This window comes from Epinephelus lanceolatus, chromosome 10, assembly GCF_041903045.1.
Source record: "Epinephelus lanceolatus isolate andai-2023 chromosome 10, ASM4190304v1, whole genome shotgun sequence".
NCBI classification, from domain to species: Eukaryota; Metazoa; Chordata; class Actinopteri; order Perciformes; family Serranidae; genus Epinephelus; species Epinephelus lanceolatus.
In genome coordinates, this window is record NC_135743.1 from 24,247,880 (window position 1) to 24,372,179 (window position 124,300).

Genomic DNA, 124,300 nt, shown 5'->3' on the forward strand with positions numbered 1-124,300 from the left:
GAAAATAAAGAAAACGCATTGAATGAGAAGGTGTGTCCAAACTTTTGGCCTGTACTGTACTCGTTTACGATACTAAGTGGGGACCCCCCTCCCCTCTCTGCTCCACCAATCTCCAGCCCGCACACTGACTGACAGCGTAGCCGGTAAACAGTGCTCAGCTGTTTATTTAGCCTAGCAATATCTCCGGACTATAGTAGCTGCAATGGACGACTTTGAACGCGATTTTGAAGAGTTTCTTGTAGCGGACACAGACCCAGAGCCATACCTGTTTGAGCCGGAGCACACAGATGAGGAACTCCATGTGTTTGATACTGAGCGGGCAAGAAGAGAGGCTGAATGCACAGAATGGGATTCGGTGCTACTGCTGCCATCGCTGGGGAGATATATCACCAGGAGGAAAAGCGCAGCAGAGAGTGCATCACAAGGAGTGAAGTTGCGTCTTCTTTTCCTCGCAGATGACGGTTCGGGTTCATTCTCTCCTGTTGCGTGGTAAGTGTGGTCCATTCGCAAACTTTATAACTCAAAAAACTTTTCACTACTCTCTATCGACGAACTACTAACACTCTCTGCTGTTTCCTCCTCCTTCTTCCTTCCTTCCGCTGTCTTCATTGGTTCATTTATACACGCGAAACGCGTTCTCCGGCTGGCTGGATTGTCCACTCGGTCTGCCGTACATACATGGCGGCGCAAGATGGCGACCTCTCTAAAGCAAGGCCCTTGATATATATATATATATATATATATATATATATATATATATATATATATATATATAAAAGCATAATTATAAGGCTACGAAAACCAAACGAATTTTATTTTATAGCGATCATACACTTGTATAAACATATTAATGTGTAGAATATTCAGATTCAGATTGACAATAAACCATGCCAAATATTACACACTGGCCCTTTAAGACACAGAGAAAGGTCCATAGCATACCACATAAAAACAGACAGTAGTCTATGTGTGCATGTCTGTGTTGTTGGAACTTGAAATACAAGTATTAACCTGAAAATGAGCATAATAGGTCCCCTTAAATTTGCACATTTAATAGTATGATGAGGCTCTGACTGCTGCATTGATGAAAGTGCAATGTCAGAATGTAATTTTATTCACCACATTGTTACTGAGCATTAATGTGTTGGCAGCTTACTAATAATTTTGTATCATAACACATAAGAGTGTGCTACACGGTGTGAGGAGTCATAGTGGAATATTCACCAAATTATCATGAACTGTTGATGGAGCCAACAATCAACTGACACATTCATCAGTGAGTGGCAGAACTGCTGATCTCAGAGTGTGACTGCTGTGGCTAATCTATGTGTATGGATTAGCAGAAGTGTTCAATAGTTCTGTCCAGGCGACTGGATCACTATGGTTGTCTCAGATATTTATCGTGGCTGAGTGGAGCAGCGTGTGTCTGGACATGGCTTAGTACAGCAGAGATGCCACGGACGGAAGCCATCAGGGCATTTCTGGCACACAGGAACGCGCATGACATCAGGAACAGATGTTGCACATGGTGAGGCCCATCAAGGGACCACAACTCTGCATCAGTGCATGAATATTTTAGACAGCTTACTGCTGTACTTATCAGCGAAGACATGGCTAGGCTGGCCAAGGACCCAATCAATCTGATCTTATATTTTGGGGGATGTTGTAATCACTTCATTGAAGAAGCGGGTGAAAATGCACACCAGGTTGATGAAGTGCTGGCTTGCAAAAAAAGGGAGGGGAAGTTGCTTTTTTCGATGCACTTTCATTACATGGTGACAAAACTGTCTCCATCTGGACTCAAATCTCCAAAAAAAACGTCTTTATCCTGACAAATATGCATCGGAGCCACAGAGTAAACAGCTTCACCTCCTTTCTGTTGTCATAATATGAGCCTCTATACCTTAGAGTCACTGTACTCATGACCACTGTAATGTCAGACTGCAGATCTTTTCTATATATGTGTAAAAATGGAGTTCAACAGCCACATTCCTGTAATCCACACCCTTATTCTAAGCACAGCTTGAACTAGAAGCCTCAACCTCTCCTTGACCCCTGAGGAAAAGAATCCCTCAACCAGATCCCCAGAGAGACTTTCATTACAGACAAAAACAAAATCCATGGGTGGCCAGAGTCATATTCTGATATTAGGGCAGAGGACATGGATTTGATATGAGGCTGGAAATAGTCCTATAGACTGCAGAGTGAGCCCCAGGTCCATGTTCAGCTTTAATGGCCCTCCTCCTGCTCGTCAATCACACATAAAGAAAATGCTTAATTGCAAATTTCAAACCAGTGCAGTGGACTGACGTCATATTATTGGAACGGGAGAGAGGAGACAGGTTCTGGATTGCTCGCGAGCAGGGCAGATGGATACCACCACCCTGCAAAGGTATATCCCTATGAGTTATGAGCATGTAGCAGCATTGAGAGTTATGGTTGACACAGATCAGCTCAACATTCAATATCACAATTACAGTAAAAGCTGGTGTAATGTTTCTCATATGGATAGAAGCATAAACCTTAGACCCCTGGAGGAACCCAAACACTGCAACATGGACATACACCGCAGTATATAGAGCAGGATGTTAATATTCATCAATCTAGCAGGCTATATTTCAAATCCCAAGACAACGCTTATTAATTATGGTACAGATTCAATTAGGGGAAATGATTAGTGTGTGTTTTAACAATACATGATGATGATATGATTATTTCATATGCTTATATAAAATGTTTTATAATGCATGTACAATGTGTATTTTCATTGAAAACGATGTGGAGTTTTCCCATAGCAGTGGAGGGTTGTGAAACCAAACAAAACTCACATTCCTCAACTCCTAGCTCATGTTATACCGACTTTTGCTTTTGAGAGAGAAATGTCTTCTTTTCCTGCGGTGGATAATGAGGTTGATTTTATTCAGTTTAATATTCATTCAAACTAAACACATGGTTTGTGTCAGTATGAATACATTTGCCTCCACTTGAACGTTAGATCCGCTTTCCAGCTAGACAAAAGAGAAAGCAAGCGATTGTAATTTTAAGGCCCAGCATGCCGTTCACCACGACTGACATCTCTTTTTTAATTGACCCCCGGGTCAAATAGGGACTGGGATAATATTTTGTTAAATTATTCTCATTTCCCTATGAATCACATTTCCATATATCTCCACTTCATGCCTTATTTATTACCTCCTTACAATTACCATGCAAACGACGTCTTAACTGTCACCCCTTTCTCCCTCTGAACAGTTTAGTAAATATCAAACCATATTTATTATTAATAAACCCACAGCTGAAAACCCCCTTTTTATTTATAAATTATTCACACGCTCAAAAGCTCAGGGAGTATGGGCGCCCTCCATTTGATGCCATGGAGGCCAGCATAATTAAGACTATTGGCTCAAACCGATGCTTGTGCATGTATCATCAGTTTTGCCCTCATCTATCTGTCCATCTGTGCGAGCCATAGGAGATCATGCATTTCAATCACAGCATCATGGCCGGTGACAGACTTTGCACAATGGATGTTGATTTTGTTATCACAAGCACAACTGGTGGAGGTACCCCGCTGTTTTACTGCTCACCCAAGCCCCCGCCGTCAGTCACTCATTGACGGATTCACACATGTACACTGGAGCCTACAAACACACACACACACACACACACACACACATAGGCACAAACACAAAAACAAAAAGCACAATTTATTTTTACTGCTCTCTATCTCTCACATCCAAGCGTCTCCTCGCAACCTAAATCGCTCTCTGACATATGTAAAAACAACAAACTGCACACAAACACACACGCATTCAGACACGCTCATTTGCCCATGTGCTCACTCACACTAACCTGGGTTGGCTTCCCAGCTGTGCAAGCTGTTTCTCTCATCAACATGTGTTTACTGGCAGGGGACCCTTATGTTTGCATTACAGGGAGGCAATAAACAGGAAGGCCAGCCCCAGGGTTTGAAAACTACTGTTTGGGGAGGGGGGAAGGGGGGGGACCCTCATGAGGAGTGAGCCTTAATCATTGTGCGGTTGAGCCTTTAATTAAATGCAGCGCGAAATGTCAAAAAGAGAGACTCTTATTTTTGTAGATGATGTTTTCTGGCATCCACACATGCTCAAGTCCTCAGTGTCCAAATCTACGCACTTTGATGAATTTTTCACAGTCTTATGGAGCGCTAACCACCTGGTTGAGTTAACAGGGCGCATGTGTGCATGTTTGTGTGTGTGTGTGTGAAGGGGGTGGGGTGTGTTAACATTAAATTAAGTCGTTGCCTGGTACAATACACATACAAGCGAAAGACTGATTAACCAGATGACTGCAAGGCCTATTATTTTGGTTAATCAATAGATCCTTGAATAACTAATGAACCACATCAAAGAACAAGCCTATAAACAGCCACAGGCAAGTGATAGACTGCACTGTTTTCATCTCTTTATAAAAGCCTGAGCTTTTGTTGAAATATGATAATGATTCCATTCTCTTCTGTTCATTTTAGCGCCCACTGTATGACAATGAACAATGGGCTCATTTTAGATCAAACTGCACCTGGAAAAAAAGTATGTTTTGAGGCAACTTCAAAGAAAATAATTCGTAAAAATACTCAATAAGCCTATGAACTTACACTGCATAAACTATCGAGGTACTTCAATTTTAAAAAACTCGCATTTGTGAGTTAGCCTAACTGAAATAGCAATACATCGTTAGGTTAAATCACATTAGTTGTTTTGGGAGAAAGCGAAGTAAACAAAAGACAACAGCAAATGTAGTTAATGCTCAGTTTTACTCCAGTAATTGATGATTCATTCTCAAGTGTGGAGGTTTTAGAGTCAAGTGATCGTTTCGCCATTTGGCAAAAACAGCTGCAGCTGATTCTGCTCTAATGCAACTACTTACACATAATTCACCTAAATTGATTCCCAAATCTGTTGGGTAATAAAGGGATGGGATTGAACTGGATACTAATTTCCAGCAGTTAAATTTCCTTTTAATCAGAAATTGACCCATGATTGACAAAAGCAAAGGGGTGTTCTGTAACTTTATATAGAGGTAGGTAAAGTTCCTGTAGAGTCATGACAGAAGTATTGCATATACTGGGAAGTCTATTTTTTGGTGGCGTGTCTCACACCATTGGCACTAGTCGGCCCTTGATGGCTTTATTTTGTCTGATTCAGCATGTTGGATTGGCACTCTGATTGGCAGTCCAGCACAGCGCATAAGAAGAGGAACGGAGAAAGCAAACAAATGGCATAAGTCAAGAGGGCGTGAGATCAAAACAAACTTGTTATATCATCTCGCTACCAAACTTGCCACATAAGGTCAGATTATGTTTTTAGCCATTGAGCTCTTAAGCAGAAATGAGTTGTGATGATTTTTGGGATTTTGTTATTACTTTGCTAACCGACTTACTTGCCAACCCAGTCTTGCTCCGAAGTCGTCGAAATCAGGCGCTTGGGCAATGGCTTGAAGCGTCAGACACTGATGAAAAAAGCTGTCCCTTAAAGGACAACTTCGGTATTTTTCAACCTGGGCTCTATTTCCCCATGTGTATGTGTGCATATGATTCATAGGTACCACTCGTTCTAAAATTGGTTCAGTATTGAGCTGCGAAACGAGCTAAAACGGTAATGGGGGCAAATGAGTCCCGTATAAAAGTGCTTTTTTTCGCCACTGACTCTGTAAATCACTATCTCGCAATCTCTATAAATAGCATGCTAACTTAGCCTCTCCCTTACCTCTGGGCTGTGTGATGTCACGAGCTTTGCTCCACTGTGTCTGTAGCTCTCTCTACTTGTGGGACAGCCGTTTTCTTGAGGAAGAGGTGTTTCGGGATTGGATGTCTTCTCTTCTTTGGCTGGCAGTAGTCATCTTGGGAGAAGTGAGCACTGCAGACCTGATGGTCTGCAAGGTGCAGTGTCTGGAGAGGAGTGTTAGCATCCATTTGTAGCACAACTAGCCACAACTTCAGCATCTTGCCATCCGACAAAGGCAGCCTGTGAAAGCTGTACGGGGTGTTGCGCGACATCCTGTTCTTGTGTTCGGGAAAAAGGCCCGTTTATTTGAGCACTCCAAAAACTCTGGTAACACTCCAGGGGGTAGCACGTAAAAGACTCCGTCCTCTGACTCTTCTAGCATAACACATACTTCACACACACACATACTCATTTACATTACCAAGCGGGGACGCCTTCTGCCTTTCGGCTCCAACACTGACTGACAGCTGACTCCACTCATTCACACTCACCACTGCCCCAGGGCCACTACCATATGCTATTTACAGAGATAGCACTGGCGATCTGAACCAGTCAGTGGCCAAAAAAAGCACTTTTATACGGGACACATTTGCCCCCATTGCTGTTTTAGCTCATTTCGTGGCTCAATACTGAACCAATTTTAGAACTAGTGGTACCCATGAATGATACGCACACATACACATGGGGAAATAGAGCCCAGGTTGAAAAATACAGAAGTTGTCCTTTAACTGCGGCATGATACGGTGTCTGGGGGTGTGAAGGGGAAATGTGGCGGGACGAGCGAAAATTAACATGCCAAAAGTCAGAGTGGGGCAGGTGGGAGGGGCAGTGGATGGGTCCAATGAACAGCGACCTTCACCTGGAAGAGTGGTTTTCGCACCACATAAGATTATAAAGCCAAACCCTGTTCTTTTTTCCTAAACCTAACCACATACTTTTGTTGCCTAAACCCAACCATGTGTTTGTTGTTGAAGGAAAAAAAATGTCAATTTGCATTGTTGTACTGACATAGTGCATTTATTTTGAAAGAGACTGTATGTGAACAGTTAATTTCCTTTGAAAACGGAAGTGTATTTTGAAAGAAGACAATGCAACAGGCAGAACTTGACACGATGTCCCAGAACATCAACAACCAACGCAACCAGGGTACCTTGCATGTTGTATCTGGATGTGAAAAATCCACGACCAAACATTGATATCGATATTGTCAAAACATCTCAAATCTGTCTTGCCGATCTTTCAGTTTCCCTTTGTTAATGGCGAATACAGACTACCGCCACCTGCTGGTATATAGAGTTAACTCCTCTCATGCAGGCACAGAACAAACCTGCTAGTTGGCTGTTAGCTGTAGTCTTTGAGGTGCGTTCAGGTGCAACTTTTTGGTCGAGACACAGGCAACATGAGGTCTTCGGTCTTTGCCAGCAGTTCTTTTTTGTCGGCTTCGTGGGTCTGGTTTTTAAACCTCAGCATGAATTTTAGTGACTGAACATTACTTCAGTTCATATTAAGTCTCAACACGATTAAATCACAAAGCTGCAATTATATTGTGAAATGAAGATATGTGGGCTTGAGTTAGGGATAAAACACTCTGAAATAGGAGGTTTTTATGAAGCTAGTTAATAAACACAATGCTGTAGCCTAATACTCCTATGGCATATTATAGCTGATTTGGAGTGGCATTTTTTTAAAAAAAATTACAGCAGTACGTTTTCCTTCAAAACATGGACCGCGTTCAATGCCCATCATTAATGTGATGAAAATCTCCATGTGGGCTACTCCACCCAGAAATGCTGGGGCAGTCATTTAACTCAGAATAAGTGTTTTAAATACCCTCCCAGTGACGCCCGCTCAGCCAATAGCGGGGCCCTGGAGGCGGGGGCCGCCGGACCCCCCTGGCAAGCATCTGAGGCAGAGGGGCTCCTCCGACTCAGCTCCTGCCAGATTTGGTGTACCCCCCTCCCTACCAGATGACTGTCAGTGCGCATTTCCTATTGGCAAGAGGGAGTGAGAAGTAAACAGAGGAGACCGACAGGGGAAGAGAGAGTGTGTGTGAGAGAGAAGGAGTGAGTGTGTTACAGTGGGAACAGAGTGAGACTCCAGCGGAGGGGGCGAGAGGCAACTTCACCGGGGTTTATCACTGCGCACTGTCGAGGAGGAGAGATCGCTTTCGAGCGCAGCATGCTCAAGCAGGTTAAAAAAGTGGACTGTGGACGGAGCTGCTGATTGAAACCCCCAGACTCACTAATGGACTGTTAGAGAGCGCAGTGAGAGGTAACAGCTGTGCCAGCGTGACGGGGAGCGGACACCGGAGAGGAAGCTGATGCAGCGGGGAAAGTTATCAACTGTGGAGATGCTTTGTTAACTGAGAGTTTACGAACTGTTCGGACCGCTCAGAGTCATTTCTTTAAACTGGATGCTATTATAGACCAATCCCAGTGCGCTTGTCCGTCCGGTGATACCCCGGTGCCGCGGTGGACCATAACCAGCTCAGTCGCATAGACGGAGCGAGTGAATCCTTCCACGCAACACAATCAGTGGCAAGAGCTACTACAATGACGGCGTTATACCTCATCTTTTGCCTTATGGCCACAGGTAAGACGTGCTTTTTCTTTTGTTAGTCATCATCCAGCATGCAGGTCTTTACTGATGGAGAGGAGAGACCGCGCTCCAACACTGGCGCGCTGCGTCAAGCCATCCATTGCGCCGCTTGCACAGAGGCAACTGATAATGCTGCAGTGCTACAATTCACTGCTGTTAATTGCCGGTAAATGTGTAATTAGTTTTGATAGAGTGATTACAACAGGAGGTTTCACTGTCTGCAAGCCGAGCCGGAGCACCGGTGAATAATGGCACTGCGTAATTCGGGGGAAGCTGAGATTGTTTATGTTCTGGTTCAGATTTCGGAGACCATCTCTGTGGTGTAGTGGAGAGGAATGAGGCTGCGGATGCAGGGCGCACGAACGGAAAGTTGAACTTAGGAGATTTTTTTATACCACCCGGGGGATTCCTTGATCCGGACTGCAACGTGTGTGTGCACGCGTGTGTGTGCGTATAACCTCTGTGTGTCCATTCACAATACATCATGTTTTAAAATGAGGACAGATAGCTTGGGTATAAAATCAGGTGAGGATAAGAGGCTACAACTAAATCGCTGAGAGATGAGACAGCGCCGTGCTGAGCTCCGCGTTCCCCCCTTTTCCCCGAAGTTAGTCAGTGGTCGCCAGATTGATTTCCATTAAGCGAAAAAACTGAGGAGGTTAAGCCCGGTGTAACGATGTGGAAATGATCTTTTCTACCGGCTCGCTATGGTTGCGTCTGAAGTTTTTTCCTCTCTTGGGTCGTAATCCATCACAATCGTGGTCACTATGAACGGTGCGTAAACAGATAAAAGGGTGCATGGTCCATCATGAGGGGGAGCACGGTCTCGCGGGTATATGCGCTTGTGATGGAGCAAGGCAGATAGAGAGGGTGAGTAAGAAAGGGACAGAGAGAGATAGTGAGTGTGAGAGAGACACAGAAAGGGGGAGCATTTGTTTTTCGGCAGAGACATAACGCACCTGTCTGCCCCCCCCAACACCACCACCACCACCCCCTGCTGCTTTCCTACAGTAGTTTGTTTATGAATCCTTGGAACAAAAAAATCATACACCATGCTTATGTTCAGACTGCTAATTGTTAATGTTAACCAGATTATGATGTGTTTTTTGGATAAATAACACACATTAATCAATGATTTTGAAACAAACAAACAGATAATTAGTGTTTAATCTGATGCAAATCTGGCTTTTAAAGGTAGTTTTTTCCAACTTTATGTTTCATCAATGCATATTCATGTCCATTTCATTAAAGTGATTCTGTAATAGAATTAACATGAGACATGCTTTTTCAGTATAAATGTAATCATTATGGAGCAGGCTCTTGGAACAGCTGGTGAGATGTATTTTAGTGCTGTAAATGTCCTGATGCAATTAACACAGAGTAACTGTTGACTTAAAAGCAGAGCAGCTGATAAACTAGTTCACGGTATTAACACTTTGACAGAAAATGATTACATTTAAATGTGAGGGAACACACAACAGCATCACACTGGCACAGATCGTCTCTGGCAGGGACAAAGGATGGAATAATGACATCAAAATCCTGTTAGGCTTTTTTAGAAAACTTCTTTTCCTTGACCAGAAGCACATTCCAGACTGACTCACAGGCGGTTTCGCCATGCTCTCAGGATCACAAATGGCAAAGCGTGCTTAATAGCCATTTGTTGTGAATACATCTTTACCTTCAGCTCCGGTTCCGCATGGTTTTGTCATTATTCAAAGCTCGGGGGAGGGACATGACACCAGTAGACCTCTGCTCCCTGACAGACTAGCAACAGCTGGATGAGAAGGGGTGGTAGCCAGACAGTGGCATATTTTCCCCTGACCTCAACACACACACACACACACACACAACTCCTCTCTCCCGCTCTCTCTCTCACACACACACACAAATAATGAAAATGGTAACAGCTGCCCTAATTAGAACCTAAGAGACCCTAGACCTCATTTATTGAGCCTCTCTTACACAGTCAAAATTTGGCCACAGCATATGCCTGCACTTTGAAATGTGCATATGGCATATGTAACATACATTTCTATGTATGTATTCTTGTACAACACAGATAATTTACTTTCTCAGGAAGTCCCCTGGGCTCTCAGAGGAATTGGATTCCACACTGCATCAGTATTCTGAGTAATCTTCAGTGAGCTCTTCTTTGGAACCTTTTGCTTTGGGTCGCTCGCGTCTCATCGGGCCAAGTTCAAAGGCTGTGAGCCGAGATTACAAGTTTCTCTCCCTTCCTCTTAAGTCGTGTCGCCACTCGCGTCTCACTATAGTGTAACGCCGTGGAAATTTTCCACCTTGCTTCTTCTCACAACTTCTTTTGCCTGGCTGCAGAATGTGCGACTGTGTGACAGGAGGACATGAGAGCGTATCTGCTTAATGGGCTGGAGGCGGCTGGCAGACTTTCACCAAAGGTTGAAAGCCTGTTCACACACATATTTAATGCAAGCACACACAGGCACAAACAGAGAACTGATATCTAGCTGGGGAAGTGATAAGCCCTGACCAAGCCCTGTCCTCTCCTCCACACCCCATCATCCTTCCCTTTTCCATTACCAGAGATTTGTCTTTTCCTCACGCAGTGCCGATATGTTTGTGGACGCAGTGGCAGCACGGCCCAAGAGGTTGGTTTTAGGGAACTGTGCATATTTTATGAACTGCCGCTCTTTGAGTTCTTGTGGAGGGAGTCAGGATTGGGCAGAGGGAAACAGAGTTTAAGATGAGAAGTGGGAGGGTGGGGAGTCGTGTTGCAGGGATAAGACTCGGATGTGTCACCAGTGGCTTGATGATTAAGCTGACAAGCAGCGGGGAAACACTGAGGAAGACTGCTGAGCATCGTTAACCTTTTCTCCATCTTGCTACTCTCGTCTCTGTCTCTGTCACACACAAACACACACACATACACACACACACACACACACACACGCACACAAACATACTCTCGAATCTCTCCTCTTAGTTTTCCATTTCTCTCCCTCTGTCAATTCCAATCCTCAGTGATAAAAAGAGATTGAGGATAAAGTAGGTAAGTTGTAGAAAGTTTGAAGGCGAGAAACCAAGCCAGCCCATGAGGAGTATGAGATACGAGGTGCACGATAGTGCAGACACAGCAGAATCCGAACACAGCTGAGTCTTGAACAGAAGTGTCTTGCATTATTTAGGAGACATAGTCATGGCAAAGATATAGATGAATTTTGGCCTACTTTGATTTCCTGTCTAAGTGAGCTCTGTGTAATGGTTTTGCTGCCGGGGTGTTGTATTGAACTTTGTTTCTGAGTTTTGAGAGCTATATATTTGTTGTAGCTACATCTTATTCTATACCCTAGATATATATTTTAATTCTTCTGAGCATTTTATCTAAACTAAAAAGTTCATGTCTGAATGTGTCTGGTAGAAAGCCCTGAGATTTTCACTTTCATTCACAGACACACACACAGGCACACGCAAACAGGCAGTAATGAATGATCGAGATCTTAAACAATGGCCTGCTGTTTCTTCTCATCCCGGAGACGTGTCTTGCACACATGCCATTGTCTTTCTGCCCTTCTTCATAAACAGATATCCTCCCATTCCCCCTTCCTGCACATGCACTCGCTACGTGTACGGAAGGAGAAACTGGAAGGAGAAAGGAAACAATGGGGCTTCATAATGTTGCCTGTCTCTAATCAGCTTTGCCATGCGGGTAAACACAGATAAAGAACTTGGCAGTGTGTCCTGAGGCTTTGTTATCAGCTGCTAGCAACTTAACTGGATGTGTACGCCGGTATGGCTCAACACAGGAAGCCAAAGTAGCCAGGTAGCAAACTGTGGATGGCACTTGGCCTCTTCTAGTATTATTTTTACCTCTACCCGCCCATCCTCTTTTTGTCTTTGCTTTCTCCTTGTGTCTGTCTCTGCACATCCTCACCTTGTCTTCCTCTGGGGCAGTCGGAGGATCCGGGGAGGAAATGACAGGGAATGGGACAATGGAAGGGGCCGTGTCAGCTTCCTGCCATCGCCTGGAGTCTTCTTCCCCAGTTACAGCACTTCAGGCTGTATCATCAGCAGTCAGACTGGTGGGGGGACAGCACAAACTTGTTTATTTTTCTATACAAACACAGTAATGGAAAGAATAGAGCGAGAGAAAGAAACAGAGATTCTGTGCATGTCATTAAAACAGCCCCCCAAGGGAAACAGTCACGTTTATACAGTAGCATCTATTTTAAGAAAGACTTGGATTGCATTTATCTCCCCCTAAAATGTAAGTGTCACTTCCTTCTAGAGAGATGTATCACCATTTCAAAAGACCCTAAGCCCAGAAACCAACATACCAACAGAAAAAAAAAATTGCAGACATACTAGACCACACATTCATTTTTATTTTCCAATCAATTCCTGCCCTGCAAGACAAGAATTTCATATCTCCTGCCGAGACACAGAAACCAACAGCAAATTGAAATTTATCTTCTGCGTTGCAGCAATATCTGCTCCTCTGTTATCTTCACCAGCCGTGTTCCTTAACCTTGTATTAAAGATAGCTCTGTTGGAGAAGCATTCTGGCAGCTGAGAAGGGGCTCAGGAAAAGAAAAGTTCAGTTAGGAATACCATCAGACAGCATTTATTTAACAATAGAGTCTGATTTATTTAACTCCTTTTGCTCTCTTCATATGAAATTTGATTCTCAGTGGCACTTACTAAATAGAAGATCTGAAATATTTAGCTGGGTGTAGCAGGGCTTGTGGCATGTGCACATCATCCAGATATGACTCACAAGGAGCTTACGGAGGCAACATCCTTAACACACACACACACACACACACACACACACACACACACACACACACCGAGGTCAAGGGCACACACTAGGGGCAGAGGATGATAAGCTGAGATGAGTGTTTGGTATCTTCAGGGCTGTGTGCCCTTTCTGGAGCGATTAGTCAAAGTCCAACTGTCTAATTAATGATGCTCCAGCAATCAGGACATGTCATTTTCTTAACCAACTAGGGGTAAAAAACACATTCAAGAAAACAAGAGATCGCCTGCCTGCTGCTCACTTTATTAGTGATGGAAGCAGTGCGTACACTTGTGGGACTAAGTGCTCCAACTACTCGTTACTTGAAGTCCAGCCCCCTCCTTTTCTTATTCTTCTTTTCATCTCTCCTTCCTGACAGTTCAAACTGCCTGGAACGCCTGGGCTAATATTGTGTTAGTGACTCAACCATTAACCAAAATAGTGGGTTGTCTGTGCCTGAGTCTCTTCTTCCTCAGCACAATGAAATACTTGCTCTGTGTTGTTGTAGGAGGCCGGGTGAAGGGTTGGCGAAATGCCTTTTATTTCCATTTTTCCATTTCGGACGGGGCTGGGAAGCTCGTCTTGGGAGGTCTGTTGGAGAAGGCAGCCAATTTGCTATCAACTGAGGGGTGTCAGTCAAAGCTTATCGATCAGGCTTTTAACTGCGGCTACTTCAATGGCAAAACATGTTAATGTTATTGAGCTGTGTGGAGACGTGAACAACAGCGAAGTACGTGGGTGGGCGGTTGGACTGGTAGGAGGGTAAGGTGTGTCTCTCTCTCTCTCCTGCCGTCTGTTTGGCCAAAGAAAGCCGATGTGGAGACAGCAATGAGCTCGGCATGAGAATAGGAGGAGGAAGGGAGGGAGAAAGAAAGAAAAGGAAGGCAGAGGGGTCAAAGGGATTTACTGCCAGGAGCCTAGCATTTCAGGTAATGGATATGCTTGTATTGGTGTAAACCAAACCTGCTGTTTTTCTTCCAGCATGGCTGAGGTGAAAAAACAACAAAGGTGTAACTGACTGCAAGTCTGAGGGGGATTAATAGAAAGTTGATATTTCAACACCTCGGGCTAAACATAAGATCTCAGGTGTACACTTGGACACGCAGAAAGCGGTTGTGTGCGTGCATGTGTCATTGTGTGAGTGTAGAGTTGCAGATGGGAGGGGGTGATGTATGAGGGTGAGGTAAGGAAGGTGTACAGTGGGAGGCTTTTCTGCCTCTGCCACATTCCTGTGAAGCTGCAGCAAAGAGGGCAAGTGCACATGGCTAAGTGCTTCCCAAGCTGGCTGAGGTGAACCTAACACCCCTCCTGGAGGAAGCAGCCCAACCATTGTTCCAGCACATTGCACCCGTCTGACTGAGGCATCCTAGTGCTGTGCAGATCCCAGGGGGCTGGAAAGAGAACGAGGCAGCGGAGGAGAGGGACTGATTGTTCCCTGCTCAGACTATCCACAGATGGGGCTACGGCACAGGATGCTGGCTGTTTGCTTTAGAAAGTCCCAGGCGTTTGCTTTGCAGTCGCGGTGTATAGAATGCTCTGGGGGATAGAGGAGAGGAGAGTGCCAGTGGAGACAACAGCAGGGGAAGGGAAAGAGAGAGTGGAGGAGAGAGAAAGAGAAAGAAAGGGATAGAAAAAGGACCTTGCCTAATATGATGCCAGTGTGAATATAGTGTCAGTGCCAAGAAGGGAAGACAGATGATACAGCCATACAATGATAGGGTAGTTGGGCGAGAGAGTGCTCAAGTCCTCCCCTGTTTCCAAACAGAGACATATAGCGCTGGAGATAATGGAGAAGGGAGGGAGAGTAAAGAGAGTAAGCGAGGAAGGGGAAAAAAGGAAGGGATGAGATGCAGGGAACCTGGGCTGCATCCATCATGTGGTTTGGTGCAGAAGCCATTTGTACCTATTGTTCTCCATAATTTGTTTTCTTGGAGCCTGCAACGGGAGGGGTGAAGGGGAGAGACAAAGCTACGGCAGCCATTTATTTTTGCGCTAATTACATAAGTGAGACAGCATAATTAGACGTATAGCTAAATAGACAATAGGCTGAGAGAGAGATGCACACAGGGAGATAGACAGGGAGGTGTACATGAATTCAAATAGATGAGAGGCATGGCCCTCTCTATTTCACATTCAAGAGTGTGAGGGAACACGTTAAAAGAAGTAAAGGGGATGGAGATGGATAAAGGGAAAGGAAAAGGGAGAGTAAAGGAGATGGGCCGATGGAAGGGATAAAAGATAAGAGGGAAGGAGAGAAAAGCCCTCTTCACAGACTGCACTTTGAGGTGCGGCCCAATGCTGCTGGAATAGTCACCTCATTTAATACACCTGCTCAGCAGGAGGGGATAGCGAGATACGAGGAGATGTCGTAAAGAAAAAGAGAAAAGGGCAAAAGAGAAGAGAGGAAAGAGGTGGCAGATCTCATCTCTGCTTCTTCAGATCAAAGGCAGAGAGTGGCTACAGAAAGCTGTTTGTTGTGGCTTGTTTGGGAGGGTCTCTGTCTGTTTGGGGCCATGGTTTGACCTGGCCTGCTATTTTGTTCAGGCGGCATTGCACTTCAGCACCAGCCACATGCCGAAACCTCGAAGGTATCACATTCTACAGGGCCCGGGCGGTGTTTCTAGAGAGAACTTGTGATGCTGAGGGGCGGCGAAGCTGCAGGAAAGCTGACGAGAATTTGTATGATGATCCCTGTCCGTCTCCGATCAAACATTGTTCCAAATTTTGCCGGCATCAAATTTGAGAGAGAGAGAGATATAAGAAAGTAGTAATCACTGGCCTCCATGTTGCTTTCTATTGTTTACTTACCTGTTTTCCGGCCTGTCCGTGAAAGGCATACTTGTCTGCTGCAGAGCTGTATACACGCTTCTGCTCCACTTGCAATGGGAAAGGAATCTGTCGCCTACTTTTAGTTGTTTTTCCTGTATTTATAAAACCTGCATACACACAGTAATTTTCGTGGAAAAAGCGTACAAGAGAGACAGAAGTTAAAACCAGTACAGAGATTGTATCGTTTCAAATAACTGAAAAAGGCCATGTTTGATGTTTAGTTGCCGAATGTTCTGACTGTGCTAATGCAGTTGTGCATCTGCTCAGGTCCACATGTAGGCGGTGCGTGGGTGTGTTGAGCATGTCACCAGTCTTTCAGGACTGTGATACAGGGGAAGATAAATAGGCCCTTAATGAAGCCACTCAATCACGAGCCAGTTAAAACAGCTGACCAAAGATTGAGAGGCAGTCAGGCCTGATTGGAGGCCTATTGAAGCTGGTAGAGGGAAGCTCTTGAGCCGTCACACTTTAGATTAGCCATTCACTGCACTATAGACCTCTGGCCTAACTACTCTTCTTTCTCTTAACAGTCCTCTGACACACTATAGTATAGCTGGAGTCAACTCCTTGATTGTGCTGGGGAGTTCTTTAAAAGCCAATTTAAACTCAGTCCTTTGTTTAACTCCCCAGGAACTCAAGCTGGGACATATTGTGTTGGCTGTGTGTGTGTGTGAGTGTGTGTGTGTCTTTTATTGGGCCGAGGTTTAAGTTTTGTGTGAGCTGTCTTTGAGCATGTGATGTTTTGTTAAAAAGAACTGGGCGTATCTCAGAACTGGCACAGACTAGTTTTTTGGGTGAAAGAGAGGGTGCATGAGAGAAATCAATGGCCCAATTCAACCTATTACAGCCATGACTGTTGCTGTAATGGTGTGGAAATGGACAGTGGTCATGTGGATCCCTTTTATACCTCCAGGCTCGGATCACAACTGAGGCTCCGATTCATTTCCTCCCCAGCTTTGATTAAAAAAAAGTACTCTGACGATTTCAAAGACTCTCACATGATGGTGACGAGAGAAGAGATCCTTCCGTTTTGTGAAGCGGATGAAACCCCCATTCTGCCAGGTTTTGCCGAGGGACAAGCATAACACTGGGCTGCAATTTCCTCGACAAATAATGACTCCTCTAGTCCTCTCTCCTTCCAGCCTTTGCCTCTTTGATCCCAGGTAATGTGTTAACAAGCAACGGGTTCATGGAATACCCATAACATTAGTATGTGTATTCGCGCTGAGGTGTGAGAGTGTGTGTGTGTGTTTGCGCATGTGGAGCTTCATGTGTGTTTTCACACCAATTAATTAATTCCTTTATGTGCCTGCTGAGGTGACGATGGCCTGTCTCTTGCAGGGCATTGCTTTTTTTCCCCCTTCTGTGTCAGCCTCCACACATGATGACCAAGGCTCTAACACATTAATGAGACCAGTCTAATTAGTGCTTGTGGTTCCATATAGGGGACCCCAGAAACACAGCTCCATTGTGAGTTGTCCTTATCAGGGGACCACTCAAAAGACAGAGGACCCACTGCACCAGTGAGAAAGTTCACACATACAGGGAGACCTGCTTGGACTCACACTCAAATTAGTGTCCTGGTTAATTGGGATAGGAGCACAAAAAAAGGAGTGGTCGTATCTTCTGTTATATGACCACTGAGGTTCAGCTGCTTCCCGTTTAGTTCCCTCACTCCCTCCGGTAGCGTTCCTCCCGGAGGGCGATGCAGAAAAATGATTTTGCTCTCCTTCATCCCTCTCCCTCACTCCAGATAATTCAATCTGTTCAATATCAAATAATCTCTCCCAATTTTTCAGCCTATTTTAACCTTATCGCTCAAACAGCTACCTCTGGGGGATGAGCCTCGTTCCACCTTGTTAAAAAAGGGGGGGGGGGGGGGGGGGGGGGAGAAAGAAAAGGGAGAGGTAGCCCAGGAAAGAAGGATGGCAAATAGCTCTCTGAGGAGTGCTTTTAAAAAGCTTCTGTTTGCCGTTCTCATGGGCCATATGTGAAACAGCCGCCAAATAGATTGAAACAGAGAAGAATAGTAAAGATAGAGAGATACAGAGGAAGATAAAGGAAGATGGAGACAATCTGCAAAAAAAAAGAGGGGAGCGTAGGTGACGTGAGTTGTGGTACTTAAGGTCTGGGGCTCTAACTTGTGTCCCACAGCACTTAACATGCCCCTAGCCATCTCTCCTGGCAGTTAATTAGAATCCAATAAGGTTGCCGCCTGTTGGTCATTGTTCCTCCAGTGTGTTTACCCTTTCCAGAGGCTCCATTCGCTGCTTAATCTGCCGAGAAGCTGAATGTCAATAGGTCAGGCCAAGACTCCAGAGCCTTGTGAGAGAGGGAGACAGGACGAAGGGGGAAGGAGAGAGGATCAGGAGGATGAAGGAGAGGGGTCATTTCTCGCTCTCTCCCTTCTCTCTCAATATTTTCCTCTGCTGTTTCCATTCTAGTTGTTGTTTTTTTCCCCTCCTCCCTCCCCCTTGCGTCTCCTCTTCTCTTCTTTTCTTCTCACTTCTAATCCGTCCTCTTGATTGTTCTAAGCTGCTTTCAGCCAGCCCCTGGGAGGGTGGGGGGTTTTGGAGTCTGTTTTAATTAAGATTTAAAAGACGACTCCCTCAAGAAGGGAGATTTAAGAGCAGGATGGACTGAGCAAAGTAAATGAATGAAGGTAAGACAGATTGTAGAGAGGGCTCAACAAATATCAGAAATCGGTAAAAAGGAGAAAGTTAAAAAGCTATTATTTTACACACGTAGATGCGCACGTCGCACACACCCACATATTCACACAAACGCAGCCAGACTCTGAGGCATTCGAGTGGCTAAGCCAAATGGGATTTTCTTTTTTCCATTTGTAATCAAGCGGCACAATCTATATAGATTGATCTCAACTTCCTGTGATTCATACCATATCCTGCGAGGGTGATATGGGATCAGTGGTAGCCAGCAGGCAAGCTGAGGGAGTTATCTCCACACTCTGTCTAATGATCGATCATCTCACCAGATGGGCTTAAGAGCCTGTAACGCTCCACTTGTTTATCACAGCCCCAAACCTGAGGCCTCTCCGTAGATGTGACCTGCAAAGAAAGTCTTGTTTTGCAGACAGACAGGTAGGATGCACGAAAGAGAGAAAGGAGCTCAAGAGACGCGTTTGAAAAGTTGAAAGTTTGCTTTTGTTGTCTTCGTAGTATGACCAGACATGTGGATAGGAGCTGCAGTCATTTCCTTGTGTGATGTGGTTCTACTTGGGTGGTAATGTCACCATTGCGGAGGCACTAGACGGTCCCTTAATTAACAGGCTTATCACACTAGGACAAAAGGGGATTTCTCTGTAAGAGTCTGGCCATCAAAGATACACATACTGTTGTGGTCCGGCATGACTTAATGTCTACCCTGCAAACAATGTGTTGCAGACAAAGTGTGTGTCCGCAGCCCCCAGAAAAGGCGCGTGCTGCATGTTTGGTAAAACAGTCACATATCACACATCTGCCCCTACTGCAAAGCGTACATTCTTCATCCAGACTAAAACCCCCAAAGAAAGCACACCCAAAAAACCAAGTGCACAATGAAGTGTTTAAGTTTATCAAACCAGAGACTTTTGTGCAGCCGGTAAGGTGTTAAAGGCCAGGCAAGGGTCAGGAGCCCAACCCACACCATTCTACATCCCAACACACTGCCACCATATGTCCAGAGTTTCACAGTCAATGAGACAACCCACCCAGCATGACAAAGACCTATTCACATCCACTTGACTCTGAGGTAATCTGCAATGCCATGGTATGATTAGGACAGAATGCAACACTAGTCCAACCAGTGGCCGTTTTGAGAAAAACAATGCGCCAGAACGTACGGAGGAGTAGAAGGAGTGTTAGGGGAAAGGGTACGGAGACAAAGAACTCTACAAAGCAGTTTGAGAGGATAAACGCAAGCATGATCTTGCCCTCAGCTTGCTGCAGCTCCACCGCTTGCCTCCATCAAAGCCCCATGAGATTCCCCCAGCACACTCTGCCTCCGTCACTCACAACTCTGTTAATAAGGCCAGCAGTAAACGCCAGGAAAGATATGCAGGGATGAAAGATCTTTCTCTCATGTTCTCACTTTGAGGATGTGTTTCCGGGTGTCAAGGGGGGGGGGGGGGGGGGGGGGGGTGGGTGGGTAGGGAAAATGCAGCTTTATAGGGTAAGGCTGCATTTTAATAGAAACAATAAACCCATCCGCTTATAAAATCAGATTTTGTGTCCCATATCCTGTTGTGTTGCAGCTCTGGGGACTTTTAGAAGATACGAAAAATAAGCCCCCACCTCCGCTAAGCTAAAGGTATAGGAGAAGCCCATGCCAAAGAATAAAGTGTGCGGAGATCCTGGGGGAGGGATATATCACACATATATTCTTTCACCGCAGCGATTAATATCCGGGAAAAAAAGGTCAAACTTGACTTGAAACGGTCCAGTATATCACAGTTACATTCGGAGCCTGCATTTCATACATCAATCCCTGCTGTGATGTCTCATCAGCCTGGTCACACAGGAGAGACCCACACCGCACATTATCAAAGATTGATGGGGTGTCCTAGTTAAAGACGGGGGGGGGGAGGAGAGATGACTGGATAAAGAAGGGAACCTTGCGTCACCCTCTGCCTTTTCAGGGGTGTTGTGGGTCGCGTGGCCTTTTGCGGCCCAATGCAAACATCATCACTGTAGTTGGCAAATGTTGTGCCAGGCTTCACTACTGCGCGACCTAAGGACCTGACCCCGAGATATATGAGGGGGAAGTTGCAAATGCAGCCTTTTGAGGTCAGTGTTCTCACACAAGATGACACCGGCTGACTCAGGAAGCTCAAGACGGAGGGCTGAGCCTTCCATCTCCTCCCATCCGCCCTCTCCCTCATCCTCTCCTGTAACAGAAGACAAAACAAACTGACAGAACAAACAGGCAGATTATCCTAAATCCTTTTTTCTCTAACACACAACCTAACCGTCTCTTATATCCACTGTTCACCGTCATACTACCCGTTTCTTGTTCAGAGTGCTTGCTTAATAATTAATTGATTAATTAGTTCGCTCATTAATCATTTATTCATTAATCATGGCCTGATTTTTCTAGAGGAAGCGGCGCAATCTGAAAAAACCCTGACTTCACATTTCACTCTAATTATGCTCCTTTACTAATCAACGCTTAAGAAATGGAGTTTCAGGAAATTAGTTTCCCCCTTCCCTTCTTTTTCTCAACACAAAGCAGGATGTATTGAGGTCAGCAGGTAACATTCTTTCCCTCCCTTTCTTGTGTTCTGGAAGCTCTTAGTCATCAGTAATTTTAAAGGAATGATTCAAGTTACGGGCAATCTGATGAGCGGAATAAAAATTTGACGTTAAATTAAAACTCGCCTTTTCTCCACCTCCAGATGAAACAGGGAAGAGAAATTCTGGTCACAGACTAACCACAGACATTGATTAATAAATGGCAATTTGAAGGCCGTTTGTAAGAACAGAGAGGCGGCAGCATTGTGAATCACACACTTATTGTTTTCACGGGATCCATGGCTCTCCTGGGAGAGGAGGTAATTTGTTTAATCGCCAGGAGTTATGTTCTCTGGACGGAGAGATGGGAAGATAGGATAGCTCAGAAATATCTCCTGTAATGTGGAGCGAGCAGGAGAGGAGAAACATTTTAAACAGGTTTATTTGGAAGTGTTTTTGTGCCTTTGTGTTCCTGTTGGATGCAGAGTTCACAACACAGCTCAGCTGCTTCCTCTGAAGGGGCTCTTGTCAGCTGCTGACAAAAAAGAATTATGCATCAAATTAAAGAGGGCTCCAGTGAAATGGAGGCAAGTCGGGCATTAACCTCTAAGCTTTAAAAAGCACACATATTAAGCAACACTAATGAGACTCTCATTGAGCGCACTGTGTTTTATATTCAAACACACACAAAAGCACGGCTTTGACTTCAATGTGGCATTGCTGCTTCTGAATGAGGTTGTCTCTCTTATTCATCTCACCAGCAGCAAACACTGAAGTAGTGAACAATAGTGTAGATGGCCCTTTTACTCTAATGAGATGCATACATTTACAACATTACCACCCTCATTAAAAAATAATAATAATAAAGGGAAAAAAAAGTATTAATTATGAAACGCACTACTTCCTATCGTGAAGAGCCAAGGGGGTCTCCACTGGGCTCAATTAGGAAGAGTAGGCCGCAAATCCCTAGACTAAATTAATTGACACCCCAGGGCATTAGGCCCAGAGTCCCAGTACAGAATCTATGTAGAGAATTCCTTTGTTTTCATTTCCACCGCCTTTTAGAAAAAGCAAGAGATGGAGGCAATTTTAACATGATCTCTTCATTGTTTTATGGATTTTTAATCTATTATTTATTTATATATTGTTTGTTTACTTGTCACGTCTGCAGCCGTGAATGAAAAACCATACTTTTTCTTTTTTTTTTTTTAATTCCTGCCCCATCTTTGAGAAGCCTCTTCGTCACATGTTGCGCACCATTGCTGTTTTATCCACCATGTCAGCTGTTGTGCACACACTAAACCAGGGCTTTTGCAAACAGCACAAGAAGTTAATGATTTAAAAGCACAGTAAATTATACTGAAAGCCCTTCCATCCAAACAGTGGGGAAAGAGGAGGGAGGGAGCTGGAGAGGGAAATTGGGATACAGAGACAGAAAGAAAAAATGAGTGAGAGAGAGAGAGAGAGAGAGAGAGAGAGAGAGAGAAGCAGAGGGGGACAGAAAAGGGCTGGAACTGTGACACAGATCCAGCCAGCAGCTGTCTTGCAGTGAAAACACCAGGGGGTAAGGAGGAATGACACGAAATGACAAGACTAGCTCAATCAACATCTTGTCAACACTGCTGGCTGATGTGTACAGACAATTTCATACCGCCACCACTGGCTCCCTCCCCTTTTCTCTCTTTTTTTATATGGCTTTTTATTTCCTGTCCTCCTGCCAGCCAGCCAGTCACTTGCTATCTGTCTACATGGAGTCAGCTCTCAGCTCTTTGGCTGTTGGCTTCAGAGTGGGGGAGCTGTTTAAAAGCTGTGCTAGAATTATACTCAGAGAGATGCTTCTGCCCACTAGAAACCCTAAAGATATGGGACTGTGACAGTGAGTGTGCATCAATGTGTGTGCGGCAAGTGTGAGGAGACGGTATAAGAATGAGTGTATTTATGGCACATTGTCGGGCACTGCAGCACAGTGACTGCGCGAACCATTCACATGCGCTCACACACTGACTATGTCACATCAGCACTCTTGGTCTCCCCCCTCCACAGCCTCCTCCTTTTTTTCCCCCTCCCTTCTTCCCCTCCTTGTATGCATACCACTCTATTACTCTATCCACTGCATCTGCTGTAGCAGGTACCCGGGGAGAAACTCTGCCGCTGCTCGCCCATGCGATCAGCCTCACTGCTGCCCTGATGTGTGCAGTGCCCTATTCCAGCAGAGAAAAACCTCGTGGTGACAGCCTTGGAGACAGACTGATTACAGCGTTCCATCAATCCCCTCTCATGGCCCGCTCCTTTGCAATTGGAAGCTGACAGGAGCCCACTTTTTCCATTTTTACCTTACCTCAGTTTTTTCCGGTCTTTCTAACATGTAGTGGCTCTTTTTTTTTTCTCTTCCTGTTGTTCCCCTTACCCTGCTGTCTTGAGTGTTGTGTTGACAAGCTGACACAAACCCCTGTGATTTTCACACCAGGGATGCAGAGAGCGAGAGAAAGGGACAGGGGATACAGGATGGAGGAGAGGAAGAGATGGGGAGAGAAAGTGCAAGGGAGAGGCTGGCAAGAGATGACAGCTGACACGGAGTCTGGAGAAGCAGAGTGATGGCAGAAAGAGCCATGGAGAAAGCAAATCAACAATTAGTAACACCTTACATAACTCTCAAAGGGGGGCCTCGCTAGGCATTGATTTCAAGGATCACGGCTCACTGACTGTAGACATATGAGTGATAAACAGAGGAATGAGAGGATGGGGCTGGATTGTAGAGGAATGGAAGAGAATGCCCTGGGTGGGGGTATCAGCAGAGCAGCAGGGGGGGGGGCTGGGTGGATGAGCGGGTCCACTCTCTAAAAAGGGTCTAGGTCTGAGCCAAGATTTTCACAATGGAATAAAGGCTGAAAGGGGAGGCTAGGAGGATTAAACTCCAGCAAAACAGCTCTTAAAAAGCTGTTAGACTGCAATTTGGGCACAAAAACGCAGAGTGGGAGAAAAGATAGTGAGAGTGGGTGGGTGGGAGTGCAGCTGGAATGCAACGTGGGAGAGAAAGGATTGAAGAGAGGCCGGGACACACTGAGGTATGAGAGAGAGGCCATCTGCAGAGGCACAAGCAGTTCGTGACGGTCTAAGTCAAAGAAAAACACAGAGGTTCCATGCACACACATACACACAGTGCATGTGTTGGTCGCCGCACTGCCACGAGTCGGTGGGTGGCATTAGTCCCCTTCAAACCCTCAGAAGTTCTGTAGAAGTCATGGTAATGAGCTTAGTAGCCAGATCAAACATGAGATGGGTGCAGGGTCCGCTTTGGGACATACTCTTTGGTTCAGCTACCTCAGCACTACTATCTGTTTGTACACACACACACACACACACACACACAAGCACACACACGGGCACAGGAAGGGGAAGACAAAAGAGCCTGACTCAAAACAAAGGGATAATAATTCCATACAGAGAGAAATGGAGCTTGCATTTTCCAGCCCGATTTAGAAGCCTTATCTAGACAAGGCACAATGGATGGCATTTGGGGAAAGGGGTTGTTTATTCCAAGCTTGACACTTTTTTGCCAATTGCCTTGTTTTGTGCTGGGGCTCTTTTTTTTCGGGTCTGTTTTTCCTCCTCATTTTCTCCTCTCTGGCTCTTATTGTGGAAAACTCAACACCAGCTGGGTGCAGGATTCTGCCTCCACCGCCGGGGCAAAAAAGAAGTAGATATCAGGCGCTATTTTTTAACATTTTGAATTATTACTGCACAGAGCAAATTGTCCAGTCAAGTTGAGAGCACTTATATTTATAGACCCCACAGGACTAGATGTTGCACTCTTTGCACTGGATGGGAATGAGGACATGGAATAAAATCAGGACTAAAATAGGGACTCTCTGCGAACGCAGCTCGGAGCCTCTTAGAGGGAATGAACATATGCAGTTGAGTGTCATTGTAACAACACGAGGAAATGGACAGAGTGCATCGCCTGAGCGGTTACAAACAAGAGTCTGGCGTTATTTTATGTTTTATTTGAAGGAGTCGACTTTTTGAATGCTGGGTTGAAATGATTTATGGCCTGGTCTTTTCTTCGTTTTTGTCAGATTACCAAAATGGCGTAAAAGATTATGACTGTGGTGACTTGGTAGTAAATGCACTGCACTGTGTGTGTTAGATCCCCATTTTATCTAAAGGTCATCTGCAGTGCCATTATCTTTCTCAGTCTTTAGCATCATGGCCAGTGCTTACACATACACATTTTCAGAGTGCACACACACACACACACACACACGCACACACACACACTCAGAGTGACTGGTTCAATCTAATTCTATCAAGGCAGATGTCCAGTGGTGGACGGATCATTGCTGACATCTGTCCATCTTTTCCTGATCCTTCCTGATGTCAGTGTATCCCTACCAGCTCAGATGTGGGAAAGAGAGAGAGTGCAGGCAGCACCATGGTCGACGCAAAGCTCTTTAATAGGTTGTGTCCAAGTCGGAGGGGCTGTTTTTGCACTTAACTCCGACCATGTGACGGCGACAGCAAAGTCACTGTGTCAAAGTAACTGCTAAATGTGCCCTCCGGTGCCTGACAAGTCGCTTTCCCTATTAACACTGCCCCACCCTCCCCACTCATTCACACATTCGGATGCACACACACACACGGGCATAAACATACATAGCACAATTTTTAGACACAAACAGACACTGAGCTCCCACAGTCGGGCAGAAATGCACACACACACATAAACTTAGCCCCATGTGCATCCAGCAGCGTGAAATGATATTCCATTTTGAGAAATCCGGATTAAAATGTATCAGGCCAAATGTGTTTTGACCTTGTTACTGGGGAATGGAAAAGCGCACACACACCCATACACACACACACTCACGCACACAGCAAAGGTAAGAAACAGAGTAAATGTTGCATTTTTTTGCAACGAGGTCTCGTAAATCTAAAATTTAACCGCCTTTAAAGTAACATTAAGCACGCCGCATGTGGTACAACTAATCTACACTGCACATATTTACCTGCGTAGCATTCAAGGCGACATGGTAAATAAACTCACATCCACTGCAGAAATGTTGGGATTTCAAGGGGGATTCAAATCTTTCTTTTTGAACGTGATTCAATTGCAGCCAACAGACAGACTCCTCATTTTGAATCTGATGAAAACACTGAAAGCGATGGTGTTTGCGTGTATGCGCTTGTGTGTATGTGGCGCTGCAGCAGCACACCAGGAACAAGTCTCCTCACACCCACAGCTCTCTACTTCTTCTGACTGCCTCTCCTCCACTGTTTCTTTGTCTGGTTCTGTTCCTCCCTCTCTCCCCGTCAGAAATGTATTCATGTAATTAAGCTGCTAATACACCGTCAAAGAATTGTCTAATTCAGCAAGGAGGAATTAAAGGAATCTGGCATGAGTCATTAGCCAGTCGAGATGTTCTGTTGAGCATTTTCAATAAGGGATCTGGAGAGCAATGAATCACTCATATGGTGTGAAGACATTCGCTACAGCACATACTCTGTACTCTATATTTGTACGCCTGCGTTTGTATGTGTGTGCGCGCGTGACGTTAATTGCCATATGTGAGCGTGAGAAATCGTATGTGGGTGAGGTAAAGAGAAACAATTGAACGCATGTAATCCATCCAAACAATCAACCAATGCAGAGAATTATTACCCATTGTAAACATTTTGATACTCTGAGCAAGATACTTAATTGCAATCAATGTTTGTCATGTTGCAAGTACAAGGAGCAAAATCCCAAACTCGCTCTGCAAGTGGAGGCAAATGAAAACGCTCAATAGCTCATAAAGGCAGAATGTTAGGGACAGGCGGGCAAACTGTGAAAACAGCATTTTTTGAAGGTATGATGGGAAAATGCCAGCCTTCGCTAAACGCCTAATAGCCTGAGCTAGAAGACGTTTCACTTCTCATTGACGCTCTCAAATTGGCCTCTTTTGATCCACGGTGCGTGACACACATACAGCCTACCTGTTTGCACCCACAGCTCAATAGGCTTTTCAGACACTTTGGTAAAATGATGCACAGGGAGATGTTACTGGTGAACCAACATGCATTGTTCTCTGATCTTTTTTTTCTGTTCAGCTATCTATTAACATCTCCTTTGGCCCAGATGGAGAGTAAAAGAATAGGCGCATGTGAAAATGGGCTTTTAGGAGGCGGTTGTCGAGAATCACAGCGGTCTGAGCTGTGGAGGACTCACGTTCCTGATGAGCTCACTGTTTGGCGGCTTTAATTGTGCTGTTGGGTGACAGAGACAGGAGGGTGCAAAGGGAGAGGGGAGGCGAGGGGCAGGGTTCAGTCCGTGGTGCACCCAGAGATGAAGTGGATAATTGAGTGCGGAATAAACACTGCCAACAACCTTGGAAGCCCCCCCTCTTCCAAAAGAAAGAAAAACTAGAGAGAATGGAGCTGGAAAGAAGGGGGGGGGGACGGGAAAGAGAAAAGGGGTGAGAGGGAGAGAGAAAATCCCAGCTACCCTCTGGGGGGAAAAGCTGCTATTGAAAAGCTATTAAACTTGCATTTAGCAGGATTGATTGGAAATGAAGAGGCCTATTAAAAGAGAGGGACAAGGGGACAATAGCGCGTCTCTGGCCGCCGTATGTTGCCCTCCTTTCAGCGGCTTTCTTCGCTGGGGGGGGAGCAACCCTGTCTGTTTAAGCGCTCCCACCAAGAGAAGCAGTTCAGGGGGGGCTTAGCACTGCCTGAATAGAACCCTCTTTATCTTCCTCTGTCCCCCTTCCCTTCCATTCTCCACTGAGCAACAAAGAAAGAGAGAAGGAGAATGAGGGAAGGTTTTTTTTAAGTCCTCTTCCCGACTCAAACAGACACCCCACTTAGATAACCAACCAACTGCCTCTCTCCCTCTCCTCCTACCTTCCCCTACGGATTAGTTACCTCTGGAGTCTTGCCATCTTCCCCTGCCAGTAGGGTTTGTAATACTCAATCTTTAGCATAGTGGCACAAACAGTTGGAAGTGCGGATCCGTATTCACGCTGCGTTTCTGTATGCGTGTGAAGGCAGGCCAGCCAATCCTGTGAGACCGTGCGCCATGCTTAAACACAGCAGCAGAACGGCGGCAGGTGTCTCCGCTGACTTTCAGCAGGCTCAAACGGATGGGTCCCCTGGGAACTTTAATGGAGTTTTGATTGTTTAACATCCATTTTTACAAAAAGCACACTGAAAGAGTGGCAGATTTTTCTCCCCAGAAGTGTGTTTGCTTCATGTCAGCGAGCATATAACCATATGGTCTTGAGAAAGAGTTAAATAAGTTATGAGGCACAGCTGACTCTTCCTCTTAGAAGCCACATTTATGGAGGGAGAAAAAAAATATTTTCACACATGCTGGCCTTGTCCTTTCTCTCAGCGAGTGCCATGAAAACAAGAGAGTGAAGAGGCCACTTGACGGGAGTCTGCCCTCTTTCATACTTACTTTTTTCCACACCCCTTACAGTGCAAGTTTCACTTATCTCATGCTACATCTCTGCTGGCACTGCAGAAACAGACTGCCATTACATTTTATGAAATGCCATTAGCGTTATTCTGCGTACCTATATGTTTTATAGCTGTTTTGTGAATTTCAGTACGAGTTTTCCATCTACCATCATGAAAATATGAACTCCACAAGACGTTTTATTCACATCATACTTTCTCTCTGTGTTCTCCCAGCAGCCACCCAAGCAGCCTACTTCTCCCAGCAGCCCCAGGACCAGGTGGTTGTATCTGGCCAGTCAGTGACTCTACCCTGTGTCATTGTGGGTTATCGGGGAATGGTACAATGGACCAAAGATGGCCTAGCACTGGGTGGAGAGAGAGACCTACCAGGTATTATCACTGACCTCTTATTTCTGTCTCTCTTTTCTCTGCTGCTTTCCGGTCGTTTATTGCTCTCTCTGTCTCTGTCTGTCTTGCCACGATCAATGCCAGGTCTCATTAGAAACCAAGTCTCTCTATGTCAACTGCTGGAGTTTTACGCAAATGAATGTTTAGAGAACAATGTACTGCAGACAGGTCGGCTGCTGCTGCACACACCGAACTTTAATTTGTTGTTTAGCATTTTAAGGGTCTTGTAGGAAGGTAGATAATCAATTGGCTTTTGTCACGCGCTGACATTTAAAATGTGTGGCAGACTAGAGAGAAGGTGGAGAGGCTTCCTCTTGACCTTAGCCACCCCATCTTTATTGTGTCTGTCTTTAAAGGACAGACTCCTCATGCAGCAGCCTTCACACGTGTTGCATTTCCAGCCTCATGCTGCTCTGCTAACACAACGGCTCAATGCCTGGCTCAGTGAGGTGCTGCTTGCTTTCATTTGTGTCTTAAAGAGCCTTGCCACGTTTCTCTCGCCTTTGTTCAAAGCACAAGTCTGTTCATTTTATAGTCCTTTCATTACGTGTTTGTTGTTGGGTGGTTTGTTTGTCTCTGACTATTCTCTGTGCTGGCTTCACGCAGGCTGGACGCGCTATTCCTTAATGGGCGACCCGCTATCAGGCGAGCACAGCTTGCTGATCGATTCGGCAGAGTTGGAGGATGACGCGGTGTATGAGTGTCAGGCTACACAGGCAGCGCTGCGCTCCCACCGTGCCAAGCTCACTGTACTAGGTAAGATACACAGCTCATGCATGATCCTCACAGCCAGCCCTCGTGCCAAGGCCTGCAGGCTGGCAGCGCTAGGGAACAATCAGGGGAGTGTCTTCATCACAAAGCACAGAAACATGGAGACAAATTTATAAATAACACATGTACAACACACAAAAGATAATCACATTTAATACACAACTTAACATAGGCGGATAAAAGTACATCAAAATACTCTTCAATTTGCATTTCATGAAACAATCTCTTATCACCACTCAAAGATATCCCCACTGCAAATCTAGTTTCCTGGTTTAAATCATGTCCTGAAAGTCTAATTCAAACGAAGCAAGGCTCAGCCAAGAGATTTATCTAGAAAAAAAAGGGAACCCCTCTGCTCTCAGTAGCGATAATCAAGACTGTGGACATCGAGGATAATGTGATTGCTGCAGTCACAAATGACTTGCGTAGTCGCTTGAAAGTCAAGGTCTGCACAGTTAGCACATTTTACAGTGAGCCACAACATTTGTCAACCGCAAGGCGGTTTTTACATTAACATGATGTGAGTGATCTACTTCTTCACACAGACGTTCAGAGGTGGAGGGGGGGATTGGGAGCAGTGGGGGGTGGGGGTGAAGAGGAGGGCCAGGTCTTATGGGAATTGGAATCAGCAAAGCACTGCTGGCATCTGGTGGCATGCAGAGGGATATCACTCTGTTAATTAGTCCTGTCAATTGTCCGTATATTCACCTACGCACAAGAATTAAAGGAAGAAAGGAGAATCAGAGTGAGCGGTTTCACAGGCACAGAGCTGCAGCTTATGCCACAATACAAAGCAGCTTTCAGAACCCATTGTCCTTGAATCTATCTGTTGCTATTAAGGTGTGCATTCTGAGTTCACTGAGGCAGGGTGACGAGCCGTACAGATAGGGTTGCCTCAGAAAGGCAAGCAGATTGAGATCACAAGCAGTACGGAGGAACATTTCAACTAAATGAATAGATTCAGAAAGCTCACCCGTGTTCATCAGCCCACCTTTCTATGTGTAGTGTCACTGTCAAAGCTGCACAGAGCAGTACAAAGCACTGCCCTCACCACATGCCCACACACAGCCGTACCAGATACCCATGTGGAGGCTGCAAAGAAAGTTGATAAAACTGCCTTTTTTTTTTACATTTAATACACTCTGAAAGACCAAGGCTGTTGGTTCATGCACATTATATGCATTTCATAAGTATATACCGGAAATCAGGTGCATCGCTCAGGATCCTGCAGTTTATGTTTATGTGTGGACATAAGAGCATTAAAGAGAGAAGGGGGCTTTTTCTGTGCATGTGTGTGCACGTCTGTATGTGTGTGTGTGTGTGTGTAAATCAATGTGGCCAGATGAGACCAAAGCAATCCTGCACAGTCAAAGGAGTCAACGGCGGGAGTGCAGTCAGGGGAATCGGCATGGAAATTAAAATCACCTAGCACTCGGATTCCATTAGTGTCCGTGCCGCGGCAGCGGAAGGACCTCTGACAATTCAGATACACACAGTGAAATTGGTTCGGTGGAGGGAGCGAGAAAGGCCAGCACAAACCCCATGTTTACGCCTTCTCATATTGGTTGGGGAGATAGACGCCTTCATCAGGGGTGGCACGCTTGGCTTGCCAGTGGTGCGTGCGAAACCATGCAAATAAATGAACAAATAAGCAATTCAGTTGAAACATCACTCTGCAACAGTAAGAGCAAATAGAGTAATAATGCTAGTCCCAAGAAAGGAAATAAATATGGTTGAGTCTGTTTTTCTTCCAAATGACAACTGTTCTCGGTCTTTCCTCTTGTCTGAAACTACACCTTGTTAAACAGACACATGGCCATAAGAAGATATTGTTTGCCTCTTTTGCTGTTGCGATATATTGATGCTGAGCTAAGAGCAACAGCGAGCTCAATAACAGTATGACTTGTTTGTGGCTCTGTGCTGGCCTGGAGCTGTAATGAGGTTTTTTTGTTGTTTTGTTTTGAGTGGTATGTTTGTTCTGCTTTACAGTTCCTCCTTCAGACCCTGTGGTGGAGGGTGGCCCTGTTGTACGTCTTAAGGCCCACACACCGCACAATCTCACCTGCAGAGCCTCGGGAGCCAAACCTGCTGCTGAGATCACCTGGTACAGAGATGGAGAGGTCATGGAGTCCGCAATTTATTCCAAGGTACGGTGAGAACACATCTATGCCCAGCATTATCATTCAATCACTAACACCCACACAATATTACAACGCATAACAGCGGGCAGAAATAAATGCAAAGCTATTCAAAACAGAAATATTTTCTCTTAGGGTATGATACTCCTCTTTCTCTTTTTATTTTTCTCATCTTTCTTCCATGGTCTCACAGTTTTTTCTTTCTATCACCACCCCTCTCTCGCACAATTTGTTCGCTCACTCTCTGCAGTCCCCCTCCCATTTTCACTCATGCCTGACCCCCCCACCACCACCACCCCACCTCCTCCCACTCCTCTGCCTCCCCCCCTTCACTCGCTAACCCCCTCCACCCCCCTTTGCTCGCTAATGCAGCGACACTACAGCATAACTGGAGCATGCCAAAGCTCAGACAGGCATGAGTGTTTCATACAGTAGAGTTTCTGCAGAGAAGAAATCACCCACAACAATGCAGAAACACAATGGGGATGCGCCGGAGCGTAAGCCAGCCACGGCTGGGAAAGTGTCACATTTTTCATGCTCTCTGACCACGCTAAACGACGCTAAACGCCACATTTAAGGAGGCGAGAGCCTGCAGTGAGAAGGGAGGGAAGAGGATTGAAGGGAGGGGAGGGCAGGGAGGAGAGGAGAGGAAAAGAAGAATACAGGGGGAAAAGAATATAGAGTTAACTAGTGAGATAGCTTTGTGAAAAACAGAGCATTTCCAGCACTAAGATATGAGACTGGGGGCAGAGAAAGCTTTGTCCTAGTGAGGGGTGGTGACAGCGAGTGATGTGATTTGATCTAGCATAAAAGTGCTTTTTGTGTGTCTGGCTGAGGAAGTGAAAGCCTGCGTCCATTGATTTGGCTGTCCAGGGAAAAGGCTCAGCTTGCCCTTGCTAAGATGTGTGACACTTCTTCCTCACTGTCACCACCCAAAAAAAACAGACACACAGGCACCTTGGCCATCACTGTTTTTTTTCCTGTGTGTGTGTATGTGTGTGGATGAGGAAGAGAGGGAGAAAGTGAGAGAGCAGTGAGCCATATCCTCAGAATCTACACCTTTCCTCACTTAGGCGTATTGATTTCTGTGAGCAGTAAATAGATTTAAAAGATGATGACAAACAAGGAGCGCTGACGGGGAACACTCTCAGAAATGTGGGAACAGCACAATATCCCCTGCTGCATCATAAAATATATGATTTAACTGCCATGCCAAAGAACGGGATGGCAATTTTAATGCCTCACACATGAAAAAATAAGACTGCAGTGTCATAGAGATATTCCTAAGTGGTGCGATAGCAAATGGCAAGTGACTTGCTTGTGCGCCATTGAGCTGATGCCCAGTTCTGCTCGTTTGTAACAGAGTCTCTCTTTAAAAGCATAGTTTGTAAACTGTTGCTCGGACGTCCGGCAGCATCTAACAGTTATTGTGCAACTTTGCAGTCACTGATGGAGGATGGGAAGAGGGAGACAGCTGTTAGTATGCTTCCAATCGTCCCTGAGGATAGCGACTCTGGGCGCACCTACACCTGCAGGGTTCTTAACCCAGCTGCCCCAGCTGGACGACAGACATCGGTCACTATCAACGTCCAGCGTAAGTGTCCCTGCATCAACTTTCCTGCTTGCAGCAGAGTGCATGCTACGCACAGTAATCTGTAAAGCACATTTGATTCTGTTGCACCGTTAAAAGGTGAATGGTAGTAATAAGATTAGTAAATCCAATTTGTGTCAGTAACATAAAGGTTTTCCTTCTCACAGACCCTCCTTCAGTGACTCTATCAGTCCAGCCTCAGACTGTGACCGAGGGAGCCAAGGTTCTCTTCATCTGCTCTGCTTCGGCCAATCCTGAAATCACTGGATACAGGTATCCATCCTGCATTTTAATTTCAATTTTTCACTCGGATCCTGCCACCATGCACGCAGAGCCAGCAGTATAAAATGATGATATAGCACAATCTCACAACAAACTCTAAACATTATATAGTGCCAACATGGCAACCAAAGTAAAGATGTCATCCAAAAAAAAGCAGAACAAGCATGCAAGTGTTTCGTAGATTCATTGTGGGCTGCTTGATTGGCAGCGTTTGATTGTGATTGGCACCAGCCATGAATCGGCTAATAGCCACTTTGATACGCATGGCTAAGTACCTTCCCTGAACTAATGCGACTGTATAATGTGATTATTCATCTGTCCCAGGTGGTCCAAAGGAGGAGTCCCCATCTCTGAAGCAAATGGGGACAGCCTTGAGGTGACGGTGGACTACTCTTACTTCACAGACCCCGTCTCCTGTGAGGTGTCCAACTCTGTGGGCAGCACCAATGTCAGCACTCTGGTCGATGTCCAATGTGAGTTTAATATATACAGTGTGGCTAGGCTGTACATTTTGAGCTTTTCTTGAGGTGCATGTTATTGTAAAAGCAGCCTCTTATTGATTGTAACTGGCTGCCTGTGTCGCTTCACCCTAGTTGGCCCCAGACTGCTGTCGGAGCCAAAGCCAATGACGGTGGACATAGGGATGGATGCAGCCTTTACTTGTGCATGGACTGGAAACCCTCCTCTGACCCTAGCCTGGACCAAGCAGGGCTCCAGCGTGGTAAGGCAACCAACACTAGTCACCACCTTGTCTTGGCTGTAAAGCTTCAATACCACCCATCAACACCCTCCCTCCAGAGAGAAACATTCACACATGGCCTTGAGGCATGAATCCCTCACACTTTTCCCCCCACACATTCTTTTTCAGGCTGAATCTTCAACACCTCCTCTCCCCGTGCTCCCTGAGGGCTAAAGCCTCTGGCAGAAAACTGTCTGTCCACTGACAGATTCATACAGCATCATCACAGCACATGACATGCTGTCATAACTCTAATCAATTGATCAATCAATCAGTCAGCCAGACAACCAGTGAGCCAAGCTGTGGTTACAGAATTACAACACGTGCCGCAACTTTAAGAACAGCATTCCTGCCTCTTAGACATTAAAACAGGCCCAACTGCACTTGAGTATCCATTTCCTCAAAGTCAATTTCGTAGGTGGAACAAATGGGACATTTCCACCTTCACTTTACATCATCCTGGTAAAAGTCTTTGAGCGCACACACCATCAGTGGGGGCATCCCATAGGAGCCTCTCTCCTGGTGACTAATATAATTTCTGAGGCGATGCTGGAGAAAACACCCCCAGTAAAGAATGCTGCGGGACGGCGTAAGCGATGCTGTCATCTGAAAGAGTGAACGCTTTCAGCCCCTCTGAGGGAAAAGCACAGGCATTTTTCTAATCCACCCACTGCCACTGTCCCTCACACAGCCACGAGTAATGGATTAATTGGGTTACTCCATAAGTGTGTTGAAATAAAAAATCGGAGAGAGTGAGCAGTGGGGGGGTGTAGAGAGGGAGGGAGGCAGGATGGAGTGGGGGTAAATGGATTAATCACAGCTTGATGGAATGACAGGATCAATGAGCTAAGGAGTGAGTGAGTGTAGCGGCTCCAAAGGCTAGGGCCCACTCACACCATAGTGCGCTCCGTTCTGTCCCCACTGTTTAATTACAACAATCTCCCCAGCAGCACGGTCACTCAGCGGTGGCTGGAGTGCTTAATGCTGTGATTAAAGCTCTTCACAATGAAATTAAACTCAAACCACCAGCATTTGTTACAATGGTCAGCCCACCTCTGTGCTGCCTCCACAATGAGTGGGCCACTGATATAGGTCCTGGTTTCCTTTGTCTGCCTCTTCTCCCTACCGCCCTGCTCTTTCGCTCCCTTTCTGGCTCTTTCTCTCCCTAACACACTTCTCACTTGTCTCTCTGGATTCCTCACTAGGTGCTCAGTAATGGCAACACCTTGCAGCTGAAGGCTGTTACCCAGGAGGATGCTGGAACATACACCTGCAAGGCCATCGTACCCCGGATTGGAGTTGCGGAAAGAGATGTCACTCTAACTGTAAACGGTGAGCGGTTTCTTTTCAGAGTATGCAGAGTTGCTTGTAATGTTTGAACTGATGTGTTGAATAAGTAGCATCAAAACTGATTATATGACAATTTGGCATTGGTCAATATTTCAAAATATTCTTTTGTTTCTCATTTCTCTGCTCTGCTCACTCTGTCTTTCTTTTTTCCTCACAACAGGCCCACCTATCATCACAGCGGACGCCACGCAGCACGCTGTCAAGCACTCCAAGGGCAAGTTGGAGTGCCGGGTGGGAAGCAGCCCCCCGCCAGATAAGATTGTAAGTGAGCCTCTTATTTGTGTTGTGCGTCACTCACTTATGTTTGGGAGCTTACATACTCCCATGTTCCTCTTCGCCACACCCGCATGAGAGCGATCAGTCAGTGTAGTTTTACCCCTGACCTCACCTTCACACCTTTCGCGCCAACACATCTCCACCTCGCACGCTAACAAACACGCACGCATTCACAACTGTAATTGCACCGACATTGACTGGAGAGACAGTGGAGTTGGGGGAGCTGTGGGAGACTGGCTTCCTGCAGGTTTCAGCCAAACCGCATTCAATTAGCGGCCCAAGAGGCATCACTCGGCTGACCCTGTTGAACTGCTGAACGTATGCTGGGCTGAGAGAGGATAATTAGGGTGTGAGGAGGAGTGAGAGACAGGTGCCCTGCTGGCCCTGTGCTACAGACGGTAGAGAGGAGCCTTATTTCATAGTGCAGCTACCTAACCCTCCTTAGGCCTCACCTGCAGGGCAGACGTGGGAGGCAGCTTAAACATGAGCCCGTGAGCTGTGTCAGCCACAGAGCACCTTAGAGGTCGGCGGAGAGGAAAGCAGAACAGAGAGAGAAACTGGTGTTCAGTCAGCGGCAGGCCGGGATCTAAGGATAAACAGCCGGGCAGGCCTCTGCTTTGCTCGCTGGTGAGGAATTCTTCATAGAAAAGTGACTTACTCCCCATTGTCTTTTCTTCTTCTCCCAACAGGTGTGGACCTTTGGAGACATGAGCCTGTCCTCTGGTTCCTCCGGTCGTTACTCAGTGCAGACAGTAACCAGCGACCACGGGGTCCTTTCTTCCTTGGTGCTGTCCGAGACTCTGGCCCAGGATTTCCAGCTGCGCTACAACTGCACTGCTTGGAACCGCTTTGGCACCGGTACTGCCCTGGTCACACTGAAGGAGCAAGGTAAACTTTAGCCCTTTTCACAGGGGTCGTGTGATAGGGCAGCGAAAAAGTACCTTCATTTACACAGAGCCAAACAAAAGCAGCATCGTGTCGCCCAGTGTGTAATTTTATATAGCATGCCGGTGTCCCGCAAGCAAAAGAGGCGGGACAGGCGTCAAGTGTAACACAACAGCGTCCGCCTCTAGAGACATTTAATATACACATTGGCAGAGCTTTCTAAATGATAACAATGGCATAACATGACATTAACAATCATTTACTGGCCCTGTTATATAGAGGTTGATCTCACCCTCTGCAACGATGAGACGTTACTGTTTTCCCACTTTTTTGGCTGCTATTCTTCTTTGAGTTAGCTGCTAACTGCTTCTAGCTGCTTTTTAAATCTCCCAGTAGTAAGTTGCACACATAACATATCATCAAAATGTCCCACTTGTCCTGTTCATGGTCCTGTCCTGCCTTGATTTGGTGCTTTTCCTACCTCCGCTGCCAGCTTAGCGGCGAGACAACTCTGTCTCTGCATTTCGCGATCTTAGCTTTGGAAAGAACATTGTAGTGGAATAACAGCGCGACATTCCTGCCTTGAACAGGCAGTGTAAAAGGGGCCACAGACAGGGGTAACAATCCCCCAGCAGGGCCCTCTGCAAAAGTTATAGTGATGCTCTTAATCCTTCCTGTGAAGCTGGCCAGATTAGGTGAAAGCAGTGCTCCTGTCTTGCGCTTATCTTAATTATACTCCTCTAATCGATATGATTTAATCAGCAGATGGTTCTTTTAATGAATATGTTTGCCCCATAACATAGATATTGATTGGGGACAAAAGTCAATGAGAGGAAGCCACATGCATTTGTGGTTGGACTCATATTCTCTATCACTGTCTCCGAGCCAAGTTCAGCATCTCAGGCTGCAGCCCCTTTAAGTGATCTTAAAATCAGGCAGTAGTACTACGACACTGATGCTAGTGGAAGCCACTGTTGCAGCAGACACCAAAAATAAGGTCCTCGCCAGTAATTTACATCAACGTAGCAGAGTGAGGTCTCCAGAGAAATGGGCAGCGGTATCTCCTGGAATCTCTAATTAGATTACTGTCTGTTGCTTCATTGCATGTCAGGCCTTGTTACCCTTCTTTCAGACAGATTAGAGACAATAGCCAGGCTGTGGGATGCCGGATTGCCCGCGTGAGCATACGCTAGCTGTGAGCAGGCCGGGGCTTACAGCAGATGAATTAATATAGGCGTTGACGTTTCTGGGATTAGCAAGACAAATGAATGGATCTCTTTTTCTTTCTTATGCTCTGATCGGCACGTTCTTGACACTGACACTTATGTTCTACTATCTCTCATCTCATCCCTCCCCTTCTCTTGACAACCATCTACCCCCACTCCTCCTACACTGCACTTCTCTTCTATTACTGTTCTTGTTACAGAGGCCCTGCCTATGTTGATAATTGTTGGTGGAGCAGTAGGTGGAGGCTGTGTCCTGCTCATCTGTGTCATCACTCTAGTCTCCCTCTGTTGCAGGCACACAGGCAAAGGTGAGCTCAATGGTTAGTATGGGCGAGCGGGTCAACAGCCAATTCTTCAAATCAAACAGATTAAAGTCTTTTTCATTTGTGAGCTCAAAAATTGAATGGTTTTTGTTCAATTTTTGTGGCGTCTCACCCTGTGATTAAATGGAATTTTTGATGTCAGTTTTTGATGTACAAGTCTGCCCGGTGATGTCAAGTAAAGCTCCTCTTCTTTTCAATCCCCGCAGGTAAAAGGTGCACTCGTCTTTCTAAGAGTGACATCAGAGTTCAGATTGTTCACAGTGATCACAACGCTACACGTGGCAATGATGATGAGGAGGATGTCAAAGAGCCCATGGTAAATTTCTTTGTATACCATGTAGATGTCTCTGTTGATGGTTAGGGAAACTCACATTAACACTGTAATATAGTGCTCAGACTTTGTTTTGTTCTTATTCGAGCGAGGTCTTGTTAATCCGAGTAATTCTTCAAAAATGCTTGGTCTTCCCTCAGGCACCGAACAGCAGCGAGTCTCCTGGGACATCGCGCACAGAACACAGCGACCTCCTGGAAGAGGAGGAGGATGAGAGATCGGACATCAAGGTAAAACTGAAAATACTTTCTTGAAGAAACACTGAAAATAGCAAGAGTGCATTATTTTCATCCATAATAATACGGAATCATGCAAAGTTTGATTTATTGTCTTCGTTCTTCTCATAGGACCCCACCAATGGTTACTATAATGTCCGTGGCCATGAAGACCGCCATATCCGCAGCAGTGGATTCTCTGAATATGTGCCCAACTCTCGGCCGGTCTACACCCCATCACAGCTGCCCTCGCCTAGCCCCATGTACGGTCAGCATGGCACCCAGCCTCGCGTCTATGACTTCTCCCACCGATACGCAACCACCACAGCGGGCAGAACCGCATATGAACAGCAGCAAGCTGCCCAGCAACAGCCCGCCCAGCCAGCCAGCATTTATCCAACTGATCCCCTCTACAGTGGCTCAGCTTACCTACCTGCCACCTACGGTCGCGCCTTCACCAGCTACGTTAAGCCTGCTTCCTATGAGAAGGTGGATGCGTATGACCAATCAGATCAGGCCAGCAAGGTGTCCAGCTCGTCTCGCTTCTCTTATGCTTCCTCACAAGTTTCCTCCCAGCAGTCTGACTATGGCCGGCCTTCACAACGTATGCAGACGCATGTCTGATTGGACAAAAATAACTGGAAAAAAGGAAGAGTACAGGAGCAGTGAGTAGATAACCATTGTCACCTCCACACACGTGTGGCTGGACTAACATGAACAGAGACTTACTTTACTTGGACGGTCCTTCGCGGACATGTTTGGACAGTATTTGGAGGAGTCATGCGATTTACGGAGGTTATGGGATAACCGACCTTTATTTGTTGTGATGGATGGCGGGATCTACAATAATGCTAACTGTAGAGCTCCTGAGCTGGAGAATTCAGCAGATTGTGATGTTCAAGTCAAACTTCTGATTACAGTGCGATACCTCACCAGGTTATCTCTACATGATGACCACCCAAACCTGTGGAGATACTCTGTCAGTGCAAGGGCCAATGAGAAAGTCAAATGAAATGCATCTCCTGAATTTGGGTGGCCAAAATGACTGGGGTAGCTGTTTACCTGCCTTTCAGAGTTTACTTTGTGTCAACACTAAATGTCAATCATGACCTCTAAAATACTTTGAAAGAAGATATTACAAGCTAAGACATATTTGAGGAAAAAAACAGATATGAACAACCTATTGTTGTCTGTCATTTGGTGTTTTGTTGGCATGCGAAAGGAATTCTAAGCACATTTGTGTCTCTATCATCCACAAAAGACTGAGCTATCCACAGAGACAGACAAACTATTCTGCACAACAGGCTAGCTCTACTGACCAACAAGTGCTACAGGCACTGTACTTTATGAAGAGTTTAAAGAGTGGAGGAATACTTCTGGCCTGAGCTGTATTCCTGGAGCTTCTTCTGATAATAACCCTAACACTTTGGACTTAGCAGTGTTGTTTACTGGTGGATAAAAGAAGGAGATATGAAGAGAATGTGTATTTTAGCCATCATTGTAATGGAGGGCTACATGTTAACTGTGTATTGTACCAAGATGGACAAGTTTAGGCCATGAAAACCCAAAGATGGTGATAATTGTATAGGGGGAAACGGGCTGAGGCTGAATACTGCGGTCCTACCCCTGGTACTGTTTTCTGATTGTAAAACGAAGAGGAGGCTATTACCAGAACAATCAAAAGTGGCGATTTGGAAAAATGGTGGCAATCTTGAACTTGAAATAAACTTGAATGCAGCGTCATCTTCAGCAGGCTCAGGTGGGGAAAAGACGTGTGAGACAGTCCTAAATGCGGACCATACACTCTCAAGTTTTACAACTCAATCAAAATTGTCTCAATATGTTTACAAGAAACAGTACTACCCTGAAACACTAAGTATCTGTACAAATGGCTGAGCCCATACTTTCTCTCTGTTGCATGCAAATGATGTGTCTAGTGAAAATCTTCAGCGTTTATATTCATGTCCATTTCATGTTTGAGACATTGGTTTCTGCACCTGGCCCAGTTGCATTCCACTTCCTGGATGTTTCAGTATGGATGCCTGTACTGCCATTTGTCTACAAAGCTGTTACCAGGCAGCCTGACGAGAGATCAAATGTCACTTAAAGTGAGGAGGCAAACATCATCGCTTGTCTTTATTTTTATATTTTATATAAGCCTTAATGTACAGCGTGTAAGCTGCTCTACTGTAAAGTATCTTTATATAAATATGTATCTATATTGGTTGATTTATTTGGGTCCACAGATTTTCTTCTCTAAGTTGTTCATCAATCATTGAATGCAGTTATTATGCTTTTTCTTTGGATCACAACTAATTGCCATTTGTTTGTTCATTCTTTTAATAATGTATTAAGAATTTTATTTGCTAAAAATGAGCTATCGTTGCTTGTACCTTTGTACACATATTTATATTTAAATAAAACCATTTCCGATAAAGAACTGGCTGGTGTGAATCCTGAGAGTTAATCAGCCTGGTGAGTAGCTTCATTGGGCATGGGGAACAGCGACAAACAAAGCTTCCCATGTAGCAACAATGATGAATACATAAATTAGCAGCACTGTCTATGTTGATTTTCCTATTCCCCCAGTGGTGCGCTGCTTTTAATGAAGACAGATGAGATAGTGGAACCCCCACTGTATGTGTATCCACCTCCCAAAGTCGACATGCCCGTCTTGTAGGGTAATAGGATAGAGCTGTGACAAAGGCAGGTATTATTTGACAATATGAGTTCATCTTGTCACCTCTGTTCCCCAGGTAGGCACGCTGCTCACGACGGGGAGGAGAGGTACATGCTCATTACAATTCTACTGTGAGAAGGGACAAGGTCTCACAAGACATGCATTTATTATGCACAACATAATACAAAATGAGACCTCGTCAAAGACAAATAGTCCAGGTAATGCAATTAGGTACTGAGAAATCGGATAAAAGATGTTTATTACTACGACTCTTTCGTATAAAAACATAGAAAAACACACACAACAAAGAAAGGTTATAAAGTATTTCCATAGTCCAAATCACACTGTACAATACTCGTGAAATAATTAAAAGAAGTAAAAGTTGTGGCTTCTCCTTACTTTGTGAAAAACACACATTTACGCTTGCATAGTTTCACTGTAAGTCTCTGAGGAATTAATAAAAGAGGTCCGCTGAGCAATATCCTAAACAAATTTTTCTTCTTAATTTTTTCCCCTTCAATAAATAATACTTATGCTAATCTTTGGTTTGCTTACCCAGGATATAATATTTCCAGGATAAGTCAGAGATGAAGGCAAAAAGAGTAAGAGAAATCACCCAGTCAAATCTTAGATTTAAAAGTTGACTGACTTGGTCGTGACCGGAGAGAGGAAACTCTCACAGGGATAAGAACTCATTGCATTGCTCTGGCAAACTGATGAAAACCCCACTGGTTTGCTTTGGCTGTCAGGTGTGTGTGTGACTGAAGACCTCAATCACCCTGAGCTTAACTAGAGACCTGTGCAAAAGCCAACTGGATCTAATCCTCATCCTCTGCCTGCCCGACCTCCTTGGAATATCACATTTTGGCAAATCATTCACAGACCAGGCAAGGCCAGTAAGCATCTGTAAATATGTATTAGAAATACTGATGCAGGACCCCCTGTTCAGATCAACAACAACTTAAGCTTCACTCCAGATCAACAAAAATCAACATTCTTCAGGGACCATGCTGTGTTTTTGCCTGTTTTCGCCCACGAACTAAAAGTCTGGTATACTTAGAGCTGTGGTTGTTAACTTTCATAAAAAATAACTTTTTGTCATATTTGCTGAAACTCTCACAATATCCTGACAGTAACACAAGAGACAATAATCTGTGAAAAACAATCATATTCCTCTGCCTCTTCCTTCTACTGCTTCTAAAGGCATTTGCAACAATCAACCACACATGACTGTTGTCCATTTTAGTGCATCTGTGCACCACTTAACATGTAACAGCGACGGCTGGGAAAGCTGTTTAAATGCTGTGTAATCTGTCAGCCAGTGGCAGCAACCATGTAACTGTCAGCTGACAGAACAAACAACATGGTAGCCATGGTAGCTTTCCTAGCTGACAAATAATTGCCTACATGGACAGTCATGTTCACGACATTATTTTATGTGCGCCTGAATGACATTCATCAATACTCTGTCATATCAATCTCCCTTGGTGGTGATGTCTACGCCGCTATCGACGCTGAAATTTAGCAGCAGATCTGGCAACTATGATAACTACCACCTACTAATGGTGATGACCCACTGATTGACATGATTGACAGCTGTGTCAGAGACTCCTCAGCTCTGATTGGTTGTTTTCCTTCAGCTGCAGTGAAGTCTAGCAAATGCCATAAGAAGCAGCAGGAAGAGGAGGTGGGGCAGGATTTCTTTCACAGACTGTCTCGTGTGCTGCTATGTGCATGTAGCGGCAGATTCAGCAAATATGACAAACGTTTATTTTCATAAAAGTCACCAGCTAGCTTTAACAACACTGTTGTGGGCTCTCAGACTGATTATCGCATTTTATACACTTCTGGTTTCATTCATTTTAGTATGATATGAAAATGCCCCTGCATAGATTTGAGCAACATAACAAGTCTTTTGTTTTTTCCCTGTAACTTCAGTTATAATTAGTTAAGTTAATGTTTATACTTTTCCTGATAAAAACTGAGACTAATGTCTGCCTGGCAGATAGGTAGATAAAAATGCTTTAATCCATCTAAAAACCGATGTTATGCTTTGCAAAACAATCATCAGTTATGTGCAAGTGTTTTGTAGTAAAAAGGCTAAAACAAGAGTTCTGGTCCTGTAAGATATCAATGAATAAAACCCCAAATTTACAGAAAGATCTACAGCATGAGCCCACTGGCAAAGTGCAACACTGACTGCAGCCCAAGAGGAAAAAGGCATCTCACCTGTTTAGAAGTACACAATGCTAAGACTTAAAAACACAATTTCATTTTTAAAAACTTTTTAGATTTGGCATCCATCTTAAAGAGTTACATTTGGCAAAGAATATGTGTATTTCAAGATTTGCTTTCAGCGAATGCACTGTGCTGATTCATGCCTTAAAAAAACTATACAAAATATGACTTTGTGTGTGGTTTATGTGTAAGTGTTTGTGCGTGTGTGCGTGTGTGTGTGTTGCGGGAGCGAGAGGATGGAGGTCGGCATCCACATAATGTGCTTCAAGTCATTCATGTGAGTAGCTGGGTCCATGCAACAGTATCCTCAGTCTGCTGCTAAATGAATAAATCTTGGAGAGACTCGTCCGAATCAAGACTCAAATGTTCCGTCTCCATTATTTTTAGCACTATGATGCTGTTCCCTGCTCCGCATCCCTCCCTGTTCCTACCGACATCATCAAACCCCTGTCTCCTTCCTGATCCATTCTCTCAGCTTGGTGACGCGCGAGTAGACACCAGGCTTGTTCCGACGAGCGCAGCCCTCACCCCAGCTCACGATGCCGGCCTGGAACCACTTCCCACTCTCCTCAAAACACACCATGGGGCCTCCGGAGTCTCCCTAGTGAGTAAGGTGAGGAGAGAGTGGCTATTAGATTGGGTTTGGATGTGAGAGCATGATAATTATATGGGTGTCAAAACCTGTTCTGTTTCAGCCAATGTCCTTTTATTCTGTTCTGAAGCACATGCGCCTCAGTCTCACCTGGCATGCGTCAACTCCTCCGGCCAAGAATCCGCTGCAGAGCATCCTGGAGGTGACTTGGCCCTCAGTGACCACGTTACACACCGTGTCATTGATGATTTTCACCATTGCCTTCTGCAGCACCTGTGCCTTTTGACCTGCAAGACCAGGACAAAGGGGTCACATGACCTCTGTGTTCGTCGCCAACATCAAAGGTGGTAATGGGATGGATTAGTGTTAGCTAATGAAGGTTTAAGAGGCTTCCCAGGAGAGTCGGCGTCTGTCTTGATATATGGATATGGAAGAAGGCTTAATGGAATAGAGCAGATTAGAAAAAGATGAGAGAAAAGGGAGGGAGGGTAGAGCGGAAGAGAAGTATGCCATGATGGGAAAGATAAAGAAATGGGAGGGACATTAAAGGAAAGAAAGACTAAAGGATGAAATGAGAGAGAGATGAAGGGAAGAAGAAGGAAGCAGGCAGGGAAGGAAGATGAAGGACGGAGATGAATAGTGCATTGTGAAAAGGATGGGGGAGGAGTGGGATGTCTTAATTTTGATGTGAGTTGGATATGCAAAAAGGAAAAACACAACTGTAGAGTGGGTCACCCGTGATTGAGGAATAATAAAAAGCATAAATATTCAAAATTAGTATAATAATCAGTTGGAGCGAAAAACGACAAATGACGACAGTTCTGCCCAGAATCACCAATTCATGCATAATACCTCCTTCTCGGAGCGCGCCCCAGCCTGTGACCCAGCAGGACATGCCTGCAGGGAAGATGTGGGAGGAGGCGGGTAGGCAGATGGGTTGGATGGTGTTGGTGAACTCCAGCGGTTCGCTGAGCTCCAGCAGTGCAATGTCATAGTCAAAGGTCATCTGGTTATAATCCGGGTGGGAGACGATCCTCTTCAGTCCTCTGCGCTGTACGCCATCTTGCCTGTACTGGTCCTGCATGCCACTGTAGGTTTGCCAGTTGGATGCAATATGGTTCCTGTGGCAGCATCATGAGGCAAAGGTTATGTGTGTGTACAGGCGTGAGCCAGGATGAGTGGATGCAATATGATGAACATGTGTGCAATCCAATACAAGCCAACACAATAGCCCTGCAGTGTATGCTACACTAAGGTTACAGTTTTTATTGAGACAAAACGGTAAGAAGAGCTTTCGGCATCGCATCCTCTCTTACAGTCTCAACAAAAACACAACACTCATGGCATCATCACAACCCCTGTACAAAAATATGTACGATTAAATATTATCTGTGATGATATGTGACTGTAAAGAAAACTGCTGTGGCTTTTATTAAATAATCTGGAAAATGCCAGCATATTCAACATCATTCTGTACAGCAAATAACAACAACAAGTTTGAGCCTGTGAAAATGAACACATTCCCTTCTCAACAACAATAGAGTTGGCTCAGGCTGAACAGCATGGTTAGTGCTCCACCTACAGGGCATGCTGATAAATACAGCTCCATGTTTTCATGGATGAGATGTAAATTTAGCCCCCCCCCCCCCAAGGTTTTTCTGAATTAACTGTATCATCAGGGGCTAATTTTCAGACTTTGCAATTTGTATATAAATGGTCCTCTGTTGTGCACAGCTCTACTTTCTTTTTCCAGCAGAATGTGTCTGAGAAAATTGCGTAAAGAGATGTAATAAAATGTTGGATAATGTGATAAATAATACAATATCAAAGGGAAACAATACACCAAAATATATGAAAGGGAATGTGTTACATATTATAAACACAGTACAGTCCTGTTGTGTGCATATGTTTGCGTGCTATGGATGTTTAAAATGTGACTCACTGGGGGTCGGAGGTGACAAAGCAGTGGGCAGCCGAAAGGAGCCACGTCTCAGATATGATCGAAGCACCGCAAACATGTCCGTTTGTCCTGAAGTGAAGGCTGACCTGCCAGGGCCACTCCCCCAGCTCAGCGTTCTGCCCTCCTACGATGCGGTTCAGCTTATAGGGCCTGGTGCCACAATCTGACATTTAACAGAGAATATAATGAGAGAGGAGGGGCGTTGGTGAGCGCAAACTACTAGGTGAGACTGGCATGTGCGATCAGAGGGAAAAATCAGAAAATGAGATTAAGTTGACTGGAAGCTGTCATGATGCCGGCCTTGGCTGCAAATGCTACTATGACTCTTTGGAATCCTAATAAGGCACACTGGCATATTAGCTGATCAAAAAATGTGGAAAAAAAACACAGACACACCCCGAGGCTTAAATGGAGGAAAAAACAAAAAACTTCAGAGATGACAAGAGCTGCTTTCAAAGACGAATGAAATAAATAAAGCAGTCAAGGCCTGGGGCTCTTTTCTAACAGACAGCCCAACGCGCAGCTCTACCCAGCTCTTCTATAATCTAGTTTGAATGACACTGAAGAGATTAAATCCACTTTCAGCTGTTTTAAAAATTGTTTTAAAAAAAAAAAGCTAAATTTTGTAAGGCAGAAAGAGATTAAAACATTTCTTACTACAGCCGGACTCGTCGGAGGCATCAGAGCAGTCGTTGACGCGGTCACAATCGGCATTCACCTTGTTGACACATTCACTGTTCTCACACTTGAAGCTGAAGTCAGAGCAGATGCCCGGAGCTACAGTGGGGAGGAGACAGGTCCCAAAATCAAAACACATAGCGTATTTCAATCAAAGTGTTAGAGCACTGCTAAGTTTAACCAGTAAAAGACTATGCAATCAGAGAGGCTTCAAAGTGAGGCTTGAATGCACAATGCATAGTGATTGAGGAGCAGATTGCATTGATTGGGGGTATTGATTGGGGTTGAGGTCTAATATCCCTCTTTATTCACAGAAGTGAAAATCAAAAGGAAATGCAAGAGAGCCTTGTGTGTGTGTGTGTGTGTGTGTGTGTGTGTGTGTGTGTGTGTGTGTGCGTGTGTGCGTGCATGTGTGCGTTTGGCCAAGTGAGTGACTGAAAGGGAAATTGATAAAGAGTGAAGTAGAGAGTGGGAGGAAATAAGAGAAAGAGCTGAAAGAATGTGAACAGTGAAAAATACTTTGAATTAAGAATGAAGCCTTCAATGAAGCATCTTTGTAAAGCCTAAAGCTTTACTGACGAAGGTTAATTGCTTAATGGTTTGTGTAACATACTTATAAATCACTCTGGTGGGGATTTTTTTTAAATGCGTCACTGGCTGTAAGAGAATAAGTGCTGCCACTTACAGGTTTTACAAGAGGCCTCGTCACTTCCATCTTCACAGTCCATCTTCTTGTCACACACAACATCCTGAGGCATACATGTCCCGTCACCACAGCGCCACTCATTCTGGTCACAACCTGGAGGCGATGAAACACAGTGATAAGGAAATCATGATAAAATAAAGATAAAAAAAACTCAAACAAGGAGAAGACAAGCCATTGAGCTTCAGAAGGACATTAGCAGCACAGCCACGGTGGACATTAGCATCTGTCTCCATTCTTCTTTGGTGCATTACGCATGATTAAGCGTCTAGAGGGATGCTGAGCAAATTGAGCAAGGCTTCAAACAAACTCTATTACCGATTAAATAATGACTGCACACAACCCAGGAGTCAGTGACCAGCGCATTAGCTGTGATGTGCCTTTAATGTTAGCACAATTAGCATAGCATTAGATAGGGGTTTGAGCGCTTTAGGAATACTTACTGCAACCTTGCTCATCGCTCCCGTCTCCGCAGTCGTTGACACGATCACACACCCAGAGTCTGGGTTTGCACATGCTGTTGGCACAAGTGAACTGATCCTTCTCACATTCTGAGGGAATAGAAATATCATGTATAAAACAGTGCATCTGAGGAAGACATAAATATATACTGTATACCAGTAGGCAAGGCTGTAGCCATGGAGTCATCACTGGGGTGGACCAAATCTGGTAAGGGGGGAATAATGGATCCTAACTTTACGCATAGCTAGCAAGTGGAATATACTGAGAATATATGGGCTGTTGGCTAGCTAATGCACAAAATGTATGCTAGCTGGCATTATGACAGAAATTCAACACGACACTTAAATCATTAAATTATCCCAATCAACATTGGGATAATTTCCATGTAAGTGGATGGGACATGAGCCAAACTAAAATAAGTACAACTGAAATAAATTTCGGATGGGTGTTTGGGCGGGAACTTGACACCGCGGAGATTGCTACTGCCCAGAATCTGGTTCCAGATGACGTCATCAGTGCAAGATGGCAGCGGCCGTATCCAGTCTCATTTTGGCTTCATTTTGTACAGTGGGGGTAACTGGTGACGCATCATGCATCTTTATACAGTCTGTGGTGCCAACCCACGTGTGTGAGACCGTACAGAGCTGTAGGGATGGCGGGGAGGTTTTGTAGGCTGGCCTGGAAGTTAGCACCTTCCTAATCTCTCAAGACAGATTCTGCAATTTACATTGTAGAATCTGTCGGCAGCCCTGTGTGAAAGACGACTACGGGGGGGGGGGAGGGCGGGGCTTTGAGTTTGAACGATGTTGCGCTTTAGCCAATCACAATGGAGGGAGCGTGGCCGAGACGTGCAGGTGTCCCCAGGAAATGTGTACCTACAGAAACAGCAAGCTCCACGTCCATAGCGACCGCTCCACCCAAAACGCCGTCTCATCAACGTGAAAAAAATATTTTTTCCAGCGGATGTCTTAGTTACAACATGATTGAGCAAACTGGAGTAGTTTCATGTCGTATCCGACAACAGGAGGCTTTTAACAGATGACGTCCTGATGTTAGCTTTGCTAACTGTCCCTGTCAGCTGCAGCCACTGCTGCTTTCTAGACATCGTGATTTCCCATAACTGAATAAATACCACACAAAACTGCTTTGCTAGCTCAATCATGTTGTAACTAAGATATCCGCTGGAAAAAATATTTTATTCACGGACCGTTTATTGAGTTATTACCTTATTTTTATACAGTCTATGGTTATTACAGACACCACTAACGGCTAACGTTAACAGCTAACGGTTAGCCCAGCTAATCTACGATAATCATGTTAATTACAAAACACAGAAATAGTAACGTTTGTTCAATAACTGTGTTTACAGACTTAACAAACATCAGATTCGTCTACACGGTGATATAGTGACGTGAAAAATGTGATTGACATATAGCTAAACTCTGCTGGTTTTCTACCCGAAGTATTTGTAAACAACACAGTGATTCCCTGGGGGCACCGCCAGAAGTTAAGGGCGTGAGCGATCGCCGAGGCTCCTGCACTTCTGTTAGTCGAAAAAAAAAATTTTTCTTTTTTTTTAACTGATGGATTTCCAGATTGGCACCTTCCTGGTTCTCTTGAAAAAAAGCCAACAGAATTTTTCCATTGGATTTTATATATTTGCAAAAAATAAGCGAGCTCTGTGGCAAACAAACGTTTATTAAACTTGCATGTTTTGTTCAGCAGAATGATATTTACAAAAGATGCCATTTTTATGATTTGTGCAGTGTAAATGCAATCGTTCATTAGGCTGTAAACAAACTACACCAGGGTTGCATTCCTTTAAATTCGCCATCACAATGAGGCTGTAAAGCCATGTTCGGCGCAATGACGTCCTGTAGTCTAATTCAACCACCTGTGTTTTTTAAGACAACAATAGCTTTAAAATTGTTCTGTATTACTGATGAATCTAATGTTGTAGAACAAAATGTAAACGTCTCTTAAAGGGATAGTGCACCCAAAAATGGAGATATTTTGTGGTTTCAATTATGTGTTTTTGGACGTTTGAATCTGGGGTGCTGTCAACTCATTAGGGGGAGTTGTGTTGCTACCCACTCTCCCCTGGGATCTTCTTAAGGGATGTGAGGACTCTAAAACTTCACCTGAGCCTCCCTCGGCATATAGGTGAGTAGATAATGGCTGAATTTTCATTTTTTGGTGCACTATGCCTTTAAGTTTGTGTTCACCACACACCTTATTTCAGGCATCTAACCAAAAAACCATTCAGAAAAACCCATCGACTTTGAGACGAGGGAACCGACAGTACTAAAGGCTATCTCATTTCCATGTTTTAGGACTCATTACTGCACCACCCTATTTCTTGGCCATTGGCAGTGAGTAACTGAAGCCTGGCAATCTGATATTGAAGATAGGACTCCAGAAAAACACTGCACCCAGCCAACAAATAGTCTTGTACATAATTCCCCATAAAACCACAACTGGTTGTTTTACTCTTCACATTTTGTTACCTTTGGACAAAGCCAGGCTAGTCATTTCCTTGTTTCCAGTCTTTACGCTAAGCTAAGTGGCTGCTGGCTGAAGCCTTTTATTTAACAGGCAGTTATAAGAGTGGTATCGATCTGAAATAAAGGTATTTGCCAAATGTGAGACTTTTCATTAAAGGAGCTCAGATGAGGACATAAGACAGAGGACAAGAAATAAGGAGGGGAGTTAAGACAGAAAAAGTGTGGCTGGGTTGAGGGGGAGCTTACTGCAATTCCTCTCGTCACTCATATCACCGCAGTCGTTCCAGCCATCACACTTCAGTTCTTTCCCGATGCAGATGCCAGAGTTGCAGGCGAACTTGTCGGGGCAAGCTGCTCACAAAAAAAAAACAAAACCAAAAAAAAACAGTGAAAAGAGGGAGGGAGCAGAGGAAAAAAGGAGAGAAAGACGATGATGACAAATTGAGCGAGAAGGAGTGACAGTGTATGTTCGCAACATCCATCATGTTGCCAATGCTTGTCCCTGTTGATCAGAGCAATTATAAATCCATTTTGGTCCAACCGGGAGACAACATAAAGAGCGGAGGGTATTGAAAGTGGAGTGCTCCTGACTGACAGTGGCAAATAAAATGGACCCAATAAACAAGCTCTCTGGTGATTAGTCCAGCTCTTGAGTTTCACTGCTGCAGTTTCAAAGCCTCCATCACTAAACAGCTCCATTTGACTGTCAGTCAGCTACCGTCTTGTAGTCTCTCAGACTACAAAGTTACTCCCCCTGTCTCGCTCTGTAATGGCAGGCTATGAGTGTCACTGTCACGTCGCAACATTTCACCCATCTCGCCAAGTGTCGTGTAAGGAGACGAGACTTTTAACTCACGGTTTTCGGGATCGTAAGCGCTGTACTCGACACTGAAGCCTTTGTCAGTGTAGGACTCATCAGAGTGGAAGTTCACTTCTACGACGTTGGTGGTGCTGGTCAGAGCCAAAGACGTCAGCTCTCCACAATACCTGAGACGAAAGACCAATAATTAAAGGACAATTCAGGTTTATTACAACTTGGTTGTATTTTTACAGTGTTAATGAGAAAAGAGCAATGCTGCCACAATAATTTCCAATGTGGCAAGAAACATGAGCAGTCAGACAAGATGTAAACGGCCAATTAGTTCAGTTAAATCATGTGAAAGATTTAATTTGGAGGTAAAACTGCAAGTGAGAGCGACTTAAATGAGAGTAACTCCACTGGAAAACTGTGTGCATTCACAAATACAGCAAGGACAGTGTTTGTAAACTGTGATGGATGCTTACGGCAGACAGTTTAGGGAACATTTAGGGCATCATTTAAATGAGTTAAAATCTTACTTTTGACCCATAACCTCCACATAGTCTTTGTTACACACACGGATGTCCACCCCAGGCTCTTTCATGCGGAACATGTTGAACCTCAACCGCACCTTGTTCCCAGCAGGTACCTACGGAGCAGAGGAAGAGGTGATTGGTTCATCACAACCTTATTTAGCATGCATGTCACTCCACCTACACACCAAGACATGCATCTGTATCCCATGTAAATTCAAGCAGACAAGTTTGCAACACATCCAAAGAGGCTGTGGGTGCATACACACACACACACAAACAAACAAACAAACACAAACACACACACACACTGCATACACACCAGCAAACAAAACCAACACACAAAGCACTGCAGCTCAGCTAGAGCTGCGGCAGCAACAGCGGTCTGACAGATGAAGATAGAAGAGGTACTGAACAGCTTGGCTTCTACAGTGCTGCCTCAGCATTCCTCTCATGGCAGGCTAAGGATGGAGGAGGAGAAGGAGGGAGGTGGGTGGAGGGGTTTCAAGTAGAGGAGGGGGCCAGGGGATGGAGGCAGTGTTGCAAACCTTAATGGTCCACTTGCAGTCCACGGCAGGAGGATAGAAGCTGGGGTGAAGTGGGGAGGTGAAGACTCCTTGTTTATCAGAGAGGAGGCCACCACAGGTTTTAACTGCAAAGAGCACGGCATATATTCACATTGGTGCATGACGCATTATAATTTCTAATGGGTTTACAGGTCCAGTGTGTAGGATTTAGGGGGACATGTTGGCAGGAATGGAATACAATATAATAACTAGTTTTCTTTAGTGTATAATCACCCGGAAAAAACAGAACAGTCTTGTTTTTGTTACTTTAGAATGAGCAGTTTACACCCTCATAGGGAGTGGATCCTCATTCACACAGTCCACCATGTTGCAGTGCTTTGTTTCTATAGTAGGCCAGGATGGACAAACCAAACACTGGCCCTAAATAGGAGACCTCTGTGGACAATTTGGCTCCTGGTAAAATCCCCTGAACATCTGGATCTCAAGTTATCAGAGAAAAAAGGTGAGCACACATGAACAGGTACTGGTATAGCGGCCCATATTTTTGGCTTCCGGTAAAAACCTCCTGAACAATAAACACTGAAAGAATTCTAACCGGGAGTTCACAGTTGGCACATAGGAAAAGTTTCAGCTGGTTGTAATCTGCAATCCGCACTGCTAGATGCCACTAAATCCAACACACTGCTACTTTAAGTATAAACAAACCTAAACAAATCAAGGCAAACTGTTGCAGATAAACTACAGAATGCAGCTGAAAGATGATGGTAAGTGCTGTGAATGTCTCCATTACCTTTAGACCTGGGGAGGGCTTTATACTTGGCCTCGAAGCCAGGCCTCTGGACATCACTGTCAGTAATCAAATTTATCAGCATGATGTTGCCGGATGACACTACCTCCAGAGGGTTGGAGGGGGGCCTCTGACCGCACTTCCTGTGAGAGAAGGATGAGTAGTCAACCGCAATGGTACACAAATCAGGTACGATTACAGAATAAAGAGAGATGTTTGCAACAAATTGTAGTAAACACAACCATAAAGCGTGAGCTGAACGTCTGATGCATTTACTGAATGGAGTTTTGCTTTCCTCTGGATGCGCAACACTTAGGGAACTCAAATACAGCTGTAATTGTTTTTAGTCAGAAGCACTAAAACATCAATTCAGCAAACAAGTTTAAAATGCTTACAGAAAAAAATAATTTGAAAAGAAATCAATAGATAAGCAGAGAGAGGTAGAGAAAGAGATAAATAAGGAGAGATGTGCCAGCACTAGATAAGAATTGCTTAGGCGGAGTTTCAAAGTCAAACATTAGGTACATTAGAAAAAAGTTTCAGCACTGCTGGCGGCAGAGCGATGGAGGTGTGAATGACGCTGCAAGAGCACCAATACATCTACCTCTACTAGAATAATGTCATTATAGAGTATTATATTATGGCTCTCATAAACCTCATGTCACCTTGGATAAAGCTGATCGCTCAATAGCTTTATAAAAATTTTATGCATCACTTGGTAACGCATATTTGTTTGGCAATGGTTTCTGAGTTTGAAATCGCCTGCAGCCACAACTGATGTTGCATTCAGGAGCCCGTAGTCTTCAAATCATAGCCCTCCCCCATAGACAAAGTGCAATTACACACAGTGGTGTAGCAGGATTCAGGTTGGCACCCTTCACAGATTTGAAAGCAGAGGTCTTTTTCAGCCAACTCAATCTCACCGAGGTCTCAAAAGTTAACAATAAAATGAGACATGCAGCGCTAAACGCTTCAGGGCCCCCAAAAAAAAGTTGTTATCACAAATCCAGTGAAAGGAATGAAGTGGAACGTGTTTTTCACCCACATCAACACAGCTTTTACTCCTAAATCCCTCTGCAACATTTCAGTCAAGTGATTCCTTGTGGATTTCCTCTGGGAACTATATTTCCCCTCTCCCTCTGATTGTCAAGGCAAAATAAATGAGACAAATGCTGGTTGAGCCCGATCAAATAAACCCCGCTACCAAGGTTTAAGGCAAAATGAGAATATGGTTTGTGTCACGACTTGATGTACTGTGGGAGCAAACATGAGTAAATTTAAGTTTCCTTTTCCTCTCAGGGGCATTAGTGCGAGGGATACTGCACGGCACACTGCAAGTAAATAGCATGAGGTTAAGACCTGATCCATCCATAAAGATTCTACTTGTGAAAAAACACCAGCGTGACCTTGAAGCATAATGTGTCCCAAACCCTCTAGACACTCACAACCCTCTGACTTACTTTGTGATGGCCTGAGATTCATCTGGACTCAGCGAGTCATAGATGAAGACAAAGTCATCAGAACAGTCATCCTCAATGTGGAAAAAAGGGAAAGTGACAAAGATGATGCTGTTCTCCGAAGCACGGATTTGCCACTGACACCGAGACTTTGCGGGGTAGCCTTTGGGGTACCCTGGTGACACAAATTTTTGTTCCTCTTCTGTAGCCTCCAGACGGTGGAAACACTCCTCTGGAAATGACATCATTGGTTACACAGTTAGCACAGACAGGGGTAACTCGGCAAAAGTAGTTTACAGCTTGTAAATCAAAATCTGATCATCATCATCAGTTTCTGCATCTTCTTCTGCTCATTTCCTGACTGTTATCTTAAGAAATATTGACAGTGAAGATAGTATCTTTTCTGTTTTTCCTCGAAATCAATTTCTAATTATGCAAAGCAATGACTTTGCATTACAGATTACACATCTGAATACGATTTAATCACAAGTGCTCCCATCCTTTATGTTGTAGATGTATGTAAAGACAGATTCATTTAAGGATAGTACAGCTACTATGGTAATGTAATGTAGTCTAATCATCCTGAGGTAATAAATCAGCAGACAGTGTCAAAGAAAAGTGTCGGCGGGCATAGTGACTGACTCGCTCTGGCCTGATACAGGGTTCTCAATCTCCGACTAGAGCAGCACATGTACAGTACAGGCCAGGCCAGCCATTCGTTACAGACTGGCAGGAGGGTGAGCATCTAGCCAGCTGGAAAATTACAACTGCGAGTGATTGAAATGGGACATGCTGTACTCACCGGCTCTGGGGTTCCTGGCCATGCGATAATCTGTGGCTGGAGACAGAGAGAGAGTGGCAGGGAAACAGGAGGAAAGGTAAGAATGGGTCGCTAATGTTGGAAGGCTGATAGAATTTGATGCATGAGCCTAAAATATTTGGGTTGCACATTTTCTGTTCAATTTCCCTGCGGTTAAGGGAACTGGTGATGGTGTGTAGCTCTTTCTGCTCCATCTCACCTTGCCCTACAGCAGCAACCCATACATCTCTGTCTAACTATCTGGGACAGCAACATCAAATCATACCCACAGAAATCATTTTAAAGAGGACCAAAACCACTGAGTCACAGGGCCAGCGCTTGGCTGGTGGCCAGGATGTGGACAAATGCAATGTGAATGCTGAGAGGACAGAAGCAAGAAAAATGGCTGTCTCAAGCCAGGCCAGAGCCCAGCTAATATCATTAGAGGATCCAAACAGCATAAAATGTGCAATCTCAGATGCAGCACAAGCAGAGAGGTCTGGCTTATCTGTTATCATCTTATCAGCACAACTCAGAGCGAGCTCCTATAATCCAAATAGAAAGCATACAGAATACCAATGCTGATAGGAGATGACAATGACCTTATTTAGATCTGTATTCACAGAGCTTTATCTTTGCTGATTGTTAAATGTCATAATCTGAAGCCAGCTAAAGGGAACTCCCATCTTCCTGCCCCTTGATGTAACCCCCCACATCCCATGTGGCCCTGGTGATACATACCCGAGCAGGTGATGTCAACGATGCTGATGTCCTCATGGCTTGCTGTTCTGCGCATAACCTTAATGCTATTCTCCAGTACCTCAGATACCCGTTCCTCCGTGAACTCCGGCACAAGCTCCTGGTCTTCGAATGGAATATTAAACTGGGACCAGTAGTAGGCTATTACACCCTCACTGGTGCAAGCAGAGATGGGAGAGAAATGGATGGAGGGTGAAAAGGAAGAGCAGAAAGAGATCATTTGGTAACAACATTCAAGGAGAACATGGAGGATTTGGATTTCTGTAAATCACAAAAGTCAAATTTAGCAGTAGCTGCATGCTTTGTAAACTTCTGTACAGTTACTGCTGCTGTTGGTACAGAACTTCACAGTCCAACAATAACCACGTGTGGCCGCAAGTCAACAGACCTCATCTAACCTTGATTTCTGTTGATCTAAGTAATGCAACAGGCTTGAAACTTCGAATCCACAGAGGTCTGTGCAACAAAGCTTTCCCTTCATACAACATTTAATGTGAAGTTTCTTTTACATAAAGTTTTCACGATCTGTTCAACGGTATAAAAAAATGAAAGGAGCTCAAGATCTCACAGTACCTGAAAGCCGTGACCACAGACTTAGTGTGGTATTTGCTGAGCAGCTCATCGTTCGTGTAGCTGTTCTTCAGCTGTGTAGACAAGATATATTTTTAGCGAAAAGAACATGTACAAGATTTCTGCTTGTCTGCCTAAAGACAAAAGTACAAATTAGCATGTTAACATAAAAAGCGCCTTTCCATGAAAAGCACACAACAATGGGATTCTCAATTAACTGTTTTGCCTTCAGCTGCTGTGAGCTGCGAGCTGTATCAAACAAGGCTGCAGTCATACTCTGTGGTCTTAAATGCGGGTTACTGCCATATATTATGCATGTATAGTGGTATTTATCTTCAAGTACTTGTTGTGAAATGGTAATGCCAAAAAAAGGAGAAAAAAGAAACAGCTGCAGAAGGGCACGTTTAATTTGTTTCGTTAGTGATAAAGCAGAAAATGTCAGGGAGGGTGAGGAAAGGGGTTGTTCACAGGACAATGAGCTCAGTTATCATAAAATATAATATCAAGTTTAAAAATGGCCATTTCTAAAGTTAAAGTCAGCAACTTCGGATATGAACCCATTGCCATTTTACTGAACCCATTTAAGAGACACAGGGGAGATAAAATGCAGTGTTTCAATGACTCTACAGACAGGTGGTGCCAGAGTGGCACAGTAAAGATGTGGGACAACTGGTTTAACATGATGCCTTTATCTCCAAGGTGCTTAAGCCCAGCATACTTGAAGCAGCACTCCACAAGCTGCACCCGTCATGTAAACAGTAACCTAGATCAGAAATTACTCCTCAAAAGCTTTTTTGTTGTATGCAAGTGCAAACCTAGCACATCATGAAGCTTATCCCCTCAATCATGCAGTCATCTAACACTCCAGCTCCACTCTAATCCTCACTAACACCCTCACTTCTGCAGTTTTAAACAGAGAAAGGGTGCACTTGATGGGGTTTGAGCAAGGTTTTTTTTTTCTATCGACATGCTGCGAAGTGGTGCTACGACCATCTCCACTGCCTCCAATAATAGGAGATGCTGTTGAGGGAATTACTAAGAAGATGTACAGCATTTTATCCCACCCACGCGACTGTGCCTTCAGCACTTTGTGTGCATTGGGAGGGGCATTTTTAAAAAGCATTTTCCCCATGCCAAGCAACTAATCCTCAGCGAGAGAAGAGAACTGTGTGTAACACTGTGCTCAAAATAGTTAACAATAAACAATGCAGAGGATAGAAAGGAAGCGAAAACAGGAAAGTCATCTTCGAGTGTCAAACTCACAATTGCCTCCAGTTTGACCGCCAAGTCCTCAAATTCCTTGCTTTTGGTATCCTCCAGGTTCTGGTCATAAGGTACATCGGCCAACTGCATATGCCCACTGAAGACCTTTGTCAATCGGCTGTTCTGCATACTGAGAGCGCTATCTGAACCAGCATCTTTAACTTGGAGGAGAGAGGCAGATGAGAGTTAAGTGTTTGATCAACAAAATGCTATAAGATAGCTGCCTCTGATGAAAGAGGAGACTTAGGGGTTTTAAACAGGCCCTGAAGCGCTATTTTAAAGTTGTACAGTGCGATCTCATATCAAGCAGACAGTTTGGCTCTCAGAGCAATTAAAACAGCCAGTTGAATCAAGAGGCTGTTTATCAAGACTTCAGAGGCCTTTTTATCAGACTCTGTATGTGTAAATGACAAGGAAGCTGTGCCATGGACTCTGTGACATTTTTCTCCTTTGCATTATTAAAGGAGAAAGTCGGAGCTGTCAAATAGGCTAACACTAATGGGAAATTACAAAGTCCAAACAAGCCACTCTTACACTCTTATATCAAAGAGCTGTGCCTTCACAGCAAGTGGGAATGATCCACTTTGCAGTTTCTGATGCTACGCCTGTCTTGAATAAATATTCACAATTTCTCATTTAATTCTATTAAGAATACCCCTGATTTATGTACAGAAATGTCCAAAAAATGTCCAACATCTTGTGATTTTCTTCATCGTTAATTTATCATATGAAAACACAGCGCTATACTTCAAGTCTCCACTGTGGATGATATAGCAGAGGAAAGCTTTCAACTATACTCACAGACAAACAGCCAAATAAGGAACGCTGCAATAGCCGCGAGGATGAGAAGCCCCACAAGGACCCCGATCACGATGCCGACCTTCCGCTTTGATGACCCCTTCTCTTTGCTGGTTAAGAAGTCAATCCGCTCATGATGGCTGTTGTGGCCCTGATGCAGAGAAAGAGTGAAATATAGTCAGTAAACATACAGCAAGTTTGCCATGTTCTAGATGCAGATAACATTTACTTAGAATAAACAGTGAGCAAAAGTGTAGTCCTCCAGTGTAACAATACTACAGTAACACCAGGGTTGGAAATGAGCAGTGGCCATCAGCCAAATGATAGTGAAATATGCAAGTAGCTGCTAGATGTAATTCACTCACCAGCCAAAACAAACAATGGTAATCTATTTAGTGGCTGGTAGATTTTGGAATCCACCAGCCACATTGGCAGGTGGACAAAAAAAGATAATTTCAAACCCTGAGTTACGCTAACTTCTATTTTACCACAAACCCTAAAGGAGATCCCCAAATTACTCTACAAGGATTAAGCCATCAACAACAGCTTCTGACACAATAAATCACATTTTCTCCTCATAGATAAAATAAATAAATAATGCAAGGTAGTTAGTCAAACAGCAGGATAATGATAAAAGCCATACATCTTAGATGGACATTTCTGTAACTGAAATCAATGAAACAACACTGCTAACACAGTAATCCCATAAAAGAAATGATAAAAGCATCACTGCCCCTCATACTGAGAATGTGATCAATGTCTGGAAAAATGTTACTAGGGAAACATTACTAACCCATTATCAGGCTACCAAGGAAATCAATCAGTGGAGGGAGGAGTTTGTACTCCAGGAGCAGGTCATTGGTGTAAAACAAACAAGAATGGTTTTAGTGCTCAATATATAAGGTTTACTTTGAAGGATCTAGTGGCATCTAGTGGTGAGATTGCAGACTGCAACCAACTGAAACTTCTCCAGTGAGCCAAATGCATAGGACAGGGGTAGGTAACCTGCGGCTCCAGAGCTGGTGAGGCTCTTTAGCCCCTCTCTAATGGCTCCCTGCTGCTTTGACCAAAAATTAGGCTACTTGGAAATGAATCACATTTACTTTTGAACATTTTAATTTTCATTTATCATTGCTGTAGGCCTAAAGTGATTCTCACAGTATCTAATTGTAAAAAATATGTAACCTACAAGCCTAAAACAAATTTAAAAAAATGTTTTACCATTTCATCGACTAAAATGTGAGTCATAGCTGTGTCTACATTCTGGCGCCTTTTCTCTAAACTTTGCCGAACATCAAGAGCAGTGGCTTGTCTTGAGTCTCGTTAGCAAGGCTCGCTGTGGATTCCAAACCCAGAAAGGAAAAGTCTTGCAGGAAAACAGTGAATTTAACAGTACACAGACAGATTTGTTTACTTTTGCTGCAAGGTACCAAATATTCAGAAATGCCTTACAGCAGAGTCACCACCTAGTGGTAAAACATATTAATGATCAGACCTATTAGTAATGTTGATAAGCTAATATAGACTTAATAAGGCTGTGTTGCCTTTATGATAAGGCTCAAATATATTTTGCGGCTCCAGACAGATTCAATTAACCTGGACCGAAATGGCTCTTCTGGTAGTAAAGGTTGCTGATCCCTGGTGTGGGAGAATCAGTGGCAGACCTAGCACATTTGATGCCCTAGGCAAGTTTCCCCTAGTGGGTTTTGATTGTTTGAATGTCAAAAAAAAAAAAAATCTAGGAAAAAAAAAAATTGGAGGGTAGGGGGCAAGTTTATCGCCCCCGCTCTGGCTGGTTCACTAGGCAGCTATCTGTGTCGCCTAGAGGAAGATGCACCACTGGAAAAACTACAGCGGTCAATGGAAAAACATGAATGGCCATATCTAGAGCCAGTGTTAAATTTATCTGTTCTGGGCTATTGTAGAGCAACATGGAGGTCTCCATGGAAGAGGTCCTGCTCTGTATGAAGATACACACTCTAAGGTATCTAAACCACAGTCAGTCCTAACCTCAGGTGATGATACAGTAATGAAAACATATTGAAGGACATTATATACCATTTCTGCTGATAGATGTCCCTAATCCTTCACACTGGCCCTTAAACTGCTGAACTATGACACAGAACTGCCTTAAACTACTTCCCAGGAGTGACAAGTTGAAACAGGCAGCTAGGCATATGTTTGCAAACAAAACTAGCCAAACCTGTTAAGTAAATGTGACAACACTCCCACACTCATACCGTACACATACTCTACATGCATTAAGAAATTGCAACTCAGGGAGACCTTGTAGAGATTATGGGCTTTCTGCTTTAGGCGGTGCGTGTGTGTGCGTGTGTTGTTGAGCTCTCTCAAGTGGGCGGACTGAGAGAAAGGTTTCTGGCCGGTTAGTAATCAACACACAATGAATTCAGTGCCTGTAGCCCATGAGTGAAGAAGCCCGAGTGCCATTAGGGATGGAGAATCACTTTGGTATTAAATCAATTTGTCAGATGTGCTGCCCCTTAAGATGGGGGCTCAATTACATGAGTCTGGATGATAACTCATGGCAATTAAGGCCTATTCTTACCCGGCTCGGGCTTCCACACATGCTTTCTAATTGGAATCTCTAACAGCAATCATGGGCCGGAATGAGGTGAATCATTAGAGATGGGGTCAGCAAGTGCTCCGGGGTCTCTCTCTATCAGTCACCCTGATCACAGCCTAATAAAACCATTACATGCTCTTCATCATTTCCCATTCTTCACTCCCAGAAAGAGATACTATCCCATTTTTGAACTATGTGTAAGGTTTTTTTTAAATACCAGCTCTGTGTGCTGTGCCATTATTAAACAGGAATTAGTACTGTCTGTCTTTCATTGACTGGCTTATGAAGAAAAGCCACAACATGCTGATGCAAATGTAAAACAAATGTTTATGTTTGACTAGAAAATAAGCAAAATTGCTGGTAAACATTCTGGAGTCAGTTGCTTCAGAGTATTTTAGGTAGGCTAACCAGTTTGACAAGCGGGAAACAAGTTAACTGTGCTGTGAGGTGTGGTTTCAGAAAAAACCCTCCAGCAGAATTACTGTGGCATTTCTGCACAGGTCCTTATTAAAAAACGATTTTGCATACCAATCCAGATTTCGTCAGCTGACAAATCAAAGATGGGATGTATAGTAATTATGATATCTAGCTACTCTATACCTTTAAGGCACTGGCACTTATTTTTCTGATTATGCAACTGATTACAGTTTGATTTTTGGTGATTGCATTTACTTGTACACACACACAACATGATAGAAAAAACAATAAGTCAGAGTCACCTGAGTCATTTTCAACATGGTTAAAGCATTAATAAATGGGACTGTTAAGTGTGTCCTTTTGATACTTCAGTACATGTTACTCTGACAGATATTAAAGGACCTGTGTGCAACATTCAGAGCATATCTGTGGTTCAGAGTCTGGGGCGGGACTGTCTGCACATGGTTCTCAATAGGGGTGTAAAAATCCATCAATCTGGATCGATGTATCGATTCAGTGATCAATGATCCAGTGTCATCAATGCAAAGTGAAAACATTGATCCATATCGTCATTTTTAGGATACGCTCTTATTTTGAAAGTCTGTGTCAACATCAAACAGTGGCAGGCAGATGGCAAGCAGCCGGGAGAAAGACGATGAGGATAATGTGATTTACTCAGGAATAAATCAGCAGTGTGGAAATACTTTGGATTTCAGAGAATATACGGGTCAACAGACAGAGCACATGGCTTATGTAAACAATGCCGTTAAGATAAAAAAAAAAAACACAACATATCGACCTGCTTGGTGGGGCATCTCATCCTGCTAACTTCTCACCACAGCATATGTTGGGCTGAAAAAACATGCATGCTGGCTGAAATTCAAACGTGCTGTTCTGTCGGGAGATGCAATGGCTGAAAGCAACAGTGAGTAAGAAAAAAATAAGGTTATAAATGATAAGGTTAGTGGAGTCAGTTTAAAGTTACTGCACTTAAGCAGTTACAATTACTTAGATTATTTATGTGTTGTTTTTATCTTTTACGGCCAAAAGCAAAAAAGAAAGGGGTGGCAGCTTCTTCTGAAAATGACTGTGTTAAATGGGCAGATAACATCGTCTCATATCAATCGCAGGCCCCTAAATCGCAACGAATCGAAATCGTATCATGGCAGACTTTGTAACATCTGTAAATATCATATTGTTGTTCAAAGAATATAATATCGTATCGTGATGAAACTGGTGATTTACACCCCTAGCTCTCAACATGGAGATGGCTGAGTTGGTGGTTAGCAGCTAACGGTGCTAACTCCATAAACAGTGCTAACAAAAGCAACAGTGGTGACAGAGCTGATGGTGTTAACCAGGAAAAAATTGGAGGGTGGGGGCTGTGCTGTGCAAAGACGATGTCCCTCTATCAGTGGTAACTGCTGTGTGAACACAGTGCAAACCCCAAGCGATTAGCTATCCAGTGAGATACACACGTGCACAAACACACAACAAAGAACAGAAAAGCTTGCATTACAACACACAAAGGGAGCATGACTTCATCCTCTGCTCAGGATGCCATTACTCCACTATATCTTTACATAGCAAATAGAGGTTATTTGCTCTATTAACGCTGTGAATGTCGCATACAGCACCTTTCAAGTAAAACTCTAAATAAAAGACCATTACAGTCTTGGTTTTACATCAACTCAGGTAACAGATTGAGTGACCTTTCCTGCCACTGATCCAATCAAATCGGCCATGTTGACCTTAAGTTTCAATGCTCAATAAATCAAACATCAATATGTAATGCTACAGAGCACAGTGCTGCAAAAACCTCAAAGCCTGGAGCCCAAACAACATTACTCATGTGGATTATTTTGCTTCAGTTCTCAGCTGACACACATAAATAGAGGGCGAGACATGAGAAACAGGAAGTGATGAAGATGAACCGAGAGCAGAGTGAAAAGACAGAAAATTGAAATTTAAATCAAAGTGATTAAAACATCTTATTTGCGCCAAAGCATTAACAGTTATTTTATATTCTGCACTTCAGTCATGCAGTATTAGACATTATGAAGTGCCATGGAAGTGCCCTTAGTCTTTAAGGAGAGTGAAGTGCGTTTACTAATCTACAAGACTACTACACATGGCATTTGACTATCAGCAAGATTTGTCTCAACTGATAAGCAGCACAGCCAACGCTACCGTGAAAGAAACATTGTACACACAGTGTGAAACTGGTTCCTAAGTCAGTGCTGTAACAGTCGCAAAACTGTATCAGTATCTGCATGTGAGATAGTATCACCCTTTCTTTTTAACCTTTTCCCAATTATCTCCCAAACTGTCCTCCTCTGTTGACGTAGGGTGGCCAGACACTCCCAGGAGTCTCTTCCAATGAACACGGACTTGTGAGCGCCTTGCATTAGCCACCCTCTAATTTTATGTTTTAACCGTGTCCTCTCTAATTTCTCTAAAGGAAATCTACCATACCTTTTCTCTCTGTTGTTAACCCTTCCATGACTGAAGCGGTTGACAATTTACCCACTAATGGGCCTTTTCCACAGGGGATATTTTGACATGTCACGACAGAGAAAGATCAGGTGTAAATTATAAAATTAGCGATGGATGAATGAAGAATTCCATTTAGTTGCTTCAGTTTCATGTCATGCTGGCTCACTGTCATGGTTTACTGGGACACTTGAATAGAACAGAGTAATGGTTAATCTTATAAGTAACACCTGTGCTCTTCTACCATGACAAATCAAAATGACTGGTGTGAAAAAGCTGACTATAGTTATTTTGTGTCAGTGTAAAAAAATATGGATGCATGTCCATGATCTTGTTTTGCATTTATTTTGGTTCCACTTAAAGGGAAACTTCTGATTTTCAACAAGCTCTGTGTCATCAGAGTGTGCACACAAACATTGTTTGGCTTCCTCCTGTGCCCCAAGGACCTGGAGCTTCCCGCTAATCCCCCTGCAAAGTTTGAATACTTTGATGATGCAGTTCATGTCACATAGCGGACTTATGCTGGCAGGTGGGTGAGGAGATCCTAGAACTTGAGGCAAAGGGGGAAGCCAAGCACTGTTAATCTGCACACACTGCAATGACACAGAGCTGGTTTAAAATCTGCAAACTTTTCTTTTAAGGTTGTCAAAAGTATCTTTTCGGGGAAAAAAAGGAATTTCAACACATGTTTAAATCAATATGATATCTGTTAATTATACATTCAACAGTATAGAAAAGTACCAAAGCTCTTAAAAATAATAGTGAAAAAAGATGCCCTACAATCAGATTTGTAACTGAAGGCTGCACAAATGAACCAACTGGGAAGAACTCAAAAGAAGAACTGAATATCATCTTTTTAATACTAATATTGCGTAAAAGTTTAAAATTCTGGTATCATGATGTTAGTTCCCCATTTGTGGTACCACAGTGTATTCCTTGGTGCTGCACTTGCTCAAGTGGTTTGCCAGCATACTTTGAACATTTTCCGGGGGTTTATGAGTCACAGTTTCACAGGGACACACAGCCGAACAGTCAGCTCAGGGGTAGCATAACATTGTCGAGCTCACAATTGTCAGTTTAAAAACTAAAGATCAAAACTGATGCAGCAGAACCAGAGAATCATCTCAGTTGTTCCACACATTCCTCTTCCTTGTCAAAACCAGGCACCTACATTACCCATGATGCAACTCGACTGCTGACAGTTGAAGATTTGGGCGGATTATGCTAGAAGCAGCTAATGTAGCCTCAAGCAGAGATGAGGAGCAAGATACAGAGGTCTGGTACTCCACACCCTCATTTTTTTTTTCTTTCAAACTCGTAGTCTTCAGCCCCAAGCGACATTGCCTCAAATGACATCACTCAAGGCAATATATCAGATTTTGCGCAGCTCCCTCTGGAGCCACAAAAGGCTTTACACAACTTTTTCCATACATACATAAGTACCCCCCTGCCTTCTCTGCACTCTCCAGCACTGAGCTGTCCTGTGATACAAAGCAACAAATACGACAGCCAGCCAATTCAATTTAGGCTTCAGTGGCCTCATATTTACTTTTAGTGAACAAACACCTACACACATCTTTTACTCGACAGTAGCCCTAAGCAGACATTTAGCAGTTAGCCATTAGAGAAATAAGAAAGACTGAAGGAAGAACAATACTGCTGCGACTGCCCTTACATGGAAGCAGCCTCCTCTACAGAGTGTCTAATTTTACACAAAGATGCAGATGGTGGCCAAAGCTGGAAAGCCCTGACAAAGTACAAACAAAGCCTGTGTGAAACTGAATATAACCGAACATAATTAATTATTTACTAAACTCCCCGATTTTGTCATCTGTTCATTTGAAAGCATCACTCAGTGGAGTCAATAAAAAGAGACGTGACATTAACACCGCCTTCACTTCGGTTGTGTTGCTCAGATTCAACACGACTGTCATTGAAGTGCGGCCTGGAAACGCGAGAGTAAAGCAGCGTGGCTTTGCCTGAAGAATTATTTACCGACGACTCCACTGAGTCACCGCATAAACAGAGAACAGACTGAATGCAATAATCACAGTATTCCTATTTGATCCGGTATCTAAGACTGACCTCATTGTCTGTGAGTAATCAAATATTAACAAAGAAAGAATGTTCACGTCTCGACAGTTTCACTCATGCATATATGCAATTTAAAACATTTCTTATTTCTTCCAGCTTTCAGAAGCAAGATGGAAGGGGTGTGGCAACAAGACAACCTTGATACTTAAAGTTCATCTATCAGATTAAATTTCGCCACCTCAGACAACTTTGGAAACAAAAGACAATAGTTTTATTGGATCTTAGTTCATACCAACACTCATTTCCTTGAGAAATCTAACACACCTCTTCAAGTAAATCTGAAAAAGGAAAACATAGCACTTGTTTTCTTAGTTTCTTTGTTTTCCCAAGTCTCCTCAAAAACAGGGAGGGGTCGAGTAAGGACATGTTTGGCAATCCTTTGTGTCAAATACCTTACACTGTGGGCACCATGTCGTCTCTGAGCAGGGAGATGGCCCTTATAGATATGGATATTTCTGGTTGCAAGCTCCTCTTTGTAAAGTCCTTGTTGATGTCACACTAAATTGAGAAAGAAAAACAGTTTCCTTTGCCTGAATCCTGTTACTGTTCGCCCGAGCTCTCAGCAGTACACATACTGGCACACTGCAGTGCGTATTTCCCCAGGGGTTAGGACTGTTTTCATGAAGCTGTCAAATAAAGGTGGTGGAGAGCTGGTGAATTTCAGCAGCACTGACCAAAGCCTTGTAACCATTAATGAGTCCCTGCAGAGTGAAATTCACCTTTGGCCACCTGACACTATTTTCTGCCCACATCCTCTGCTGGTAATCCATTCGTCTCAAACAAGACTGAACTATGCAGTAACAAGAACTGTATGGATATTTACATAATGTATGCATGTTCCGGGAGAATTTGACCTATGGGTTAGGCAAAATAAGCTTTTGGTGGTTTTCACATCCTATTATCATTTTTAAAAAAGCCTTTTTAAATATTACACTACAAAGGCCCCTTTTTTGATCGTGGCTTTAAAACAGTTAACAGTTTGGTTGATCTAAAATTACTGTTAAATCACTGTGGCAACTGGTTCATGGCCTTTATTGACTAAAAGCTATTTCATACTATTATGCTCATAAAATTTGTTTTTCTATCAATAATAATTCAATGCATTTCACCAAGAAATAATCCTGTAGTTGTTGTCGATGCACACGACACTTGAGACAAATTTGTTAGCTTGGCTGAGACTTCACAGTTAATATTTTGGAATTTACCAAAGTAAATGACATTCAACCACATTTAAAAAGGACACAAATGTCTTCCATACAGACGACAAAAAACACAAACAAAAAAGCAGTCATGTAAACATCAACAATTAAAGCTACAGTTGGAAACTTTCATGAAAACATTTGTGTCATATCTGCTGAAACTGTCACTATTAGGGCTGAGTATCGCCACCAATTTCCTGAATCAATTTGATTTCTGATTTGAATTTTGCTTGAATATGAAAGATTCTCAGAGAACTACTGCTGTAAATTGTACAAGGCAACTCTCGTACTGTCTATTTCTCGTCCCAGAAGTTTTCCGAAACATATTTTAGCATGTTTACTGTAAAATGAGACAGTTCGTCACCCAGCCGTCATGTTGAAAACTGTCGTGAGAAAAAGCACCCACCAATGGCCAAACCAACTTTCTCATTTTACAACTAAACACTCACTAAAATATGTTTCGGAAAACTTTTGAGACAAGAAATAGCCAGCGCAGCAGCATAATCTTGCATCATATTTGATCAGTGTGATCTAGTTTGCAGTTTGAACATAGTTCACAAGCACTGATTGACATGACTGACAGCTGCTCGCTCTGAAAACAGCCAAAGTCTCCCGTAACGGGCCAGATTTTCTAAAGCTTGAAAACAGTGCCAATTGGAGGTGCAGTTATCGAGACTTGTGCCTGCACCACCACCACTAATCAGAACTGTTAATAAGAAACCCTTCAAAAGAACTGAGTTCCCACTGTCATGGAAAACCTGGAAAAGTCATGGAATTCTGTTGTGTAAAGTCACATTAACTGTTGAAGTAATCTTCCGGGGATAACCATCCACATAATGTAGGCTAGCTGCTGATGTAACACAGCTCTAATATATTTTGATGTGGAAACTTTTGTTGACCATCATGTATGTTTCTTTATTTCTCTCCGCACTCCATGTCGCCAGCCAGCCAGAATTACGTTTGAATCTGATATGGTTGAATAACTTTGGGCATAGATAATAATGTGACAGTGTGATTTAACGTTCCATGTCGACTCAGAGGTAGAGTGGGCCATCCGCTAATCAGATGATCGGCGGTTTAATCCCCGGTTCCTTCAGTCCGCATGTTGCCGTATCTTTGGCCAAGATACTGAACCCTAAATTGTTCCCAATGGCTGTTCCATTGGTGTGTGACTGTGTGAATGTGACATGTAGTGTAAAAGCGCTTTGAGTGATCAGAAGACTAGAAAGGCGCTATACAAGTGCAGTCCACGACCACAGTTTTCTCTCAGAACACTTGAATTACAATTTGCTCAGCGTTTATTATGGGATTTTTGGCCAGTGATGCCACAATTAAACTGTCTACCTGAGCTTTCAGTGCACTGTTAAGCTGTAAATGATTACATTTGTGACCAAGCACCACCCGCAAGCCAGACCAACATTGCCATGCATTAGAGACTCTGATTGGTTGTTTTCAGTCACATGCTGTAAAGCCATTAGAAGTGCTTTAGAGCAGGCTGAGGAATATGAATTTTTTCATAGATTATCTGACTCATTTTGGTGTTTGGGGGAATGTGGTGACAATTTCAGCAAACATTGAAAAAAAAAAAAAGAGTTACCAGCTACAGCTTTAACACTGTCACAGTGAGGTTTTCCCAGCCGCACAGATCAACTCTCCTTAGAAAAGTATCTAAGCGGGTCCAGACCACAGGCAATCAGATGGTAAGTGATAGGCTACAAAAATAGGTCACACCACTTTAAGAATTTATCTCTCTATATATATGAAGAAACCCACCTTAAAAGTAGGGCACCGTTTTTCTAATCATCATTGCAATGTAAACTTGCACAATAAACACATTGTGAAGGACTGTAATATGGCCCTCAGAGGTTTTTATGAGTCAGCTGAAAGAGAGTATCAGTAGAAACCTGCATTTTAGACCGAAACTGTCACTTTTACATTGATGGCTCAATATTCAGTTTGTTCAGTGAAAGAATGTTGGAAATAATCTTTTCTTTTTTCAATTACTGCAAGTAACAACATTATCACTATCTCACATTACATGTTTTTCCAGTATGTTGCAGATTATGTTTTAAAATGGTGAACAGCAGTGTATCTGACTTAACATACCTGCCTCATGCCAACATCAAAACTTCCCACTGTGTCTTTGCATGACAGCCCACTGGCCAAAGTGACAACACCATGACTCATTTCTATACACTAGTCAGGTGACCCATGTTTACTCATTTTCATTCAGAGGGAAACTTAATCCTAGTTTCAGTGTTGATCCTGGGACGAGAGAGGCTCAGAAACATATTGATGATCATATATAGAAAAGCTGTCAAAGGTCAGAGTATGAAGGTTTGAAATACTGCAGGCCTGCTCCTGCAAACACACTCACACACACACACACACACACACACACACACACACACCTCCTACAAGAAACACTGTCAGAGACAGGTGTAGGCCCAAAGCAAACACACTGTGGTTAAACTATGTCTGTTTATGTTAGACAACCACGCACATTTTCATTGCTACTAAGGATAATGATAGTTTGATCACACTTACGTCGTACGCATATCTGGCGGAATGCATCTTCCAAAAGCGCTCCAACTGAAGTCCAGCAGGATCAGGTTCACCTTCCCCAACCTGTCGGCAGGTATGGATCCTCAATTTATAAACTAGTGATTAGAAAACGTCTATTTGCACGTCGTTTGAGTTAAATCCAGATGTCAGTGGGTCTTCCTGTATCGTCGCGAGCTGGGAATGCTGACACCGACCTCTTCCTCACACACCTATGGTTTAAACCACGCCCAGAATACCTGCCACAGCTGCATTGTGGCCCTCAGTGCGTAAAACCATGCGTTTACACTGTCCTTAAATGAACTGCCATGCAACACTGTCATGTCATGGCACCAAAATATAACTACCTGTGAGTCCTCACCAACATTTCATTCATACACTCGCTGCTGCTCCTTGAGGAAGTTTTTTTCCTGCTTCTTCTTTTTCATATCGTGTGCGTGTGGTCCCCCTGCTGACCATTTGCGGATTTCACTGCCAAGAATCCTTAGATAAATAAATAAACACAATTTTAAAAATCACATATGAGGCTACAGCTTGAAAGCATTTAGGCAACCATAAAACAATGCTCAAATTAAGCCCTCAAAATATGTTAGTTTGCTTTTAATTGTGTGGAGTCTAAAGAAAATGTGTAAATTATAAGATATTGCATATTATCATAAATATGCATGTGTTCAAAAAAGAACTCACATCAACATAGAAATGGTGCCATCTGCTATATATGCCCTCATAAAGGCAAACCCATCTCTATCATAGTTTCTTTCTTTCTTATTTGTGAAATATTTAGTTGCAGTCTTTAACAAAATTGTGTGTTTACTCCACATAAACCAGAAAAACTATAAATTAACAATGAAAAATACACAATAAAATGTTTCTTTTTTATATGGTATTTTTGTCATAAACAAACTTGCAGTGATTACAGCTGGGTGATATGCATGTTGATTTTGTCCAATGTCAAGTCTCTTTTTAATCATGTGACGAGATGATACAATATACAGGTGCTTGTTTAGACGCAAAATCAGGCACTAGGGCCCATCATAATAGCGTGCACTGGAGCCCGTCCCAACTACTGTACGCCACTGACATTCATTCATTCATTGTCCGTAGCTGCTTATCCTGTTAGGGGTCACAAGTGTGCTGGAGCCTATCCCAGCTGTCACTGAGCGAGAGGTGGGGTACACCCTGGACAGGTCTCCAGACTATCCCAGGGCTGACATATAGAGACAGACAACCATTCATGCTCACATTCACACCTACGGACAATTTAGAGTCACCATTTAACCTGCATGGACTGTGGGAGGAAGCTGGAGTACCCAGAGAAAACCCACGCTGACACGGGGAGAACATGCAAACTCCGCACAGAAGGGCTCCCCCACCCCAGGGTTCGAAACTCCGACCCCAGGTTTGAATCAGGAACTCTCCTGTTGTGAGGCAACAATACTAAACACTGCACCCTAATGCCGCCACCCTACTGACAGTAAGATTAGTTTACATGCTTTATATACAATACATCAACATGAGATCGCACTCCTGATGATCAAATACAGTGATGCTTTACTGTTTGTAGTCAGTGCTCCTTTCCCTCCAGAGGTTTTATGTGTTTTTGCAACACTTCTACTGTCCCCTAACTTAAATGGAAAAATACATATGTTATGAACACCACTTAGTGTCATCCAACCTAGCAACATCATAAATTCCAGTACCTTGGTGTTGTTCTTGGTGTTGTTCTTGATCCTACTCTCTCTTTTAAAAATCATGTTAAAAAGATTTCAAAAACAATCAAATTCAATCTACTTAACTTCAAGCAGATTAGGCCATCGCTGACAGTTAACGCGGCCAGAATGTTTATGCATGCTATGATTTTTTCCCACATTGAATATTGTTTTACAAACTGGTCTCTCACTGGAACAACTACAATTAAACCAATAGAATCATTATATAAAAGGGCCCTAAAAATCCTTGACAGAAAACCGATCTCTCACCACCACTGCCATATCCTTGAGAAGTACAACCTCTTGAGTTTTGAAAATTTTAAAGTTCTTAAGTACGCCTGTATTATTTACAAAACACTGAATGGACTTGCACCTCCTCCATTAAAAGAATATATAAAACTTAAAGTTAGCAGTGGCAGAACCACCAGAGCCTATTCCAGGGGAGATTGCGAAGTACCTTACAGACACACGACTTTTGGACAATCTGTTATGTCGGTTAAGGGCAGTAACATCTGGAACAACATACCATGTACAATAAGAGAATGCCCTACCTATATCACCTTTAAGGCCCACCTCAAAAACTGGCTCAAAACAAACCAACACTGTAATCATGGCTAGGTGGACCTCTCGCAGAGCCCGATACATATACGTATGTGCCGTGCTCTGTGACTGTCCGCCATGCTTTGCACTGTCTTTGTTGTTGTTATTGTTGTTGTGCAGTGCATGCCTACATATACGTATGTATGCATGCACTGCACTATACTGCACTGTGATGTATTATCTTTGTGTACCTAAATTGTGAATGGGACTTTTCATCTGCTGTTAAGTATCCGATGTCTTGGTCCACTCTAAGCGGCAGGAGTGGGCCACCACATGTGGATCTATTTAACTATCATGCACTTGCACTTTAACAACTGGCACTTTACACCCGGCACTTTATAGAATCCACACTGCACTTTATGTCTATGTATGAATGGGTATTTTAATGTGAACTCCTTGTGTACTGTTATTATTATTACTCCTTCTTTTTTTCTCGTCTACCTCCAATGTGTCTGTCTGTCTATTACCTGCCAAGGGACTACGGATGTAAATTAGCAGGTTTGCTAACTCCGACACATTTACACGTGTACTCACATACTGATGTTCATTAATGTGTACTGTCCCTTTCAAATAAATAAAGAAAAAAAAAACACAGCTTCAAATACTCACACAGTTGAGTCAACACCTCTGTTTCATATTTCATAAGGGTTGTATTTAATGTTTCAGTGGGTTGCAGGAGAACAAGAGAAGCTATTTTTCACTCACTGTGTGTGTATTTGTTCGTCTGCTATCGCAGTGGTGTCCAGCCTTTTTGGTTTTTCAGAAGCATCTACTGAAAACTCCTCATCACAGGTTGTGGCCTCAAAGTGTAGACATGAGTTGGGAGCAGTTCTACCAAAATCAGATTTTTTTTCCCTCCTCAGATTGTTTTATTTGTAGGGTTATTAAGATGTTTGAAGTTGCACAAGACAGTGAATACATACACATTTCAGTGTCAGTTTATGGTGCACATATCTAAAACATATGTGGTCTAATACAACAGTTCATAAAGTTCATATACATCCAATTTTCTCTTCATTTTGGCAGCTACAGATATTGTGCTGTTGAGTTTTAGTCTACTACTTCACACAGTGTTTCAAATATTTTGTCCACCCCATTTTGATCAGTAAGGGTAGACAAAATATAAGATCACCAATGTAATACACTTTACTGCAGGACTGTTGTATTAGACTGCATTAGTTTTACTGAGCTGTCCCTAATAAACTGACAACTCCTACCTGTCTGAACTCCTTCATATCTACACACCCTCCTGTACCCTTAGATCCTCTTCTGCAATCCAACTCACATCACAATAGACTACCATGGGTTCGAAAGCTTTCAGCCGTTCTGCCCCCGCCTCTGGAACTCTCTCCCCAACGACATTCATAATATTGACTCCCTTTCCACTTTCAAATCCCGTCTGAAAACACACCTTTTCAAGCTGGCATATTTGATGTGATTCATTGGAGACACACATATGGCGACCAGCACTGATTCATTAATTTTATGATGATGATTTTTTACCTTATATTTATAATTATGAGTTTTGTTTAGTCATTGTATTTTTAATAATAATTAACTGGGTAATTGAACTTTTTCTAGGGAAAACCCTACACATATTAATTACAGAAGAGCATTATGAACATGATCAATCAGACATCCCAGACTTCACATGTTGTCAAAAAAGACAAATGTACTCACCAGAAAAATAAATAAGTGATTATAATGAGGTATGGTATATAAACTTTTCTTATTATTTACATGTTTCATATTGCATCAAATTGTCCTCAAGTTTCAGCACTGAATCACACATTTGATGATTAAAACCACTTCTTGTTGATGCGTTCAAAGATGTATTTTGAACTGTATGCCCGGTTTTCCTTGTCTTTATTTTGCATTGTTTTGTTTTGATTTGTTTGTTTGTTTGTTTTGCACTTTGTTGTATTTTAGGTAGCCTTGTGTAACATCTTGACCAAGGGACAACAGATGAGAAATAGTCTTTCAGCTAATTCTGGCATTTTTATACCATGTGAACTGATTAATTTGCACTTTCCTTTCTTAAATAAAATAAAATGAAATAAACAGAAATAAAATAATAAAAATATATATATATAAACAGGGGGACTGATTGATTGATATCTTTATTTCGAACATGTTAAACAATAGCAGTGGTTAAAAAATAAGAAAGAAAGAAAGAAAGAAAGAAAGAAAACAGATATACACAAAAAAAGACATTTAAATTGCATCATCAAGATTGAAGTTTCACAGTTTTACATGAAGGAAGAGGTAGAAACTTATCAAGTCCTACCCCTTAATCACTAATGAATTATTATCCATATTATATAATCAATATATGGATATAATATAATGACTTGGCAACATTAATTTTTGTGCATGACATAAACAAGCCGAATCATGTGATTTGTTCCAAAACTGAATGAACTTTCAAAATAAACAATATAACATATTAATTTATCATATTTTTCCCCCAGATGACGTCATTATAGTCAGTCTGTTAGGGGGAAACTCATTTAAACTCACAAATTAAAGCTGCTAAGTCTTGTTAATTGAATTTTCGGGTGGATTCTCCCTTTAAATTACCACCTACTGTAAAAACCAGCAGGCGCTCCTTGCCTTGCATTCTCCATCCATCCCCACCAGATGTCTCCCTTCACTAAGCCACGACGAGGACTCCGTGAGTAAAGCCTGTGATAAATACCCGCAGAAACAGGGCTTGGTTCTGTCAGCCTTCATCCACATAAAATCCCAGGCTGCCATTGGAGAGCCCGTTGGCAAGAGCGAACAGGACGCAGACGCAGGAGATATCCCGACGAACGCAGTGTCCATCACTTCATCTGATGTAACCAGACAGCGCATGTTGGAGGCAGTCATCTAACAACAGCAACTTCGTTATAAAAAGAGTCAAAAGAAGGCGAGAAAATGGGACATACCGCAATACCTATATTGATGGCTGTATTGTCCTGCTGCGTGTGGAAAAACGTCGAGGTAAGAGCCAGACAACCTGAAACCATCTGTGCCGATGGCGCATTGTAATTTCACTGTCTGTTTTTCAGCTGAATGTCGATGTGACTTTTGGACATAATGCCGTGGTATTGTAGCTCATGTCGACATCATGCCACGCATACAGCTGCCTCTTTCTCCATATTGCTGACACGCACCCTTATCTAGGGCAGGTTTAATTTGCAAATGCATCCTCGAGCCTCTGTCCTGTGTGTCAACAAGAGTAATGACACATAGCGTCCCGGGAAAACGCAGTGATGGTGAGGGGATTTTAAAATGCAAATGCTGCAATGGGATATGAATGGAGTCTGGCATTCAGGGACGTAAATATATGAGGCTTGATAGGAGAGGTGGTGTACAGTGCATTCAGCTCGCTGCGTCAAGTCTGGGCCTGTATCGGACATGAAAAAATGTCACACAGGCCTTTTGCTCTGTGGAAGGATGGAGATCAAATCCCAGCTCATTGCGTCCCATCTGGCCCTGTCAGAGGCAGAAATCAGCCTGCATCCGTCCTTTTTTTACAGGAGTGGTGCAGCTCTTGAGCAGGATGGAGTCATGCATATTCAATTGCTGTTGTGTGTTACATTTGGTCCTCATGACTGAATAGATGACACAAGTCCCAATTTGATTTTACATCTGATTTTCAGTAGATCATTTTACCTCTGTTCCCAAATATGTTGCCTTAAAATGCCTGTGAATAACTGCTCCTCTAACAAGGGGGTGACTTTGATATATCATTAGACACAGTACAATTTACTAATGAGAGATACGGGGTCATCCTATTGGCATCTGTCTCCATCAATAGGTAGAGGAGAGAGTGAAAGTCTCCTGTAGGAAGCGACAGATCAATGGGCCGCCAGCTGCTCCCACCTCCCGCCTGTCTCATCACGACTTACAGCAGACACACAGCTTGATGGACTCTGCTTTTATTCCTCAATAACTCTTCAGTCGCCCATCATCTCCGTAATAGACCCGAGGCGTGCTTTCAGGTTGGAGCATTTGTGTGTAGGAGCAGGGTGGCGTTTGGAGGTGAGCATGGAGGGGAGGAGGGAGGATGAGTCATGATGTCCCAGCTGGAGCTGTGGTTCAGGTCAAACGGACTTTTTCTACATGGAGGTGAGGAGCCAACGACGCTGCGGTATCTGTGATGTAGAATATGGAGCACAGTCGCTTCAGAGTCTCCCCAAGTTCCCCTAAGAGGATTTGTGAGATGTTTATTTATTAGCCATCTTCCACTGTGAGTCTGTAACAGTCATAAAGCCTCTCCTTTCACTCTGAAATAATTTCACTTCTCTAAGAGCCTTAGCGGGATTACTGCTATGCTGAGGAACAGGCTTTAGCTTCATACAAGGAGACCTGCCCATGAAGGTTTACACTGAAGATTACACTGCGAGAGGGTTGGCTGGCTGGATTACACTGTGGTATTAGTCCTAATAAAACTGTCAGCTTCCCTTAATTTACTCAACATTCATTCAGCAGAAATGTGGGAATTGGATAATTTTGTTTTGATCTCTCTTTTATAGTGTAACATTCAAATGTCTCAGTGCGCTGGAATAATCAGAATCTAATCAAATTACATTTCTAGATAGTGTTTTGGATGAGTAAAGCCATGATCATTCATCATCCTGTGCTCTGACTGGACGGACACATTGACGCCAGGTTGTCACATACATGTCAAGTCCAGTGATGGTTTCCCAGGTGTCTCAGCTGCTATAGCACTTACTGTACCTGTGACAGCGCCCACAGCATTTAGCTAATTGAACACTTCTGATACAAAAGGTCATTCATGGAAAGATGACAGGGACAGCCACCTTTATGGACAGCCTGTGAACGTCTTTATCATGTAGTGTGACATTCAGAAGCAGGGGAAATTTGGATTAGATTGAATGTGTTGGGTTTGCGTGCTAGCAGCATTTATGTGGGTCACATGCTTTTTCATCTTCAAAAGGGGTGGGATAACGTATCAAATTATGATATATGGGTGGGCAATGTAAAAAGTATATACTGTGAGCTGATATGAATTTGTCAGACATTTTGTTACCATTTATCCCTTCAACATATAATTCACAAGTTTCTGTGTTTGTCCAAAAACAGACCTGCCTGGCTAGTTATTTTACGCATTAGTAATTCCTCAACTGTATGTACAGTAGACACAGCGATCGGTGATATCTGATGAATACTTTCTCAATTAATGAAAGAATACTTCAGATCGACTGTTTGTATATCAGTTACCTTGAATTCACGAGGAAACTTTTTTCATCAGTTTATTTATTTTATTTTACTTTTATTTAACCCATATTTAACCAGGTAGGTCTTGTTGAGATTAACGATCTCCTTTACAAGGGAGACCTGGCCAAGACAGCAGCATACAAAAAAAGTTACAACCAAACAACCACACAGTTAAGAGCATAAAAGATAAACAGTAACAGGTAGAAATATTGGAGCACCTACACACAATGACAAGTACCAACTGATTCATTCATCCTTGTTCTTATGAGAGCTTTAAAGTCAAATCATTTATAAGCTCTCACACAACTCATGCAGTATAATCCAAGTATGCATTTTTGCTAAAACCTTACTATTTAAAACTAAAAGTGAAACTTGACTACGGTCTCTTCAAAGTCAGACTCCAGTACTAAGGCTTTAGCGAAAATGCATGTGTTTGGGAAATACTGAGCATACGACTGGATAAATGAGACTTGGATTATACTGAAGGAGTTGTGTGAGAGTTTGTGAGGAAATGTTTTGATACAGTTTTGCTGTTGTTTAATGCGGTCCACAATCAATCAATAAATCAATATATCTGCTGTTTTCCATTGAGGCGTTAGAGACAAACAAAGTTGTGAAGTATTCCTTTAATTGATTTATCCTATTAAAATATCAAAAAATAGTGCAGAAAGGGGCCCATCACAGTTTCCTAAAGCTCAAGTTAACATATTGAGGCGTCTTGTTTTGTTCAACCAACACTCCAAACCTCCAAAGGTCTTCAGTTTACTGTCAGAAAGGAGCAAGAAAAGCAGCAAATGTTGGAGTTTTTGGTTAAAAAAATGTTACTTGAAAGACTTTAAGATCAAATGGTCACTGATTATTTCTCTTCCGATCTACTAATTGATTGATCAACTACTAGTTTTAGCCACTATACAACTATCCCATTAAGCAGGGGTTTTATCCATATCCTGCAGCCTTATCATGACATAATACATTTCCTGGGAAATCAACAGAGGAACTGTTTATAGATAAAATTACCTGACAGCGATGTCTAGTGTTGGCTAATAAAGGATATTACATAATCTAACAAATCCAAGTCCTTCATTGCATTGATTCAAATAGATGTTTACAGAACTGATATTGTTTTTTAGCAGTCCTGAACGCTGATTTGCATCATGGTAAGCGATACAAGAACTTTTAACTTCGAGACAAAACCTTGAAAAATATCAATTTTCAATACCTCAGGGAAAACTGGCATTAAGGGCATTCAACTCATTTGTTTTTTATTAAAATATAGAAAAAAATGAATCGATACTGCAGAAAATAAGTATTGAAACATTGAATATTGAAATATTCAGTAACCGTATGTAAAGATAAATCCATATTTTTGGCACCAGTAGCATGCAGTGATCTAATATAACTACAGAAACAGCAACTACTGCAGAAATGGTTCACTAAAATCCCCTAACAGTTGACAAATTCATACCCTCCTGCGGGCTCGTACCACCTAGGCCTACTCTGTAAGATCACAAACATTAGGGAGTCATAATGGCATTATGAATACTCACTTATCAACAAAGCATAAAGCCACAATGCAGTCTGTGAGTTCAGCTTTTGCCCCAACAAAACCTCCACAAAGGAAAATCTGATTTATGACAGCAATCATACAAAGACTGCGTTTATGTGTAGCCATATTGGATTAAAAAAAAGAAAAAGGGGAGGCAAGGGACTACAGGTATGCTCAGCTTTAGTCACCCAGCTCTGTATTTATCAAGATAAATGACTGCAGCAGTGTGAACCTGTGCCCGAGCCGGAGCACTCCAGTCCAGAGAGGCTGCAGAAGAAAAGTAGTAGCAGACGCAAAAAACAAACCCACCGTATCTGCAACAGGTTTCAGGAAGTACTCAATGTGTGGGAAAGCTTGCAGTATAAAGGGAGGAATGGGAGGCAGAGAAAACGGAAGGAAGGAAAGAGCAGAAGGGTAGGAAGCAGGTTTTAGTGCGGCTAGAGATTAAAATAAAAATGGTGAGTCATAAAGTCGCTGTGTAACCCCCCCCCCCCCCCCTCAGCCCTTCTCTTCCACCACCACAGCCCCACCAACAGCGATTTCAGGCCCTGTGCTGGAATACAGCCATACAGATCCATGCACCTCCCACCCCCATCTGCCTCTCAATGCAGAAACACAAGAGGATTTGTTGGGGGGAAAAAAACAAGGAAAAAAGATAAGGACAACCAGATACACACACACACACACACACACACTGCCCTACACTCACTTAATTAATTTTAGAGCCAAGAGATAATCGGGTTCCACTAATGGATTCCCGTGCGCTTGCTATTCTCTACTATATCCGTGTGCCAGTGGGCATAAAACGTACCATTTAGTTGTATCGCATGTTTTTCCCCCTTGTTCTCCGTATCTGACTTCCTTTCCAAGGTTTTTTGAAGTGGAGCACACTCACAGGACCTGGATTAAATCCTGCAGAGTCATTGTGAAATGAGAGCTACACTGTACCCGAGGAAAGGAGCGCTGTAAAAGTGCTCGAGCAGTTGAGCTGTTACTAGAGGTGCGAATAATATTAATGCGCCCCATTGGCCATCTTGCAGTCAGCAACATTGAAACAGTGCCTCGTGTTGTGTGGTTCAGAGTGTCACCAGGCTGGGGGGGGGGGGGGGGGGGGGGATTCATTTCTATTATGGCTGCTGGTTGTTTAGAGTGTAAATGGAGAAAGTGTACATTTGTGTTTATGTCTTGAGGCATGGAGTTCATCCAGCTTTTCTGCTGAAATGAAATTGACATTAATTGCACATTTGCACGGCATCCTCCTGATGGGTCCAGGGAAGCTCTGCCAAGTCCTGGTTTCGATGATTCAATCTTGTCTTCTGGCCTTTCTGAAATATTTCGAATTATGCGTCTCAGCTGGAAAGGGAGTAATTCCCAATTCAGCATTTAATAATGCTCGGTTGCAAGACTCATCACTTTGTGTCATCTCCACAGTCTGTCGTGCATAACCTGATGCACTGGATTTGATGAGTTAATTTCTTTGGCTTCCCAGACTGCGTGGATGTTTCTAGGTTGCACATAATCAAGAAGTTACTTTAACTTCCAGTTTCCCAAAGATTACTCTCCCTTTCATCATCTGCTTACTGAATGTCATATATATATTGCTTAAATTGCTCGACTATGTGTCTGTAAGAGCTGAAGCCCGGATGGGACTGGTGTGGTTTGGAAGTGTGCAGGTGTCTTCTGCGTGTGTGTGTTTGCACATGTCATGAGTTTGCTCAGTGTCACCTAGAGGAATTGAGATACTAGCATAGCCATCCTGATCACATCCAGCTGTGGCTCCTCTCCAGAGTCTTGCAGGACAGAGATATCGCTGCAGCCCGAGGTCTTCACACCCCACATAACTGCCTCAGTAAGCCTAATGGGTTGGATTTCTGCGGAAAAGTTTAACGCCAGGGCAGAGCGAGATGTTTAGTCCTGCCGCAGCCAGTGGGAGGTTTCGGAGGAGCCCACACCCCCGACCACCCCCCCCCCCCCCCCCCCCCCTCCTCGAAAAAATCTGCAGTGTGGTGATAACACTTGTCCTCCATGTTCAGGAGGAGAAAAAAAGAGCGCAGTGAAACAGATTGAGGGCTGGTGGAGGAAGAGAGAGAGAGGGGGGATTGCCCTGGCACGGCAGATGATTTGAGAGACGGAGAGGGTGAGGGAGGATAGAGAGTGTAAGTGATGTAGCGCGTGTAAAATGTTATGTGGGTTGCAGGGTGGAGTGCATGCTAATGGAGGAACCCAGCCCTATTGCTGCTCAACCCCAAGCAGCTGGGAGAGCAGAGAGATCCATCTCTGTCATGTACATGTATTCACAGGTGGCCTTGAAATGAGACAAGGGGCGGGTGGTGGGGCAGAGGAATAGAAAACCCTGTGGCCAGAGTGGAGCACCAGGTTGTATGAAAGTGGGAGTGCAAAAAATCTAATTTCCTTAACGGCCATGGCTGCAGGGTTTGAGAGAGCGTGGGGTTGTTGGGTCCACTGAGACTGATCAGGCCAGTATTAACATTCTACAGGAGAACAGGAGCTGTTATGGAGGGAAATGGATGTACTTTTTGGCAGGTCATTTTCGCTCCTTCATCATTTGCACAGCCTTGGCTACGAAACACACACAGCTCTATCAGAAGTACTAAAAGCTCATTTCCAAGACATTAATCCAAATGTAACAAAGGTACAGTGGTATTGATGGTCAGAAACCACACACATGCACACAATTAGGTCACACGCTTACACAGATAGCTCAGAAATACACACACATTCACCACACACTTGCTGCTTTATAAAGATGGCACGCTACAGAAGCTGCATCAATTATTGAAGGCCGTGGAAAGGTCTGGGCTCTCGCTTGTCGGCGGGGCTTTGGCACTTGTCACGCACCCTTCTCAACGCTCTGATGCCAGTCCTCTCTCTTCATGCTACCTGGTTTTTTGTTACCCCTCCTTTCCCCGCCCTCCAGGTCCACTCCCCAGCCTCGCTCTACAGAGCACAAAAGAAAATCCCCACGCCTGTCTCCTCCTTGCCCCCACCCAACCCCACCCCCCTCCCCGCTTCCTCTTCCCCGTCTCTGCCCCAGCCTCTCCTGCCACATCCCAGGGGCACTCCTTACCCCTCCCATACCCTCTCTCCCAGACACCGCTCCTCCATCTGCCTCAGCAGCTTTCAGTGGCCAGTGACATCTTTTCTCTTTCCTTGTGTGTACTTTGATTGTTCTTGAATAATTCATGCTGCAAACTCACCCTTCGTTTGATTCCTTTTCTGCCCTTTGCTACTCTTGCATTTTTTTCTCCATTCTTGATATTTTCAGACATCTGACTCTGCCTGTCTTTATTTGCACAAGCTGGTTCTGTACTGTCATTGCGCCAGAGCTGGAACTAATGATCATTTCCACTGTCGATTAATCTGTCGATTATTTTCTGGTCTATAAAACGTCAGAAAATGGTGAAAAATGTAAGTCAGTGTTTCCCAAAGCCCAAGATGACGTCCTCGAATGTTGTTTTGTCCACAAATGACTTTTTTAGACTTAGACTTTATTGTCCCCTTGAGGAAATTCTTTTCCACAGCACCATCCATTCCCAGTGTCCACCACAGAACAGAACAAGACACACATTTGGAAACACACGGTAGAAAACAGACAAACAAAACAGTGTCAACACTTAACATAGTCCACACTCTGGCCTGTTCAGCGAGGCCTTTTGTTCAGGGCTGCTATGACAGCAGGGATCAGGCTTTTCCCAAGGCGAGCCCTTCTGCACCTCAGTGCTCTGTATCTGCGTCCTGAGGGTAGAGGGGTGAGATGGGTGTTTAGTGGATGTGTGATGTCCTGTTCTATTGAGGTTGTGTTATGGCCCTGTTGTTTAAATCTGTTAGGTCTGCTACGTGCTGAATTTATGACATAAACTTTATACTTTATCATATACCAAATCAGTGGAATGCTGATTCACATCTGAGCATTGTCCAAGAGTGAAATTTTCTCTTCTTTAGGGTGTTTTCACCTTAAAATATAACTTAAACTGAATAATCGGTTATTAAGTTGACTAATTAGTGATGATTAATTCAGAAATAGTGTAATTATAGTTGACAACTTATCAGTTAATCAATCAATCATTATAGCTCTACGCTCCACCTTACTAATGCAGTTAAAAAGTTTTGCCATCAGATATTCTGACAGCATGAACCAATTCATTACAATGTGAATTATGTCTAGCACAATTCAGCTCATATTTGAAGAAAAAGATATACTTTATTAATCACTGAGGAGAAATTCATTCACAATTTATTTTGGCCTGAAATACACACAGATGAACACACAAGATCTATATATGCATTAGATGGAGAGATGTCAGAGCGAGGGTGCTGCCCATGGACAGGCACCCCGAGCAGTTGGTGGTTCGGTGTCTTGCTCAGGGGTACCTTGACAGTGCCCAGGAGGTGAACTGGCACCTCTCCAGCTAGCAGTCCACACTCCAGATTTGGTCCAGATGGGAATTTGAACCGGCGACCCCTTGGTTCCCAACCCAAGTCACTATTGACAGAGCTACCTCCGCACTCTGCTGTTGGTTACACCCATTTTCCTTTAATACATACAATCAAATGAACCTTTAGTGATTTCCTACATTTCCCAGAATGCATTTTGACAATCCCCAGATAACAGCTAGTGTGAACTTGCTGCATCCAGCTGTGCAATGTATTTGTTAGCAGTTTAAGAAGCAGTGTAGGGAAATTTAGTGGCAAGTAGTGGCGAGAATCGCATATTGCAACCAGCTGAAACTTCTCCATGCATGTGCCAAGCGTGAACTCCAGGTTAGGATTCCTTCAGTGTTCATAGATCAGGAGGGAGCCAAATTATCTGCAGAGGTCTCCTGCTCTCCAAAACAAAAAGATTTGGTGATAAAAGCGGTACAAACACTGAATAAACAATTTCACTTAAAAAAAAAAAAAAAGTTTTTTTGGTGCTGCTCATCGCGGAGGGGGTTGCTCACTATGGTGGCTGGCGCGAAAATGCAGAATCATGAATGGCCTTACCTGGAGCCAGTGTTTGGTTTGTCTGTTCTGGGCTACTGTACAAACACAGTGGTGCAACATGGCAGACTCCATGAACAAGGACCTGCCTCTATGTAGATATAAACGGCTCATTCTAAGGTAGCGAAAACACAACAGTTCTTATTGTCAGGTGATTATTCACTAAAGAAAACATACTTAATCATATTCCATTCTGCCAGTATGTTGCCATAAATGTTACACACTGGAGCTTTAATATTGAATATTGGATATCAATGAGTATTTCATGTTGAAACTTTTTTTATTTTTTAGTGAAATTTTTCCAAATATGGCAACCAAAAGCATCACCAGCAGTTGTTTATTTACCAGTGTTGATGTGATTTAGATGGAATTTATTGTACAGGAGTGTGTACTTCCAGCAAAGGAGTCTCAAACATACCATCCCTTCCCTTGAGACAAAATGTTCCCACAGCATTTGACTCGATGCTCAGCATTCAGCAACCCCAGCAAAGAATCTCCAAAGGCTTCCTGCAATTGACTCTTCCTCTGTTTTATCTGGTATATACACAGAGGGCTTTCCTACCATAAACAACCAGACCGCTGTTACAAACAGCTATAGATGATAGCGATACTCAGGTGCTGCCGTGGCTGCTATTAATCATCAACTGTAAGATTCAGCCAATGATGGAGAGAGACAAATAGTATTCCATTCTTTTCTCAGCTCAGGGTCATTGTGCTCTCCAAGGCCAAGCTGTGCCAGTTAACAGCCAATACTCACCCAAGCTCGTCTGACAAATTGGATGCTTCGCATGAATCCAGCCGTGGTTTTGAAAAAAGAATGTAATAAAAGCGCAAAGCACAAACGGAGGTTCCAGGCCCCGGTGAGGGGTCTTTTGTGCAGATTGTCTCAATGATTAAACCATTTTCCCTTCAGTTGGACACTCTGTGGAGACTTTATGGCCTGAGGAAATGAGATAACACTAATATTTAATCTACTGAGTGATTCTGCAGCACAGACTGGCAGACTGCACAGCCAACACGCATTATCTCACCAGAGTAGCCCGGTCTATAATAACACTGAGAGGGCTAAAGCAAGACAGGACATGCCAGCCTGACATGATCTCAGTTATCGTTATTAGTTTTTGTGGATTTGTCAAACTGTGCTTTCTAGAGCTACTCAAATGTAAGAGTGCTTGTTTTTAATGTGATACATTCAGATACTTGGTGATGTGATTTATCATGCACATCTTGACTGACGATAATCAGATGATTCAAATTCATGCGTATCCTGTTTTTGTAGTAATGAGTATGAGCGGATTTAAAAGGCTTGCCCACCATAAAAGTCTAAAGTCTGTTAAAGTCTTGGGAGGACAGACAGTTGGTGAAGTTGATTAAAACAAAATGGAAAGATAATCAGTTGTGTTGTAACATGCAGGCTGTGCGGCCCTGAAGCGGAGGAATCAGAGGAACATGTGACGAATCGTTAAGTCAGCTACTGAGTCACCGCACTGAGATTTCCCAAGAGTGGGATCATCGAAAACAATTCAATATATAATGCTGTCCCTGACAGTGTTGTAATAGTGTTATATTAAATCATATCATACTGTATTATTACATTGCTGTGACTAACAATCATTTTCTCTGGAGTTTTTTTTTTTTTTTTTGCAATGATTTGAGTAACATAGTAATGAGTACTGCCATTTGTGTGATCATCAGTATAACCCAAAGATATCCAGTTTACAATGGAAACAGAAAAGTAGTGAACCTTCACATGTGAGAAGCTAAAACCAGATACAGTTCCTTTTTTGTCAACATACTAACCATCGTATTCACATTTAATGGACTATAATAATGTTGATTTTAAGACTGTCTGTGGAGTCATGTGTGTACTCCTGCTGTCTGAAGGCCAGATGCCACCAGGGCATTTACCACTGTTGTTTATATGCAGATGACATTATTATTAATTCAGTTAATTGTCATTTGAGCTGCTATACAATTAGACATTACACCCTGAAACTATGGAACACACTACCTATAGATATCAGGGAAGCTAGCTCGCTAAAGAAAGCTAAAAATGTATCTGTTCACTTCAGCCTTTCACTAGCTCTGACTTCCTGATACAGGTCTGAAGCTCTTTCTTTCTTTTTATGCTTTTACTTTCACACTGCTGCAGCTCTTTTAAAATCTTTTTAAACTGTTTTAAATGTCCTTTTATATTGAGTTGCCTTGTCTGTTTTATGTTCATTATGCCTAGTTTCATGTGAAATACTCTTATACTGCCCTTAAATAAACATTATTATTACATTATTATTAGCATTGTAGAAACACACTGATGTTTTTACTGGCTTTAAAGAGAGTCAGAAGCCCGACTTAGTAGGGCCCAGTATTGCGCAAGTAACTTAAGTGATGTGTAAACAACCAACAGACAGTGATAAGGAAAGCTAACCGAGCATTAAGGCAACGATCAGCGACCTGCCGAGGATAGAAAGTCGGAGCAAACATATGGGGACTCTTTCATGTGAGGAAGAAAGAGAGAGCGAGGCAGACTGATACCGAGCGGCAGGGAGAGAGAGAGAGAGAGGGAGACTGAGTGACATGCTTGAAATTCTGTAGGGAACCAGTTGCTACGGTAACAGGGAAGGTAGCCGGCTCCTGTGGGTGGTGTTACCATGGCAACCACCCTCAGTGGCCAAGTGATGCTGAGAGGGAGAACGTAGAGGAGAGGGCTTAAAAAAAAAAAAAAAAAGTCTGTTTACGGGTTTGATGGGAACAAGCTAGACAGACAAAGAGGACGGCGAGCGAGCAGAAGCTGATGTTAAATGTGGGAGAGTGATGCCAGCCACGCCGTGCACTCTTTCATCAAGTTCGTCTGTGGCAGAAACTTGATTCTTTCTTTTGCTTTGTGTAAGACGGAAGCTGGTCCCTGCGGGCCCGGCATTAGCTGTTCATCCTGCTGTTCAATAACAGAGCGCCTCATTAACATGAACAGTGGGCCAAAGATGCTTTGCAGGGCAACACACTGTCTGAGAGACCTGGGAAAAGGTTATCCCCTCAATATGTCTTTGCTGTTTATTGGGCTGGCCATGCTGCGCTCTGTTATCAGCGATGCTGTAAGTTCTGACCTCTCACTGGGAATTAAAGACCACTTTGTTCCCGCTGTGGCGACACCACATGCCTTTGAATTAAAGCCATGAACCAACATGTTGTGAAAATAGTTACATGTTACATACAGACCATTATATGTAACAGGGTGTATAATGTACTCTGTGTGGTACAGATCTGGGGTCTGCACCATGACTAAAGGGATCAACTATTGCTTTTAGCTCTCTGGTCACACCCCCACCTCAACAAATAATAATGATGTTAATAGATACACAACCACACACCACTCTGCCTCTACCTCACGTTCTCTTCACCAGGCTCACACAACATATATTATATATATAACCTCACAGCCTCATTTCCATAAGATGCATCTGCTAGACAGGCTCCCAGGGGAGTTGGCACGATGTGATCAGAATTGTGTATGTGCATAAATCAGAGACAGAAAGAAAGAGATATATGAATGTTTTCACTCCCTCTGCATTCTCCCCCCTCCTCTGCATGTTACTCTATCTTCTACTGAAAGTCTGTTTGTTTTTATTTACAGTTCGGCATAGTTTTATTTATTTAATTTCAATATAAAAGTATTATGCTTAAAAAACAAGATGCAGAATACAGTGATATCAGAAACAACAGGTTCATGCCTAATTCTAGGGCAGTACCTGACTCAAAATTCATTCATTCATTTATTTTCCATAACCGCTTATCCTGTTGGGGGTCACAGGTGGGCTGGAGCCTATCCCAGCTGATATTAGGCAAGAGGCGGGGTACACCCTGGACAGGTCGCCAGACTATTACAGGGCTGACACATAGAGACAGGCAACCATTCACACTCACATTCACACATACGGCGAGAGTTGGGATTGGTGGGTCATTAGGGGGCAGTAACATTCACGTAATATAGTAAACAAGCCAGGTTAGCCCCCTGAGCTAATGCATGCTAACTTGCTAACAACAGATCAGAAATGTGCAACAGCCTTCTTTGCCAACACTCAAGTACAAGCCTGAGACTGTATCGTATTAAGTTGCTGGGAGCTGTTAATTTACCACTTCTAAGCAGAGGGCAGAAGATAATGTTATCTCGGAGCCTGACCGGGCACAGCCTCTCTTCCTCTGGGCAACTGCCTCCATCTGTATCAGACTCACCCTGGGTCTGTAATCAAGAAAGTGAGGAGTGCTCACTCTGCACCTAGATCTGGGGACTGAAACAATCCCATCAGAACACCACACTCACTGACAAAAAAAGACTGCTTGACTGTAAGAATTTCAGTCAGAGGGGTCTCTGAAATATACTTCAAATCTTTGATTTTCAGGGGGCAGCCCTATCTAAATCATACTTCTGCAACTATTCACTATGCATTTTGTGTGGGCTAGTGCAGGCACCTCTCACACACCAGGCATATATAGCAATGTGACGGATTGCGTGTAGCATGTCATTTTCATGTTGGAACCAGAACTGTTTCTACCTGTTCCACCTCCCGGCTATAATGTCCAATCATTCCTGCAGCATCTGCAGCACGAAGATGTCTCTCTGCAGCTCTGTGCAAACTCGTTTTCCCGCAAAACTGAAATGTATTTTAAAAAGACACAATGCATGTAAAGAGCTTAAATTGACCTGCTATCTCTGTGCATCCAAAAGTTCCTGCCATATTGGTATAAGTTAGATTTGAGAATGTGTTGCCATGTCCCAAAGGACTTATAATTTCCTGAAAGTTTCATTCAAGTCGACCACTAGGAGGTGCCAAACTTGCAAATGCAATGAACGTGGCACAACACAGATTAGACTATAAATCAAAAATGTGTTTGTCCAACCATTACAAAACTTTCAGGATATGTTAAATAGTAATGTTGAATCACATGTGCAAAATAATTTTGAAATCGGTCTACAGGGGACAGCTCAACGCATTTTGATTTTTATGAAAAACACATTTTTGACATCCTCTCCTTAACCATACGTCCGATTTATACTACATTTTCTGTGGCTCATCACTGGACCAAACTTATCAAAAGCTATGAAAAGCTTGCTGATATCTCATTTGGTTTTGAGGATATTAATGAATGAACTTTAAAACGGGCCTGGCACAGCACATAAATAAACCTAACTCCATAACCTGTTGGCCATCATCACAAAACTTGTAGGTCATGTCCACATCAGTACTTCAAACATACCATGAAAGTCTTATTTAGGTTGAGGATATGTTAAATTCTTTTTGGCAAATTGCTCAATAGGGGGGGCACCACTTCCGTACAGTTGCATTGGCCTTTCACAAAATCTGGCCATAAATAAATGGCGTTCAAACATCTCCAAACTTAATGGATATTTTAAACTCAGACATTGAAGCATATCCCCAAATGTGTCTGCAATTGACTAACAGGAAGCGACAATGTTTCCCAATACGAGCATGGCCGAACACAGATTTAGACATAAATGATTGAGCATTTGTTTGAATATCATAAAACCTATAATTTGTAATGCAGGTGTCATAAACTATCAAAGGTCTTGATCCTAGCCAGCTTTCAAGGTTTAAAGGTCCATGCTGGCTTGAACCCCAGAATTGTGCTTGCGGCTATATTTTAGGATTGTACTTAAGAGATTTAAGTCCCAAAGCAATTCACTGTGTTCAGAAGAGTTTACTGTACTGCAAGTTGCACTCCAAGCCGTTATAACTGATCATTAAACTTTTCACTCTATTTGGAGGAATTCTTTTCTTGTTTTAACAAGTGCAAGATGCAATGTTGAAAGATCTGTAGAGAGTTCACTTACCCAGTATGCGCAAAACTCAAAAACAGCAAAGTCAAAGTAGAACTAGGGCTGAGATGACATGTGGATCCAAAGGAGAATACCCAGGAAGAAAGACTTCAGTACAGAAGGGTTACAAAGACAACAGAGTCAAAGGCAGAGTGAGGGTCTTGAGAGGCAGCAAAGGCCCAGAGTGTGAGATAAGAAGGAAGCAAGAAGAAGTATCCCATCTTATTGATGCTGGCCGCCTGCTGTTTGTCAGAGAGACCGTAGAAAGACAGTCTGTCTTTAAGTGGATCAATTATTTCAGTCTTTTAACCTAAACATGCCCTCATCTAGGCCTTGAGATTCCCTTAATCTACTTAAAACATGCTCAAGGGCATTATGTTATTGCTCTAAGACCTCCGCTCTTGTCTCCTCCCTTCACAAAATGCACACTTGTCCGACACTCTATCGTGAATAAAGTTATCATCTTTATACGTGTCTTTGGTCTGAAATTGAAAATCATGTTACTTCCTAATCTCCATTAACCTGCTAAACTCAGGATTTGGTTCCAGAGTGGATTACCAATTCCAGAGCTCCAGCTCAAAGCTAGTCTGTCATCCATTTAAATGGTTGATGCATTTTCATAACATTTAAAGCGAACAAGAAAAAAAAATAATGCTGCTCTTGTCCTGTTGTGTTCTCAGGATTATGATGATTTGATATATTTATGCTTTTTATATTTTCAGAAAGAGGGTTTAAATATATGTGGGAGGAAAGGCCACAATAGTTTGTAGAAAATAATTAGTGTTTAATATGACATGGACTTGCTAACAGAAATTTGAAGCTTTGAGTCCCCGATATGACTCAAGCCTTTTGAATGTATTTACCACATAAAAACAGATTTGGAGAGCTTGTTTGCATTGTGTCAATCTCAAATCTGCCTTGCAGAAAATCCCTGATTCAGTGGCAATTGTGTTGACATTGGGATGTTTCAGACGGACCTGCAGCACTCAAATCTCCGCTAAGCCTTTGATTCCTTCAATCCCCCCGAGGTAGCTCTTCAGCTTGAAATCATATCTGCAGGCTCACAGTGTTTGGCATTAACATGTTGGCATCCCCATGTTGTGTTGCTTAACTGTGAAGGAGGTTCAGCAGTGTTATGTAACAGCAGAAATTCATCAACAATACTACTAGAAGACGAAATCCTTTCAGTTTGGCTGTGCGGAAGAAGCACTCTGGACTCTGTTTCTGGCAGTTCTATTTATCAAACGATATTGTTATGAAGTTGTTTGTCTCCTACATCTCTGCAGAACGCGATGGCATAGACAGGATTGGGAAAAAGACAAACTACGCTTTGTGTTTTTGTCCTTTCTGGAGAGAAGACAAGCACAGTTTGGTGTCATTATGCTGCGTGAGTCAGAAGAAGCATTTGTTGAACTGTGGGTGGAACAGAGAGGAAGACACTACGTATAAGTTCAGCCTACTCGCTGCAAGACAAGTATCACAATCACTTGTTTCATTCGTAATATTGCTTAATACAGCCTTTCCACAGAGCTGGGAACTTTCTGGGAAATGAACTTTCTATCTGTGGGAGTTTCCTGTTTTGTTCTTCTAATTGCATTTGACATTGCTGACAAGATTTACCACAGATGCTACTGAAAGGCAGGATGTTAAAAAAAGCTCACAGGAAACATATCTGTAACAATACTGCCTGCACAATGGGAGTAAAATACAGGTGTGTGTATTATGGAGTGTATTACAAAGAGAAAAGGGGAAGAGTGAAACAGGATGCATATTGTGCAGTATCTGTTTTTTATTCCTTCCTTTCCCAGCTGGGAAAGGTGAAGTCTCTGTTCTTGTTGGTATGAGGCTTCTTCCATCCATCCCATGGTGCGATGTTCCATCGCACCATGGGACTCAATCCCATGGTGCGATGGAACATCAGGGAAATCTGTATCCAACTAAGGTCATGTGATTCCAGGAGGAGTTAGCAACCTTTACAGGGGAGAGAAATCAGTCTCTTTCCTCTGCCTCAGATGCAGCAGCCTGCTGAGTACTATCTGAAAAGACATAGGCCAAAACCAGAGACAGAATATATATACAGACCCCAGTGGGCACAGCTCTGAGTAAACTAAATGAGTCCTAAATAAGCGTTATCATGAAACGGTTGGCGCTGCCACCCTCCAAATCTATGGAGTCTCATGCAGTGATGCCATCTGACATGCCCTGTATTTTAAGCTATACTTGAAATTAAATCAAATATTGGGAGCTGGTTTTGGCTGCTGTTTGAGACCTAGATGAACCCTGGTGATTATGGGGCCATCTGCTCCCAGTGTACCCAGCTGGAGGCTGGACCGCAGTAATCTGGACTGATGAAGCCTGACTTAGAGAACGCCGTGATGTTTGCACATCTTTGCAGCTGAAAAAGCCTCTGTCGTCACCGTTGGCGACCAAGTATTGAAATGAGGCATTCAGTTTAGTATTCAGTATGTAACTTTACAGCCGTATGTGGTTTACAGTAGGAAGCTATAGAACAATACATAAAACACAATGTAATATTTTCCACTCTGCCCATCAGTCTCTTCTGAATAGAAAATTAATGGCTTCAATTAGCCATTAGTCAGAGATGAATAATAATGAGTGTCAATGTGCTGAGCTAACCTGCTCTATCCTCCTTTGTCCCCTCTGCACCATGAGAGCCTGGCAGACTAATGTTGCTACTCCCTAATAACTACGTGCCACACCAGGAAGAGGCCTGATGGAGCCTATGAATAATTAACCAACATGATTACAATGATGAATGCTCCCAAATCTCTCTGGCCATTTAGCACTGGCCTAGGGAGGGAGGCCAAACAGCAGAGTGTCAGGCATTGTGTGAAAGCTGTTAGGGAAGGAGGGGGGAGACGAGAGAGATATCAAGGATAGGGCGGCCGGGGTGGATCGAGCTCAGCCTTGAGAGGAGGAGAATATAGAGAAAGAGTGAAGGAGGGGCCCGGAGAGCAGGAAGACACCCACTATTCAGCCATCTGTGCTGCAGAGAAGCACAAAGACGTGCTCAGGAAGGCCTGTTTGTGTGTGTGTGTGTGTGTGTGTGTGTGTGTGTTCATACATGCATCGGTTATGCATCGATGAGGCCTATTTGTACGTGGGTGTGTTCTCTACACGAGCCATGGAAAGCGGCCAGTGCACAATGTTATACTAATCAGGAGCAGTCCAGGCTTTTCTCACCACGAATGACAAAGCTCATAGTTTGCACCGTAGATAGATTTAATAGTGACTCATTTGTTTTTTAACTGCACGCATCACCAGCAGAACATAATGGTATTACTTTGGAAATAGAATGACTTTAAAGTTGTAAACTCCAGAGACACTTGTAGTATTAGAAACACTTGTAGTGTGAAGACCAAATGTGTTATGTACAAGGAGCGCAAAATATATTATTTTTATATTGTCATGGCATTGTCAACGGATGTGATAAATGCATAGTGAAAGACTGCAATATTGTACTCAGGGATATTTTTAGTTTGTTGAAAAAATATCTGTAGAAAACCGCACTTTAAAATGTAACTTAACCTTTTTTTTTATTGTTGCCTTTTGTGCAGGTAATATGTTCAATAAAAGACTCGAGTACACTAAGCTTGGGCGGTTTATAAATACCATCAAAAATACAGACATCTTTCTATTCAACTCCTACAGAGATGCTATATTGAGGATGTATTCTATGTATGTATTGCACAGCACATGCCACCAGAGGTCAGCCTCTACTGGTGGAACAGGAACGAGTGGTGGGGATAACGTTACAGGACGAGTACAAATCCAGCTAGCAATGGCAGAGAGCAACATATTTTCACACTGAACTCAGTGAATTATGGGTTTATTTTGCCCAAACCAGAGTTGGTGATTGTTGGAACAGTGGACCAACTAACTAGACGACTAACTAAGACAGTTTTGAGGGATTTTATTTTGTTTCTGTCAGTTTGAATGAAGTGTTTTCTATGGTGCATTTAAAAGACAATTAAGCTGATGTTAGTCTTAGTTCAATGACAGAGAGAAACAGAGGGTGTACGGTTGTATTTCTCTGTTTAATGAAGGAAACAAGTATAAGAATATAACCTTTCTAGACCTTTGTAGCCAGTGCTGTCATATACGGTACAAAAATAGATACCACCCAAGCCTACCCAGTCAACCTTTGTATGTGGGCCCCATGTGATTAGTAAATGAGCTAAAAATGGGCCCTATATGGGATTGTCCTTGGGCTCCATAAAGGCCCCATGCCATTTGCCCACATGGGTGGGTTTATCCAAGTGGGCCCCACATGGGTTATGCTACGGCTATCTGGGGACCAAGTGGGTATGGGCCTAAAATGGGCATCTTATCTTGGGCTCCTTGGGTAAAACCACCCATGTGGGCAACTGGCATTCATTATAGAACCTTTGGACAATCCCATATAGGGCCCATTTTTCAGCTGATTTACTAAACACATGGCCCCCACATACAAGTGTTGGCTGGTTAGAGTAAACTTTATCTGTTTGTTTATCACAGGTAATATTGTTATTGCAATATTCAACAACTTTACAGCATATTGCACATTTTCCTCGTATCTTTTACCCTTATGTACAAGTGTTGTTGTCTGGAGCCCTAAGACCACTTCCCGTCTCCATACACCTTGCAAGTAGATCAACATGTGCCAGAAGCCCTGCTGTAATTTCATAACCCTCCAGTCGATGCCTGGTAGCTAAGTCGTGTTCGATGTTTAAGCCACAGTTAGATTAGCTAAACAAACAGATCCTGGAGTTTTACAAGTTGTTTTATCTTTGTGATGTATGGCTGTTTGATTACATTGTCACTACATGGCGTATTTTGGCTAGATGGGATATCCCAGATCCCTGTTGCTAAGTAGGGATTAGCTCCTCAGGGGTCTGATGTTTCTAGTTAATTATCAGGTGTCAGGCAAGCTCCCTTGAATGTATCTCTGACCAGAGAGTCTGTATTTATGCTGTAGCTGGTGTATTTTCAAGTTTAAGTACAAAGTGTTTGACACAGATGCACACATACCTTGTATTAACAGAAGTACACACACACACAGGAAATGTACGTCAGAGAATTTACAACGTGTAAGATAACAAAGGAAGTACAGAACAAATTAATTATAGATAAATTAAACTCAGAGAAACTTGAGGGGAAACAGTTGTGTGCAACAGAGTAAAATGCCTGAAGTGACATCAGAGGCCCCCATGTGACGGTGGTTCTGCTGCTCAGTGCTCCAAGCACTAAACGACTCTGCATCTACTTGAAGCCTTTGATGCATTTATGGCATGGTTCTCCAATGTACAGTCTGGCAGCACCTTGTAAAAGGTGACAAATGATGGGTGGGCTCCTCCCCTCCGCCTCAACTGCTCTGGCTTGCCTGCCAGGGCCGGGAGATTGCATCATTACAGAGGATGAAGTCATCCTGCAACATAAGGGTGGAACAGGTGCTGAAAATTTAATTAGAACAGGGTGGTAGATGCTGGAGGAACATGTAAATGTTCTGCCCTGGCTCAAACCCAGCCCTGACTGACAGAAGTATTTATGTTGGGAGATCAAATCTGTTGTAGGCACTTATTTTTTGGGTGCTCCATGCAGCATCATTACTAGAGGGATATCTGTGAAAATATAATTAGCCATTATTATATCTGCACTAGCTTTTTCACAACTTCTGGCACAGCGTGTCCTTGTCTCTGTGGGATCACTTAGTTTCCTGTGCTTTTTGCAATTGCAGAGGTACACGTGATTACTAAGTGAAGCAGCACAGTCAGTATGCAGCAAATATGGAGAAGCAGATCAGAGAAAAACAGAATTTCAAGGGAGCTAACGGAAGCAAAGAACCTGGTGGAAAGGCGGAAAGCCAATCGATTCTTTATATCACCAGGTCGTTATTAATGATGCAGCATTCTCTGCAGTGGGGAGCTGTCAGGCTTCTGGGCTGTCTGCCTGTTCAGCCTCATCAGCACTAGCATGTGATATGTGGGACTCAGGATGGTTGAACAGTGCTGCCTCACCAACCTCTGAACCCACCTCCTCCATACTAGTAGACTGTGCTGCAAGGAGATGCTTCAATACACTACAGTATTTTCTCACTGAGACATGGAGAGTGGCTCCGCAGCCTCTCCTTAACTGGAGAAGAAGCATAATTGTTGACAGATTGTGAAACGTTATTGTGAAGCCAACTGGATCAGTGTGCCTCAGCTCCTGATGGAGCCTGGGAATGTTCAGGGAGACTTTCACTGCCGTGCTCACACCACGGCAGTCTTAACACTCTAAAGTTAAGTTGGCATCGAAATGGAAATCGTGTACCACCAAGACATTGAAAATCTTTGTCTGCTTGTTTGTCAGTCCAAAGGGAATTACAGCTGCAACATGGAAGAAACAGCCAAATCACGATGCGAGAATGTGTTTCATTCACTGTACCAAAAGCTATTTTTAACTGTGAATGAAAGCCCTAATCCATCACCACAGAGGATCACTGTGTCTGTTTAATCTGTATCTGGCGAATACCGCAATATGTCTGTTAAAGACCTCAAAGCATTTTACTCTTTGAATTTTTGCAAACCATACCTCTTTAATTTGATTATATTAAGGACTTATACTGAATATATGTTTTGAAAAATACACTGAAAGATGCTAGTGGCTCTTTGAGGCTGCACTTAGGAACAATGGTACTTTGAGCTAAATCCTAATGTCGGAATGACAACATGCTCACAATGACAACGGCATGCTGATGTTTAATAAGGTATAATGTTACCATGTCCACCATCTTAGTTTAGCAAGTTAGCATGCTAACATTTACTAATTCGCACTAAACACAAAGTGCAACTCAGGCTGATGAAAATGGCTTTAATTTTCCAGATATCATCATCAGCCAAAGTATCGGACAAATTAGTATTTTGACCGGATAAAGCTGCTAAAAGGGAAAGTCATGGGATTAGTAAAGGCATTACAATAGATTGTCTGGGACCAATGACCCATGTCTGTACCAAATTTCATGGCAATCATTGCAATAGTTGTTGAAACATTTCACTAAAAGCCAGAGATTTCAACCTCATGATGGCAATGGAAGAAACATAAGGGGATAACAAATTCAGCAGGCTTTATCCTCTGGGGATCATGAATATCTGTACATTTCATGGTGCTCCATTCAGTAGTTGCTGAGATATTAAACTAAAAGCCCAAAATGTCAACCTAATTGTGGCATAAGATGAATCAATAGAGGATAACAAAGTCAGCAGGCTTCATCCTCTGGGGATCATGAATGTCTGTACAACATTTCATGGCTATCCATACAGTAGTTGCTGAGATATTTAACTAAAAGCCAAAAATGTCAACCTCATGGTGGCATAAGAAGAATCATCAGGGGATTACAAAGGAAGCAGGCTTCATCCCCTGGGGATCATGACTGTCTATACTATATTTCATGGCAATGCATCCAATAGTTGTCGATATATTTCAGGCTGGACAGAAGTGGTGGGCCAACCAATTGTTAAGTTATATGGGAGCCAATTTGTTCGGTCTGTTTGTCCCATAGTTTAGGAAATAAAGACGGTGTACTCAACAGAAATAAGTGTGCAGACATTTTGATTTCCTGTTCTTGTAAACAACAGCATGCTCAGCTACACATTCACTTCCCCGCCCTCCCTCTCCTCCTCAACCTCTCTGGACCATCTTCTCTAATTGACTGTTGTTATCAGTTAGACTCTGCTTTTGGTCGACTGACCAATTTGCGATTTAAACAAGATTAGCAACTTGGCAGATCCTCTTCACTGTCCTGTTGCACAGACAAAAGCACTCTGGTGCATAAACGTTCGTGCAGGTCTGTCCACAGGTCGGGTATTGGACTCGATTTTACAGAAACACCAATGATATGTGGTGCACTGGTTCAAAGCCTTGGGGTCCTGACCCCCACTACGGGGGGCAGCTTTACGTGGGTCAGAGGCCTTCTTGATTTCAGGTGTAAGAAAACTGTTTTGTAAAATATACAGTAGACCTATGGCTCAACATTTTTATCCACTGGTGTGAAGACAACTAAATGAAATTGTTATTTTTAAAGTTTAGATTATTATTTAAGATATATCTCACAGGATAAGGGCATGGTGAAAATGTGAACACATGCTATATTCACAGAGCCTTCACTATCTGTTAAACAGCCTCATCCTGCATTAGCCAAACAGCCAAAGAGTAATAGAACAATGGCAAAGTGTCAAGAAAACTGTGACTTTGTCCAAAAGAAGAAGCCTATTGAGACATAATGCAACTCAATGAACTGGAAGTTGAACTGAAGCCATATAGTTGAGTGTAATACAGTAATTAAGGTTCCATGTCACTAAATATGATCAGATAAAAAACCTAATCAAAACATTATGTTCTTCAAACAAGTACAGTCAACAGCATGCACTGGAATGAAATCAGGCTTCTATCATCATCCCTGGGTTCAAGCATAGTCTTGCCAGATGTTTCCCAGACTCCTTAGTAATGCATTAACTCATTTCCCAAATCGGTGTTTATATTTCTGAAGAAGTTTCACAATCTGACCGATCTTTGTTAAAGCACTACAGATGTGAAATATTGCAAAATACATTTCTATCCAGCAACTGAGGCTTCCTTAAAAGTATTCTCACTATTTTGGGGTAAGAAGAAAAAGGACTGATGCATGCTGGTGACAGCTTCTGTCACTGCTGTGTGAGAGCACAATAAAACACCTACATACTGTAGGCTGTGTGGCATTCACGCAGCAGAGCGGAGTGGGTCTATGTGACGTCGGCCCCTCAGTGATGCTTATGCGATGCTGTGTGCAGCGGCAAACAACGTGTGGAGATCATAGAAGGCTACATCTTAAAACGGTTTTTCTTATTAGGGGTTATCACAAGAGGGAGATCTAATCTGGTCCCAGATCAGGCTGGAGGCTGGGTGTGCGGCCTTGCCGTGCTGGAGGTCAGGGCCTTGGGCTCCTGATGGACTGTTATTGATTGGGGGGAACGTGGCGATACAGTTGCAGTCGCTCAGCATTGATTTTCTGCAAATGCAGTAGTGGAGAGCAGGCAGAATGAGAGAGCTGGACCAGGGGGAGCTGCCAGGTTATCTTCTCAAATATCCGGAAGTTTTTTTTTTTTTTTCTTTGTGGCACTGACCTTCCCTGAGTCAAAGAGATATATCTATTTAGACATTAGCTCAGCAGCTACACCAGAAAGACTGTTTCAGCAGCTTCAGCAGTGGGTTCTTGTGCTCATCCAACAATACACTTAACTGATAAGAAGATCCAATTCAGCACAATCAATAACTAACACTGTCATTCAGTTTTATTGGATATAACATTTCACACTGTCAAACTAAACATTAATCATGTGTGAACTTGCTGCAAATCCTAAATTAAGGATATATTATGCAGGATTTCCCTAAAATGTATATATATATATATAAATGTATAGATTCATACAGAATTAATCCGCCTCAATCATCGCTTATGACCCACTACAAGTGTGTGGCGGTGGATTCATCTGCACAGACTCCGCCCTCTGCCTGTATTTTCTTATTCTCTTCTTACTTTCTGTGCTCGAGACATTGATGGGTGTGTACTCCATAAACCTAAAAAGGTAGCAACCAGGTGCCAGACTACAAGCAGCAGACAACCAAGAGACACTGTACTGCCAAAAATGCAAATACAGCGAGGCGACACACCAAACGAGAGTGAATCTGGAGCTGGCTTTTACTTTCACTTTCACTGGCGAGCAAGTTTAAAAACAGTAATCCACAATCCTGCATAGTATACCTTTAACAACTTCCCAGAGCACAGTATGGTTATTTTAGATTTTTAAATATATTTTCCATACCTTCTAAGCAGCCATTATTTCCAATCATTTAACTGTGAGGCAATCATTTACTTGCAGGGACTTGAAACTTGCTTGCGACGGGTAATCCATCACACTGAAGTTGTCAGCAAGTGCTGACAGTCGGAGCTTTAAAATTGGCTGTAAAACAGCATTGTTTTTGGAGAGCAATATTGTCGAGAAAACCCAGAAGACAAACAATGGGAAAATGTGCACAGTGAGAAAAAGAAAAAGTCAATTTTGTAGCATTTGAGAAAAAATTCTGGGCACAGGAGGCATCCCGTGTACAATGGCAATGTCCTTGCTGCAGCAGCAGTGGGTTCAATTCCAGCCTGCAGCACTTTGCTGAGTGTTTCTCTCCCCCTTTCACACTTAATACTGTCCTGTCAATGAAAGGCAAAAAGCCCAAAAAATTATCCCCAAAAAAATCTGTTAAAGGCACAGAAAGAATTTTTTTAAAATCTGTAGCACATTGACTACGATAGGGTTAATTGTCTTAAAGTAACTTTGTAATCCTGTGGTAATTTATATTCACCTAATATTGAAATGAATTGAAAAACTCGGAAATGCATTCATAAATCTAAAACAACTCTGCCGTGCTTGGGGAAATGGTCAGCAGTAATGAAAAGTAGATCCGTAATTTGTAAGAAATCTGCTAGGACATGCAGAAACACAAACTCCTCTTAGCGTAATTATAATGCATAGGCTGCTCTGGGCCTTTTATATTTATTGTACATTTACTCAAAGGGTTTTATATATTTATTTTATTCTGTATGAATTTTAATTAGGACTTCAAACACTTGAGCTCCGGTCGGCCAAAGCAGGGCTTCCCTTTGATCAGGCGTCACTCTCCCATATTTTATCTCCTCCGTTTCTTCCCTTTGGGCAACTTTCTTCTAATTGGCTCAGCGTCGCTAGTCTTGTCTGTCGTCAGTAGGTCTATCTCTCTGTCTGTCAGCGCAGATGAAAGGATATGAGCTATACATAGGCTCCAGGGCACGGGATGCCTTGTTGAAGAGTTTCAGGGTTGGACAGTAAACATTATTACATGTCCTCCACCGTGAATGTTACTGTCAAATGATGCGCTGAGAAACCCACAGTTTTTACTTGAGCTAAGTGACCTGCAGGAGACTGTGTGCATGTGCTTGGTAAACAAGTCATTTTTGCACCAGAGATGACTCAGACGTTCAGTGGAACATGATATGCTTTTGCAGTTTCTCGTGATTCTTGAGGGCTTGCTGCCGTCACGTTTTCTGAAAATTCTGTTTTGTCTCTTCAGGCAGATGAGGTCCATGTTTGTGCTGTTTAAAGAGCTTCTTCCTCCCCTACCCAACCCCCTCCCCTCTTTTATTCCTCTCTGGGCTCTGTCTCTGTGTGTTAATGTAGTGAAGTGGCCCATCGGTCAATGAGCTTGTATTAACACCTGACTCCAAGCCCTAGCTGCTGTTTCTTCCTCTACGTAGGCTCCCCTGGGCCCTCCCCCAGGCAGAGGCAACATATCCTACGATCAATAACAACATCCTAGAAGGCCGCTGGAAGAGGGGAAGGAAAGACGGGGGGTGGGGTGGTGGGCAATCTTTTACATACTCTTGTATATTTTTCTCAACACCTTCCTTTTCATCCACCATCCATTCCTTCTTTTCTCAGCTGTCAACTGCTGTCAGCAAACATGGAGCGGAGGCCACCAGTTGGTAACTCCAGCTCTTCTTGTCAGTCACTTCACGGTTATTTCAACAGGGAGTCTTCTATGGATCTTCCCTCAGTTTTTTAGGTTTTCCGATATTCTCTTAAAGCTTGCGCTCAATTCTCCTGTGCATTAGCTTCTCCTTCCTTCCTCTTACATTCTCGCCTCTCTGCTTCGATCTTTCACTCACTCAGTCTCGCACCCTGGCTTACACGCTCAGGTCTAATGTTGGCTAGTGCTGGAGTGCATTTAGAAATTATCTGTGGTCTACCCTCCCTGGATCAGCTTCAAACACAATATAATCTGCCACTGTGTTTGTATCGACTCATGCTCACCTCCCCTCTCTCTCTCTCTCTCTCTCTCTCTCTCCCCTCTCTATGCTCTCTAGGCTCTGGCCATGACCGAGGTGAACGGGCCAGGCCCCCAGGTGGCAGAGCCGCAGATTGCCATGTTCTGCGGCCATCAGCTCCTGCACATGAACCTACAGACTGGCCAGTGGGAGCCGGATCCTCAGGGCCGCCAGGGCTGCTTCAAAGAGCCCGGCGAAATCCTGTCCTACTGTCAGGAGGTAGGTTCCTGAGTCTTGCAAGGGAAATAACATAAACCTGCACAGCTGTAATGAACACCAGTCTGGATCAATACTTCGAACAGCAGCATTATCAACACCAGAATCACACTTAATGGCAAAGAGCTGTTTTTAAAAGAATGTAGCATAAAATTAAAACAGTAGAAAGTGCATATTCTTATTCTCTAATTTGGTGTGTCTGACATCTGTCCTATAAATCTATATATTTAACCATATATAGTGAAGTGATGGTGGCCTGTTGGAATATTTCAATATTTCATTGATAGCACCATCCACTTTTCCTCCTCTTGTTACCTGATATGTGTACTCTTTAATATCTACTGTAAGGTAATCAATGGTACACATACCCTCCACTCACTCCTCCCTCAGAAATATTCATTTGAAGTGCAGCAGTAAAGGCAACCAAGCGCCATCTGGAGGTGAAAGCAGACATAGCCGCCACAGAGAGCAGCAGCCACGAGCCTGAATGGACTGTAATGCGATTAGCAGACACATTATGCATCTGTGATGGCTTTTACACAAAGGCCTCCCTGTTTTCCTTGACATTTGTGATGAAAGCATTTTAGTGTGCATTCAGACTCTGTGCCAGTTACATTTCTCTCACTATTAACCCCCATTATGAGTTTCAAATGTTTGGCCTCAATTTTAAGTGAAAGAAGTCAGATGTGAAATTGGAAACACAGAAAGACAAGAATGTTCATTGAAATGATAACTTTAGTGTGCCATGTCTAACGTGGCTTCAGACAAAGGCCTCACACAGCTTAGTTAGTGGAATATGTTGCATGACTCTCTCCCCTGTTAGTCTTCTCCCCACTGACTGTGCTCTCCCTCCTCCTCTCCTCGGATCCTGCAACTTTTACTGTACCCCTCCCTCCCGAACCTTTGCTCTAACCAATTTTTCCCTGTCCGCTGCTCCTCTTGTCTTCAAACCCTGTGTTCTGTCCATCCATCTATCTGTTTTTGTGTCTCTCGTCGTCTCTGCATGTACCTGTACGTCCAGATGTACCCAGCACTTCCGATCTCCCATATAGAGGAGTCAAAAAGACCTGTCACCATCCCTGCCTGGTGTAAGAAGGGTTGGGGCCACTGCCAGACGCACCCCTTCATAGTCCTGCCCTACCGCTGTCTAGGTAAGAACAACACCACACTACCATTCGATAAGTACACATAGATTTCCTTCTTTATATTTCTTAACTATGTGCTTGAGGTCATGCCATCTGTTTCTTTAAAGTACTTTTTTTCCCAAGTGTTTGACCTTTTTTGATAGTGGGAACAGAAAGGAAACATGGGGAAAGAGACAGGGGGATGATATGCCACACAGTCCCCTACCAGGTTCAAACCAGGGACATTGCAGTTACCACTAGACCAAAAGGACCAACAGGACACCTCTATGGGGTAGTTGAATATTTTGGGAAATACATATGTCATTGTCTGAGTGGAGGATCATCTCTTATGCGCCTAAAATAATGTGATAATTAGCCACCTTGTTAGCGCCTCATAATAGCAAGAAAAAGAGAACACTTTGCAAAATGCCAAAGCTGTTATTTCCAATTGATTTTACCAAGCTTGTCTTCGATTTGTGACACACCAGTTTCCTTTTGCATATCTGACACTCAACTTTTGGGGGTTATCTTCGCAAGTTTTGAAACTATTCCAGACACTTGATGTTTTTGACATCCTGCTAGCACATCTGTGAGCCTGTCACATGTGGTCAAACCCATAGTTTAAGTAACGATGGATTTTTAATGACTGACATTAGCTGAAAGCGAGGCAGAGACACAAAACTACCACTAAGTTTAAATGTCCATGTCTGAGAAGAACTAAAAATAATTAATGATGATGCATAATGAATTGACTCGAATCTGCTTTTACGTCTGGAACCACCCATCTACAACGGGCTTGAGACGCGCCCTCGTTGAGGACTTGGCTCAGATTCCGTAGTTACTCTGTCATCCTGAAGCCTCCTAGAGGAATCTGATCCTGTTTGAGTCGGCAATGGGAACCTCTTGCGACCGCATGCCTTTGCTGATGACCCCAGTAGGGTTCGAACCCTGAACCTTCCACCCGGACGAGTGCTCTAACCACTACAGAGGCCCCCCGATGATGCATAATGAATAATGTTGGATAACTATGGTCTAAAATAGAGCATTCAAACACCGATTTTTGCGTCAGTCATCATGGCAATGATTGAAGCTTCTAAGGATGTGGGTCAGCCCTACAAATAATGTCCAGGATTGGAAATTCACATTCCACTGTAACCGATGGATTCCACAATCAAACAGCCACTCAGTAGATGACCATTGTTATTTGGCTGGTGAGTGAGCTGAGCAGCCACTTCCATATTTTACCAGCATTTGGCTGGTGGCTGGTGCTGATTTCCAACCCTGATAATACTAGGTTACATTGTTTAGAGGTATCGATCTTCTTATCTAACTCTTGTTAAGAAAGCCAATGAGCGTATTTCCCAAGATGTTGAGCTGTTCCTTTTCTTGCTTTATTGCACAAGACAGAATAGTCCAGGCCACACAACACATCTTTTTGAGATGTCTGAAAGTCTTGTAAAACACTTCACAGTCTTAGACTGTAGCATGGTGTTTCAGTGGGACCCAACATACATCAACATTTAGTATATGATTCAGTGTCAAAGCAGAAAAACGCATAAACTTGTTCATTTCTATGCACCTAATGAATAAGCTAACATGATGAGCATGATTTTAGCACCACATGAGTTTAATTAATCTAAATACATCCCTTTTCATCTCTCTCAGTGCCACAGCTTTCCAATTGTGTTACTATTAGAACTGTATGCAGTAAAACACCTGTTACAAGCCACTAGGGGGGCAGATAGGCTAACAGTAAATGAGTAAATGAATGTGTGAGTAATGAACAGTGAGTCAACCTCCAGCCCTTTGATTCATATGCAAAGCGCTGTAAAACTGGCTCTAGCTTGTTTGATTTCTACTGTAGTGCCTGTTGTATGGGTGAACACTTCCCTTTAAGTGTGAGCCCTAAAGACCAGCATGTAATAACAGTGTTGTATAAAGAACAGGTTTTAAATGCATATAAATACAGCAAGTAAAACCTCTTCTTCATTTCTGTGCAGTTTACTGCAGAGAACAAAGTAGTCATCTGCATTTATGATCTCTGTAATAAATCTTTTATATTCATTCTAAGCAAAGCACATTTTACTTTATGTCCTCAACTCGCTACTGGAGCTGCAGTTTGTCTGCTCAAAGTGCTCGTACATTACACATTTATACTTTCTGTCAGTCCTAATTTACGCACCACATCCCCATCTTAACTATCCTAGTTCACTATCATATACTTGTTTCATGTATTCTTTGAGTCGCTCAGCTTATGTTCGTTCACACACTCTCTTTTTGTCACTACCTGACATCATCTTATGCTGACCTTACCTTTCCCTTAATTGTGCTGCAGAGGGCGAGTATGTGAGTGAAGCCCTGCTGGTGCCCGACCGATGCCGTTTCCTCCACCAGGAGCAGATGGATGCTTGCGAGAGTTACGTGTACTGGCACAACATTGCTAAGGAGGTGAGAGTGGCAATTTTTAAATGCTTAAAATTGTAGAATGAAGATCTACGAATAGCGAAAAGGAAGGTTTTTAAACCACATTAAAGCAGGAGGGTGATTTTAATGAGACTTTCCACTGGGGACATTGTCACGCACACAATGAACTTTCCAGTGCAGATTCAAAAACCTCGTCTGTAGCCAGCCCCAACAGCAACAGCAACAGAACAGCAGACTAGACCAGACACGTCTGCACGCTGGTGTGTAACACGTCACACTTCATCAATACGCCTACCTGAGGTGTTTTTTTTACAGAGCAGAATGACTTGAAGCTGCAATACTCCCTCATTTCACTTCTTGCTAACTTCTATATTCAGAGAGAAGAAACTCAGAATTCTGTCTTGGTATATTTAGTCTTTGCAGTATTGTACGCAACTTTTCACATAAAAAATATGAATTTTAATCTCCATTTTACATTGTGTTATTAACTTTGTGGAATCCATTGCCTCTCTCTCAGGAGTGCACTGCAGACAATCTGGAGCTCCACAGCTACGGGATGCTTTTGCCATGTGGAGACCACTTCCGGGGGGTCGAGTACGTGTGCTGCCCAGGCCGAGGGAGTTCCAGCGGGAAAGGAGAGACGGAGGAAAGGGAAATCCCCGCTGGTCCTCAGACACTCTCATCCCAGACCAGTGGAAAGCTCAATTCTGTGTAAGATGATTCAGCTTGACAACACAGGCATGTTGGAGGACGACAGAGTGTGTGTTAGTGGTCATCAGAGTAATGGCTGTTCCGCTTCTCCACAGAACCAAAGTGACAGCACCCACTCCAAGCCCCTCTCCTGACACAGATGTGGACGAGGCCGATATGGAGGAGGAGGATGATGAAGTAGTGGAGGAGGAGGAGGAGGAGGAGGAAGAAGAAGAGGAGGAGGAGGAAGTTGATGAGGAGGAGGTGGAAGAAGAGGAAGAAGAGGAGGCAATAGCTGTGAAAGACCCAGAGGAGTATGAGTACAACATTGACTCAGGTCCGTACCCGAAATTAGACTATCTGGACTCCTCCTACTACGAGAAAAGCCACAAACCCACCACCTCCTCACCTCTCTTGAGGGGAGACAGCTGTGAGTGTCCCTAATTTGTTCTGTTAATCCTACCATTGTTTGTAAAGAGTCTCGGCTTGAAGTTAGTGTTTAGTAGCTGTGCTGAACAACACGAATGACTAAAAAAATGACGAGTGACTAAATAACTGCTGTCAGTAGCACTGCTGGGGTATAAATATAGTGTTCAGTGCACATCTCCTGCACCTTATCAGCCTGTAACAGCTTTGCTTTCCTCCAACACATATGCCCATAAGTGCACGTCATGCATGCATGTCGTGTATGCATGCCACAGACATGGAAAGAGACGTCTCTGTCTAAATATATGTGGGAGCTGTATTTGCCGCCCTATTCATCTCCAGTTCAGCCTCTCATGAGTCTGTACTGTCCACTGACCTCACGACTCGTGTGCGTGTCATTAGGATCTGGTGCATGTCACACATCTACCCACAGCAACCTCCAGGCCTCAGCAGGGTGCATGCCTGTGTGCACAGTAAATGGAGCAGCTGACCACTTTACACATGAACTTGACTAAGAACACACTGAGGATGGTAAACCAAGACAGTGTTCAATGTCTGTGTGAAACAGTGTGTGCAATTAAAAGAATAGCCTGACGATCATTTTTAGGTCGTGTATGTTAAGGTGTTGTTAGAGGTTATTTTTGCTGAAAGTATAATTAATTCAAACAGTAGAGGTCGAAACCCTCTTGCTACTTTCTGTTTTTAGAAGGTGTCTTTTTTTGATGTGGACAATCGTTACTTGCATACATGTAACACAGAAGGAAATTTTTACATTTTACATATTTTCATTTCAATTAGAAGTCCAATAGATGTAGGATAGGAAGGATAGATGTAGTTTTCATTGCTACTTGTCTAACTTTTCCCCTTCCTCAAATTGCAGCGCAGAATTTTCCTCCCTTCGCTCATGCTTCCTCCTCAGTGTCACATTTTGACCTGGGCTGTGCTTTTAATTACAGAATAATTGCTCTCTGGCTCTTGACGTTCACATGACAGTAATAACCTCTGTTTTCTGTCCCATCCATCTAGTGACTACACCTCGGCCCACAGATGGCGTTGATGTTTACTTCGAGAAGCCGGTGGATGACACTGAACATGCCAACTTCCTGCGTGCCAAAACAGACCTGGAGGAGCGCAGGATGCAGCGCATCAATGAGGTGAATTTCACAGGGCTAAGAACAGGTTAATGGTGTGTTGGCTGGCCAGTTGGACTGAGACTCGCTGTTACAATGCTCTCATTGTCTTGTCTAATTCTCAGACTGACAGGCCACTGGTTTGTACATGTATAATGTGCATCCAGGGAAGCAGATTAGACAACATAAACATTTCACATATGCCCCTAAAAAAGGAGTCAGGCCTACAATTTATATCTTAGACAGTGCACAGTATACAGTATATTACCATTTCTAATTAACTCCTTTGTAATTTCAACTAAATGTGACTTTGATGCAGCACAAGACTCTGCAACCGTAGCAATTTAGTTATTATAAACTATCTATTAATAAACTTTGCAGTGGAGACAGAGTTTCAAACAGCACATGATGGACGTTAGAGCTTATCATCTATGATTGTATGCAAGCGTCTGTATCTTACACGAGACAGCAGCTGTGCAACTTCAAGATTGTCTTCTTGATTTGTGGTTTTACCACAAATACCATGTTTTCATAGCTGCAGTCAAGCCATTGCGCTCAAGTTTCGATAAGCACCATGTCTTTAGATGCACAGTGATGATGGGTTTACTGTTCTTCCGTAACTAGCCTTCGATGTAAAAATGGACTGCTTAGTGAGTCAGACAATGATGTCTGCGTTATTCCAAATATGTCTTGCTACTGCCAGCATGTTTGAGATGAGATGACGTTGAGGATGTTGTTGTTATTATGACAACTATTGCCCCACTTTTTTTCTTTTTTTAAAGAAATAGTTCAACATTTCAGAAAATACCCATATTTTTTTTTCCATTTTGCTGTCTTGTGAGGAAGTTACTTCACCCAGCACAGAGATAGTCTCAGCATGTACTATCTGTAAATCAGCTAATGTAATTTCTACTCTTCACATTTTGTACAGATTGAATATACACATTACAGATAAAAAAAGAGTCCAAGTAATGATGTCCAAGTAGATAAAGTTCTATCCTGCGAGCGTGCCAGGCCAGTGATGATATGAGCTGTTTGAGACAGAGCGATATCAATCTCATCTAGCTCTCAGCAAGACAGCGAAGAAGTGTCTTTCCCCAAATTGTCGAACTATGCTTATAAGCCCAATATCCACATTCTTAAAATCAAACCATGAATGATCGGTGACACTGTGTGAAGAGGTGCACCCCTTAACAGGGTTTCACTGTAGTTCCTTTTGAACTTTCTGTAACGTGACAACTTCTTATTGTATTGCATGCCTCTGTCAGTGTGCTGTTTATATAGGTTATAGTCTATTTTATACCATGATAGTGTATTTGATACTCACAGAAATAAGCTGATATCATGTGCATTTAATTCCTTAGATCATGAAGGAATGGGCGGAGGCCGACAATCAGTCAAAGAATCTGCCAAAGTCAGAGCGACAGGCCCTGAATGAGGTAAGCAGACATATGTCAACCTGCTTTATTGGCTTTATTCCATAGATTAAATCCTTCTGTGGCAATATAGCACCAGCTTTTCTCGTCCTTGTATCCACTCTGTAATTTTTCTTGTGCCAGCATTTCCAGTCTGTGCTGCAAACGCTGGAGGAACAGGTCGCTGGAGAGAGGCAGAGGCTGGTGGAGACTCATCTTGCCAGAGTGGAGGCCATCCTCAACAACAATCGCCGCCTGGCGCTGGAGAACTACCTTACCGCTGTACAGTCTGAACCGCCTCAGGTGAGTCCGTCATGCAGTGCAGAGGACGGGAGAAAAAGCAACAATCATGGATCTGCTTTAGATCTCCCTGCCTGGCATTTCCTGACTCTGTCCTCTCTTCCAGCCGGAGCGCGTGCTGCAGGCTCTGAAGCGATACATGGCCGCAGAGCAGAAGGACCGCAGACACACACTCAGGCATTACCAGCATATTGTGACTGTCGACCCCCAGAAGGCTGAGCAGATGAAATTCCAGGTGTGTGTGTGTGTGTGTAAGAGAGAGAGGTATTTGCTTCAGGGAGGCTTTTCCACTCACCTGTGCTTTTGAGATGCGAGGCTCCTTTCTGCTGACCATGAAACGTACAGAACATTGTGTGCCGAAGAGTTAGTACATGCCGCAGATGAGTTAAATACTGAACTCACAGTAGTGAACTAGTTACAAATCTTCTTTTGATTAAACTTAGATCAAAGCCGATCTTTGCTGACTTCAAATACCGATTCAAACTCATGGGTCCATAGAAAATCTATCTGGGCTTTTAATTTTCATTCATTTAAAGAAGCAGTTCACTGTTGAGTTCTGTTGGCCCTTTCTCTGTGAAAACCATAGCAGAATGTTTTTTTTATAATTTGCAGGTGTACACACATCTCCATGTAATTGAGGAGAGGATGAACCAGAGTCTTGCACTGCTGTACAAGGATCCTACCTTAGCTGAGGAGCTGCACAATGACATCCGTAAGCTTAAACTACCATTGACCACCATTTTATAAGTTTCCAAATCTTCAGACCCCTGTGTGTAAATGTCTTGATGAATTCTGTAGAGGAGCTCGTCAAGGCAGAAAGAGGAGACATCAGTGAGCTCATGACCACCTCCTTCTCCGAGACCCGCACTACTGAGGAGCTTCTGCCGGCTGAGAGTGAGGAGGAAAAAGATGATGAGGAGGAAGAGGAGAGAGCCTTCCAGAACAGGCCTTATCCTCCCCGCATTGGTATATACATACTCACATAGACACCTGCAAAATTCAACATCTGTAACGATCAACTGCTTCTTACTGGCTGCTGTTGTTAACAACGCTTTTCCCCTCTGTTTTCCATAAAGAGCTGCAGTCTAATAAGAAAGGTGAGCTGGTTTTCAGTGTTCTTCTTTCTGTTTATAATGACTGCAGTGTTTTGTATTTTGTACTTTTGCTCACAGCTAAATGTTTTATTCCATGTTTGTTTGCATCCTTAGTGCCTGCAGTGGATGAATATGATTATACCACATCTGAGAGAGGCCCCACTTATGAATATGAGGAAAAGGTAAGATGAGGAAAGGATGGTGATATTTCAACCTGTCACCATGCCGTTTTAAAAAACAGTATGCTTCGGTTCAGACAAATGTGCTCTGTGTGTGTTATTCTTTCAATGTTACTGTCTTAGTCTTACACTTTCTCTCTCCACTTAGATCAACACCTCTGTGGAGCTCAAACAGGTCGTCAATAAGCCTCCTGAGATCGAGAGAGATGAGCTGGTAAGGGCTGAGTATCAGCATCATTATGCTCCTGTGTTAAAAAAATAAGTTCAGATTGATGTTATTTTGTCCCTACGTGTCTCCCTTATTTAACATCTCACTGGACATTTCTTTCTTTCTTTCCACAGCAACCCGATGCCCTGGAGACGTTTAACCGTGGCGCCATGGTGGGGTTGCTCGTGGTGGCTGTGGCCATCGCCATGGTGATGGTAATCAGTCTGCTGCTGGTGCGCAGGAAGCCATACGGCACTATCAGTCATGGCATCGTAGAGGTACGATCCAAGATAGGCTTTTAATAAGCCCAAGGCAGTCTCAAAGCAACTAAATAGTTTAACTAAAAACTGTGTGTTTGTGCATTATTGCCTCCAGTAACAACGTCTAAAGTGTAACAAAGGATTTTAGATTCATTTCCTGCCTTCAGGGTATCTATTGGCTTTCAATTATTTCATATTGTGTTAAAATAAGTAAACCAGTGGCTCATTGGAGGGATGGGTATCAGTCTAGAGGCTTGTGATATGATTTATTGTCAGTAAAAATATGAATTAAATTAGTATCAGTTATTTTTAAAAGGGTATATTATCCAGGAACTGTCGGTCACTGGTTGTAAACAGTATCACCAGTGAAAGTGAAAGCTGTCCACAGACTGACTCTCATTTGCTAAATTTGCGTTTTCTCAGCGCTGTGTCCGAGATTTGCGTAGCTTCCTCTTGGATGCATGCTGTTTACAGTCTTGCACCTGGTCCCTACCTTTTTATGTCCCAACCTCACCAAAGCACTGTGCACAGAAATGTCTCTAACAAATCAGATAAGAAGATAATTAATTAACTTTCTATGTACTTAAAGATGTAAAAATGACTGGTATTATCCTTGAGGTTAAATGGGGAAATATGCTTATTTGCTTTCTTTGAAAGGGGTGGATGTTGAAATTTATCCCACTGTCACATGCACAGTAAATACAGCCAGAAACAGCTAGTCTGGTTCTGTCCAGAGGTAAGCTGAGCTACTTATATGAAAGAGTAGTTTGGCCCATAAATGACGAATGGTCTTTTTTATGCAACACAGTTTTCCTACAGATTAAACAAACAGGATGTACATGTGCAGATTATGAGAAAAAAGGCCCCACCACCTCTCCTACAGAGGAGCAGGACGCACATACTTTGTGGTGGTGTCTCTTTTTTTTGTCATTATGCATATTTTTGTGGTTATGTGTCTTCTTGTGGTGGTTTTTGTCTCTTTGAGGTCATTTTGTGTAAGTGGCAAGGGCTGGAATTTGTAATTTACGTGACAACACCTGAACGCAACACAGGCTTTGCTCCAATTGACTGTGTGTTTAGTGCTGTGCTGCGCTGCTGTGTGAGGTGCGTGTTACACACTGTCCATAGCAATAACTGTCAGGTAACAAACTGTGTCGGACTCGGGTCGTTTTCAGTCAGGTAAATGCGGCCCGAGCCACGCTCTAGTGTGCTCACCTGTGTGTGTGTGTGTGTGTGTGTGTGCGCGCGCGCATTGGGGCGGAACTCCACCGTGCCATAGGGGGGTTTCACCCAGGGCGCCATTTAGGCTAGGACCGCCACTGCAGTAATCCATCCATGGAGATGTAACATTAATTAGAAGTGCTGGTAGGCAGGTTATGTTACCTGTGGACAGCAGGTTAGCTGTTTCTCCATGTTTCCATTCTTTATGCTAAGCTATGCTAACAGGCTGCTATCTCCAGCTACATGCTTACTGTACAGATATGAGAGTGGTGTTAATCTTTTCATCCAACTCTTGGCAAGAAAAGAAATAAGTATATTTCCCAAAAAGCCAAATATTCCTTTAAGAGGCAACTGGTGAATAATTGATATATAGAACAAGGCTTCTGGGGGGCCTCCCGAGCCCAGAAGCCACGGTAGCCATCATCCTTCTCCACGATTCCCGTCCACCATTCCATATTTTATAAACAATTTTGTCCACTTCTAAGTTGATGGTGTGGCCCTTGCTTGTAAATGTGTCATTAGTGTGTAATAACCCAAGCCTTTGTGTGTCTCACAGCAGGTCGACCCCATGCTGACACCAGAAGAACGACAGCTCAACAAAATGCAAAACCACGGCTACGAAAACCCCACCTACAAATTCTTTGAACAGATGAACTGAGGTACCGGGGCTGCCAACAAGTCATGCCTGACCACTTGTTTTTGTCCCCACCCTCCCCCACTCTTCCTTACAGTGGTGTCCCAGCTACACTCCCTTTGACGGATTTATGATGTGTTGCAAACATAAAGTAACTGAATAAGTACGGGGTACGTCCCAAACCCATTGTAAATGACCGACAACAACCTATCATCATAACCAGAATGTGAATAATGAGATATGATACAAACTCACATCACCTACTGTAATCTTATACTCCTCTGGGTTAGAGTCTGAGGATTGTTCTCTCCATTAGCGGTGCCACAGCGTTTCATAATCCTGAAAAACATTCACCTCATAGACAGGAAAACCATCCCAGTGGCATGACTTGACCTATTGCTCCTCACTAGAAACTGAAGTTGAACGGTGCATAATGCTTTATAGTATTTATTTTTCAGTAGTGGTCTCTTTCATTCAAATTGTACCACAGTTAGATATAATGTATCTGTGTAGATGAGTGTGAGTGACAGCCTAGTTCAATAAATGATGGTGTAATTCTCAAATTGAAACCTACTCAGTGATAAAAGGGCAATTACAACGCTGACTCTATCCTTACCTCGGTGAGCTACTGTAACATTGGACAATACCTCTAATATTAAGACATGAACATTAGGTGAGGATGTGGAGGTGCTTTCTTTGAATGTGTGAGACATTTATGCTTTAATTTTAAAACATAGAAGGCCAAAAAAAAAAAACACACACTAGTCGATACAGAACTATGTGCTGGTGGTACAAAAAAAAAAAATCACCTTTTTTTTAATTTTTATTCTGGGGATCTGCCCTCGGTATTATTAATAATTATTTGGCAAAATATACCAAATATTCCACTTAGCTAATTTAGTCAGTGAATGAGTTTATTTTATCTGTACTGCTACCTAAAGAACTGTACAACAGAATAATCAGAAGTCCGTTATTTTAATGAAAGCATGACAACTTGGTGTATGATACTGCTGTATTTATTTGTGTTGTTCTTGTCATTGCTTTTGAAAAGTCGGAAATGTCACCGTTCAAAAATGGACACTGTAAATAACGTAAGAAATACATACTACTAGGTGTAGACATTTCTATGATTAATTTGCATCGATGTAATGGAATAATACATAAAAATAGTACATTGTGCTGTTACGAGAAGGAGAAACATTTTCCTAACATGGCTGATTGAAAACGGACTGTTGTAAAAACCAGCACAAGACAACGACACAGTAACTTCTTTCTGAATGTATTTAAGGTAGACGTTGAGATTACATCTTCTTTTCAGTACTGCATCATCCCCCCCTAGTAGACCTAAATAGGAGTAGTGACGTTCAACACATCCAACAGACAGACGACATGCCTGGTGCCCTTCTCAACACTTCCTGTAGCAGCCTGTTCATGCTCACATTTGGCAGGCATGTAACAGAGCAGAGGAACTTAATGCTTAGGCGTGTTATACTGTACGGAGTAGCTGCGGGTAAAGAGGCCACAGCTATAGTGCAATGTGAAATGTCAGTGTGCGTAGTAAAAACCGAACACACTCAGGCATGATAGTAGTAAAACATGCTGTTTGTCTTTAAATCTCCCAGTTTGACAAATCTGGACTCAACAACATTGAATGTTAGTACTCTATAGATGCTATATTTAAGTTACTGTCCTCTTAAATAGCTTTTCACTGAATGACTCAATGTAATTTGTCATATTTATGATCAACATAGTACCCTGTATAGGTAAGTAAAAAGGGATTGCCCCTTTTTTTCTGGCTGATTGTTAACTGCTTAGTGTGTGAGGTTGAATTTCCTTTCGCCACTTAATTCTATCAAACCATCTTGGTTAAGGAAGGTCACATTGTGGGATGTTGCTTTTTGTTCATCAGTCTTTATCTATATGCTATAGTGGAGATAATTCATACCAAAACCTGTTCATATTTTATTTATTTCTTATTGGTGGAAGTTTTCGTTAAAAAAAACCTGCATTTGTCCATTCAGAGGAGAAGTCGTTTACTTATGAGTTGTTTTTTTTGTAAAGTCTGTTTTCAAATAAGCAACAGATTTAGCATTAATCTTCAGTTTCTCTCGTTAGGCAGGTTTATTGCAGGTTGCAGTTGTGTTATGACAGGTGAAGAGAAGTCATAGCCCTTGTATAATTTGTACAGCTACGTTAGTGAATGAAAATGTTGTATGTTCACAGTTTAAGTCAGTTGATCTTGTAATGATACTACTGAAACCATAGATGAGAATAAGCTTGCCTGTGTTTCCCAAACCACTGAAGGTTTCCTACCAGCATTTAGCAGACTTAGAATGGTGTATACTGTAGTTACTCAAATCACATTTGTACGTACGTCCTCTGTCAAATTCTAGACTTCTTTGTTGGTCTGTCCCCTTACTTCCCGACGAAATATAAACAATGTTATTGAGATTTTAATTGCTGCATTATTGCCTTTTACAATGCTGTGTTTTGGATGTAATTATTCTGTATTTTTTATTTCTATGTAATAATCAGTTGGATCAAGGGTCATGCTTTTCACCTGTAATGTAAACTTAGAAGCTTGTATGAGAAAACATTGACAAGTTTATAACGTTCAGAAATGTGAAATATAGACAGACATATGGCCGCTGCCTAATTGACAAGGAGTGGCACTAAGCACAAGTAGAATCAAATTACTCAATTTGTGTACAGGTTGCTAAATGTTAGATATTGATTCTGTCTGTCTGATTTCAATTTTACTGCATTGATTCTAGGGATGTTGATAGCATCATTGAGAGAGCTGTTCTTCATTTTCATTCAGACCTTTAACCAAAGACATGCTCCACAAATAAGCAGACAGATATTCCTATTTGGCAAAATGTTCTCTGTTGTGTAACTGTATTTGCAAGCAATCTGAGAAATTAAAACTGATCAAGCTAATTAATAGTGTAATAAAAAAAAATGAATGACCCATAAAACACTGTGTCTGTGCTTTTTGAATAACCTCTTGACATAGATTTTGTCTCTCACACTGTGGTCAAAACAAGGTCAAGGAAACTTAATTCGGTCATCCGCCTCACAGAGGCAAGATGCTTGACGATTGATCGTGATGTAACATGTATAATGAACCCCATGATGTAAAAGTCACATTCAAGAGAAGGGGAAACTGTCTGACTAACTCATAGTGGAAAATTAGGTTTTGTCTTTCCCTGCATCTCCTCAGTTGAGTTCTTGAGAAAAAGAAACCCAAAGTACACTCAGACATTTGATACATTACAATATGGAAGTCCATTTCTGACAATGTGATGAAAAAAAAAAAAACTCTGTTAGTCATTACAATGAGAAACTTTCCCAAAATCATGAGTTAGTATCTTAAAGTGAGCGAGTGTCTCAAAATAATGACTTGGGATCTCATAATAATTATAATAATAATAACAAAAAATGAGGAACTTTATCAAAATAATGGCTTATCACAATAATGAGTTAGTAACTCTGGCTATCTCAAAATAATAGTTGAGTATCTGAAAACAATGGACGAGTATCTCAAAATAGTGAGTGCCTCAAAATAATGGGTTAAAATCTCAAATAATGGGTGAGTGCCTCAAAATAGTGATTTATTATTTTAAAAAAATAGTGAGTTGGTACCTCAAATTAACAGGTAGGTTTCTCAAAAATATTGAGTGAGCGCCTCAAAATAATGGGTAAAAATGTCAAAATATTGGTTGAGTATTTCAAAATAGTGATTTAGTATGTTAAAATAATGGCCAAGTTTCTCAAAATATTGAGTGAGTGCCTCAAAATGGTGAGGTGGTATCTCAAAATAATGGGCAAATATCTCAAATAATGGGCGGGTATCTCAAAATAGTGAGTTGGTATCTCAAATTAATGGGTGGGTTTCTCAAAAATATTGAGTGAAGGCCTCAAAATAATGGGTGAGTATGTCAAAATATTGGTTGAGTATTTCAAAATTGTGATTTAGTATCTTAAAATAATGGACGAGTTTCTCAAAATATTGAGTGAGTGCCTCAAAATAATGGGTGAAAATCTCAAATAATGGGTGGGTATCTCAAAATAGTGAGTTAGTATCTTAAAATAATGGACGAGTATCTCAAGATATTGAGTGAGTGCCTCAAAATAATGAGCAAATATCTCAAACTAATGAGTATTTCAAAGTAATGACTTAGTATTTTACAATAGCAAGTTAATATCTCAAACTAGTATGTCTCCAAAAAATGCTAATAATATAGCAATAAAATAATAATGACTTAGTATCACTTTTCATTATATCTCAATTAGAGATATTACTTTTACTTTACTTTTACATGTGTCCTTTCACTTTTGTGAGAGAAGATTTTTGCTGTGCTGAGAAGGTGACGATGAATATCAAGTGGATGCCTAGACAATCAAGTAGATTGATTGATCTAGGCAATCAAGAAAAACTGTAAGTCAGTATTTTGAGAACATTTATTATTTTGAGTAGCTTCATTGGCAAAAATGGGTTTCCATACATTACAATTGGTTTCAGGACTAAATGCCTAAATAATTTTACAGCAGTGCACAAGGTGGGATTTGACAGCAATAATGATGTAACAAACTCAAGTGCTGCTCCCCTGTGTGTCAGACATTGACGTAATACAAATACATTTGATAGTAAAACTTGCTGTGAGATAAAAATCTTAACCAAGATTTTGGTCAGGTGTAAGATAAGATTTTCTCTCAGTTCTCAGTATAGAGTTTCAGTGAATACTGAGGCCACAGTGTCATTTCTGTGGGCCCAAAATTGCTGCTCACTTCCTATGGAAAAGCTACATGCGATGTGTATCACCTCATTAACAAACAGCCGTTATTACCGAACGACTCCAGAGACGTACAGCACCGCTAATTATTCATGATAATCTCCAAATCATTGCAACATTGTTAGTAACTGATGAGTATTTTCCTTTGATGTAGTGCGATGAGTAATGATATACTGTAGCTGTGGGGGTTAATTTCCTGTCATTTCTAAGCAAATGACTGCTTTAATCAAATTATATTTCTGTAATGTACGCTGTGATAAACATCAATAAACACCAGACCCTTCGTAAAAACCAACTGATTAGCTGCCTTGACACAGTTCTCAAGCACCAATTCACCTGACAGTCACAAGCGTGGGTAGGCCTCACACTTCCTTCACCCACAAATTACAAAGAAGCGTCAAAGCCCCAGCCCCTAGCCCTGCACAGGTTCACTTCTTTCCAAACCACAACACTGACGGGTAGTCCTGCTTACCAGATTACTGTGAAAAGGCTCTGTGGCTGTACAGTGACAGTTTGCCATTGATGCCTCCAGCGCACACCAGTCATCTTGGTAGCGGTTCCTCTGAAGTTGACTGCTCACATACCGCCACTGTGGTAATGTAAGACGACTCATATTAACCTTGACTTTTATCACGTTGCAGTCTGAGTGTGCGTTTTGTTTAGCTCAGTAACACTTTGATTCATTCAACAAAACAACAATATGAAACCCCTTAGTATGCAGAGATTAAAAGGCTCGGTAGGTAGATCAAAGGTGAAGTTGCTTACTCTGTGAATTAAAAGATAAAATTAATTAACATCATATGAGAAGTGTCGGCGCTGAGGGACACGCGGATGCAGAATGTGCACAGACGCGCATTTACCTCAAATAACCCACACAGTTAGACACCTCAGTGAGTCAGCATTGATGCAGGGTCTGATGGTGATTGTTAAACTGACAGTGAGGGGATAGCAGGTGCTGAGGAGCATAGTGTGGGGGACTGACAGTCTTGATATTACTGGAAGGTGAAGCCCTTTGCATCAGCCATAGCTGTCTCCTGCCCATATAGCGCAAGGTGACATTTAAGTGTTGGTATAATGCTAATTTCTGTGAGAGGAACAGATGAGATCAGACTGTCCAGTGGTTTTAGCAATACTTGATGGTAACTGTTTGCACAGACAAAGGTATGTGAAGTAGCCCCTAAATGTCAGCATGCACACACACACACACACACACACACACACACACACACACACACAGATTAAATTATCATGGATAGTCAGTAACGTATAGCTATTGAAATAAGGACATTCACTGAAAACTGAATAAAAACTTAGGAAAGGAAAAAAAATCTATAAATAAAGTCAAAAAATGTCACCTAATGTCAACATGGCAAACCTGTGATCACAGAAATTCTAACAAAACCCCCTTGTGTTTAACACTTCATGCATGTCCCATAACCACATTGGTCACAAGTGTTAAGGACGCTACCTGTGTTAAACTGCCACATATTTGGAATGTGTCTGTCAGTATCTTTGCTCACTTTACTCATGACACAAAAACATCACTGCACATGAAAAAAGGAGGGCAGCACACCAAATGTAGTCTTAATCTTGAATATATGTTTCAATACTGTATGTGATATGGTTATGGCTAAAACATTTCTGGATATAAAATGTTATTGTAAAAGACTGGCATAATTACTTTGGTGTACCAGTACAGTATGTACCAGTGTAGGTAATGGGGAACAAGATATGAAGTTATGGAATAAGGTGGTAACAATTCAGGATCTTACAAAGAGCTTATAATGTAGTTACATTTAAACTACTGGGTACCTATTCTGTCATTACAGGGCATGTGAGCAAATATCTGGACGTTTCAGGGAAGATGGAGTGATAACTTCTGCATCACTTAATACACGTGATGTGATTTCATTTAAAAATGACCGTATGACCAACAAACAGGCAAACTACTTGTTCTTGTATAATTTTGGGGTACTTAAAAATAACAAGGCTACAAGGTACATTTATGTGATTATTTGGGAGCAAAGATCCAGGGGACTGTATCAGCTGTTGTTCATTTTACCAACTGTTACTACTTGGCGCTCATTTACAGCCTTGTGACATAATTCTCCCACCCTACATGCCACTTGCGTTTGTTGTTCAGTAAGACAGTAAGAGGAGGTTAGAAGGCCCCAAGGTAGGCCCAGGACACGCTGGAAGGATTATATATCTCATCTGGCCTGGGAACACCTTGGGGTCCGTCAGGAGGAGCTGGAAAACATTGCTGGGTAAAGGAATGTCTGGGGTGCTTTGCTTGGCCTGCTGCCCCTGTGACTCGGCCCAAGATAAGCAGATGAAAGCAGATGCCCTGGTAGCTCACCTGGTAGAGAGCGCACACTAAGGTCCCGATTGTTTACACGACAGGGGCGCTCTGGGTGCCTGAAAACGCAACATTTTGAAAATCGGTTCCAGAGTGCAATTTTTTTGGAAACGGCAGCGTCTCTGTTGTCATGTAAACTTGCAATATGCATTTCCTCTGAAAACGGAGATTTTTCTGTTACTATAGCAACTCCACCTCGTTGTCCATCCAGACAAAGTTATCTGTGCATGCTTTCGCCATTGTGTCTTCTTTGTTTTGGTTTGTAATCACGGCGTTGTAGATGAAGGCGCTTCAGTCCAGGCGCATGGCATCATGCCGTGGTTTTGCTTTGCAAATTTACACTGCCACTCATTGGCCTGGTGTGCATACTACAGCATTTCCAGTAGATTTTGCGGCTCCGTGTGAATGGGGATCATTTCAATAACGTCGTCATATAAACGCAGAAGTTTTTTAAAACGCAAAGGACAGACTTTTCCATTTTTAGAGAAACCATTGTCGTCTAAACAGGGCCTGTTTATCAAGGCTGAGTCTTTACCACTGCAGCTCATGTGGAATTCCAGCTTGGGCTTTTGTGGCATATCTCATCTCTCTCCCCTGCCTTTCACGTCTCTCTCCAAACTACAAGGGAGGAACAATGGGGGAACTTACAGCACCTTAGATTGCAGCCTAAAGTGTCCCAATTAGCCTAAAATTCTGAGGTCATACTGTTTAAAAGCTGAGGACCTAAGTAATTTTAATGGTGAATAACTGACATACTATGTTATTACAAACATGTCTTCCATTTTCCATTTCTGTTGTTTATTAATTAAGTACAACGTTTGCAGAGAAAACAGTCTTGTACAAGAATTTTACCCCTATCAGCGCTATCTATTCTACAAAGATGGTGTCCAGGAAAAAACATCTACATATAAAGACTACAAACATACCATTATGTAATTAGACAATTGATTAGCTGTATATTTTGGTCAAGCGTAGGCCCATATAATTTGTGTGGATACCCAAAGAAGCAATGAGGAAAAGGATAGCTCATGTGTTGGCAACTATATTTTCTATTAATGCAACTGACTCCTTCAGTGTATTAGCCTTTACAGTTATGAAAAAAATAAAGCGTACAGAATTTATTACACATGGTTACAGTAGTTGAGAGAAACCCAGAGAGTATAGTGGGTGTGGTGTTAGATAAAATCAAGCTGACTTAATGCTGTCTTTTCCCCAGCACACTCACACATATCATGAATTATATAACTCTACAGTAACTGTAATGAGACCTACACATAAAGCTTAGATGTAGAACATAATTCAGACAACTTCAGAAGAAGAGCTGAATCAATATTAGATCACTTTTTTAAAGAGCATAATGCTGACATGAGTGTACATTTGGTTAGAACTGTGAATCTTAAATATTAGTACTCCCTAATAAATTCTGTCTTAATGGCACTGCTGTCTCTGAATTATACGTTGAGCTAGCTGTGTTGATTGTATTTTAACGGTAATTTTTGAATTGTAATGATTAAATATCACCCTCTTTGACACTATTTGTGTTCACTGCCACCATAAAAAAATCTGTACTGTGATTTATTGTACCAATAATTTGTAACAGACCTGCAGAGAACAAAAGTCAAAGAAATAAATAGTCCAATTATGCATATTTTCAACAGTAAAAACCAAACTTTGTTGTGAACTAATGATACCTAAGAGCAATCTATTTCCTGCATAATTGTCTGATAACATCTAGCTGATTAAGTTGGGTTTCCATTTCTCTGGAACAACACTTTACTGGGCAGTGTTTTCCTTCTTAATCAGTCTGGTTGACCTGAGCACAGCTTTTGTTTAGGCCAACCTTAACCTGCACGAGTTCAACCCTGATAAACTTCTTGTTCTGTCTTGAAACTAGATCAGTGTTCAAAATAACATGGACTCAGAGTATTGTCAAATCAGGAGTAATATAAGGTTTTGTTAAGCACCAATCTACATTATGTTTCTGAGTTAGCATCTGTAAATTCCTCTTTTTTTTTTACAGCTATGCTGATGACACTCAGCTTTATATTTACCTGAAATATTTACCTCACAAAACTGAGATAATTTTTGAGAACTGAGTGATTATTCAGCTTAAAAAAGGTGCTTTCACAATGTTGACTGTGAACCACCTTTGTTAAATTGTTACTTTGATAGCCTGACACCCATCAACCAGTAACTAACCAGTTAATTTGTAAGAAAAAAACGCAAAATTAAGTGATGAACAAGAGGTGCTGGGGCCTGACATTAACGCATACCCAGGACAAGTAAACTGTGTTCGAGAAAGTGGAATGCCTGATGCGGTTGTCTGATTGGACGGATAAATGTGAATGCTATCTGCGTTCAGTATCACTGAAGCTGAGCTTTTCCAGCTGAGCTGCTTGTGCCAGCGTGTCTCACCACCAAAAATTGAAGTGGACTGAAAAAATTGACATGCTGGACACAAGAGAGGTTAAACCTAAGGTCAATGATGTCATATATGACATAGCGTTAATAATGTTAAATATATCTGAAGCTGCATGCGAGAGGCTTTCTTTTTATTTTTGCTCAAAAGCTAATGTTAACTGTTGTGACATTCAAATGTGGGCTCTGATACTATCATTTCCCATTTAGAAGCTGTGTAATTGAGCCTTGAACTGCCACGTCTTTTTTGAAACTTTTTAAAATTAATCCATGATGATAAATCCAACACTGAATGTCATCAGTGATTATTCATCCATTTTGATAACAGTTATTGTTGTTGTTATCCACCCACTAGCCGTCCATGATGTCGACCAATCAGAGGCTGCTTTTCAGACTGTATGGCAGCTCTGGTTTCAATGAACAGCATGTAAAAAGGTCTGCACACTGTAGCTCCCTTGAGTGCAATTGAGTGCAGTTTTTTTTAGCACATCCACAGGTTGGGTGGAGGAGCTTTGATGTTAAATACGCTGCACAATGGAATAACAAGCGATGATAACAACTGTCCAAATCTCTGCTGATTTTATTTGTTTTAATTAGCCTACATTTTCCATTTTGGACAAATACGTTTGGCTATTGGGCAAGTAAAGGGCAAGTGGCTGAAATGTGCTGGGTTATCGTCATCCCCTCCCACAGAACTCTGTGTTTGTGTGTGTGTGTGTGTGCAAATTAAGCTACAGGCTGACTTGCGTAACCAGTCAAAAATATTCTCAGGGTTTAACCAATTAATGGTTGACTGTGACATCCCTACCTTGGCCCACCCTACCGTGGTCAAACAATAAAATGTGACCACATTACACAGTACTATCTTCCTTCTGCTGCTCCCCAGTTCATACCAGATGTGACTTCAAAGGGCTTTTGCCATGTGATATTACATGGGCTTACACTCCTATAAATCAGATTTCATTGCGTCAGAAAATTGCCATCTGCTCCCCAGTTGC

The 124,300-nt window shown here is 42.8% G+C and overlaps 3 protein-coding genes across 6 annotated transcripts; 2 read left to right on the forward strand and 1 right to left on the reverse strand.

The window, feature by feature from the left end:
- Positions 1–7,683: 7,683 nt before the first annotated feature.
- On the forward strand, positions 7,684–41,603 carry kirrel3l (kirre like nephrin family adhesion molecule 3, like). 3 transcript variants are annotated; one of them, XM_033641184.2, is made up of 15 exons: positions 7,684–8,354; positions 28,866–29,018; positions 29,643–29,792; positions 31,797–31,954; positions 33,389–33,539; positions 33,704–33,809; positions 34,143–34,291; positions 34,412–34,539; positions 35,763–35,889; positions 36,068–36,168; positions 36,873–37,071; positions 38,495–38,614; positions 38,824–38,933; positions 39,089–39,178; positions 39,296–41,603. In XM_033641184.2, exons 1-15 carry the CDS (start codon positions 8,315–8,317, stop codon positions 39,785–39,787), a joined length of 2,274 nt encoding a protein of 757 aa, XP_033497075.1. In that variant the 5' UTR covers positions 7,684–8,314; the 3' UTR covers positions 39,788–41,603. The 3 variants fall into 3 exon arrangements, with proteins under 3 accessions (XP_033497075.1, XP_033497074.1, XP_033497077.1); XM_033641183.2 differs by having other exon boundaries at positions 7,685–8,354; positions 28,863–29,018; XM_033641186.2 differs by having other exon boundaries at positions 7,685–8,354; positions 28,863–29,018; positions 38,495–38,602.
- A 482-nt stretch (positions 41,604–42,085) lies between these two features.
- Positions 42,086–70,954, reverse strand: st14 (ST14 transmembrane serine protease matriptase). The gene is made up of 19 exons (XM_033641602.2): positions 70,610–70,954; positions 59,276–59,423; positions 58,475–58,635; positions 57,215–57,285; positions 56,624–56,796; positions 55,886–55,921; positions 55,087–55,315; positions 53,630–53,769; positions 52,861–52,964; positions 52,319–52,428; positions 51,837–51,967; positions 51,227–51,331; positions 48,458–48,565; positions 47,997–48,110; positions 47,291–47,410; positions 46,616–46,796; positions 45,526–45,794; positions 44,824–44,960; positions 42,086–44,682 (listed from the first exon to the last, which is right to left on the reverse strand). Exons 1-19 carry the CDS (start codon positions 70,634–70,636, stop codon positions 44,521–44,523), a joined length of 2,526 nt encoding a protein of 841 aa, XP_033497493.2. The 5' UTR covers positions 70,637–70,954; the 3' UTR covers positions 42,086–44,520.
- A 4,709-nt stretch (positions 70,955–75,663) lies between these two features.
- Positions 75,664–116,707, forward strand: aplp1 (amyloid beta (A4) precursor-like protein 1). Of its 2 annotated transcripts, none has more exons than XM_033640623.2 (17): positions 75,664–75,918; positions 102,448–102,627; positions 103,646–103,775; positions 106,084–106,196; positions 106,690–106,883; positions 106,979–107,292; positions 108,315–108,442; positions 109,783–109,857; positions 109,978–110,136; positions 110,240–110,368; positions 110,746–110,845; positions 110,932–111,099; positions 111,210–111,230; positions 111,342–111,409; positions 111,555–111,620; positions 111,749–111,892; positions 113,652–116,707. In XM_033640623.2, the coding sequence occupies exons 1-17, from the start codon at positions 75,853–75,855 to the stop codon at positions 113,751–113,753; spliced, it is 2,157 nt and encodes a 718-aa protein (XP_033496514.2). In that variant the 5' UTR covers positions 75,664–75,852; the 3' UTR covers positions 113,754–116,707. The 2 variants fall into 2 exon arrangements, with proteins under 2 accessions (XP_033496514.2, XP_033496516.2); XM_033640625.2 differs by having other exon boundaries at positions 113,655–116,707.
- Positions 116,708–124,300: the final 7,593 nt, after the last annotated feature.

Excerpts from the sequence above, each read along its gene's own strand:
- kirrel3l (XM_033641183.2), top strand. The coding sequence starts at position 8,315 with ATGACGGCGTTATACCTCATCTTTTGCCTTATGGCCACAG. Across the intron at positions 34,540-35,762 it reads CCAAGCAGGGCTCCAGCGTG|GTGCTCAGTAATGGCAACAC; the intron begins GTAAGGCAACCA and ends ATTCCTCACTAG. Across the intron at positions 35,890-36,067 it reads TGTCACTCTAACTGTAAACG|GCCCACCTATCATCACAGCG; the intron begins GTGAGCGGTTTC and ends TCCTCACAACAG.
- st14 (XM_033641602.2), bottom strand. The coding sequence starts at position 70,636 with ATGCATTCCGCCAGATATGCGTACGAC. Across the intron at positions 51,968-52,318 it reads GTGGAGGTTATGGGTCAAAA|GTATTGTGGAGAGCTGACGT; the intron begins GTAAGATTTTAA and ends CTTTCGTCTCAG. Across the intron at positions 48,111-48,457 it reads GAGCGATGAGCAAGGTTGCA|GTTGTGACCAGAATGAGTGG; the intron begins GTAAGTATTCCT and ends CATCGCCTCCAG.
- aplp1 (XM_033640623.2), top strand. The coding sequence starts at position 75,853 with ATGGGACATACCGCAATACCTATATTGATGGCTGTATTGTCCTGCTGC. Across the intron at positions 107,293-108,314 it reads TCTCTTGAGGGGAGACAGCT|TGACTACACCTCGGCCCACA; the intron begins GTGAGTGTCCCT and ends CCATCCATCTAG. Across the intron at positions 109,858-109,977 it reads AGCGACAGGCCCTGAATGAG|CATTTCCAGTCTGTGCTGCA; the intron begins GTAAGCAGACAT and ends TTCTTGTGCCAG.